At 42.2% G+C, this 125,482-nt stretch overlaps 4 protein-coding genes across 9 annotated transcripts in view; 1 reads left to right on the top strand and 3 right to left on the bottom strand.

The window, feature by feature from the left end:
• Positions 1–8,309: 8,309 nt before the first annotated feature.
• On the bottom strand, positions 8,310–23,153 carry DUT (deoxyuridine triphosphatase). Its single transcript, XM_024200624.3, has 7 exons — positions 23,096–23,153; positions 22,192–22,324; positions 21,068–21,159; positions 17,554–17,598; positions 10,076–10,150; positions 9,179–9,249; positions 8,310–8,440 (listed from the first exon to the last, which is right to left on the bottom strand). The coding sequence occupies exons 1-7, from the start codon at positions 23,136–23,138 to the stop codon at positions 8,384–8,386; spliced, it is 516 nt and encodes a 171-aa protein (XP_024056392.1). The 5' UTR covers positions 23,139–23,153; the 3' UTR covers positions 8,310–8,383.
• A 6,651-nt stretch (positions 23,154–29,804) lies between these two features.
• SLC12A1 (solute carrier family 12 member 1) lies at positions 29,805–93,774 on the bottom strand. 2 transcript variants are annotated; one of them, XM_026648550.1, is made up of 26 exons: positions 93,364–93,774; positions 82,131–82,265; positions 81,847–81,922; positions 75,827–75,922; positions 74,165–74,304; positions 73,687–73,797; positions 72,372–72,483; positions 71,730–71,854; positions 67,941–68,025; positions 65,841–65,992; positions 65,066–65,173; positions 64,403–64,526; positions 62,836–62,937; positions 60,093–60,248; positions 57,933–58,032; positions 57,731–57,842; positions 55,590–55,730; positions 53,476–53,582; positions 52,291–52,373; positions 47,920–48,063; positions 44,930–45,061; positions 44,025–44,136; positions 40,282–40,368; positions 37,430–37,565; positions 34,413–34,480; positions 29,805–29,940 (listed from the first exon to the last, which is right to left on the bottom strand). In XM_026648550.1, the coding sequence occupies exons 1-26, from the start codon at positions 93,772–93,774 to the stop codon at positions 29,805–29,807; spliced, it is 3,291 nt and encodes a 1,096-aa protein (XP_026504335.1). The 2 variants fall into 2 exon arrangements, with proteins under 2 accessions (XP_026504335.1, XP_026504336.1); XM_026648551.1 differs by lacking the exon at positions 75,827–75,922 and adding an exon at positions 75,037–75,132.
• Positions 93,775–100,563: 6,789 nt separating this feature from the next.
• CTXN2 (cortexin 2) lies at positions 100,564–100,822 on the bottom strand. The gene has a single exon (XM_024200470.1). The coding sequence runs from the start codon at positions 100,810–100,812 to the stop codon at positions 100,564–100,566; it is 249 nt and encodes an 82-aa protein (XP_024056238.1). The 5' UTR covers positions 100,813–100,822.
• A 23,582-nt stretch (positions 100,823–124,404) lies between these two features.
• The window catches only part of MYEF2 (myelin expression factor 2), a 25,689-nt gene continuing 24,611 nt past the window's right edge, over positions 124,405–125,482 (top strand). For 4 of the 5 annotated variants that reach the window (XM_024200669.2, XM_024200660.2, XM_024200652.2 and 1 more), the window contains exon 1: positions 124,470–124,698. In XM_024200669.2, coding sequence (XP_024056437.1) covers positions 124,547–124,698 — 152 coding nt within the window. In that variant the 5' untranslated portion in view covers positions 124,470–124,546. Of the gene's footprint in view, positions 124,699–125,482 lie in introns of all 5 variants that reach the window. The other variant, XM_024200678.2, reaches the window with a different exon arrangement.

Below are 125,482 nucleotides of genomic sequence, written 5' to 3'. Positions count from 1 at the left end.
CGGCCCCCACTGGCCGCGGTTCGCCGTCCCGGGCCAATGGGGGCGGCGAGAAGCAGCACGGGCGAGCGATGTGCTGGCCACGGCTTCTCGCCGCCCCCATTGGCCCAGGATGGCGAACCGCGGCCAGTGGGGGCCGCGATCGGCCGAACCTGCCGCGTCAGCAGGTAAATAAAACTGGCCCGGCCTGCCAAGGTGCTTACCCTGGCGAGTCGAATGCCGAACGTTGCCGACCCCTGGACTATGCCTTCACCTTTCCAGCAGCCAGGGAAATTTGAAGCCCCCTTCAAAACCATCAGACTTCTACTGACAAGAAGCTGATATGAAAGATGGAGTGCCTTGAGTTTAGTTCTGGGACAGTATCTTAATAGAAAGACCAGCACTTTCCTCCTTCCCAGATAACGATTTGGCTTCACTTGACTGTTGCCTGCAGACAGGGAATCCACTCAGTTCTTCCTAAGAAATTTTAGATTTTTTTTTCTTCCCCACAAAAAGTCAGTTTTGGATGGAAAAAACAAAATGAAAACTGAAAGATGTTTGGTTTTCATGTTTGGTTTTGTTTTTTGTTTAAAACGTAGAAAATTTTGAATGAAACAAATTTTCTAGAGTCCATTGTAGTCTAAAAATAAATTTGGATGGTATGGTTTCAACCTACTCTACCCATCACCTTTAAATAAAGCAGTGGGTGGTAAATATCAAATAGAAACAGAAATGCAAACAAGATGCTGCTGCTATTTGGGGGAGATGGTCAGTTGTATCAGTCCTGTAGAGTGGTAGAGGAGCTGTTAGTTTATTTGTATTGTTATCGGTGTGGCTTGGCATGCTCTCTCTTGATATCCTTACTCTCCTGGAAGCCCAACAAAAATAGACCTAGAGAAGATGATCCCCTTATACAAGCAAAAAGGGCTTGAATAGTCCTGGGATTAAAACCAAGATGATGATGTGGACCCAGAAAAGGAAGTCCCACTCCATCCATCCTGACATAGTTGTCCCTCCTCCTCCTGTCAAGGGATGGTAGTGAACTCTAAATTGCCAGACCTGACTTCCTACCTTTCTTGCATCTCCTTCCTCTTTAATAAGTTTTGATATGTTGGCTCTGTCCAACCCGGGGAACAAGGGCTCCAGCTGAAACTTTATACCTAACCTCCCTTTCACAAAAGCTGTTCCCACCTTTCTTTGACTAGTGCCAGCCTGCTTATCCCTGACCCTGACCCACCCCTTTCACAAAAGGGAGGAGGGGAAAACCTCTTATTTCTCCCAGGCCAACTTTTAATGGCCTGAACAGTAGCACCACTTGAAGCTTGGCTGATTGCAGCAGTACTCCCACAGGGAGATATGGGAAGCTTTGTTTTCTTTTAATGGGAAGGCATAAACAATGGGTTCCCCTAACAAGGATTGTTTCTATCCTGGAGGGAAAGAGGCTATAATCCATCTGCTGAAAAACACCATGTAATCTAGCACAATCCTGCATTGGCATAGCAGGGATGTTTTGGTCAGTCTTTAGGTGCAGTAGCAGAGCTGCATGGCATATTATGCTTACTGCCTTGCTCGCTAGAAACTGCATACACAATCAACTTAGTTGCAAAGGAAAGGGAAAGGTTTTCATCCAAGTAGGGCACATGGTTATTTTGTCTTGGACAGTTGGAGACAACCTTTCTGACTGGCTAGGAATCTGTAAACCACAAAATGCTCATGTTAAAAGAATCTGGCCCAAGTTTCTTCTTTTATGAATGTTTGGTTTTCTTGCTTCCCTTTTTCAAACTTTATTGTAATCAACATTAAGCAAGATAAATATTTGCTTCAGTTCAAACATATCAGCTTTAATTGCTAACAGGGCTATAAACAATATTTATTATGGTACACAAGAAAACCTAAACAGGTGTTAACATTTAAGTACAGAATCCATAATTAGATGTTAGTCTTGTAACATCATTGAAAAGTCATCAAAACCTACTGAGAAAAATAACAGGGACATGTACAGCTAATGCACCTTTATTCTTTCTTAAGTTCTTTAAGTATTAAAATTAAGCAGTTACTATTTGGTTGGGGATTTTAAATTACAGACTCAATTTGTCAAATATTCAGATCAGACTGCTTAATCAGCTGTGGGTGGTTGTTTCCTAACTGATACCCCTTACCCCCTCGCTCCATTATAACATGTATCATAAATTCAGTTGTAAAACACTAAATAAGCACACAATTAATGAAATAGCAGTTTCAAAGTAAATAAAATGAACAACTACATTAATTCGGTCCAAAGTTAGGGTCTGATCCTGTGGCCTTTAGTCATGCAATGAGCCTTTTACCCAGCAGTAGTCCCAGGCTTGTATTGTGCAGAATTGGATCTTTATGGAGGAAGAGGTTGCGAAATACTTGCTAGCGAGGCAAGGGCCTTTTGTGCCAATTCTAGAAATCAATAAGTTAGTACAGTCTGTCCTATATATTCAGAGATTGGGCATCTTATATAACTAGTTACAAAATTATCCCATTTTTAGCTCTGATCCTTTCGTATGGAAGTGCAATCATGTACAATAAGGTGGAATAATTATGCTGATAATTATTCAAAAACTACAATGACCCGAAAAGTGGGCACTTTTCTTTTTTAGGCAGAGACCATGCGGCACTGAAGCAAGCATTCACTTTTCTTGCACTTAAGGTCACAAACTTATGTAAGTCAAAAATGTTGGGCCTGCCAAAAACATCATGCTGCACTCTCCCAAATAAAAGGACACTGTTATTCTTACACGGAAAGGTTTGACAGGACAGGAAGTAGGCAGGGTCAGAGAAGTTTACTTAATACTGAAACTTATTTAACCATCTTGAAGCCAAAATACAATGGCAGTTTAAAACAAACAAAAGACAGACGCAGAGTACCTGTAAACTATTACAGGAGTTCCAGCCAATACAAAACCTGGAGAACCTTCCTAAAAATTCCCATAATTTCTGCCATGTTACTGTATGTCATCTGCACTTTACTAAGTGAAGTGTTAAGTATTTTTTAAATTTATGTTCAGAACTCACAGCAAAAGGCAGCCAAATTAGACAGCCCAATAAAGAGTTCAACAGGCTCAAAACTAGCATTCATTATAATGCAATCATTAAGTAAATTGCATTTCCACTGAAAGTAGGGGATTGGGGAAGGGAGGAGAGAGAGAATATGAAAGATAGAAAAAATGTTGCTGTTACAATTTTTCCATTTTTTTGTTTTTGTGTTTTTTGTTGTTGTTGAATCACAGCAGGAGAGCAAAGCCACAGGCTTCTCTACTGTTCTTGTATGCCAGGAGGGATTATGCAAACACCCAAATCTTATTTAAATTATAGTCATACTTTTGCCTGCATTCACTCAAATATTGCTGCATCTTGCTTTCTGCCAGCACAGCCCCATTGGGAGTCATCCACTCTTAATTATAGATGAACAATTTGAAAAATATCTTGCAAAAAAAGATACAGGATGGAAAAGCAAACTTTAAGTGCCACCTAGTGGCTAATTTATTGAAAACATTTGAAAGGGCCAAAAATAATTCTGAGACCTGAAGAAGAGCTCTAAAGCTTGTCTCTCTCACTAACAGAAGTTGGTCCAATAAGAGCAAGTCTCTCCCCACCTTGCCTCTCTAATATGCTGGAACCAACACGGCTACAACGATTCTGCATACAAAAATAATTCTGAGCATACCCCAGGGCAATGCATTTGTTATATCTATGCTTGGGCAGTGGAGGCTGTGTTCAGATTCACAGCTAGGCTACAGGATTCAGTATGGTGTGGAATAAGCTGAAGGTCTTGGATTCAGTGGTATCAATGATTTATAACCAGTCCTTGTAAGATTTTTGGCCCCCAAATGGAGATATTGAATGGTGGAACTCTCATGGCAATAATCTGTTCCTTCAGGAGTTTCACATCTTGTAAAAATATTTATTGTTTCAAGCTGTCAGCTGCATTTCAATTCAAACTAGAAAACAGTCTCCTGGGAGTAAAATCACAGGTATGGATTTGGAGCCAAGCATCTGAATTCAAAAGCCACCCTGTCCATGCAGATTGATTAGGGTTTGGATTTGAGGTTCAGATTTCATCCAACTCTAGTTATAACCAGACCATTTCTTAAACAGGACCACAGATCTTATTGTCGTAATTGAAATTGTTGTAATTTCCCTTTCCTTTCCCTGAGGGAAGGGTCTTCATTGACAGTGAGAATTCCCATCAATCTTTACTTTTCTCTCCATGAAGGCACCAGATCCCACTTATTCATGTTGAAGAGCCCTGGTGAAGGAGCCATCCCATCTTTGCCTGCTTTGTATTCATCCCTAGGTGTCCACATCAAACATCTCTTTCTCCCCTCTGGGGATACAGCACTCCCTCTAAAGCAGTCCCAGTGGTTGATGTTTTAAACTAAATCAAGTTCAGACTAAACTTGCTGAAGGGAGATGGGGAAAAATTTTCATCCCGCATAAACGTTTTAAGTGATTTTATTGTGAATTAAGCAAGCGAGCCTCGGATTTCTTGGCACCTTTCACCTTTGCTCCTCTCCCATCCCCACCTAGCAGGCCTTGCCTACTTAACACCTTGAACTTGGGCCCTGAAAGCACTTAATAAATTACTTCAATTTTTTCCTCATAGATCAGCCATCCTGTAGTAGGTATGGCAGATTTCAAACAACCTGTCCACTGCCCTAATTTGGAAAAACTACTAGTTAGGTGAAAGTAACAGCTATTCAGAACAGTCCTTAGCTTCTCCTGAACTGTGGTGGCCAAACACATGGAACTACACAAACTAGTTTTGTTCTTTTTGAAAAGCTAATTTGTACTTAATTTGAATGGTTTCAAAGAAAACATGTTGACAACAGCATTTATATAGACGGTTGTGATGCAAAAGCCATCCCCCATTAGTTTTGTTTGAATCCCATTTTAATGATAAATACATTTACTGCCCTGATTAATCTGTACACTAACATTTTTAAAACACTTGCTCCCACACATCCCAGATTTTTAAACTGGCTTGTAAGGCCCCTTTTCCTCATTGGCCTAGGTTCATGCCCCTGCTCTGGTGGGAATATTTACATAAATACAAACCAAAGCTGGTTAGCAAGGGGTGGGGTGGGAAATGAATCCAGCTGAACACTGCATGGCCAGACTGCAAAGACTCAGAACAGCTACTCTGAAAGGCACTCTCCTTGATCCTTGCAGGATTTCAATCAGAAATTCCAATGGGATTTAATGGCCAGTTTCACCACTAACTCTTGTTCTGTGTTGTCTGTGTGTAGTGTTGGAGGCTCAGCTGAATGGCAAGTTACAATATGGCCCCATAGCAAGTCATAAAGAGGAAACATGTAGATTACAACAGAAGGGCAGAACCTCTCTGTCAGTGTTCTTAAATCTATGGGCCTCACAGTGCAGTTGGGAGAGAGGGGATGTGATAGTGCCAGCAAACCCTTCTCCCAGGTGGGAAGAGATTTACTTCAAAAACAGTAACTATTTTTATTAACTTTTCCCCTTCCATGAAGGGAGCCTGTAGGCCTTAATCTACAGTTAGTGGGCCTTCTACAGTAAATGTTAAGCCTACAATTCATTATTTTGCAGTTAAACTGTTTATTCCATGGTTCTTTGGGTTACAGAAGTTAAGTGCTTATAAAAAGTAACTCTCTTCACAAGAGAATAAAGTTTTGCCATTCAAAACTATAATATTGAACCAGATACACAGCTCCAAAGCTATGGTGGGGGACGGGGACTCTCAGTAAGTGACTCCAGTTGAAGAGTTCTCCTCAGCACTGTGGTTTGATTCACACAGGGAGGAATTCAGTTTGTCATGAACTAAAAGGCAGTGTAATTTCCCTTTGAAGTGGGTGGACTTTTTCCCAGATCCTTATTGGCATGAGTCCTGCAGCTTCACTTCAGCTACATACTGGCTTTTCTGAATAGGTAGTGAGAAATGGACTATGGAGTGAAACATTTCAAGTTTTTCTGATCCTCTGCCAAGGATTCACAATGGTCCACATGTGTAGGGAGTTGTTTTACAGTACGTGCATAACCAACCACCTCTAAAAAATATCATAGTTATTGCATATACCCTTTCTTGTTCATGAGATTACACTCTAAAGCTGTTTTTCTACTGAGAGTGGGCTCACTAAACTCCCCCCTCCCCTTTAACATTTGCAATACTTTAGGTATTCCTCCATGAACAGGAAATGCTGTATGTAATGGGATCACTTATCTAAAAGTACAATAGCAATCATTTATATTTGTAAGTTCTAGCCTAAAACAGAACCTACCTTCACAAGCTTTGACAAGTGCAGCTGCTTTAGCAGGTCACAAAGGACAAGATAACCAAGCTGTCTTGGACCTCACTTTCTAACCGTTGTAAAGAGCAGGGCTAGCACTTTAACATGGATTCAAAAGTAGGTCACTGAGAAATGCCCTCCTCAAACTGTCTCATCAGAAATGGACTGTTTCATGGTGAGCCAACTTCTAAGGCCTTCGTGATTAAATACCTTAAGCATGTTGCAGAAATAAAAAGCAGTCACTACAGCTGGATGTACATCAGAAAGTTCTCTATCCTGGCCAACCACAGAACTCTGGTCACTTGGTATTTAGGTTCCAAATTCCAACAGACACTAGGACAACTACAAGATGCAAGAGGTGAGTGGCAGTAGAATACTGAGAAATTGGCATGGATAACAGTGCCATATACGATACTAAGAGTCTGGATCTTCAGCATTATATGATTTAAACCTAGAAGAGACAGGACTAAAAGCACTTGAGCCACAAAGCTTGAGACAGGAAGGTCTACATTAGTGCTTACTTGGATATAACTTAAGTTGCTCAGGGGTGTGGAAAAAGCCATGCCCCTGAGCAATGTAAGTTACGCTGATGTAAGCATCGGTGTGGCCAGCACTATGTCAGCAGGAGATGCTCTCCCGCTGACATAGCTACCATCGCTCAGGGAGGTGGAGTAATTCTGCAGACAGGAGAGCTCTCTTCCATTGGCAGTGTGTGTGTGCACTAGCAGCGCTGGCTGTAATAATTCTAGTGTAGACCTGTGGAGGAACATACACTCATCATAATCCTATAGACCCCTTACCTTTCTCAGCAATGGGAAGTTGTAAAGTACAGACATCCTTAAATGAAAGTTTCCACAGATCTGCAACATTCGCTTAAACTCTTTTCTTATTATTGATGTGCAATACAATACAGGCAATTGCAGAAAAGTTAATCAGTTCTTCCTCTGGGTAAAGTTTGTTTTGTGTTTTTTTTTTTTTTTTTTTTTTTTTAAGATTTCCCCACAACTCTTCTAGCCATTTTACAGAAAAGACTACTTCACATTCCTTCCTCCTTACCCCTTTTTTTAGTGCATGCTCCTTCGCCTGTATGTTACTAGATCAGTTAAGCTATAGATCTCCTACACTAAAAAATAATCAGGTTTGGGATAGACTCCAAAAAGTTCTGCTAATTGGTGGAATGACTGTTACCTAAAAGACTACTCTGGATGGACCATTCCAGTAATGATTCAGAGTCCCCTTTCTGTGAAGTATTTATTCACACTTCACCCTGTATGAACTGATTTTGTTGACATGGCAATTCTGTTCTTTGCATGTACTGAAGCCACCTATAGGTGAAGGATTGTATTTACAGATCAAACTACAACTAAACAAACCTTGTTTGTTGGATGTTGAATGACAGTTTGTCATCTTTACAACATTTGAGGATCATATTTCTCCAACATAACTGTCTTTTGAACATTATACTGAAGTCTCACAGGCTTATTTACATGAAAGACTTGAGTGTTTAAGCATCTTTTCAATGTCTCATTATAATTTGAGAAGGTCACATTTTTACCAGAAAGACAGACTGACAGGACTGCAGAAGTACTGATTCATTGACAAGTTTTGTATTAAGCAGTCTTTACACCAGGCAGTATCTGGGCGTAAGATAAATTGTTAGTTTCCAAAAGAGAGAGTTATGTTTTTCTTTAATCTGCTGCAAGATAGCTTCACACACTTTTCTCTTGCAAAAGACTACTTATCTGAAGATGTCAGAAAATCTGGCTTGCACAAAGGTGACAATGTAATTAGTACCATTAAACTTCTATCTCAATAGAAACACTGGTTCAGGATCCTAGGAGTTAACAAAAAATACTTTGTCAAATCTCTTGTGCAGATTTCTCTGTACTGCAAGCCAGCATGCTGTTCAACATCACTTGCTATCAGTTTGGAAGTGGACAAGAGGGCAGAGATTTGTAGACGCTTGTATAATGCTTTAGTTATGAGTCCCTTACTTTCACAGATCCTAAAATCCCAACTCCCCTTTTGAAACAATTCTTGAAAGACTGTTTACAAAAAGAACCTTTAATCAATAAAATCCAAATACAGTAAGAATTTATTACATCTAACATCTCTCTTCAATTCTGGCCAGTGGAACCGAAGCCACCAGTACCACGTTCAGTGTCATCCAGAACCTGAAAGAGATTATTAAGGTTAGCTTTTTAAAAACTTATGCTTGTAATATATACTCATTTGTTTCTTGCATACTCTTCATCTTCCCCACAGAAAAATCATACATCTTCTTTTATAGAGGAGATCTTTACTGCACAAGCATAAATAAGCTTCAATTTTTTAAACTAAAATTAAGTTCAGGAGTCAACAGAACACTTTAAAATATATTTTTACAATATCTTACGTGTCCAAAATAAAGATATGTCAGTCTACCATGTTTTCAATAGTTTAAAACTGTAAATTGCTCATCTCCAGGAAAATTGCATCAATCTCTTCAGTTTATTTCTTTAAAGTGGTCATTTCAGGGTGGGATTATCAGCCCATTCCTTCTCTTGCATTGACATGGGCAAACTGCATTGGTTGTCATAAATTATAGAACTAAGCAGACATGTCTACAAACTGAAATTATTCCAGCTTTCTAGTAAACACCAAAGTTTGTTTGTAATTCTTATATTTAAGAATCCCTGATTTTCAACTCTTCACATCCCCGACCTCCCTAACAGGCTTGTAAAGACTTAGAATTAAGTGTTAAACTGCAGACATTTTCCTTTTTAATTCAAACAATAATTTACATGTTGTTATAGGCAGTAACAGAAGTAAATAACTTTTTGAAAAGCCCAATTGTTCTCTGAATTTGAGAGATTAAATACAGCTCTTCCATACACTCAGACTAATGCAAGTGTTTCATTCCAGTAACTTACTTGAACTTCCTCCAGCTCAGGATAGAAGATGCGTTCACAGATCAGCTGGGCAATTCTGTCTCCTTTTTTAACTTAAGAGAAGTTAATAGGTTATTTTTTAAAACAAGCCCAATACAACTTTAACCTCCATATTTAAGACTCCCATAAGACATTATAGCATTAGCATTAAATTTGAAATTTAAATTATGTAGGCATCTGTAGCAATTTGAGTTCAAATTTCTGAGCATAACCTGCACTTTAAGCAAGACTAAAACTCACTCAACTTCCCATTAACCACTAAATTTAGTTTAATAACGTCAGACAAGTTTTCCAGAAAAATATTTATTAACTTTTTGCAGACTATGCAGAAAGTGCTCCCTTTTTGAAATGCAACCCTGGTTTCCTCACCTTTCTTTGAATTTCTCTAGATAGATAACTGTCCCCAGAATCAAAATATATTCTGATTACATCTAGGAGCACAGGGGAAGTAGAATAGTAAAGCATTGGAGGGATGGACATCTTTGTGTTTGTGGGGAGGGAAAGGGGAAGGTCTTCATCATTCCTAACTATTGTTCCAGTTGGGTCCATCAGACTGGGACTCCTCTCCTGGTGAACCATAGGGAAATTGGCCCGATGAAAAAATTGCCACTGGGCAGAGCTACTAGCTCAGTCCTGGAGCTACAAGTCTTTCCATGCCACCTGTTATATTGAGAGCAGAAGACTTCATGGTTGTCTGTTGCAAGGCATGGATGAGGATTTAGTTGATTTTCCATATGTTTACTGGTTGAGGAGGGAGGCATATTCTTAACCTTGGGTGAACAGTTAAGGATTATTTTTTCCTTAGGGAATACGCAAATATCAAGTTTAGGTGGCTGACTGCAACCTCAAATACAGATTTTTCCCCAATCTAACACTTACCTTCAAAATCTTCCTTGCCGAAATTAAAAAGTACAACACCAATATTTCCTCTGTAATCTTCATCAATGACCCCAGCTGTAATAAAGGGAGTAATTCAGAACTGTATCTACAATTGATGGAGAGATGTTAATATCATGGAAGAAAAATATTCATGAAATACTAAGTTAGATTAGTAGTTTCACTTAATGTGCTGAAATGTATCCATCCATCCTCTAAAGAGAATAGATATTAAAATACTGGAATATCCAAATGCAAGTCTAATTTGCAATGATTACGAACTAAAGAGACCCCATCGCATTTTTCTAGAGTGTTATTTCTAAAATTTAACATGCATATTTCAACAAGCATTTAATACCGCTGTTAAGTTATATGATGGTTTCTTTTGGCTATCCCATATATAAGATTAAACAAATTTAGTTGAGAAAGGGACTGCATCAAATTGGTTGTCTAGAACAATAGATTTCTTCTGGATTTAAAATTGACATTATTGATGGGAAACGTAGTCTGGCTGTCATATATGAAGTTAAATATGATTGGCTATCTTATATTCTTAGCCTTACTGAAGTTCTTCTTTAAATAGAGCATCAGCTAATGCGGAGCATCTTCTGAATGGAAGCAATATGGTAGAAGGGTTGAAAGCACATACAGTCCACACAAATAAGCTTCAAAATACTTACTAAAAATCATTAAGGCCCAGATATTTAAAGGTATTTAGGTGTTGGTGCACTCAGCATAGCAGTGCATAACTGATTTAAGAGCCTAAATCCCATCAACTGCCAATGGGTGCGGCAACAGCTAAGTACCTTTGTCACGGAGTATGGGGGGACTCAGGGCCCTGCACCCCCGGCGTCCTGCGATTCACCATGACTCTCAAACCTTCTGCTTTACTGGCTGGCTATTTAGATGACAGGAATACAGTCCAAGACAGGTCTTGCAGGCACAGACAACAGGATACCCCACAGTTAGGTCCATCTTGGGGTCCTTGGGCACCCCAGCCCACCTCCTGGGGTCAGAGCCCTCCCTGCATTCCAGCCACCTCACCAGCCAGCTTCCCAGACTCTACCTTCAGCGACCCCACCCCCAGCCTTTGTTCAGTCTCCCAGGCAAAGGTGTCACCTGGTCCCAGCCCCTCCTGGGTTCTCATGTTACAGGCTCAGGTATTTTCAGTCAGTCTCCCATCCCCCAAGGCCGACCATCCCAGCCACACTCCCCTGTCAGCATTCACAGACCACAGCAAGAACAGACCCAGTTCGTCACAACCTTATCTGACCAAGTATCTGACCTAAGCATCTGAACTATTTAATTAAGACATTTATTGTCAAAGTGTTTCTGTTCAGCTAGAAGTACATTTTTTTCCTGTCCCAGCATGTGAACTAGATATTGCTACTTATTACAAAGACTGAGAATGGAACTTGCTAATTTAACATAATCAGAGCTAGTTTTACTTTCAAAAGTAATATACAAAATACTCTTTAGTGGTTCGACTTTGCCTATTGATGGATTACTACAGTCCTAGTATTTTTAAAAGCTCAGTCATCCTCTAAAGTTTTAAGTACAACAGAGATTTAGACAGCCTGCTTAGATATATACATACAAAAATCTAAATTTAGTGCTGCTCTTTGGTTAAAGTTTGTGTCGGAAATCCGTAGAAAAGAAGAATCCTGGCAATTTCAAACATTCTAATTAAAGCATTAACTCCCATACACTTAATAGATTCCCTTCCCATGTAATGCCAAAGCTATGTTTGCAATGCTGGTTTAGGTCACACTAGAGCAGAGTAGTTACTACTAGTTTACTTTCTAAATCTGTCAGTACTGGTATTATTTTCTGGGAAAACAGAAAATTCATACAGCTCTGCATACATGACCCTCAGGCCTATTCTAGTAATAAAAAGTGGCACTCTTCTGTATTGTGCATACTGGAGACTAATTAACTCTGTAGTGAAGTTCATGTTATTCTAAGAGTCTGGTTATATAGACAAAACCACTGTGGTTTTTAAAAAAAACTGTCTTAATTGTGAATCTGTTTATTCTAAAATAAATACCACCAGCCTCTAACAAAAATTGAGTCAAAGTGGGGGAAAAAAAGTGAAAATAAGATTAATTGGCTATTTAGGAATCTGCAGTAAACTAAAAATAAAGTTACATTTAGTGACATTCACCTTTTGCTTTACAAAGAAAAGTTGAGAGGGTCATCAATGCGCTTAGTGCTCATAAAAATAAACTAGTTAAACTCAGGAATAATAAGTAGGGAGGAGACTAGTGCCACCGCATTAAATAAGATGGCTGGGACCATCAGCTAGATCTCTCTCCCCGTAGCATCCTAACAGGGATGGTGGAACAAAGTCACAATAGTTAAGGGGCAGGTCCCCAGCTAACGTAAGCTGGCATAGCCCCATTGAGTTAAGCCCCTTTAACGGTTTGTAAAGTGAAATGCCAGAGTCATCATTTTACTTTTTACAGTTACTTTACTGTAGGTTAAGTTTTAAATTCAGAGTTGTTATAAACTGTTTTATTTAGTGCCAGACTCCAATTTTTTGTTGAGAGGAGCAGTGGAGATAGAATGATTAAATAGAGGCACCCATAATTACACATGGGTAAAGACAGGGTTTGAGGGGTAAGAACTATCACAATGTTAGTGTAAGAGCCACCTACAAATCTGCAAAATTTGATGCAGATATTCGGACTTGGCAGAGCCTAATAAATTGTTTGTGCTGATCCAATTGCAGGACTAGCAAAAGGCTAGTAACAGTAAGTACTCATCTGCTGGTACACGCTAGAACATGTGGGTCTTGAGAAAGAATTGATGTTCAAGGCCTTGGAGGAGGCAAAGGAAGGCTCTGTAAGCATTAGGAAGTCCTTTCCAAATGCAGCAAGCAATGTGGAAGAAGGTACAAAAGCTAGCATGTTGGAGGCTGATTTACACTAGTTGAGGAAGTTCTGGCCTGAAGTCTTTCCTTTACCTTTTACTGGCTGGGCCTTTGAAAGTAGGAAAGCTTCATAATGCTGCTTCAGTAACCCCATCTCAGACTAGTACTGTAGCTTAGTCACTGTGACATGCTGGAAGTGTTTGCTATAAAGTTGCCATCCAAATATTTTCCTTAAAGAACAGGCTCCTGCTTTTTCTGATCACCCCCTCAAATGTTGCCATGGAGATTTGGCATTGATGTGCCATCTCCATTTCACCACTTCCCTGAAACAAACCGCACATGTAACACAAAATAGCCTCCGAGTACTGTTTCTTGCTGAGTTAACATTTAACAAACACAGCTTAGGTCTGTTTAATAGATACTCCAACACCTGGCTCCCTAGTACCCAAACTTAAAAACAGGTATCTTGTTCCCAAGTTCTATACTCCAATGTGCATGTGCAACTCCAGATGAAGTCCACAGGACTTGAATGCATATATTTTAAGGACTAAATCCTGCCTTGAAGTAATGTTCCAAAAACATCAAATTCAGTCACAGCAAGTTTACCTACATAGAAGGTAGTATTAGTAAACTAGTAGAAACCCTTCCTGAAGATGACTAGACCTGCCTTTCGTAAAAGGTGTTATGCACCATTTCTCTCAGTCATAATCCACCCCATTTACTGATTCATTAAGTCTTAACATCAAGACCCAGATTATCATATCCACCTATACAGTCAGAATTCCCAGGTTACACAGAAGTGCTGCCTATTAGCATCATCTGCTCCCCTCTCTGACAATCAGAAACTTCTCTACAGGATTGTTAGATAAGGGTGAAGCATTGAACCAACCACCCTCCATGACAGTCTGTATAGTCTTATGTGATTTCTACACAGAAGTAGAGTGCTTGCAGCAGAATTAACTGCCACTGGGTCCCTTCAAGCAGCACCAGAGGACTCAGCCAGTGACAACATGATTCCATGTACTAACTGAGGAAACGGGAAGGAGATCCTATCTGGGGACACCATCACACCAATCCCCCAGGGCCTGTGAGTTTGGAGGTTTTACTCCCTGTAGTCAGAGCTCTCTTCAAACTCCAACTTAAGGGGAATTTCCTGATTTTTATTTTTTTTTTTTAAGTAGGATAACTTCGCTATTCAGTCCCTCTCTTGTCTTCTGCGGGTGGGGAAGAGAAAAATATCCTCCCCATGAGTTAAAGGCTACGTCTGATAAAAGCCAAGTTAAGAGGGGGAGTTCAGCCACAGAAATCTGTCAAAACCAGTCCTAGTAGTAAAAGAATAAACCACTGAAATTATCATTACACTAGATAGAAGCAGTTTCACCTCCTAGGGTGAAATTATGAACTAGACAGAGGTTATAATGATTCTGTAGCCTGCTAGGATCTCTTTTTTTCTTTAATAGAGCCAAGAATCAAACTCAGGCTATGCAGTGTGTGTGAAAAGTTCTTTTTCAGGATGGAATAGAGAAAGAGGACTTCTGCCCTGAAAGCATACATGCTATAGGCTGGATCTGCCCTTGGAACCTAAATCTAAGATGTGATAATCAAAATGATTTTGGAATATGCTGCAGCTAATCTAGTGCTGTGCAGAATGAAGTGGCAAAAATGCTGTCAAAGCTATGCTAATTTCAAGCTCCATTAGAAACACAGCAGGGTAAGAGTTTGCCAAATAGAAAAAGGGTTGGTAAGGAAAGAATTTAAAGAGTATTCCAATAGTGGTGGTTTTTTTTTTTTTTTTTTTAAAGAGACTGACCTCCATTTGGTGTTCAAACTACATTGTCTGTATCACAAAATGTAAAGTACTTGGTGCAGGAACCTAAAACATCCTCTGTTCTGTATAAGAGGCACTCAATTTAAGTAATTGGTATGGATTAACAGGAGGTAGCAGGGCAGAAGTTTGCTCTGCTTAAGGTTAACGTAACAGACCTCTTGGGATTCTATTATTCAAAAACATCAAGTTACAAAAGTTATACACTCTCTTGAACACTAGGACACTTTTCTGCATGATCTACTTTGGGTGGAAAGCATCTAAGTCATTACTGGAAAAATCATGCATTGGAACTGGCACAGTGAAATACTGACTTCATGCAAAAGCCCTTACTCTGTCGAGACTCTGGCATGTCACTTGTTGGAAAACCATCCACGTCTAGCAGATGTGGATTCTGAACAGAATCCTGCATGCTCAGTTTTTTCCCCGGGCCCCTTATTTACAGCCTGGGACCGCTGACAATACATTTGTATTGAAATAAAACATTTCTCTGCTATGTCAAGTGTGCTTATGCGAGACACTGAGATCCAAGAAAACATCTGTCTTATTTTTCATAAGAGGCGCCCTATCAACTGTCATGATTATTTTCACTTATGATGTTGAACTGTCACCTTTTTCGAATGCTGAACACAAAAGTTAAACATAAGATTACAGTTAAAGCACTCAATTCAGAAAATACCAAAGTTACTCTACCCCCACTCTTACCCCTGTGGATATGCACTGATAGAAAAGAATTGTGATCATGTAATAAGACTACAACCTTAGATGCATAGATCTTATTCTACAATACACTATGTATACCAGATACTCCAGGAAAATATTTCAGTCACATCTTGTCCCTGTTCCTTTTGTTCGATCAGACACACACAAAGAGAAGAGAGCTGTCCTGAGGTCAACATAGGATTCCCCAGAAGGAAAATCCCCTATGACATTAGGCTGGCATAGTGAATATATCAGGGGTAGAGCCAGCCCTGAATAAGTTGCAGTGATCCTCAGCTGGTTTACAGGGCCCGCAAGATGTTCTAAGTTATACTGGCAGTGGTTTCAGCTTTGGCTCCAGGATCAGGGGAGGGAAACAAATGGCTTAGATCCATCTTCCCCCACCTCCATGGGTCCTGTGCTGGCTGCAGGATCTGGATCTTCATATATAATGACTTGTATTGAGTGTGATGAAGAGTGTGGTTGATGGGAAGGTGGACCAGCTGGAGCTTCCCTATAACCTACTTATTTTACGTATCCTATCTACTGCTATAAGGGAGCTTGTCTGGCAAGTATCTGTAATTACAACTGATATAGATTCAGAGGAAAGTATATCATATCCTCACTATTATTCAAAACCACTCTGATTTTACTAAATTTATACAAAGGTTGAATAATGAGCGGAGTCTAAATTTTAAAGTTACCATTCTTCTTCCAAACCATTTTTTTCCTAGAATAATAAAGCAGAAATCTTATCTTTCAAATTTGCCTCTGGGATTCCTTATCATTATTTCCCACCAAGTTTTGATTAATAAGATGTAAAACCATAGTATCTTTTACTACGTCAAAGCTAAGTCATCTTAGCCATTTTCTGATTGTGAAGAACTAGATATGGAAATATATATAAAATTTTCCTTTACTTTATACTGTTAATACTCAGAAATAATGATTTCTTATACCCATTTAAAATTATATGCCAACAACCTTTAAATATTAAATTTTTTGTAAGGGTGAAAATGGGCAAGGAAAAAGATTAATAGTCAAATGGAGGAAACTGGCTGTAGAAATGAGTTACTCTTGAAGCCAATATTTTGGTTCTTATAATTATTACTAAGTAGCAGCTAAATAACATGGTTAAGACTATTTCCAAGGCATAAAAAGAGGACATGGAGTACAAAGAACAGCACTAAAAGGATGACTAACAGAAGCAAGGACAGTCACAATTAAGTCTGAAATTCTGGGATGATGTTTATAGCTTTGTGTTAAAGTTCAGGGCAGAAAAATAAATAGGTAGGGAAGAATGAAAGAATTAGTTTTAATCCAAGAAAACAGAAACAATAGGGGATTCAGATCTAACAGGAAAAGCAGTCAGTAGTTAGCTGAGTGTGCAAAACAACAAGCCCTTTTAGAAAGTTTGTCTTACTGAACAAGACAGAAAAATACAAGAACAACAAGGAAAAAAAATCATCCCTAGTACTTACCTACAGTTTACAGTAAACCCCAGAACTGCAAGAGGTTATGAAAAGGTCTAAATTCAACCCTACTGTAAATGAGTTCATGGCAGAGTTGAATTTGGTCCCAATGCTTTATCTAAACTTGAGAGATACAGAGGAACATATGTTGTACTTAGTTCAACTATCATCATCATTTGGTTGATGAATGTTTGTTAGGCATTTGGCCCATTAAGCACTGGCTACATCAGGCATTACTTCAGAGAGAATGTTATTTGGTTACTATTTTCTGTATCTGAAAAAAAATCAATATGCAGATTAGAAAAGAATTATGGCTTTACTGGAGCCCAAAAATGTGACCTAAACTTTCTTCTTACCAGTCCAAATCAATCTGAAAGACTGGTAAGAAAATGAAAACCTTAATTAAACAAGATTCAGTTCAAAATAGAGTTTGGTAACTTAGATACTGGTATATGATTGAAAATCTTAAATCACAGTTTCCATTTATTTTAACAAAGCCCATAAAAGTAATGTTATTAATGAAGCTGAGTTGTCACTTTATAGTTTTAGTATCTACATTTCACTTTGAGACATAGAATAAAGATTTACAGACTGTGAAAGAAAAACATCTTACCACCAACATCTATGAAGTGTTTTGCAGCTAATCCAGAACGTGGGGCTAGAAAATGAAAAACATTTTTCAAAGTTTAAGAAACCTTCTGAAAATGAATTTTAGTATGTATTCTATGCACAATAGGTTGCTCAAAATCAGTAAGTCCCACCACAAAAAACTCTGACCTAGCTCCTTTCAAAACCTACATGTAATCCTACAAAATGTACAGCAAGTGTCATTACATGGCTGCAATAAGTGACAATATCAACAGTTGCAGGCTACAGTAAGATTGCAGGTTAAGTGAATTGGGTGTATGATTATTTAGAGTAGCTGAAATGCATTGTTTTACCTTGAAACAGCACTAAAAGAAAGGTTCTTCAGACTATGGCCATTTATATTACTCCTTGGCCCTTCTTCACGTTACCGTTGAAACACCTGTTCCATAGTAATCACCACAAAGAATTCAGGTATAGTGCAATGCACTCTATTTACACAAAACAACAATACACCTAGCTCACTTAAAACTGCAATTCTGGTGTAGCCTGCAACCTATTAACAGATTTTAAATGACAGTTGCTAATGCAAGTTAATTGTTGCTAAGGCTTTACTTCAAGCTGCTTTACGATGGGGATTACATGTTACCTTACTAGCTTTATCTATTTCCAAAAAGATTTTAAATTGGCTGAAGATGAGAGAAATGTACAATCTCCTTTTTTGGAGAATTTTAGTAGTAAACAGTGATGGAAACACTGTCATTTTCTTAATTTGGGATGGTTGCTGGTCCTTTATTATTTCATTGAATATTTGAATACACTACTACATTTAGAACCCAGGACAGGCTTCCCCCTTTACCACTTGTAAATGTAAGTACACATAATAATTACAGAGAATGAGAAGTAGTAGCACAAGCCTAAGAAGTACCTCAATTCTTACCTGGAGGAACCACCACTAAAGAATATAGTTGAGACTACAGCCATTTTATCCTTGGCCTTTCTTGAGATTACCAAGAAGAGGAAACTAGTGACAATTGTAGAAGTTGTTTTTATGATAAGACAATCATTATTGAAGTACTTATAACCCTCCACAACGTAGTATCAAAGCACCTCAAGTATTTAAAAACAGATACATCCTTTTCCACCCAGCCTGTGGAAGAAATGGCTTGATTAGTTTATGTGAGTTTTCTATGTCTAGAACTTGGTGGGGAATCTAAATCAGGGAGCTTTTCATTTAGTTCTGAAAGAGACCATGTTCCAATAGGAACTTGACTAAAATACCATTTAAGTTTTCATAAGCCAGCCAACAGCAATCTGAGTTATTTCCACTAGGGCAGGGGTCTCAAACTCAATTTACCTTAAGGCCAGTGCCAGTCCTCAAATCCTCCTAGCAGGCCAATAATGTCACTGAAGATGGTGTTCAGAAAATAAAACGTTTATATTGTATTTTTTATTTCAAATTTCTTAGAAATAATAAAACCGTCATACAACTTTATACAATTCTTCGCCTGCCAGAGAATTTAGTGTTTGCCAGACACCTGGCAACGTTTCAGTTCTGTCAGTTTATTGATGTTTGGCCTCAGTGACTGAGCAGTTGAAACCTTCAGGATTGCAGCAAGGTGTGCATCAGATAGTTGTGTTAGATATTTTGACTTGTTTATATTCAGTGTGGAAAAAACTGACGCTGCCTCTGCCCGACAACTAATGATGCTGCTGCCTCTGCCCCGCAACTAATGATGCTGCCTCCATGGCTGACTCCACCCGGCAACTAGTGATGGTATCTCTGTCCCTCTCCCCCAGCCAATGGGAGCTGCAGGGGCAGCACCTGCAGTAGACATTGCCGGTAGTGCAGAGGTGGGCAAACTACGCCTTGCGGGCCACATCCGGCCCATGGGATCATTCTGCCCGGCTCCTGAGCTCCCGGCCAGGGAGACTAGTCCGCCGCCCCTCCCCTGCAGCCATGCAGGCAGCGCTCTGACCTGCCGCTTCTGCCGGGCTGCACAGCTTGTGCCCGCCCACCTCCCAGGCTTTCCAATAAGCCAGTCCTGCCGCTCTGAGCGGCATGGTAAGGGGGCGGGGAGTTGGATAAGGGGCAGTAGGTCCTGGGTGCAGTCAGGGAACGGGTTGGATAGGGGACGGTTAGGGACAGGGAGCAGTTGAAGGTGGTGGAGGTTGGGGGGGGGGCAGTTAGGGGACAGGGGGTTGGATAGGCATGGGAGTGCCTGGGGGCCTGTCAGTGGGCGGGGGTGTGGATAGGGTTCAGGGCAGTCAGGGGACGGGGAGGTGGGGGGTTGGATAGGGGGCAGGGCCCAGGGGATGGTTAGGGGACAGGGAGCAGTTGGATGGGGTGGAGGTTCGGGGCGGGGGTGTCAGGGGACAGGGAATGGGGTTGTGGGATAGGCATAAGAGTCCTGGGGGGGCCTGTCAGTGGGTGGGGCTGTGGATAGGGTTCAGGGCAGTCAGGTGATGCGGGGGGATGGGGGGGTTGGATAGGGGGCGGGGTCCCAGGACAAGGAGCGGGGGGGATTGGATGGGTTGGGGGCTATGAGGGCAGGCAGTCAGGGGGCAGGAAGTGGGAGGATAGGGGGTGGGGGCCAGGCTGTTTGGGACGGCACAGACTTCTCTACCCGGCCCTCCATACCATTTTGCAACCCCGATGTGGCCCTCGGGCCAAAAGGCTTGCCCACCCCTGCGGTAGGGTGTCTGCAAGCGTCTCTCCTCCGCGGGCCGCAGTGGGGAGGTTCTCGGGCAGCAGACGTTGAGACCCCGTGCACTAGGGTGTGCTAATTAAGTTGTACTCTACTTTGATAAGAATATTGGGGGAAAAAACCTTAAGAGATTTAAAATATTTTAACCAGATCAGCTGCTTTGTCCTACAGCTACTACACGTCACTATGCAGTAGAAAAATCCAAAAATTTTCATATATGTAGGTTCTATAATACTTCAAACAAGTTATACACATTTTTATTAGCAAAGTATTTTACATAGTTTATTATGAGTCATCCATCAAATCTTCAAATATTTTCACCAAAAGATGTGGTAATAGGTAAGCACCATGTTACCTAATTGGAGTACCAGGTTAAAGATAATTTAAATTAAGTCACAATCAATGGGCTGTAGTTAAAAAGGAGTCCAGTAAGGTTCAGTCTATAAAGAGGAATTACACCATTTAACCACATTCACTTCTCCAAAGATTTTACTTTAATGGGTACAACCCTCCTGTGCAGTCACTCAAACTAGCTTAAGAGCATCCTTGCAAAGGAATGGCACCCATTTAACTAAATCAATATAGAAACAGACTTGGCTAAATGGTACAATTTCTGCATGTAGACTAAGCCTCAGGGCAAGTGAACCTGTTTCAATGAAGTATCAGGAGGTAGCTGTGTTAATCTGTATCCACAAAAACAACAAGGAGTCCGGTAGCACCTTAAAGACTAATAGATTTATTTGGGCATAAGCTTTCGTGGGTAAAAACCCCCCACTTCTTCAGATACATGTTATTTTTGTTTCAATGAAGCTTTTCTACAGTCTGCTAACTTACCTACTCTTCCATAACATCCAGAAGGGAGGGAGATCTGAATGTCAGTTTTCACTATGGCCTTTTCCATAGCAGGAATCACATAGTCATAGGCACTAAATAAAACAAGCAAACAAACAAACATGTCAACAATTACTTAAAATGTTTTGGGTACTTTCTTCTTTGTAATAGAATGACTAAATAGAGGCACCCATAATTACACATGGTAAAGACAGGGTTTGAGGGGTAAGAACTATCACAATGTCAGTGTAAGAGCCACCTACAAATCTGCAAAATTTGATGCAGATATTTGGACTTGGCAGAGCCTAATACATTGTTTGTGCTGATCCAGTTGCAGAACTAGCAAAAAGCTGGTAACAGTAATTACAGTGACCTCATCTGCTGGTACATGCTAGGACATGTGGGTCTTGAGAAAGAATTGATGTTCAAGGCCTCGGAGGAGGCAAAGGAAGGCTCTGTAAGCATTAGGAAGTCCTTTCCAAATGCAGCAAGCAGTGTGGAAGAAAGTACAAAAGCTAGCATGTTCGAGACAAAGCAATGGTAAGGTGAGCAAAGGGTTAGGGCACGAGGAAGCCCGTAGGAAGCCAATGAAAGGATTCAAAATGCAGCGTGATCTAGCCAAAGAGGAAGATGCAGGCTGCTGCACGCTGGGTGCACTGGAGGAGAGTAGAAAGGGGAAAAGAGAGGGACCAACGTGGAGGGGCTGGAGAAGTGATGAGAGTGGGGCCACCCTCGCGCGCAAACCCCTGCAGACACACTTATTGCGACGTGAGGGGCTCGTTTCCCTGTCGCTGCAGCCAGCGTGTCTGCACAGAGCACAGCGCTGGGTTAGCTCACCCGGCTGGTGTCTCGCGCCACGCTCCTAGGCCAACGGAGGGAGGCCGCAGACCCCAGCGCCGCTGAGCAGGGGCTCTGCGGGCCCGCGACAGGGGAAGCGGGAGATGGGGGCGAGCTCCGCGGGGCGCATGGCAGCCAGCCACTCACCCTCTACCCAGGAGAGGCTGCTCCGCTCACCGGGCGCGCCCTCGGGGCTGTTGGGCCCTAGCCGGGGAGCCTACGGGGGCTGATCCCCGGGGCAGCAAGGGCGGCGGGCTCTCGGGCAGGGCTCGGAGCGGGCCGCCCCTCACCTGTATAGGTCGTAGCCAGCGGCGCGGGCCGAGCCCCGGGACGGGGCGGACGCGTTCTCGGAGAGCTTGGCGAAGCGGAGCCGCAGGTCAGGCTCCGAGGCCTTGAGCCTCTTGCTGGGGGACACGGCGGGGTCTGCTCCGGAGCACGGCATGGGGAGAGCGGGTGATGGAGACAGAGTTGAGCGAAGGGGAAGCGCTGGCGTTTCCCGCCCGCGCCATCCGAACCGTTACCACGCCCCGGCCCGGCCCATGAGGCGGAGTCAGGTCCGTCCCCCCCCAGCACAGAATGGGCTCTCCCGGCCCCACCCCTTGAGCCGGCGGGCCCCGCCCCTACCCAGGAGAGGAGCCCTCTGGGGCCGGGCTCGTCGCCCGGCTCTCGGGATTGCTGCTGGGCTCCCAGTCAGGGACCTCGTCGCCTCTCTCAGGGGCTGTGGCCAGGCCGGAAGCTCCACAGGGACACCCCGCCAGCCGCGCGTCCTGCAGCACCGGAGCCCTGCTATTCTCCCGCCCCCGTACAACCCCGGAGCTGTGCAATGTGCCATCTCCTTCCCCTCCCTTCTGCCCGCCCCCCGGGCCTGCAGCACCGGAGCCCTGCCATCTTCCCACCGCCCCGGAGCTGTGCAACCTGCTGCCGCCCCCCATAACCACCGCCCGGCCCTGCAGCACGGGAGTCCTGCAACGCAGCCCTGCCATTTTCTCCCCACCGCCGTGCAAAACCTCTACTCCGCCCCTGGAACCTGCAACTCCCCCGGCCCGGCAGCATCGGAGCCCTGCAACCCCCGCCTTGGTCCTGCAAAACCAGGCTGCAACTCGCTTCCGCACCCCGGGCCGTACTGCCCCTCTCCGGATTGTGCTGCGGCGCCAGGGTTAATATCTCCGCAGCCCCTCGCTCCCCTCCCCTTACTGTGTCTGCGGAGGAGCTGCCCGAGGAGGCGCTTGGCCAGCATGGCGCCTGCTGCAGCTCGCGGGAGGGGGGAACTAGCTGCTCAACAGCCGCAAAGGCCGGGCTGTCTCGTGTCGGGCTGTAGGCCTCGCTTGGCGCACGGAGCCGCCCCCGGTAATCACCGGCCAGGGCAGTGATTGCAGGCGCTGCCTGCAAAGGGCCCGCTTTGTACCCACCCCTAAGGCATCACCTCGGCTGTGGTCTCCGCTCATGAGCTGGAGGGAGGTGGGAGCCGCCCAGGAAAACTCAGGGTGCTGCAGGTAGCGGGGTCGGCTTGTTCGGTAGGCAGCTTCCGCTCCTGCACAGGACAACCGTGAGGTACAGCGTCTCGGGTGAGATGTAGAACTAATGTCATGGATCAGCAAAGATCCCGTGGTACTTTCCACAGGGATCACAATAATATCTCTAGTGTGCTGGCTGAAATTCACAGTGAATAATTACTAGTATGGTCCTCTAGTGCTTCACTGTGGTAGGCAGGTATCTCCAGAGACGGGGAGCTGAGATAGAGACATTAAGTGAGGAGATATCTGTGGTACAGTCAGGAATTACACCTTTCTGGCATGAACCCTAGTCCAGCACCTTAACCACAAGATCATCTCTTCAATTCATTATACAGTAGTAAACCAGAATCAGCTAGAAGTCCTTCTTGATAACACTGTCACTTCTAGTTTACATAATTCTGGAAACATTTTAAAGATAAAACAAAACACTCTCTGTCAGATGAAGGCAAAAAAAAAAACCCTCTCACCCATAAGAACCTCCAAATCCAGTCTGCAAGAAAAAAATATGATCAGTGATGAACTCCTTGATTTTCATGAAGAGGATCATATACTTCCACTACCACTTTAACCTAGTCATCTTGTTTCTGCTTAAGTAGAACATTGTTTGATTCTACCAGCACATTTGGATGTTCATTGCACTTTTTTCACCATGCTCTGTAAAATAATACCTCCTTATATTCATACATAATATTCCCCTAGATCGGGGTGGCCAACCTGAGCCTGAGAGGGAGCCAGAATTTACCAATGTACATTGCCAAAGAGCCACAGTAATAAGTCAGCAGCCCCCCCATCGGCTCCCCACCCCTGCTGCCAGTGCCTCCCACTCAGCAGCAGCCCCGCTGATCAGCACCTCCCCCTCCGTCCCCCCGACCTCCCGATCAGCAGTTTTGTGGCGTGCAGGAGGCGAAGGGGGAAGGAACGAGGGCACAGCACGCTCAGGAGGGGGTGAGAAGGGGTGGAGTGGGGGCAGGGCCTGTGGCAGAGCCAGGAGTTGAGCAGTGAGCACCCCCCAGCACATTGGAAAGTTGGCGCCTGTAGCTCCAGCTCCGGAGTCGGTGCCTATACAAAAACAACAAGGAGTCTGGTGGCGCCTTAAAGACTTTAGGCTAGGTCTACAGTACAGCGGGGGTTCGACCTAAGATACGCAACTTCAGCTACGTCAATAGCGTAGCTGAAGTGGCGTATTTTAGGTCAACTTACCTGGCTGTGAGGACGGCGGCAAGTCGACCGCTGCCGCGCCGCCGTCGACTCCGCTACCGCCTCTTGCCGCGGTGGATTTCCGGAGTCAACGGCAGAGCCATCAGGGTTCGATTTTATCGCGTCTTCACTAGACGCGATAAGTCGATCCCCGATAGACCGATTGCTACCCACCGATCTGGCGGGTAGTGAAGACGTGCCCCAATTGCCACCAGACTCCTTGTTGTTTTTGTAGATACAGGCTAACACGGCTACCCCCTGATACTTGCCTATACAAGGTGCTGCATATTAACTTCTGAAGAGCCGCATGTGGCTCCGGAGTAGGGTGACCAGATGTCCCGTTTTTATAGGGACAGTCCTGATTTTTGGGGCTTTTTCTTATATAGGCACCTATTACCCCCCACCCCCTGTCCCGATTTTTCACACTTACTGTCTGGTCACCCTACTCCGGAGCCACGTGCGGCTCTTCAGAAGTATTTGGTATTTCACCTTACTTTAGGGCTTGTCTACACACCCACTTTTACACGTGCATTCTTTTGTGCATAGAGTCAGAGCTTTGGGCTAAAAATGGAGTCTTCTAAATTTTTGTCTAACAAAGCTTCCACTTACGGATTTGATTAAAGATATTTCAGTAAAATCAAAAGATATAAATGGGACTGTGTGTTGCATTTTTTAAAATGCAGCCACAAGGCATCCGTTGGTGGCAGAACTATTGCTATTTGCTTTAACCCAGTCATGGAAAATAGATTTTTGTATATACTTGATTTGAGGTTTGTTTGTTACTGGTATTAGATACTTTCTGTTTCACAATTGTTGCGCTGTTTTTGCATGAGGAGAAGTGGTGAATATTATAGCCCACTACACAGAAAATGTTAAAATACAATACTTTAGATTTATATATTTTTTTTTACAAAGGTATGTATACTGAGGAAAAGGGTAAATTAAATCTATTTAGAAGATTAGTAGTCTAGGTTTTTCTGTAGCTAACCCCAATTGATTGCTTTCACAAACAGACCTGTATAATACCCTCTAATTAACACAGCAACGGACTATTTTATAAATAGTCTGTCCCCCATTTTGAATTCTTCTTCACCAAGGAGTCACCAAAAAGAGATAAAAAGATAGCAGGAAAGACTTCCTAACTGTAAGAACAGTAGGACAATGGAACAGACTACCTAGGAAGGTTGTGGAGGTTTTCAAAAGAAGGCTAGCATCTGTCTGGAATGATTTAGAACAACAAATCCTGCATCTTGGCAGGGAGTTAGACTAGATGACCTTGCAGTCCTTTCAAACCCTATGATTCATGTGAAATCTTAAAATCATGTGAAAGTGAAAAGAGCATAAGGAAAAGGGGTAAATACAGAAAGAGAGAGAATGAATGTTGTAAAAGTGTGCATACTCTTTCCAGCTTATGGACTCTCAAGTTATAAAATAAATAGCAAGTAGTGAAACTAAATCTTTGTCTAATTAGGCATTTTCTAGTCCTCCCTTTCATACCATAAGGGAAAAGAGGAAATGCTACTCCTGGGGGAATTCTGTGCCACTGCACACTGCCAGAGAGGTGCTGCAGTTATGCCTTTTGCCCACCATGGGCTGCTGTGGTGCCAGAACAGAAGGCAGTCAGCCCTGGAGAAGCTGTGTTCCTCATAGTGCCTTGCCTGCGGGGCCAGGTGAGAGGCACAGGATGTGGGAGGGGGCACAAGGGGCTGCTCATGGGTCACATAGACAGGTTCAGAAGGGCTAGTTTGGGGGACAGACTGGTATGGGCTGAATGGGAGTCGGGGTGCATGGGTTGGGGTGCAGAGACACGGGGAAGGGTGTGGTTGAGTGGGAGTGCAGGGACACGGGGCAGGGGATGCAGGGACACATGGGAACAGGAGGGGTGTGACTGAGTGGGGGCGCAGTGATACATGGGGGGGGGGGAGGGGGGGTGGCTGAATGGGATTACAGGGACACATGGGGGGACTGGGCAAATGTGCCTGATTGAATGGGAGAGGCTACGGATCAGCCAGAGTCTGCATGAAGGTTCCCCGACTCCCTAACAATGCCTCTTCTCCCCTCCCCCCCCAAGAAAAACAACTGTTCCATACTTCTCCCACTCACACCCACCAATCCTCCAGGTTCACTCCCAAGCTCCTTCCCAGCAATTACTTCCCTCACCCTCAACTCCTCCATTACCCCTGACTCCCCCAAGCCCTTGCAGTGCTTCTGAGGGGTGCAGGAAATACATTTCTGTATTGTAGTTTAAATGAATTATTACTCAGAGTTTTGTATTAATATGCCTAGTAAGGAACCTATTTGTCAAAAAACATTTCCTGAATCTTCTTTTGTTGTCTGTATTGCTACAGACATACCTGCTGACAGATATTTTGAAATAAATTACCAAAATAATTGAAACTGGTATGATTATATTGTATTATTTTGACAACTAAAATGTGCAGAATTTTGCAGAATTTTAAAATGTGCTCAGAATTTTTAATTTTGGGGCACATAATTCCCCCACAAGTAAAATGCTTGCATACTTGTCTTTTCAAGTGTCATTTGTAATTAATTAAAGTTACTATAGAGACAAGATGGGTGAGGTAATATCTTTCATTGAACCAACTTCTGTTGGTGAGAGAGGCATGCTTTTGAGTTTACACAGATCTCTTTTCCCTGACCATTGTGTGTTCTGTAATCTGGGGGACGTGGCTCCTTCTGGGGTGTCTGAGCCTCTCTCCATGTGAGCTGGGATCTGGGGGAGGGCTGAAGGTAATGCAAATTTAAACATCTGCAGTCCAGAAAACCAATAGTTAAAGTACAAACACCCTAGGAGGTGAGGGGGCAGGACTGGCCATAGTGTGTGTGGATCAGGGGCCTGGTTTAAAAGGGGTGAACTGGGTGAGCAAGCCTGGCTGAAGCAGGGGCAGGAGTTGCAGCTGCAAGTGAGTACTGGGAGTGAGGGGTCTAGCTCAGGGTGCCGTTCAGGCTACATAACCAAGGTAACGTGTGTGTAGCCCTCCAGTAAGCTGCTGGCTGTGTTGTGTACACAGCAGCAGAAGGTAGGAAACAGCAAGGAGCAACATCTTACATGTTAATGGCTGCTACAGTGGCCACTAATCGCTTAATGGGAAGGGGAGGACGAGCTGAAAATGTTGGGAGTCAGGGGCTACATGTTGCAAGGAATGGTGGGGAAAGGGGGTAAAGAAGGAATGAGATACACCAGTCTTCTCACATGCTTAAAGTTACTGTAACCAACATGTTATGAAGCTGGGACATAGACCATGGATGAAATTTCTCTCTCTGGTCCTGTTCGCAGATACACATTGCAAACATTTCAAAGTATGACCATTATCCCCAGTCCACTGTAACAAAATGTACAGGAGCAGCACATAGCAACCATGTGGCCAAGGGCAAAGACCACTGGCCTGGTACTATTCTTAGCTCTGCCACTGGCCTGCTGGGTGACCTTGGGTGACTTGCTATGCCTCAGTTTCCCATCTGTAACATTCTTTGAGATCTACTGATGAAAAGCACTATATAAAAGCTAGGTCTTTTGATTATTACCTAACCACAGTAGCATATCAGCTGCAAACCCAGGTGAAAATTACAAATGCCTAAATGAGCACTAACTCCTACCAACAAACATTTCCCTTTCTGTTTAAAAAACAAGTAAATTAAATGGCAATACCTTCATTAATGCAGAGTTAAGGTTGCCCAGCAATAGCTTGTGCCCTTTCAGAATGTCAAGTTCAGAAAACTCAGACTTTAGAAATGAGGAACTACAGAGCTAAGGTGTATGTCCATGTAACCTTAACTCTGCCCTCTTTGAGTGATGCCTCAATATGCCCATACTCATGCGCTGCTTTAAAGTGGGAAGTGATTGTTAAATTTCACAAGTGTGGTATTCTGTCAGCAGAGTAGGCTAAGTGTTTGAGTGTAGGGCAGGTGCAGGTAACTCCTTTTCTTTACAATGAAAAGACACAGTGCAAGGATGTGTGATAAGGGGTTTGGGGTCATTTGTTTAACTATACCTTTTAGTAATTTGTAGTTTAAATATTAATTATACATATATTCTCTCTCTAATGGAAATAAAATAGCTTATTTTTAATGATAATGCATGAGATCATATAGTACTGTAATATTCCAGAATATACTATAAAAAGAACATGACACACAGATAGTTTAGTGGACTTCAATTATTTATTTCAGGTTAAAATGTTTAACAGATGTTCTTTAGAAAGCCTAGCAATTAAAGGAATAATCTCTTTTGACCAGGAAAATTAAGACATTCAACTAAAGAGTAAATGTTATGTTTATTTTATTATAAGTTGTTTTACAATTTACCAAATCAGTATAAAATGTGATCCTCTAAATCATATGAGAGTATACATTTGGGAAAACCACAATGTTCATAACAAATCTTAACAGAATGTTACTTCACTATTTCAATAACTTCACTTTGAAATCTATTTCATAACCATATGTGATTATTGCAATTATACATTTAATTTGGTTCCATACAATAGGTTTAAAATTCATGATCAGCTATTATAATTTAGAAACTAATTTTCCATAAATCTAACTTTTCTGTTTGTCAGTTAGTTGGTTAGAAACTGTTTGCAAATAATGTCTTATGAGTAACTTGCAAATATATTTGGTAGGTGTCTAAGATAGATGCATACATTCAAAGAGACAGCATATGTGTTTGGACATAGTACATTTTTATATAGTAATTTGAGAAATGATATAATTGGGAAAGGCAGCTTAAACAGACTATTTTAAGGTATATATCTATATTACATTAAATTATCATTTTTAGTCAAATGCAGTGAAACTTTAGAGATATTGTCAATATGGGTTGATGTTATTGTCATTCTTCATGTATAGGAATCAGCAGCGATGTCAGCACAGTTCTGAAAGTAGTGTTTGTTTAAATAATTTCTGCCCCTCCTATTAATTGTTTCTTCAATAACAAAGCCCAAAGCATTTTAGATTCTATATAAATAGTATCTGTCACCAAAAATTTAAAAAGCTATGTGGCACATAGTTGTTTTTTTAAAAACAGGATATTTATGATTTGGAGGACATTCTCCATCAGTAGGTAAAATTCTGTGTCTAAACTACTCAATAGTGTCTCTTTAGTATGGCTTTGTCTTTAAAAATACCTGTGTTGAAATCAAACATACTGTATTCTAGGTATTTATATTTTTCTAGGAGTAAAAAGTTAGTACGTTTTTGTGGTTGCCCCTGACCAGTAAGATTGGAGGCAGGTTCTTTGAGAGAATTTCTAACCAAGCCATATACAGGTGATCAGACACTACTCCTTTTCTTGCCACTGGCAAGCTCCTGTTGAAGTAAAAAGAGGAGTAACATTAATGTTATAAATATAGGGTAAACCTGATAATATGCTTTTCAATAAATACTGTCTTGAGTAGAAAACTATAACCAATCTACTTAAAACAACCATACAGCCTAAGCATGAACATTCAAAATGTTAATCTTATAATATATGGGATCAAGTATCAGAGGGGTAGCCGTCTTAGTCTGAATCTGTAAAAAGCAACAGAGGGTCCTGTGGCACCTTTAAGACTAAAAGAAGTATTGGAGCATAAGCTTTCGTGGGTGAATGCCCACTTCATCAGACGCAAGTAATGGAAATTTCCAGAGGCAGGTATAAATCAGTATGGAGATAACGAGGTTAGTTCAATCAGGGAGGGTGAGGTGCTCTGCTAGCAGTTGAGGTGTGAACACCAAGGGAGGAGAAACTGCTTCTGTAGTTGGATAGCCATTCACAGTCTTTGTTTAATCCTGATCTGATGGTGTCAAATTTGCAAATGAACTGGAATTCAGCAGTTTCTCTTTGGAGTCTGGTCCTGAAGTTTTTTTGCTGTAAGATGGCTACCTTTACATCTGCTATAGTGTGGCCAGGGAGATTGAAGTCTTCTCCTACAGGTTTTTGTATATTGCCATTCCTGATATCTGACTTGTGTCCATTTATCCTCTTGCGTAGTGACTGTCCAGTTTGGCCAATGTACATAGCAGAGGGGCATTGCTGGCACATATAACATTGGTGGACATGCAGGTGAATGAGCTGGTGATGTTGTAGCTGATCTGGTTAGGTCCTGTGATGGTGTTGCTGGTGTAGATATGTGGGCAGAGTTAGCATCGAGGTTTGTTGCATGGGTTGGTTCCTGAGTTAGAGTTGTTATGGTGCGGTGCGTGGTTGCTGGTGAGAATATGCTTAAGGTTGGCAGGTTGTCTGTGGGCGAGGACTGGCCTGCCTCCCAAGGTCTGTGAAAGTGAGGGATCATTGTCCAGGATGGGTTGTAGATCACTGATGATGCGTTGGAGAGGTTTAAGCTGAGGACTGTAGGTGATGGCCAGTGGAGTTCTGTTGGTTTCTTTTTTGGGCCTATCTTGTAGCAGGAGGCTTCTGGGTAAACGTCTGGCTCTGTCGATTTGTTTCTTTATTTCCTTGTGTGGGTATCGTAGTTTTGAGAATGCTTGGTGAAGATCTTGTAGGTGTTGGTCTCTGTCTGAGGGGTTGGAGCAGATGCGGTTGTACCTCAGCGCTTGGCTGTAGACGATGGATCGTGTGGTGTGTCCGGGGTGGAAGCTGGAGGCATGAAGGTAGGCGTAGCGGTCGGTGGGTTTTCGGTATAGGGTGGTGTTAACGTGGCCATCGCTTATTTGTACTGTGGTGTCTAGGAAGAGTACAAATAAGCGATGGCCTTGGGAGGCAGGCCAGTCCTCGCCCACAGACAACCCGCCAACCTTAAGCATATTCTCACCAGCAACCACGCACCGCACCATAACAACTCTAACTCAGGAACCAACCCATGCAACAAACCTTGATGCCAACTCTGCCCACATATCTACACCAGCAACACCATCACAGGACCTAATCAGATCAGCTACAACATCACCGGCTCATTCACCTGCACGTCCACCAATGTTATATATGCCATCATGTGCCAGCAATGCCCCTCTACTATGTACATTGGCCAAACTGGACAGTCACTACGCAAGAGGATAAATGGACACAAGTCAGATATCAGGCATGGCAATATACAAAAACCTGTAGGAGAACACTTCAACCTCCCTGGTCACACTATAGCAGATGTAAAGGTAGCCATCTTACAGCAAAAAAACTTCAGGACCAGGCTCCAAAGAGAAACTGCTGAGCTCCAGTTCATTTGCAAATTTGACACCATCAGATCAGGATTAAACAAAGACTGTGAATGGCTATCCAACTACAGAAGCAGTTTCTCCTCCCTTGGTGTTCACACCTCAACTGCTAGCAGAGCACCTCACTCTCCCTGATTGAACTAACCTCGTTATCTCCATACTGATTTATACCTGCCTCTGGAAATTTCCATTACTTGCATCTGATGAAGTGGGCATTCACCCACGAAAGCTTATGCTCCAATACTTCTGTTAATCTTAAAGGTGCCACAGGACCCTCTGTTGCTTTTTACATAATATATGGGGTTTCTCTTAGGCCCTGATCCTGAATCACTTACATATGTATTTAGTTTTACTAATGTGAGTAATCCCAATGAAATCAATGGGGCTGCTCATGATAGTAAAGTTAAGCATATAAAGTTAAGTGTTTGCAGGATTGGGGTAATAGAAATCACAAATTAGTTATATGTGTAGCTTGATAAGAATCAGAGGAGAGAAAATATAAAACTGATAAGTCATACATTCCATCTGCTTTGTATCAATCAAGGTCTGCTCTAAATTATTTTATGATAGTTTATTCCTGAGAGATCTGGGTTGTTACAATGTAGAGTAATTTTCCATATACCTGTATACTGCAAATGCAGTTTCTGCCTCCAGGAGATTGTGTTAGTAGCAGAGTCAGAGAGGCTTATCAAAACAAAACAGTAACTGAAGCTTATTCAAGCACTTAAAGTGTGGTTCTGCTCTAAAAAGTGGCTCTCTTAAAAATAGCTTCATGGTTCCATGTATATTGGTTATTCTATTTGTCAAGTAAGCATTTTTTCTAATTGCCATTCCTGCACAATGATCAACCTGGACCCTAAAAGTACATATTTCTGATTCTTAGATCCTCACCTAAAGATTCTTCAATCCAAATTATATCCCGAGTAAAACCTTGGCAATTCCTTCTCTGGGGGAATTCTGTGCCAGGGCACACGCGCAAAATTTATGTCCCGTGCAGATTTCTTTGCTTCCCCGCAGAAATATGACCTTCTGACGGGGAAGCCACAAGAGCGGCAGAAAGGTAAATCACTGTGGTGCAGGGGGCGGGACTGGGGAAGACCTGGCTCCCTACCCTGCGCCGGGATCAGCTGCTAGTCCTGGCTGGGCTGGAGAGGACGGGACTTCCTCTTCCCTTGCACAGCATCTGGGGCTGGGTCAGACCCACCCCGAAATTTCTCCCCCAGCTGCAGGAAGCTCTGCAAACTCTCCCGCCACTCCTCCCTCCTGTACCCATCACTCTTCAGCTGCAGGGGAAGGATCCCTGTACAGGGAGCTGCTCCCACATCCACCCAACCCCCGTGCATCCAGAACCCCTCATACCCAGACCCTCTCGCTGATCCTCACCTCCCCCCCGCACTCAGAACCCCCCATGATGAGCCCCACTCCCCCTGCACCTGGACCACCCCGACAAGCCACCCGCACCCAGATCCCCACCCCACTGAGCCCCAATCAGCCGCACCTGGATCCCCACACCACTGAGCCCCATTCCCCAGCATCTGGAAACCCCCCCTGCCCTCCACACCCAGACCCCTGCCAAGTTCTATCCCCCTCCCACATCCAGACCCCCCCTACTGAGCCCCAACCACCTTCACCTGGACCTCTCTGCAGAGTCCCATTATCATTGCACCCAGAACCCCACAAGAAGCCCCATGTGCACCCAGATCCCCCAATGAGCCGCCCACACCCAGATTGCCCCACACAGAACCTTCTCAACCCACACCTGGATCCCCCCACACTAAGCCTCTCCACACTTGGATCCTGCCTTGCTGAGCCTCCCTGCCCATGCCTGGTGCACCTGGCATGGAGGAGGGGTGTTTCTGGGGCAGGCCCAGTCCTTGCTCTGTGTCAGGGTTGGGTGCAGCCTCACCACTGAGTCCGTGTCTGGGGTGGGGGGAGCTGCACAGTGATCTCCCACCTCTGTGCAGCCAGTGGCCAGTGCTCCCCAATGCCATGCTGGAGCCTCCATATTTATTTGGCAAATAAAATTTGCAGAATTTTAAAATATTGTGCTCAGAATTTTTAATTTTTAGGCGCAGAATGCCCTCAGGAGTAAATTCCATTGTCCTCACTGGGTTTTCCCTGGGAAAAACAGATTGGTCCTGCAATTTGAACCTAGCTAACAATTCTGGTTATGAAGCATAAACCAAAAGAAGAATTCTCTCTCTCTGATATCAGTTGACTTCGCAATGTTAACAATAGTAAGAAGAATTATTTTTGCCACGATAGTAAGCAGATTCAACTCTGCATATGCAGAGAGTAAATTTGTTGGGTAGGAAGATGCCATTTTCATATAATTCTTTTTCAGAGTAGAACCTCATTTTAAGATGCAAAGAACTGTTAACTAAGAGTGAGCTTCAGCTTCGTCTGGAGAACCAGCATGAGGCTTGTGCGCTGCTTAAGTCCCACAAAAGTCCTCAAAATAAGCTTAAAAGGGACTTAAATGATACATAGCCCTTGTGCTGGAGCTCTGGACAGAAGTGAATTTCACTCTGAGTGAATTAACATACATCTTTCTGTTGCTTGTATCCAAAAAAAAATACCTATATACAGGTTAACTTATTCATTTTCTGAGTTAAAATTGTGCAACTTACAGGACAAGGAGATTAGCAGCCCTAGAGTGTTCCTGTAAGAGTTCATTCAAACGAACCTGACGGTAACTCTGGGGGGGGAAATTAGATTCCATTAGACAATACAGTTTCCTGGGTGTAGAAATTACTCTGTGTTTGAGACAGAATGTACCCCCTGTAGTCACACCCTACACACTATTGTAATAATCTTTGTACAAAGTATGCCTTCTAAGGTATCTTTCAAAAACTCATCATTTGCTGATCAGTATCATCCTGATAAAATATGTGTGGCAACATTGCATGTGAAATTATAAGATTCCACTGTATGGTGTTATTAACACATGTTCCAAACTGAGGTTGGCAAACAGGTCTATCTTAAACAAAGGAATGGGTGCTCTGCTTAATTTGCATTTAAGCAGTAAACAGAGTCATCAAGCAGGAAGGGAAACAAAAGAAGCTCAATCAGATGAGGAAAAAGCAGGGAACATCCTTCCACATAGACTTTTTGTCTGCTGTTACCCAGCTGGAAATGTTTTTCAAGAAGGGGACTGAAACTATAAATAGGAGGGACAAATGCCCCAAGGGACACCTCTCTCTCTCCCTGCCCATCACATTCACTGCACCTGAAGCAACAGAGGAAGCCTTTGTTGGACTCTGAGAGAAGGGATCCTGATTTAAGATGCTTGGTCAGTACAACTGCTGAAAGCATGTGGTGAGAAAATTTTGCTTTGAATTTAAAATAGTTTGTTAAATTAGGCACCAGTAGTGTTTTATCTTTATTTCTCTTGTAACCAGTTCTGATGTTTATGCCTCATTACTTGCATTCACTTAAAATGTATCTCTTTGTAGTTAATGAACTTGTTTTATTGTTTTATCTAATCCATTGTGTTTAAATTGAAGTATCTGGGAAACTCCATTGGGGTGGCAAGTTGTGTGCATATTATTTCTATTAAAGAAATAACAGACTTAATATAACTTGTATTCTCCAGGAGGCGGCTGGACAATACAGGACATACATTTCTGGGGGGAATCTAAGACTGAGGGGGTGTTGGAGTCACCCTGCAGTATAACCAAGGCTGGGGAGAGCCAGAGTGTAACCCAACTGTGGATGACAGGCTGCAGTTGCACACAGACACTCAGGGTGTGGCTTGCATGCTGGCAGGCTGTTTTTGAGCAGCCCAGGTGGGAACTCCTTCAGCAAGGCATCCAGGGTTGCAGGGCAGGGGAGACACAGGTGCTCATTAGTCTGGATTGTATCCTTGTATGTCACAGTGGTAACATACCAGAGCTTGAAAAGCCACGGGTTATTTTGGTCAAATATTTAACTATGGATTATGGCTGTCATATATTTCTTTGACTGTGGATTATGGCAGTAGATTACTTATTATGGCTGTTTGGGGAAACAGCTGTCTGTAGTTGCAGTTTAATTTGTTACTACATTTAATTTGTCAGGTGCCATCTCAATGGGTATAAAAATAAGAACATATAAGAACTTAAGAACGGCCATACTGGGTCAGACCAAAGATCCATCTAGCCCAGTATCCTGTCTTCCGACAGTAGCCAATGCTAAGTGCCCCAGAGGGAATGAACAGAACAGATCCATTCCTTGTTGCCCATTCCCAACTTCTGGCAAACAGAGGCTAGGGACACCATCCCTGCCCATCCTGGCTAATAGCCATTGCTGGACCTATCCTTGATGAACTTATCTAGTTCTTTTTTGAACCCTGTTATAATCTTGGCCTTCAGAACATCCTCTGGCAAGGAGTTCCACAGGTTGACTGTGCATTGTGTGAAAAATTATTATGTAAATAAATAAGCCACCTTGCAACCTAGTGGAGATTATTCATTTTACTAAAACTTTCTAGGGGACTGATCATAATATATAAAAAGTAAAAATATTATAGTTGTTTCATGTATTTTTATGGACTATAACCACTTGCATTCATGAATGCTATATTGAGGTTCAATCGGATTATATCAAAGTCAGACTGAGTTTCCAAAGGCTTCCAAAACACAACACACATAATAGAGAAGAAAAGAACAGGGAAGACTAATGTCAATTGGTGCCTAACGCCTAATAGGTTTTAAGTTGGGACATCTGTACAGGTGTGAATTTCACCTACAAGGAGTTTGATATATCCTCCTCATCCTAATACACCTGTCCAATTCTCTAGAGAAAGGAAAAATAAATAAACTATGGTTCATATCAATCTGCTTTTAAGAAATATTCCGTCTCAATTTGAAATCTTGCCCTCAATTTAATCCTGTGTATAATGAATAAGAATCACCATAATTTAGTTAAGCATTTAATCCCATGTATGATACCTTAAAGTGCCACTGGTATCTGAATAACTACTATTATTTTCCTCTCTGATTTTAATCCTGGTTCTAATCTTGGTCAGAGAATTTCAACTTTTGATTAACCCCTGAGGATGAGGGGGGGAAAAACTTCATGCAGTAAACCTAAACTTTGTTGTTGCTGTTCTTATTTCTATGAGTGGCCCTGCAGTTTCATATTGCTTATTGGTTCAAATAGGTTTTTATTCAATCATTTGGGTCTTATGTTAATAACTAAAAGCCTAAGCCACAAAGTCTGGATTTGGATAATAAAGTTTCCCAAGTTTAGGGGTGTTTAGATCTAAAGTTCCAGTTTAGGTCCTCCTCTAAATACTTCAATAAGTTCTTTCCTCTCCTCTAAATATATAGGCCTCCTCTCTTCAGCCTGCCCTCGTAGCTAAAAACCTCCATTCTTTTGCTTCATGTAGCAATCCTGCTCTTGGCCTTCCCTGAATGAGTGTATAGCTGCAGAAGTAAATGTTTAAAGCCACACTGAGTACTCTAGATAGTCTTTTCCGGATCTTTGTACAAAGGAAAAATAACTTTTCTTATGATATGTACAATACAAACCCAATTCTTAAAAAATCAAATGCTGACACATAGTTAACATATATATCAAATTCTTAGCTGATATTTCAGATTTGTTCCCTAGTTTCTTTAGCTAGCTAGCCAGCAATATATAATAAAGTTAGGCAAGGATTTACCTTCTCCTTGAATGCTTCCAGCTCTGCATCCGTAATTTTCCATGGAGTCTCTCTTTTTAATTTCTCAGCAGTTGTTAAATCTTTGCAGCTTTCATGGAGGCGATATGGTTCAATCATCTCTTCAAAGAATTTCCAGCTGAAACAAGAATTATGAAAGAGGCCTCCCAGCAGGGTACTAACTCATTATTTCATAGATGATTTAGGTAAGGCAGGTCCCTACTGACTGCAGAATTGCAGCTGAATGACATACAACATCTTTAAACATTTGGGGCCAAATTGTGCCCTCAGATACACCTGTGCAACCCCACTAAAACGAGTTTATATGGGTATAACCAAGAGCTACTTTTGGCCCACTATCTCTACAATGAATTTACAGCAAGCATTGGTGTCCTTGTAACATAGCCTATTTAAGATGCTGAAATGTTTTCATTGTAAGCCCAAACTGGAAAGTATTAGTTACTAAGGCTGCATCTACACTAGAAGCACTATAGCAGCGCAGCTGCACTGCCATAGCGCTTCTGGTGAAGATGCTCTAAGCTGACAGGAGCAAGCTCTCCCTTCGGCTTAATTATGCCACCTCCCACGAGAGGCTATAGCTATGTCAACAGGAGACGCTCTCCTATCTACACCATTGCTTAGATTGGTATAACTTACATTGCTCAGGGGTGTGGATTATTCACAGCCCTGAGTGACGTAAGTTATACCGAAGTAAGTTCTAGTGTAGACAAGGTCTACGTTTAATAAAGAATGCAGGACATTATGCCACCACTGAACACGCATAAACATTTTTCAGAGTTTTAAAGTGTTAGAAGTCACCTGAATGATCAGTATACAGCTTTAATTAAATTAATAGCTAGTCTGTGTACGTTTACCCTAGTCTGTGTATGTTTACCCTAATGACAGGTGGAAAGAAGTTTTACGGCTAAGGCTCTGGAGTGGGACTGAGGGATCTGGGTTCAGTTCCCAACTCTGCTATAGATTTCCTGTGTGACTTTGAACATACCTCAATTTCTCTGTGCCTCAGTTCCCATATGTAAAATAGGGTTAATAATACCTCCTATCTTGCAGGGGAGTTGGAAAAATATATTCATAAACAACTGTGAGTTATTTTGATACTACTGTACTTGCAGGCCGATCTATATAGATAATTTTATCATTTTCAGCAGCAATTTCAGAGCTTAATCCTGCCTGTAATCCATGTGCACATCTCTTGATAAAGTCAAGGGGATATGCACACAGGTTCAGGGAGAAATATGGCACTATTGCAGGTGTCCAGTCATGATATGCATTTATTCTAAGTTATAAATAATGCTGAGCTTTCAAATGCATTTGCTCATATGAATGCCAAATGTATTTCTGTTTGATTCCTTTGCAAATGTACTTTTGGAAGATCATTACTCAGTTAACATGGGAAAGAAGAAAAGAATAATGCTCTTCACCATTCTGGGTATAATTAAGAAGAAAATACTGACTGTGGAATCAGAAAGGGGATGAATAATTTAAATAGCTTTGCTGATTTTTCAGAAATATAGTTATCAAATAGTAAATACTTTATATGTCCATAAGAGTATAATACTCTTCATTTCTATAGTGTCTCCCATCCAGTGACTGTATAAGCACTAATGAAACAAGATAAGTATTGTTATCACCATTTTACAAATAGAGAAATGGAGGTACAGAGAGATTAAGTGATTTGCCCATGGTTATACCTGAAGTTCAAGATGATGGGTATGTGGAACAGAAAGAAAGAAGTATGGTATCAGAGAAGCATGGAGAGTAGGCTGGAGAGCAGAAGGAGGTACGAGTAAACTGTGAAATTTCACAGAGGACCTTGAAGAACAAGGGAGAGATTTTGTACTGGATTCTGATGGGGGGAGGTATATCCTTCTCTGAGTATAGGTGAGGAAATGCTCTATTTAGGAGAGATTTACCTTGGGAAAGTTGGGACTTAGTTTGACTTTGACGGAGGACTTACAGGGTCTACTCACTTTGGGGAAGGTTCAACAGAAATCCAGAGGTAGTGGTTTGTTTTAGAAGAGAGAAGGCACGTTTACCTGCTGAATGGGGATTAGCTACAACAGGTTCTGAAATACAGGATTTCTATTACCCTGCAGGCAACAGAAGGGTGGTCATCTAAGGCAGCAAAATAGAAGGCTAGAAAATGTGAAGTGGCTGTGAGGGCCAGTAGTTTTCTAGTTTGCCAGGGACAGCAAAATGTTTAATGCTGGCATAGCTCTCAGAATATCTCTGGCCAAGGCACTCAGAGATGGAATTTTTTGAATATTACCCATTCTTCAGTCCTTGCTTGACTTATCTAGAGAATAAATGTACCTAGCTTTTAAAAAAATATGTGTTATGCCTTCATTATATTTGAGTGATAGGAGAGAGTGGTAATGTCCTTCTCTAGGGAAAGGATGGACATGTGTGTGTTCGGCCTGAAAGATGGTAAGCTACTGAATGCCTGAGCAAGGTAAAACCCAGGGGACTCTGAAAGTCTGAGGGGAAGATGTGTCTTCAAGAGCTGCAGTGAAATCTGATGAATAGCATGATGAAGTCAAGGCCATGGAAACAAAAACGGATATGAAAAGCAATTATAAAATGATCCCTGTTAAATTCAGTGGCTCGTAACTGTGGGTCTCTAATTAGTCTTTGTATTAAAATAAAATCTTATCATTACAACATAAAGTGGAGGGCCGTTTGTAGTACCAACCTTTGTATTGTGATTTTTAAAAGACTTTTTTTTTTAGTGCTCTTGCTTTCATCCTTTGATAATTTTTTATAATCAGTATAAAAGAAACAACTCCCAGATAAAGAACTGCAGTGAAATAATGGGTTTTGGAAATGTTTCTTACCTCTCTTTGTTGGGTTTCATATTGATGTTGCCAATGATCTTAATATCAGCATATTTTATTCTGAATTTGCTTAGAAGTGAAGTCATCCTGAAAACAAAGGGGAGAACACTTCATCACTGCATTTTTAAGTACCTCAGATCAAAGAGTACTCGTAAATGAGTTAAGTCATCAAAAGCAATCGTCTACTATTTTAACTTTAACTATATGACAAGTGAATTTATCTGAAATGCTTTAGTTAGTGTTTCTGTTTTCAATTACAGAATTTTATAGATAAACTATAAACTAGGGGTCTGGCTATACTGGAAACGCTACAGTGCCGCTGTAGCACTGAAGGGTAGACATTTACTACAGTGATGGAAAGGATTCTTCTGTCACTGTAGTAAATCAACCTCTTCGAGAGGCGGTAGCTGGGTTGATGGAAGAATTCTGGGGTTAGGTTGGCTTTACTACTAATTATTTCACATGTAATTTTTCACAGCCCTGAGCGATGTAGTTAAGCTGACCTAATTTTGTAGAGTAGACCAGCCCTAAGTTACTTAGAGGAAGATCAGTGGGAATTGCATAAAGATACAGAAAGCAGGGGCAGCAGACAAAGGGAAGTATGTTTACACTTTAGGGGAAACATTGGTTCTTTGATCAAATATTTTAAAAGATTAAATTCCAAAAGATCTGTCATATACAAAGAAATACAGGAGAGAATTCTCTCTTCCAGTCAACAGTACAGACCTCTATCATCAGAGTTATCAACAGAATGTATGTGCATTGAATAAATACAGCACAATTGTACTGATTGGAGAGGAGAATTTGGCCCACAGGCTTGATAAGTAGTATTTGGAATTTTATCAATCTGTGCACTCATGTGGTCCCACTACTATAGTATCTGAGCACTTCCCAAAAAATTAAAAATAAAAAAACAATGTATATATCTCTATTTCTTCCTTTCCAGCCTGTAGGAGAAATAGCTTGATTATTTTACAGGTTTTATTTGTGTGCACTGTTTGAGAGTTAGCCAAGTCAGATATTGGTTTTGCATTTAGTTCCGAAATTGCCTACTTCTACAGTAGTAGTCAGGGAGTGGTTGCAGTGATTCACTTTCTAGATTCCTTGCTTTCTTTTCTATAACTAATTTTTGGAATTTGGCAGGATCCAAGAGTTTCCTAGGGCAGATCATTGTGGTGATTTCTTCTTGCCTGAGAGGAGAGATTTTATTTCCACTTGAAGGAGGAAGTTATCTGAACAGGATTGAGGAGGAGCATTTCTTGCAGCTTAGTCTACATCTAGTCCAGGATATGGCTGGCTGCTGGAGGTGGGTGCAGAGATTAACTGTGAGAATGCTAAAGTGGAGAGTTTGGTTTGTGGTATAGTATCAAAAGTGTTGTCTGTGTTGATGTTGAAGTCTCCTCAGATGATAAATCTTTTAAACTTTATCACCATGTCAGGCAATGTCTCTTTCAGCTCCTTTGGAAAGCTTTTTAGTGTTTGATAGATGAGTAGGATGCTGAGGTTAGTTGCATCTCTGGATTCACAGATTAAATGGTCATAAACCAAGGATTTTGTTTCAAATGATGATGTCCCTGTATTTAAGGTCACAAGGAATAGAATGACCAGTTTGCCTCCAAGTTAATCTTACCTGGGTATGGGTATAGAGAATGAGGTAAACTCATGTTGAGTCTGCAATGTCAGTCATCCACACAGACTAGGTCAGGTGACTTGTCAATGATAAAATGGTAGTCAGTGAAGACCTTATTGACCACAGAGATTACACTGGTCAGCCTGAGCATTGTTGTTCTGGCATTTGTAGAAACAGTGGTGGCAATAAAAATACCTGAATCTGACCATTGGTTAGTAAAGCTACTAAGTTCTGACATACCCATAATGAAGCCAAAACATCTTGCTTCAGCTCTAAATGAAATTGATTGTTTTCTGTGCAAAGTCAAAATCCAGAAGCCAATTGCTAGTCTGAGTAGCTAGGCCAGACATTGCATGATGGCCGTGGGGGGAAGGAATCCTTCCTTTCAGGCAGCGGAGAAACTACAGAGCCATTCTGCATGGTTCATACCAACTCAATGACTGGAATACCCTCCACAGATACGTATGTGGCCTTTTTTACACAGGTGTGGGAAGCTTGGCAGGATCTACAGAGCTCAGTGCCACACTGGGGAGAGAGGTTTCACAGCCCCACTCCATGGAACTTCATCCATGCCCTTGTGGAATGTCACCTATTCAAGTCCTCATAAGAGAATGCAACCAAACCACAGAGCAGCCTTGTCATGGCTAATTTCCAACTCATGCAATTATATCCTTCCTACTTAAATTCCCCTTGTAGTGATAATTGGATAGTTATTCTTCACTTCCTGTCCTAACCAGTTGCCTAGTGATGCTCTGTTGTGTTAAACAGTTACTGAATTCCATTCCAAATTGGCTGCTTTGGAAAGAATGGTGTTATATAAATGATGATTATAATGAGCTTACATTAGCAACTTTGTTTTGCACATGGATGGAAAGCAGACTATTGCTCAGAGGTCTAGAAAGTTTTAAAACTAAATGACTTGGTTTTCAGCTCTTAAAAGTTTGCACTTGCTAATCACATTTTTGTGGGCTGTCTGTCTATAGCAGTGGTTTTCAAACTTCGGGTTGCAACCCAGTACTGCCTTGCTCAGCACCCAGGGACCCTGGCAGCTGACCAGTAAAAACTAGTAGTCCCTACCTGTTCTGACACCGCGCTGCACCCCGGAAGCGGCCAGCAGCAGGTCCGGCTCCTAGGCAGGGGAGCACGGGGCTCCACGCACAGCCACCACCCCGAGCACCGGCTTCGCACTCCCATTGGCCGGGCTGTGGGGGAGGTGGTGCCTGCGGGCAAGAGCCGCACGGAGCCACTTGCGCGCCTCCACCTAGGAGCTGGTGCTGCTGGCCGCTTCTAGGGCACAGCGTGGTCCGTGGTGACAGGACAGGCGGGAAGTCTGCCTCTGCACCCCGGCTGCACCTCTGACCGGGAGCCGCCGGAGGTAAGCCTGCGCCCCAACTCCACATCCCAATCCCCTGCCCCAGCCCTGAGCCCCCCCCCCACAACCCAGAGCCTCCTCCTGCACCCCAAACCCCGCATCCCTGGCCCCACCCCAGAGCCTGCACCCAGAGCCTTGACCCCCCTCCCACACCCTAACCCCCTGCACCAGCCCAGAGCCCTCTCCCACACCCTGAACCCCTAATTCCTGGCCCCACCCTGCAGCCCTCATCCTTGCAGCCTTGAGTCCCCTCCCACACCCTAAACCCCTCATCCCCAGCTCCGTTGGGTCACGGACATCAACAATTTTCTTCAAGTGGATCGCCAGAAAAAAAGTTTGAAAACCACTGGTCTATAGCATGTGCATCTAGGAGGCTTCATATGCAGTTTCACTTGTTAACTAGTCAAAATCATGTCGACCCTATAGAACACAATGATTTTCCCATTACAGACTAAAGAGTGTCATTCTCTAAGGAGGGAACATGACCTATTAGTGAGAGAATATGTGGGGTGTGATCTTCCTATGCTAGTCGTCATCTATATTTAAGATTAATGACCCCTAAGGCCCTTGTCAAGTGCTAGACATCTCTATATGAAATATACTTTTATTACTGTTCAAAATAAAGCAAGCTGGACCTGCTCAGAAATGCTAAGGTTACTAGTAGAGGAGACTATATACAAATAATATTCATAAGCAATCAAAACATTTTAAACAGTAGTGGGGGAAAATAGGTAAATTTACGCTAGTTTCTCATCTTCGATCCGGTTGATCTTTCCTCCAGTGAAGATCCTTAATTTACAATCCTTCCACTTTTTCCTCATAGTCAGAATATAGGGAATTAGGAGTGTTAAACCTGGATAAACATATTAAATCACAAGGAGATCAAATGAGTATCTTGTGTGGTAAAAATCATAGGCACTGACTCTGTGAGTGCTCAGGTGCTGGAGCACCCATGGGGAAAAAATAGCTGTTTGGTGTGGGCAGGAGGCACTGGGGTGAAGGGGTGGAACCAGGGCCGGCTCTGGCTTTTTTGCCGCCCCAGGCAAAAAAGCCTCCCGCCGCTGCCCCCCCCCCCGGGGAGGGCGGCGAGCCCCGCCGGGGAGAGCGCCGGGGGGAGGGCGGCGAGCCCCATCGGGGCTCCGCTCTCCCTGGCAGCCAGAGCGCCTGGAGGAGGGCGGCGAGACCGGTCGCGGCCTCGCTCTCGGGCTGGAGCGCCACGCTGCCCCCCTCCAGGTGCCGCCCCAAGCACCAGCTTGGTGGGCTGGTGCCTGGAGCCGGCCCTGGGTGGAACGGGGGAAGGAAGAGGCGGAGCAAGGGTGGGGCCTTGGGGGAAGGGGCAGAGTGGGGCAGGAAGAGACAGAGCAAGGGTGAGGCCTTCAGAGAAGGGGCAAAGTGGGGACGTGCCTCGTGGCAGAGCAGGGGTGGAGCACCCACCCAGAAAAATGAAAGTCAGCGCTTGTGGTAAAAATAAAGCTGCCTCCTTTTCTTCGTAGTGACATACACAAATTTATCTTAAAATATTTAAGCCATGTAAAAAATAACCTACATAATGTAAGTGTTATCATTTTATATAAATCCCCAAGTATGCATTTATATTTGGCAACGCAAAAATCTTTCTCCCTGTGGTGTCCTTTTCAATCTCTTACCTCCATCATCAAACAGCCACCAAACATCAATTGTTCCTTTCCCTTGTTTCTTTTTAAACTGATTGCTGGCTTCTAGCAGCCTCTGATTGAATTCACCCACATGCATAGACTGGATTGTGTTAATGCTGCTGTCTGAAATGAGAAAGAAAACTGTGTATCTTCTTTTCTTTTGAGAACTGAAGCAAAGCAACTTTCTGATAAATCTGCTTTCTGGAAACAAGGAGGAAAAAAAAACCCATCATCTGGGTGAAATTTTTCTTCTTCCTGTTTCTTTTTGTGAATTGGAACCCTTTGGACAAAATAATGAAATGTCTCTTAGGGAATCAAAAATGATTAGTGACATTTTGTCTAATCTCATACTAGTTTATATTATCTTTTACATTAAACAAAAAATATAAGCTAGTTTTTAAATGTGGGGTTATAAAGCAATGAATTAATTTCAGATCATGGCATAAGGTGGTATTTTATTCACCATTAATTATTATATAGATAACGTATTGAAATGATTCAGGCCCCAAACCTACAAACATTTATGCATGTGCTTAAATGTATTCACATAAGTAAAGCCAGAAAACCCCAGAAAACATTAGGAGACATCTTCATTGACATAGCGAAAGCGTTCAGTTCAGTATCTCACAAAGGCATGGTATGGTGATTTCTGTCAGCGAGGGGGATCACATGTGATATGACTCCTGTTTGATTGTCACCACATGAGCGTGCTTTGACTTTCAGACTTAGTCAGCATGTGCGTAAATGCTTACAGGATGTTTGCTTTAGTGTCATTTTGGGGCATGCTTTCAGTTATATCTGTTGGAGGTACATGGATTGTCTTGGTAACATGGTTCTGAGGCCTCAATCCTGAAAACCCTTACTGCACAAATAAATCATCTTCTGAACCTTAATATGTCAGCACACACCACTTCCATAGGTACCAACTGGAACTGCAGTGCATGAGCAAATTTGCTCTGGTGTTAGTTTTTATGATATCGGGACCGTACTGCATCAAATTGTAACAGCTGTAAAAGGGAGCAGGTTTCTATGGATGAGATACCCATTTTAGAATAGGTTATCATTGAAACATAGGCAGATAGGAACTGTTTTGAAAATGTAAGAAATAACAATTATTTTTACCTTTTATATCACAGACATATTAATGTGTTGCAAAATATAGAATCTTCCATAAAATACATTATAGGGCTTGCTAAAGGGAGACATGGACAACTAACTAGATACAGAGAAGGTTGAGGTGGGGCAAAGACCTAAAGACCTTCTGGGCAATTTCCCCATGTAGACAAGCCCTAAGGGTAGGAGGAAAATGTAAGCATGGGACATATATAATGCCCTGGAAGGTCTTTGTGTTAATTTAAAAATATGATTTGCTTCTTGTTGCAATGTTGGTTCTGTCTAAAAATGTACATTTTTGTCTATATACTAACAATATTTTTCCCATTCCATCATTCTTTGAAGCCAGTGACTTTATTACAGTTATCTTCCAATGATTTCAAAGAGACAGTGTCAGAGCAATATTTAAAGTGGAGCAGACAGGTTTCTTTATAGGTTTTGCTCTGATGTATTAGGTTCAGAAGATGCTTTGTGCAGTCTTCGAGTGTTCCTAGAGTTTTGACAAGATAATTCTAAAACAATTATCAGCTTTCCTGTGTAGTATGGCATCTATGTTGGGAGTTCTAACAACTCCAGGAAGAATATATTTATAAACAAAATGGGAAGACAGGGATATTTACTAATATAGTGTATTTTCATATTTCTGTTTGAAAAGTGTGCAGAGCAAAAGTGTGCAATATGTATTTCCTACTAGAGCTGACCAGAAAATAGAAATCCCTTCCTGCAGAAAATTTCAATTTTCTTAAAAGGGCAGTTTCTGTCAAAATGATTTTCCAGTGCAAAATTCCCAACCAGCTCTATTTTCTTTCTGAACTGAACAGAAAAGGGTAGCTGAAGCATGTTATATTTTGTAGCATTTGTTATGAGAGGGAATTCTATTCTAACATGCAAAATTAACTGAGCACTGCCAAGTAAAGAATTAATGACATTTTCTGCTATTAGTCTGTGATATCTTCTTGATATCTCTGGGAGTTTAGTGTATAGATAGACTATAGTCTCTGTAGTAGAAAATTAAAAAAAATATTTTTATGAATGCAAAAATGGTTTTGGATGGGTCATTATCAGACCCTAACAATTGTGAAATGAGAATTTTCATTCAGTAAACCTTTTGCTGTAGATTTACTATATTTCTCATATGGGTTTGTTTACATCCCATATAAATTTTAATAGTCTAGATCCTACCACACTATACTACTTACAGTCCATTTTATTCGTTTCATAACATGTTGTATGTTTGCTTTCAGTGCTTATGCATACATTTGTTCACTCCTTTAGTATGACCGTGTACCCACAACATAGAACGATGGCCATTTTTATTATGTATTTTTCATCCACACATTGTGTTTTTGTGTACAATAGAGAATTTGAGTTTGATTGTTCCCTGAATTCTGTGCACAGTTCAACATTTTTATAAAATTTCAGAAAAAATGACCCCAATATAAGAAAAGTACTTTTGATCTGTGTTTGTTCAAACATTTAGTAGCCATACCCAATGCTATCAATTAGATTAAAAGTAAAAAAACAAAGCCATGCATTTCATCTGAAAAATGACAGAAGAAATTAGTTCTGTCATATCAGGTAACATCTTGTACCAGCAGAGATCACTATATACCTCATGACATAGTTATCTCAACTAATATATTTATGTTCGGGTGGCGGGGGAATGTAGTACCAGAAGCCAAGTCCACAGCATTCTCCTACTCCATTGGCACATTTCCCTAACGTGTTGTCTGAATTAAATGGCAGCTCCGTTAGCTAAAGTCAAAGGATGCCATTGTACCTTAGAAACTTTTCTCTAGAATGAAGGTATAGCTGTGTCTCAGTGAAAGTGTTATTAAAGTGTCCTTTTATGTCATTTACAAGCTTACCTTTTTTGGTTACATGCTTGGTAATATTGAACTTTCTGGCTTTGCCAAACAATCCACGGATACCATGACTTTCTTCTTCAAATTCATTGTCTTGAATGGTAGCTTCTAGTGCCAGCCTCTCCTGCTCTAACTTCTCTAATTCCTCTGTTAATTGAAAGCAACACTGGAAACTAGTAACACAATAATTTACAGTTTAAATTAAACTGCTGATGGTAATAACATTGAGAGTTATAATTATCTGTTATGATTATTAGTATACACTGTAAAAGTATTGGGATATGGACAATTTTTGTGAAATGGTTTTCCTAGTAGGTGGCAGGAAACTCAATTAATCTGTGAAAGCTATAGTTCAGGGTGCACCATACTCATCCATAGAGATTGCCTTGCTATCAAGTGTTACTCCGTTCCTCTCTATCTTTAGTTTGCTAGTCCACCAGATCAGAAATAGCAGTATCACTGTACTTTATAGTAAGATAATACTTTGGGTTTTTTTTCTTTCAAGGATATCAAAGCACTTTATAAAAGCTGATTTTGTCCAGATTGGGAAACCAAGGCACAGAAGTAGTAAGTGATTTGCTCCAGGTGTCACACTGAGTTATAGAGTTTAAGGCCAGAAGGGACGACCAGATCATCTAGTTTTACCTCCTGTATATCACACACCACCACCACCAGCCAGCACCTGCACACTAAACCCAACAACCGAAATTAGACCAAAGCATTACAGCCCACAGGAGACTAGACTATTACGTGCCAGAGGCAGAGAATAGGAGGGGCTGACTGAGGTCACTAACTAACGTCCCAGTGCACAGTCCTCTGAAGTGAATGGAGTCTTCTCATTAACTTCAGTAGGCTGTGGATCAGACTCTAAATTGTGAACAGGATCCAGTTGCCTAATTCTCAGTCCCCTACAGTAATCACAAGAGCAGACTGCCTCCTATTTTGAGATGCTCATAAATATTTGAGTACTTACACTGAATATGTGACCACCGTATATATTGAAAATATTACAGTACTTTATCTTGTGTTGATGCATTTTGAAATGCTTGCTGCAGAGACAGAAGAGTCAGCTAAACTATTCTGTATATATAATAATTTAAAAAATCCCTTCTGTCTTGGAGAAAATGAGCTTTTCTCTAAGGAAAAGTGGCAACCACTGCTATTGAATTTATTATGGTGAGGCACTAGTTAATATGATGTAAGCACTGGTCCGTAGTAAGCTTTTTTTTTTTAATAAAGAAAGGTGTTTTCATTGGAGTGAGACATGGTACAAAAGTAATCTTCCTTGGCTGGTAAATTACCTGTGTATAGATATAAAAAATCATCTGCGACCACTAGAGTTTATTAGCTCTGTTGGTGCTCTGAATTGCTAAAATTTTCTTTAAATTAGACTCCAGTATGATAGCATAGTGCCTGTGTTTATTAGGACATGATGATAACCACTGACATACACTTACTCAAAACTAAAGATTCAGTTATTCTTTTAAACATAATGCTGTAGTGAATGTAATAGAACACAGTGTTTCTTTTCCCACTTCCTACCCTAATATGTTTGTATGGTAAGTATCATCCGCTTCAAAAGCGTTCTCATTGTTGGCTTTTTTTAGGGTCAATTGTAATTTCTAGTTGTATTTATATTTCTTTGACAATTTGCACCCTGATAAACTAAAGTAAATGTTCAGAGTTGGTATTCATCACTATTACATTGGAGTCTTATAAAATGTGCTTTCCCAGAGAGGTTTGAAATAGGAGTCAATTCTTAACTGTTTCCCAGTCAAGTAATTGCAGTGTTAGGGATATCAACAGGGAAGACCACAGAGGCTGATTTGGAATTTAACAGTGTGTTTGGAAGTGGAGTGCTCATCTGCTCTAGTTTTTTAAAAGGAAGTTCTGGAATCTCTTAATCCTCAATGATCTTAAAGGTGACTTGCTGTTGGGCGTTACAAAATTAGCTTGCCCACTAAGGAAGATGGGCTTTAGTTTTGTGGTTTCTTGCATAGAAGATTCTGCTATTCCACATGTCTCCCTTAGGTATAATGACTGCATTTTGGTATGTGTACCAACAGGATACTGCAGGGAGAAATGAGAAAGGCAAACTTCGAGCAGGTGGCAGCAAAGAGTCATCATTCTGTTTTATGATTAACTCATATACCTATTTTTGTATTAGATTTATTCCACTTCATGTACAGTAGAAAAAGAAAAATACTTCATTTTGTGTACAGTGGCTTAATCACCATAGCTTGGTCGGATGTTTCTCCTTCAGTGGACTAACTCTCAGTGGGAGAATAATTCTATTGAAATCCTGAGGGTTCTTCTGGTGGGGTTTCATTTGGTATTCTCCTCTCGAAGTGTCCTTGGGAGGCAGTGAGATGCCTGCAAACCCTCCACATCCCAAGGATGAAAAGAGAAAGTGATGGCAACTGTGTGGATCCAGGAAACCCCTCTACTAGAAGAACCCCGCCACCCCATGTCCACTAGAACTGTGCCCTGTCCCCTTTGTAAAGGGGAATTGCAGCTGCAATAGGGAGTTGGTGCTCCACATAGATGCACTAACTTTGTGTGGATTTTGCAGCTGAAATCTATTGTGACACAGAGTAGCACAGACAGGATTTAGAGAGTGGTAGCTCCCACAAGTCCCAGCAATGTCAGTCTTGGGGAGCTGCCCTATAGAGGCTCCAAGAGCAGGGAGGGAACATACGTTGGAGCCACCAGTCACCCTAGTTGTGCCTGATTTTACTACTTCAATCCATGCCAAGGAGGGGGTGAAGCAGTGTGCAGGACCTCTGACCAGTTCTAAGGCCCACCCTTGAAGGCCTTTCTCAGGTCAGTACAGTAACTCCTCACTTAAAGTCGTCCCGGTTAACATTGTTTCATTGCTGATCAACTAGAGAACATGCTCGTTTAAAGTTGCGCAATGTTCCCTTATAACATTGTTTGGCAGTCGCTTGCTCTGTCCACCGCTTGCAGAAAGAGCAGCCCTTTGGAGCTAGCTGGTGGGGGTTTGGAACCAGGGTAGACCAGCAGCCCCCCCATCAGCTCCCCGCTCCCCTAAGTTTCCTGTGCAGAAGCTGCCCAGCAGGCTATCAGTTGCCAGCAGTTCAGCTGTCCCTCCCCCCACTGCCATGTGCTGCTCCTGCCCTCCGCTTTGGAGCTGCTCCCGGGAGCCTCCTGCTTGCTGTGCAGGGGGGGAGAAGGAGGCTAATGTCAGGGTGTGCCCCTGCTCCTGCCCCCTGCTTATCCCATCTACGTAGAGCAGGGGGGACGGGACACGACAGGGCTCAGGACAGAGGGAGCTTGCTGGCAGCAGCTGCTGTCTCAACTTGCTGATCTACTTAAAAAGGCAATGTACTTAGAGTGGGGTCAGCGTACTTAAAGGGGCCATGCGCGTCTCTCTCACACATGGTGTGTGTCTCTATCTCTGTCTGCCATGCTGTCTCCCATCTCTCCATTTGTGCTGCCTTGTAGAGTGTGAGGCTACATTAACAACAATGTGTTAATCCTTGAGGGCTCAGCCGAGTGCTAGTTCATCATTTAGCAGTAAGGCATTCCCTGGGAAATATCCCACCCGCTTCCACCCTCTGACTCCACCATCTCAACCAAGCTTCAGAATCATCATTGCTGTGTACAGTATTAAATTGTTTGTTTAAAACGTATACTGCGTGTGTGTGTGTGTGTGTGTATGTATGTATGTACATATATATATAATATAGTCTTTTGTCTGGTGAAAAAAATTTCCCTGGAACCTAACCCCCCCCATTTACATAATTCTTATGGGGAAATTGGATTCGCTTAATATCATTTCACTTAGTCGCATTTTTCAGGAACATAACTACAACGTTAAGCAAGGAGTTACTGTACTTGCATTGACTTCTGTGGGAGCTCTGCCACAGTAAGGATATTGGCCAGGACTACACACTTACAAGTAAGAGGCAGTAGGTAGCTGTGTTGCCCCAGGAGAAGGACAGGAACCAGACTATGATTCTGAGAGTCACAGTCTCATCCCTTGGACCAGGGGGATTCGAGAAGTAATCTGTGCCAGACTTTTACTAGCACAACTTACTTCCCCCTTTGGGCAGTTGTCTGAAACTGTTTTTAGCTCTTTATTTGGGAATGACTAGATTTCCAGCTGACAGTGGACCTTTAATTTTTTTTCACTAACATGGAGAAAATGGTGTGATGCTCCAGCAGTTACACATATTTTATTGATTCTCAGCTTCTGGATATCTTACATTAAGGTGTAGGTTAACAAGTCATTGAGCAGGACTTCAGCAGATTGATATGTTTTGGAAACCAGTGGGAAAATGAGAGTTTAAAAAAGAAGCATACCTTAATAATAGAAGTTAAGTGCAATTCCATTATTCCATCACTACATACCTTGAACCTGGAGGACTTGAGATATATCAAAGCCTTGGCTAATTCTGACAATAACCACGCCAAGCTCAAAATCAAATGCATCGCTGAAAACAAAAGTAAAATGATTATGGGCACTTTCTCACCAGTCGTGTTGTGGTTAAAAAAAATTGGGTAAACTAACCCAAACTAAACTCGATATTCACCTAAACTCCATTTACCCGCATTTACCCTTACCTACACTACTGCCTTACCCCATAGGTGTCACTTAGAGCTGCCTAACTTAAAGACATTCAGAGAAATGTTAATGCTTGGTATGAAGCATTGTGGGCCACACACTGCCCTGCAATGGCTAAATCCACCAGAGGTGAAATGTGGTCAAAACTAAGCAAATGTGAATTTGCAGGGTTCCAGTGACCTCCCACTCTCAAGACAGAGGAGTTGGTGCTTGTGAGAAACAAAGAGATTATCCCTGAGGTGGACCTTCCTCTCACATTTGCCTCTAAGCTCCCCCTTGGCAGCTTCTTTAGGAGTTGTGCCACCCTTGAGTGGCTCCTCCATGATAATGCCCCATTCCATCCCTGCTGAGCATCAGGAGATGTGGAGTGGGTTTACTGCTGGCTGAACCAGCAGTCGCTCGTGGGCAGATCTGCAGCTGGAAATTCAGACGGTGTTGGGAGCAGCACACTTCAGAGTGGCTACACCCTGGCCATAACCCAACCCACAAAGCTGCTGAGCCTCAACCACATGATTCTTGAAGGCAGGGGCTTCCATAGTGCTTTGGGCCTACAAGAAGAATGCCATTATTCTCTCTTATCCACCAAGCATGTATTTGGGGTTAATTTTTCCCCATACCAGTCCACAGAAAAGAAGAAAATGTAGTCCTACAAAACTGAGAACTGTGCAGCTTCCTTATGCAGCTTTGTCAAACCACCTCCGCTGTGGCAGTGATGAGCCAGGCGTTGCCTGATCTGCCACAGTGGGGATGATTTTGTCTTCTGAACATACATCCTTTAGGAACTAGGTTGAGCATATTTTCATTGATGAGCTCAGATCTCCAGAGGTGACAAGCTAGAGCACCAGCCCAGCTAGCTGTTTATACTTTCAGTTTTACTTACTAGAAACATTTTACATGATCTTTTCTTTTTAGAAATGCAAAATAATTTGAGTCCACAGAAAATATTATGATGAAACTGAACCATGACTTACTGTATAACACCCATGTAGTTTTCAATTTGCACAGCAGACGCATCCCGCCAGTCTGTTTTAAATCCCAACACCAAGGTATTTGGTCTCATCCTACCCAAACCTGAGGCCTAGTGATATCAAAATACTGCATGAAAAGGTGCATACACGCAGGCTGTTGCTGTAAATGAGAATTAATGGCAAAAGATAACTGAAGTAATGTTCTGGAGATTCTTAAGATTTGATTGCATTTTGTGAATGTCCTTCATGCCTGTACCCAAGCAGAAAGTAGAAAGATTAGGTCTACATTATTCTGGTCATAAATGGTTTTTAGATGAAAGAAATGTAGTTTTGCTAATTTAGCATTCATTTGCATTTCTTCTGACATGCTCTCATGAAAATGGTTCAGTAACTGAAAACCAAGAGCCAGTCCATGCTGCTGTTTGTGTGCTCATTCTAACATAACAGCATCACGCTTCTGTCTGGCTTGTAACATAAAGTAAATCAACTAGATCTTCAAGTCCCTTTAAGGACTTGAAGCACTCAGAGGGAGGAGGAGTGGCAGTCCTTTATTTAAAAACAAATTCTTTGCTTTAGTTTAGGAGTTCTCGCCATGCCCCTGAGGAGATGATCCAAAAGTAGCTGAGTACACCTTATATGTAAATAATAATTTGGAAATACACAGGAAGAATAGGAGATTTGGCAAGATGTAACATCAGACCAGGCTTCTTCCAATAAGATGTTCACAGCAGTTTTTAGGTAGAGATGGGTCTGAGTGCTAAAAGTTGGGTCCAAATTTAAGAGGGGACCAGATCTAGCTTCAAGCTTCCCCATGGTTCCAGTTAATCTAATTTGATTAAGTATGAGTGCAGACTAAAAAATGCAATATGTTAGGAATATTTTCTTAGGATACACAAATATATTAGCTCTTGAGGTATTGCATTTGCATATTTTTATTGCTAACAAAAGGGAAATGGATAGAGCTATGGGAAATTGTTTTTGTGAGTTGTACTCACACATTCATATTGTACACATTTAAATGAAGAGCTTGTCTGCAAAACAATTTCATACTGATTTCTCCAGGATAATCTACTGGTGGTGTGGCCACCTTCCCAAACTGCTGAAAGGGAAGTGTTTATTTGAACTCATGTACTTGATTTTGATCATGACATTTTAAAAGAGATGGAAGAAGAAAAGATCATCAGGAATAATAGTTCTTAGAAACAACAAAAAGAACTGCTGCTTGGCAAGCTGTTTTGTACACAAACTCAAGATAAAGTCTCTTCATTGAGCTTTAATACAACAGAAAGATGTATTAACACATTGCTACATTAATACGTCATCTCACTCACCTCTGCTGTCCATTCAGCAAACATAATAAAACCCATAATATGCTACCAGTGGGTGGCTGTTACCAGAGAACTGACAAAAAGTCTTTTGGGTGTCCATGCTCTTGTAGTGAGGTTCACAGGGTGTTTTGCACATGAGAATGGTGAGATTCCTTCCCCATGTTTTGCCTCCAGACGTACATGTTTGCACACGTGCATGTGAAAGTGAAGGAAATGGGGAATCTAAAAGTGGTACCAGGTTAGCCTCTGACAAGGCTATCTTCAGTGAAGTTAAGTTAATTTTAATGGACTGTTTATAAGCAATCTGGAATATGTTTGGAGTGATAAGGAAATGTTTCAGGCAGTGAGTTAATCGAGATGGGCTTCACTGTGTTTGCAAAATTGATATATATAAAATGATAAAAAATATTTCCTGTGATATGAAATACAAAAACATTCTCAAGTGTCTAATATACTGCCTATTACCAACAAGCAGAACTCATTTGCAGTGCACTAAGTGCAGGCACAGACATTTGTATGGTGCCCTAAAGGCACCTCTGTTTTCATAATCGGGCCTCATTCATTTAGGATAGAATCAGCCAGCTTTGTTTCTCAGTTCCATAGCCTGGAACCAAATCTGTTCATGAAGTAGACTATACTACAAAGAGAGGTATCCTCAGGACACCCTCTACATTTATAACATATTATCCCTTATATACAAGACCTTTTAACAAGTAAACAGTAATGCTTGACGTACAGGGAAACTTTGATGTAATACTCTTGTACGCATTTTGTAAATAAAAAGCTTACTTGAAGGAGACTTTTGACTCCATCTCTAAAGCTGTCAGCTGCCACTGCAGCGTAAAATGCTTTTCTTTTGTTCTTTGTAAGCCAGGCCTGCTTTTTTGCCATGCCACTGTTCATCTCTTTAACACACAGCTTGCGTGGTCCCTGTAGGATACAATAAAATATTAGTAAGAAGACTTTGTTTTATACATCGCACTGTGATTTTGAAGGAGTTACCTAGTCTGCTGTATGGGGGAATGGAGGGAGTCAGAAAAATACATTTCCAAAAAGAATCCATGGAGATTCAATGCTTGTAAAAGAACCATGCTGGTAACGTAATTCACATTCTGTTCAAGAGGACAGAGGCTGTTAATGCTACTTGAATATAGTGATTCTGACAGAAAGAAAGACTACTCTGAATTGTAACATCTTAGAACAATATTGTGATGAAGTATCTCTGAGTGAATAAACTCCCTACCTGACATGACTGCATAAGCAACCCTACAGGAAGGCTCAACAGATCTTAGGCAGTCATTAAATGCCTATCTTCTGACAGTAAGGGCAAACTAGACCTTACCCAACTGGACACACAAACTCCTTTGTTACTGTGTCTTTACAGTGATCATCTGATAGCTTAATTGGGTAAAATCCAACAGTTACAATATTTATAGGCATTATGGGATTCCCACTGACAACACAGAGCTGTTTTTATCACCAGGTTATTTCTACAGTTATACAAATCACAGTGGTTCATTGTGTCACACTTTTATTACCCACTAAACTAAATTTAGCTTAAATTGTTAGAGAAGAAAAAACAACAAAAATGCTTGCGCTAGCACAACCAACTTGTGTTTTATAGGCAGAAATGAAATCTCCTAAGGTTATATGAAAACCAGTAATAATACAGGAAAACGCCTAATAAGAAAACTTGCTGAAGGCATGCTATGTGAAGTTGTCTAGTCTGCACCCACGGCCATTAATGGCAAACTCCCATTAACTTCAGTGATGCAGTATCAGGGCCATATACTCATATAGGACTTGTCTACATAGTGTGTTAGTCCTCACTAGAGAGGTGTAAATTCTCATGCTCACTACATGTTGCATACTAACTGGCCCATGTGGCACCTGCTGCCGTGAACTGTAAGTTCCCTGCTGTAATACTGTTTGAAATGGGACTACGTTGACATGCACTGGGGAACTCTCGGTGTGTGGTGGCAGGGTCCATGTGGACCAATTGTTGCACAACACACTAGTGCGCACTAGAATTTACACCCCTCTAGTGCAGACTAAGGCACCATGCAGAGAAGCCCAAAGACTTGCTTGGGTTGGAATGGAGCTTATCTAGGTCTTCTAGTCCACCCTTCTGCATTTTGGTAGCATTGATTTAATAATTACTACAGTAACACTAGGAAAAGGGTGCATTATCTGGACTTGACTAGCTCTAACAAGGATAATTCCATAACCCCTTTTGTAGCTTGTTCCACTATTCAGTTTTTATTACAGTTAAAAAGTTTGTCCTAACATTTAAACTACACTTTTCACTGCTGCAATATAAGCTCAATATTAAATGATCCCTATAATCTTTACTGCATCTTTTCCCTGCACATAGTTGTAGCTACTTATCATATAATAACAAAAAGATGTACTTAGGTAACTCCTTTCTTCATAAGATTTTGGAGCAGAATCCCTTTCCCCCAAAAGCTGGAAGAGTATTGCTATTATAATATTATAGATGGGGAAACGGAGGCACCGAGCAGCAAAGGTCAGCACAGCAAATCAGTAGCGGAGCTGGGACTAGAACTTGGGTATTTTGACTCCTGTGCTCTATTTCCAAAATCATGCTGGTTCCTTGACCCCACACTTTCTCTAACCGTGGCTTATCCAATTTTTTAAATCTTTCCTTGTAACTCTAATTTTTCCAAACCTTCTCTCATTTTTGGTTGGTCTACTCTGAACTCTGACACACATCTCAATGACGCATTAGCCAGTAGGCTCCAAATCAGCTGACAGCCTTCTTGTCAAGACTCATGACAAAATTCATTGACATGCTCTACTCACCAGCATCAATGGGAGCATTGTGTGCCAAATGAGTGGAGAATGGAGCTTTGCAGTGCACACAGGAGAATTTTGCTCTTAATTTTTAGGTTCACATACATAGACCCTACCGTATATACTTGGCAGCAGATGCAGAGACCATTGTTCTTTGTGAATGAATGTGTGATGTCTAACAGAGCCGGTCTTGTCATGGGTCCTCCTGTTAATACTATGCACTGGGGTCTGGAGGAAGGAATAAAAGGTTACAGTTAACTGGGAATCTATCTATCGAACTCCAGACTGGGCCATTCACTACTTCCCTGCAAACCTTACCTGAAGTTTTTCACATGATCTTCTACAGCAGTTAATTCCAGTGCACTGTCTAATGCGTTAACATAGTAAAGAGCCTGTGCAGATGAGCCCCAATTTACCTCTGTGTATGACAAAGAAAAACATTGCATATTAAACCATGGTTTTTTTCTAAGAGGTGTAACAGATGTCAGCATCATCTTCTCGATAAGCCATGGCACACTGAATTCTATCATGCTCTCAGCCACATAAATGTTGGGGTAGGGGTGCATGATGCAAATACAAACAAACAAATAAATCCTGCCTCGTTCTTTGTGTGAAAAGCATAGGGAATGTTCTTCCTCTGCTTAAGAGATGTTTTGCTCTCTGTTCCATTAACTTTCTTCCCTTCTCCCACGTATAAAATGGACACCTCTGAGTAATGCAGTTATTTGATGTGATATTTCAGCAGAGGAAATGAAGCCGTTAGGAAGGCACATTACTAGCCCCAATGAGCTAAAAACCACATGCTTTCAAAGAAGAAAATTGAAGGTACGGTGCCTCACTTACTGAGACATGCCAGCCAACCACAAGCTAGTTTGCCTTGCTATTGCATGCATACTGTTGCAACCTCTTTATAGTGCATGGTGCCTGAGAGCTAAAGAATACTGTCATGGTTAAGGAACATTTGTATAACAATATAACATGCCATTGTCCTTTCTCCCTAATCCTAACAGCCAACCCTCTGGATCCTCTCACCCTTCACGGGTGTGCACTGGGCATGACAAAAATCCCGCTCCATTCTGTTCTCTTTGGTTCTGCATTTCCCTGTGCGTGTCACTAGGACTTCTGGGAGTCATAGTCTGTGGTTCTTTGTTCTGCAATAAGCTGAGCTGGTCTAGGATTCTTTCCTGGTACTTGTTCATCCTTCTAGGCATTGGAGGACTATCAGCACTCCAGTGATATAGCCTACATCCCCATTGGAAAGTGGGTGGGTAACCAACCTGAGTGAAAGAGGAACCCAGGCTGTAACCCACACCCAGGATGAAAGCACCACAAACTCCAGTGAGAGGGTCTTGTGTGTGACAGCAAGGGGGGGTAAGGGCGACACTAAGGTAAGTAGCCCAGTTAACTCTGCTGTGAAGAAATACCCTGAAAGTAGTGACCATTCCGATTTAAGACTCCAAATAGGGGTGTAGCAGATTAGCCACTTCTGGATTAAAAAGCTTAAATAACAGCTTGGTTACTTTGCGCAGGTGAGTCTGCTAAGACCAGCTGAGCTAGACTGCTAGTTGCAAACGCCTGATAAAGAGGTGTGTGTTTGGGGGCAGAGAAGAGCTGTTTCTTAAAAAGCTCCCTCAGAAGTTTCTCCCCAGAGGTGGTTCTAGCAGCAGAAGGGGCTGGCTGAGAGGACCAGATGAAAGCTGCAGCCTGAAAGGAAGGATTAGACTTTTGATCTAGGAATGAGTAACAGAGTTTATACCTCTTAACAAGAGCTGGAGTTTGTGATTAGGGTATCTCCTTTCTGCTTCCAAAGAGCTGGATTAAGTGTGCCACAGGGAAAGGACCTTTATTAGGGCGCTATGTTTTGGAAATTTTAAAGTAGTATTCTTGTGATTTCTTAGTTATACATTTTTATACCCACTTGTCCCAAATTCTCTACTACTCTTGGGCCTTTTCTGCACACAGAAGTTACATTGGTTTAACTTGAATCAGATTTAAAAAATGGTTTAATGAAACCCATGCAAACCTCTGTGTGAATACTCTAATACCTGTTTATGCTAAATTTATATCAGTTCAGATTGCACCTGTATATAAGCCAGGTTCAAATTGATTTCAGAGCATCCACACACGAATGTACATCTGCTTAACTGAATTGGTTTTAAATCATATCTTAAGTTAAACTGGTGCAACGAACTTTGTGTATAAACCAAGCCTTGGGCTAGCCTTGGGCTAGCCTTGGGCTGCTTGCAATACCCACAATACAATGAGGTTTTGCCTTAAGCAATCTGTAGACTGGGATTTCTCTGTTATTCATTGTGTGCTGTCCATAGTGCCTGGGGCCTCCAGTCCTCCTTATGACAGAAGTTATGTTGAAAAAGGAATGACCATAGGGCCTAGGCAGTAGCCTTAGGGATGACTACAACAACCACAATTAACTGCGTATCATGTACAAAAAACAATACACAACTTTTCCAGTCTCACCTGGCTTCTTGTATGTCACATAAATATAGAGGAAAAGCTCAATGGCATAGGTGATGAGAGCTGCCCACCAGTTGATGACAAACATGACACCACAGCACAGCATGGCTCCAAAAAGTGACACCCACATGTTGTAATACTTGAATGCAGGTCTCCAGCCTATTTAAATTAGAATCAGAAAAATCAGAGATGGAAAAGGTGGAAGGTATATTCGCACTGCCTGCAGATGGAAATAAGTGTGCTGTAAAAGGGCTCTTGTAAGTATTTGATATAGTTTTGTATGCAAAAGGATGAAGACCGTGTTGAGACCTCTTGGATATTCAGACCATTGGGGTCTCTGAAGTCCCTCCCCCTGGCTACTGCAGGATTGTTCCCTACAGTACCTCTTTGATGGCTTTGTCCAGTTTGGTTTTAAACAGCCAGTGCATTTACATGCTTTTGCTAAATCATGGATCACTGATTCAGAACTGAAAATGAATTTTTCTATAACTGCAGGTAATAGGTTATTGTCGCCTTTTTGATGCATTTATATAACTCTTATTAATGTTAATGGGAGTTACACACACTCCAAGAGGAGAATATATCCCAATATTGTAAGTGCTCCTGCCTTTTAAACTTAGAAATCATTTGGGATCACTGAAAAAAAAATGCAATTGACTTTAAAAAGGTATTATTCCTGCTGCTCTTGAGCTGTGCTATTGAATACTTCCCCTGCTAGCAATTAAAATGATGAGTCAAAGGGTGAACCTCCACGGTTTGTGGGTCTCTACCAGGTGTTCTTCAGAACAGATTCTTTGGCGAGGGAAAAACACTAAAGATATAAAGAGGTCCCCGGTACCCTAACATGGATCACCATAATAATGATGGAATGAGAAGGCACCACGGTGAAGAAATTTACTGTCCTGCAGCCTGGCAATTAGGAACATCTAGCACTGTGAATTGACAGGAGCCAAAGAAATGAGCCAGAGGAAGCAAGGAAAATAAGGGGAAAAAATTGCCATGGTTTTATATGAAATGTTAAGTAGTTACAGAATCATGACTGATGCACACATGAAGAGCACAGAGGTAATTTGTACTGAGCTCTATGGCAGCACAGAGCAGATCTGCATTTGTTCAGCTCTGCAGATAATTAGCAGAAGTGCTTATTTTTTCTGCCCGCTGAACAACTGGCAACATGCAGACTTGTGGGAAGGGACTTGATATATATGTTTATGCCGCCACTGTGGCTTCTTTCACACTGGAAATAAAGAGTGTATTTCTCTACTGTTTGAAATGAATAATTGATTTGCAGCAGCGGAAAATTGCCTTTACTGCTGGTCAAAAAGGGCATCGTTCAGATGATTCTCCTTATTTCTGGCTGTCAACCTTTCATTCATGAAAATAAAGAGGATTACTCTGCCCCTGGTGCTACAAATATACCTGGATGCTCCCCTGTTGCATAGAACTGGAGAGAGGTCCTTCATCCTCTTCTCTCTCCTCCCGCATCCAGGACTTCCAGTGGTACAGACTAGTCAGGGGTCAGAGCTCGGACCAAAACATTAAGCAGAGGCCTCATGGATCCCAGTCATCCATGTGGAGGGATTCTTTGGAATTTCTCTACAACCCTGCTACTAGCTATGGCAGGCCCACTAGCTCTGCTGCCACTGTTTTGTTGGTTCATTGCTGCTCTATGTAACCCACTATAGGGGCTGTCATTTCCAATAATAGTCTTACTGTTATTAATAACTTACTACAAAATGCCCTGCAGAGCTTCTGCATTTATTGGGGAGAAGATCATGCTACTTGATGTGGCTTTTTCCCTCCCCCACATTCCTGGCCTACCCACTTTCCCCCGTTGGATGATGGGCCGCATGGAGTTTTGCAAAGGGGGAGGTGGAAGTGATTAGGTAGCCAGGAAAGCATCTCATGTAGCAGCTTTTACCCTCCACTGGATTCCACCACCGCTTTTCCCATTGTTTTGCTCCCTTCCATACTGTGCAGCTGCAGGGAGCATAAAGGTATATATTTCCAGAGCCAAATTACAGTTTGAGAAAGAACCATTCGTCTTAACTTGTAGAGATAAGTCACAGTCTTCAGTGGGAGCATGGTCAGGCTGCACATTGTATATCTTATTTGTTTGCCGTGTTGTCTTAGCCACATTGATCCCAGGATATGAGAGAGACAAGGTGGGTGAGCTAATATCTTTTGTCGGACATTTTATTTTATGTTGTATTTATTATTTCTCTTCAGGTCTGGGAAAAAAGAGCTCTGTAGAGCTCGAACGCTTCTCTCTTTCACCAACAGACGTTGGTGCAATAAAAGATATGACCTCTCCCTACTTGTCTCTATCATGTAACTTAGTCATTTTACAGATGCTGGAACTTTCGCTGGACAGCAGCTAAATGTTAAATTACCCTCAGAGGTGAAAGTAAGCCGGTACGGTCTGGTACGGCGTACCGGCAAGAGCCAGACTGGCTTCTCCAGCGGTGATTTAAAGAGCCCAGGGCTCCAGCTGCTGCGGGGAGCCCCGCTGCCGGAGCTCCGGCGGTGCTTTAAAGGGTCTGGGGCTCCCTGCAGGGGCCGGAGCCCCGGGCCCTTAAATCTTGAAAGGCCCCACCTCTTCCGGTTGAGGCCACGCCTCGCTCAGGACTCCGGCATACCGATAAGTCCTTTAAGTTACTTTCACCCCTGGTTACCCTTTTTATACTGTTTTGATATCACAGACTGTGATGCCTACATTCAGTTCATAGTGGGCCCTAAAACTAACCTGGAGATTTTGCATATGATGCATGAAAACAGGAGAAGTTAATAAGCGCGTATGAAGCCAGGAAGAAGTTGGAGATGATGGGAGCAATGGTGTTCAGTTCAGCTGCAAGAAAGAAGCATAAGTTAAATTTCATGTGCATTGTTTCTGTTGGCACTGGGGTTAGACATCTGTTTCCTCAAAAAGCACTAATACTTGGATATTGGAGAAGTTCAAGTTACACCTCCAAAACCTGGGTATCTTTCCGGGGGTAAGGGGGGGGAGCTAATTTAGGGCCAGATTGTGAAACCCTTACTCCTATTGGGTACTACCTGACTCCACAAATGATATAATTGACTTTAATGATGCTACTTGTGATGTAAGGGACTATTCAATGGAAAGGAATCACAATCTGGCCTTTAATTTTGGTTTAAGTATTTTAAAAATGTAATTGAGCAGATGATGCACATCTTAAAAGCAAAAGGGTGATGGTGAATTTATTTTCTTTGCTTTTTAAGAGACATTCTAAAACAACACGTCACACAGCTTGAATTTGAAGTCTTATAAAATTAACTTCAAAAATTCCAGACATCCCAAACTGCTGCTAATAATGATCAAATAAATACTAGAAAGCAATAGCGGGAATCTCCAAGGACCAGTGCTGTGAGCTTGTGCAGAAGTCAGTGGGATTTTTCTGTGTGGAAGGTTTGCAAAATCAGTTTGGTTTGTATAGTACTTAAAAGAGATTTGAAATTAATGCCAAATGGAAAGTGTATGAAGAAGTGTCTTAGTGTCTGTGCCAGATTTCCTAAGGTGATGAGCATGTACCTCTCCCATTGAAATCAATTGGAGCTGTGGGTGTTTAGCACCTTGAAAATAACACCATAATGACAGTAATAACAAATTGCCATAGTTCACTTATGTTTCCTGTTCACATTATGGGCCTGGTCCTACTTCATCTGAGGATAAAGGAATTTTTGCCATTGCTTTCAGTGGGAGTATAATCAAGCCCCATACAATTTCTTAACTAGTTTATAGATTTCTCTGGCCTGGAGCTAAATATTAAAATATCTGATTTATACAATTTCAGTATTACTTTTGCTTCTCACTATAACTTAATACTGGCACCTCTAAAGTGGATGTTAATGTCTCACCTATTCCTTGTACAGCAAACATTTCATCAATGGATTCAATTAAGATTCTTTTGCCCTGAGTGTTTGCTTTGAGGATTTGATAGAAGGAGGTCAGTGGCCAAAATAACAAATGTTCTTGCCTTGAGCCACAGTTAGGTGGGTCAAGAGTAATGTGTGGCCAGAACTAGCTCAACCATTGGTTGGTGAGCACACCAATTAGCAACCGTGTTTAATTAATGATTTAAGAATAGGATGCATTAATAACCAGTGCAACGTAAAATGCTTTCTGCACTCGTTGCACTTTTTACTTTCTTGCAAAATGAAATGAATTAAAAACACATTAAATTAAATGCCAAGATGGAGAGGGATTTAATAGTAGATATTTTTATGAAAATGAATTTAAATTCTCAGTTATTTGTTTCTGAATTATACCAAGCAATTGGAACAAATATACAAACCAATCAGAATGAATGCCATAGCAATAATGAAAGTCAGAACGTATCCTCTGAGTGGTTCATTGTTCTTCCCATGTCCTTTAGCAAAGAAGTGGAGTGCTTTGTAGATGTTATCCTTGCAAAGAGCCTGGGAGATAAATCAGAATTTAATAGCACTTTTTGCATTAGAAAAAGTTATTTCATACTAGGGAAAGCTGACCCAAAATGACACATGCTCTAGTAAGAAATAATTGTATCTATCTATTTCAAAGATGTTTATCATCATGATATCTAAGCACTGAAATAAGGTGATAATCAACCCCCTAGAGTACAGTAGCTAAATAAAATCAGTGATGCTTAACACTCACTCTGTGTGTTACAGACACTTACCAGATAAGTCTCACAAGACCCCTGAGAGGTAGTTAAATGGGGGAAACTGAGGCACAAATTAGTGACCTGTCTAAATCACACAGCAAGTCTGTAGCAGAGCTGGGATTTAAATGCAGGAACCCCACAGCGCTTGCCTCTCAATCCCATGCTCAGATTAGTATGCCAGGCCTCTTCCTATAGTAAAATAAGACCTTTCTAAAATATTTGATATCACTGCTGGGAAGAAGATATAGTTCAGCTAATTACATATCTTGGGAGCAAAGTAGGGTAGAAGGAAATTGATGCTCTTTATTGTACCTGGAAAACCTTGGGTGCACTGACAAGTGAGGCTAGAGCTGATGAGAGGGTCGCAGAAAAGATTCCTGCAGTGATTAGAGGACCAAAGCCGGAAACCATGCTCATAACCTTTAGAAGCAACAAAAGTAAAGAACTGTCAGGCTCGTGAATAGGATACACCTATCCATCATAGCTATTTATAGGGTCGCAGTTACCAAAGTACCTCAGCACCTCATCTGTATTTATTTGCAAAACCCCCTGTGAGGTAAGGAAATAACATTATCTCCGTTTACAGTTTGGAAACTGAGGCACAGAAAGACTAAGAGCCAAATCTGTAAAGGTATTTAGGTGCCTAACTCCCATTACAATCAGCATAAAACCTTAACAGTGACCTCAGCAACTTTAAGGCAAAATAACTTCTCAAACGTATGGAATGTGTGGCAGTCAGGTGTTCTGATCTCCTGATATAGAAGCAGCTAAGGTCACTTAAGGCTTTTCGCTAGAGTGTCAGTTTCATGATGCAGGGGCATGGACTGCTTTTTAGTATCTTTTGGAGGTAAAGCTAAAAAGCCTTATGGAGTGTTGTAGGCAATGTGAAAGTGGCAAGCAATGCAGGAGACTTATCTCTTTGTAGTTTATTTCTATGGTTTTCAGGTTTCGAGTTAGGGGCGTGTGTCTTGATGCAGCCTTAACTGTCAGTAAATAAAGTTTGTGGGTTTATATATGTGTGTGTATCGTTGTGTGTGCTTGTATTGTTTATGATTTTGCACATTATATAAATAAAACAAGTTAAAACCTGGAAATTGTTCATCAGCCCATAATGACATTCCTGGGCTTTACAGCTGGAAAAGTCATAGCCAAGGGTACAGGCAGAGGATCCATTACAGTTCATTCCAGATACAACTGTGTCATTGATGTTCCCAGTAGCATCACGTACAACACACGCAGCTGGGGAAAAAACAGCATGTGATTATTTCCCTTTCTTGTGACAACAGAAGAATGTCCCCCCCATACTTTGGAGCTTAGGCTGAATGGACTGCTTCAGTTTTATCCCACAGAGTATTGCTTTTCAGTAGGATAAGTTCACTTCTCTGGATTGTGAACTTGGCCAGTGGGGGAGAGGGGGACTGCCTTACTCATGGGAGTGGAACACTAGGTACTTTGGTGATCAGCAGAAAATTATCTGAATTAACTTGGAATTGATGTAGTGAAGTAAAAGGTCCATCTATGGCCCTTCTAAAACTACCAGTATTCAAAGACAATCATGTTGCCAAACAGTTTAGGGTCTGAGCATACATTTCTTGTCTAACCAAGGTTCCCACTGGCTTCATAGGTCCGGATCCTCAGCTGCTGTTTAAAACATTGTAGCTCCATTGAAGTCAATAGAGTTATACTGATTTACCTGGGATGAGAATTTGGTCCAAAGTCTCTTTGTTACTAATGATATTTATGTTCACTCTCTTTTTGTTTGTTCCCCCCAGAAGAAGGAAGAAACACATGAAGTGAACTTATGGAGCTCTGATCTCAACAGCTTTAGCTGCTAATGTGTAAGTTTATACAGTTTTTTCAAACATATCCAAACAAAAATGGTTCAAGGATCCCAAAATACCGTTCTATATGTAGCAAGCCAATCTACAAACTGAACAGAAATGACCACATCCACCACTGAAATGTAGCCCCCTCTGGGGTTGAAGTGCAGCAACTGCTTAACAGAACAGAGCCACAGGTTTAAAGCAGATTTTGCTTTCTGAATTCTGAAACTGAAATTGCAGGGGGAATGCAGGTACACAGAATGCAGTCACCAGAGTTTGAATATGGCTAGGGCAAGAGGTACAGCACATCTACTTTTGCATAAAGTACCAACACCTAAAATGTTGGAAGACTTTTCTTTTCTCTCTCCTTTGAAAGGAAGTTTCCCACAGAGCCCTAGTACATGCTAGGGCACATATTCAGAGGGGAAGAGTGCCACTTACTAAATTGTTTCTTGCAGGAGAGATAGCTCAGTGGTTTGAGCATTGGCCTGCTAAACCCAGGGTGAGTTGTGAGTTCAATCCTTGAAGGGGCCATTTAGGGAACTGGGGTAAAAATCTGTCTCGGGATTGGTCCTGCTTTGAGCAGGGGGGTGGACTAGATGACCTCCTACGGGCCCTTCCAACCCTGATATTCTATGATTAGTTGCTGAAGCACTGTTAAAGTGGAAAGAAACCTTTATTTCTTGATCAAAGATTAATTGCACCCTTTGTAATAAGAATGTTTGTCTTACACAGATGATGCCTGCAGTACAAGCCTGTGTTCTATCCTGTGTCTGTTTTGTTGAACTGTCATTTCCAAACTCCAGTGCCATAGGGCACCTTGTGGCCTAACATTTCTTCTTCGGGGAATTAATTGATTTTTTTCCTGTCTTGAGATGTGAAGATTCAGAGTTTGCCTGTAACTCTGTCACTTGTGTGTGCAGTAATGCCAGCAGGATTGCAGCTGGAGGCCACCTGGAGAACTTTCATGTGACAGAGGAGCAAAATCATGAGCAGATTGATTTGTGGTACTTCTCCTACCCTTTACTACCAAACCAGTTTGTTCTTATGTACTGTACGTGGATGGTCTTTGTTGCTGAATCATTTGGCATTGTGGAGTTTCTTTATCATATAAAAAGAATCTTTCCACCCATACGTAAGCTCACATTTGCTCAAATTCCACCCAGATGCCACCTGGAGATTTTTGTTTTTGTTGAATGGTTTGTTTTGTTTTGTAAATACTATAAAGCCAAAACAGCTGTCTTACTATATAGCAAATCCTCCAGATCAAAAGTGATGATGAGGTTGACCATTCATATGCATATAGAGCTCTAAACCTACTTAACTATATTAATTGTGGCACAAACCAGATGTTCACTACTTACCTACACATATTGCAACTCCTAGGTAGGCAACAGTTGTAATCAGAATGGCCAACATTGTTCCTTTGGGTATAGCAGCTTGTGGGTCCTTAAAAATTGTAATTGCAAAAATTGCCGTGAGTCCTTTATATATTTGTAAATTAAGAGTTTGTACTGTGATTACTTACAAGTTAGCAAGTTTTGGTGCTGCCACTTTGTGATATGAAAATATTTTGGGGAGGGAGAAATTGTTACCAGTTAGATCTGTACAAGGAACTCACTCTCCAGCATGCGGGTGGAGTCAGACACTTCTGTGGCACCATCCCTCTCCCCTGAGTGCTGCGAAGGAGGCAAGGCAGGTCCAGAAATCCATTTAGGGCAGTGCCACACTGTGAGACTCCCTAGCTGTACATTTAGTGTAACTTAAAGTCCCCTTTGCACCAACACAACAGTGGCCCTTAATCTCCTGCTTTAAGCACTCACCCAAACTACCCATCTCATTGTACAATTCAGTTAGCCAGTAAGGGTACGTCTATACTTACCTCCGGGTTCGGCGGTAAGCAATCGATCTTCTGGGATCGATTTATCGCGTCTTGTCTAGACGCGATAAATCGATCCCGGAAGTGCTCGCTGTCGACACTGGTACTCCTGCTCCACGAGAGGAGTACGCGGAGTCGACGGGGGAGCCTGCCTGCCGCGTGTGGACCCGCGGTAAGTACCTTGTAGTTCGAACTAAGATACTTCGACTTCAGCTACGTTATTCATGTAGCTGAAGTTGCGTATCTTAGTTCGAACTGGGGGGTTAGTGTGGACCAGCCCTAAGATTAGGGTAAACAGTCATTTTGAAAGAAAGACACTACTATTAGTGTTGGAAACTCATAATCCTGAGTTATGTCCAAAGTGAGCTCCTACCTTTCAGGTTGCTTTTACTTTTACATTAGATCAGGGGTTCTCAAACTGGGGGTCGGGACCCCTCAGGGGGTCGTGAGGTTATTACATGGGGGGTCACGAGCTGTCAGCCTCCACCCCAAACCCTGCTTTGCCTCCAGCATTTATAATGGTGTTAAATATATAAAAAGTGTTTTTAATTTATAAGGGGGGGTCGCACTCAGAGGCTTGCTGTGTGAAAGGGGTTGCCAGTAAAAAAGTTTGAGACCCACTGCATTAGATTATTCAGGAAAAGTCTGCTGTGTGTTATTGCTGGAAGAGGCAAGTGTGTTGGGTCAGCATTTCTTTTATAAACTGTAACTGAAAACTATATCAGCACTGTTCATGCTTCGGTGGATAAAGGGCTCTAAGACATCCCATTATTAATTATGATTTTTAGGAGATTTTAATACCGTAAAAAATTCTTGCGGGCGATAACTTGGTATATACTTGTTCAGCCTAGAAAGCAATTTTTTGTTAGTTTTCTTTTTAAATTGGTTTAGTGAGGATTTTTTTTTTTTAATTTACTTAAAGGATTTGTTTTTCCAAATGAAATTTAGCAAGTCATTGTGTGTAATGTGGATGAATGACTTAATATGTTAACTCTTAACATTATCAAACAAGAATTAATGTAGTAAAGTTTCACTGGGCTAAAAATCCCCAAACAAATCACTTCAGTTGCATATGAGTCTTTAACCTTCAGTCATTATGGCTTTTAATGCATGCCATCCCAGTGTTCATGTGTCAAGTAGCCATTGTATAGGTGGGATCTTATGCTGCAATCTTAAAACACTAACTAGAAGGACATTTTCTCAATATGCCATCACCCTTTCAGGGTCTGAGCTAAAGCCCTTGAAGTCAAAGCAGACTCTCACGGACATCAATGAATTTTGGATCAGGCCCTTCTTGAATGAATGAATGACTGCCTGTTTCAGAGACATGACCTTATAATGGTTTGCTACAAACTTTAGAGGCAGTTTAGTTTGTCTACTTCTAAATTTTAAACTATAGCTTATGTTGTGTTTCAGGTTTCTCTTTAGGCTCGTTAATTTCATTAGATCGCTCTTGATGCATCTAAGCATGGACAGTGGGGGATTCCCAATGTGGATGGGGGCTAAGGAAGCATCCATACAGCCAGGGCCTCTGTAGGGCTGATGTGGAGTGGGAATGTTATGTGTCCCACCAATCAATTCACTCCCCACCCTGTCCTAGTTCCTGAGTGGTTCCCGAGATCTGTGGAGAGAACTCCACATTGTCTGGGAAGGAAGAGATGCTGCTGTGGAAGCTCTACTGAGATTTGTGTGATTCCTTTCACATCAGTGGCCTGCCAGGCAAAGGCCTAAATCAAAGCAGCTGCTTTTCTTGTGGACACTAGGTTTGATGAAATAATGGGGATTCTCTCAGCTGGGATGAAAAGGGCCTGGTTCAGTCTCAACAGAATGCTCCCAGTCTATAATCATGTAAAAAAAGAAATCCATCACAAATGCTATTGGCTGGACGCTATCATGCTTACTCCTATTGAGTAGCATCTGGCTTCAAAAGCAGCCCCAGTAAAACAAAGGCAACCCAAGCTTTTGGAGCAGAGACCCTGGTCGGGAGGGGAGGTTCGCCTTCCTCTGAAGCATGGGGCACAGGTCATTTGTTGGTTTAAACTAGAGTAAATGGTGGATTCTCTATAACTTGAAATCTTTAGCTCAAGATTTGAGGCCGTCAGTAATTCAGTCAGAGGGTATGGGCCTATTGGAGGAGTGGGCAGGTGAGCTTCCGTGGCCTTCAATGTGCCGGAGGACAGACAAGATGATCTTGATGGTCTCTTCAGGCCTTAAAGATGATGAGTCTATGACACTGCTCAGTGTGAGTAAGGGTGACACAACTGGCCCTTACATCGAACTGGACCAGTTCGTGGATGTTTTGCAAATACTTGCGTATCAAATCAATTTGACTGGAGTTGAGCACTTTAACAGTCATACATCCACAAAACCAGACTGCATGATAAGGCTCAAGAACTTTATTTAACATTTAATTTATGGGTGTCCCACCCACTAGAATATTTGGGAGACCATTTTTATAACTCAAATTCTAAATCCAAACAACCGATGCTTCACAAATACTCCACAGACGGCCGTTGGTTTGTTTCTGATATTCTTTGAATATTACTGAGTACTGAATAGCTTCACAAGTATTGTGACTGTTTCATCAGGTGCTTCACAAAGCCAGAAAAGCCCCACTTTTTGTATTTCGCAAGTACGATTCAATCCGCTATAATATTCGGTATCAGTAAATAGTTAATATAAAGCCATAAAAACTAGATGGCACTCATAGTTAAAGCTAAAACCAAATCCTTGATTTACCAGTTTGCTTAAATATTGGAAACATTTAATTGAAAATTTAGTGACCGAAAAGTTAGTGACCTAAAATAATTTATATTGGTTGCAAGGGTAAAGAGGAAACACTTAAGGGTCTGGTCTCCTATTGGTTTTACCAAAAAGCTCTTTTTTTCACGAGCTTTCCATTTCCTTGTTTTTATGGGTGTAAACTTGAGTTTTATGGTATACTTTTCAGTCTGATATAAGGGGAATTAGCGAAGCAATTGTAATGGAATTATACAGCTAATTTCCATAATGGATCTGTTAATGTTATGTTATTTTGGGTTATTGAAACACCTAATTTAAATTAAGTAATTTTTAATACATAGCTGTATTACGTTAAAAGGAAAACGGGAACTGATGTGCTTAGATAATAAAACACATTTAAAAATGAAAATTTTGCCTCATGGAATTATTTGTGTGTTGAAACTGAATATAGTGTTGATTAATAATTTTGTATCTTATTCATCCTTGCCCTTCCATAGCCTAACCAGTATTATGAAGTAAATAAAATCCATACCTCCAGATCTCCTGAGATATTGGCCCCTGCGAGAATGCCAGTAGCTGCTGGGAAAAAAATGGCAAAGACCGAGAAAAATCCTTCACCTCTGAAATCTGGTCCAAAATTTTCTGCAAATATTGAGGCTGCAAATACAAATGAAAATTAAACATATCACCAAGACTTGATTCTGAAGTGACATGATGAAGTAGGTAAATGAACTAGCCCTTCACCTCTGGAAGACTGGGTTCCAATCTGTTTTAGCTCATAAGTGAGGTGAATTTGATCATCTCACTCTAGTTTGCTACAGTGCACATTTCTCCAGATCACAGAACTACAGCTCAGTATTGAAATAACAGGCGTATTCCAGGTTCAGATTAAAATAGACAAAACCGTGTGCCCACATATAAATGGCTCAAACCGGCAGTGTGTCAGCTTCAGAGGCATTCACAGGTTCAAAAATAAAAAAGGACTCAATCCAGTCACCCAGAAATATATTTTTAAAAAAAACTGGGTTCCCTTAGTTTACATGCTCATTTATATTTGGATAAAAGAGCCTGATCTTATAGCATTTATCAATGGGAATTTTGCAGAACTAAAGGCTGCAGGACTGGGCCGAAAATATTAATTTATTTTATATTATTTGGTCATAGCAACACTTGCCTTGGTAATTAAAAAAGCCTCTGGCCTTCTTTTCGTTGCTGGTCGGAATGACTGTCCCAATGAAGAAATTTGCAATGGCAATAAGAAGAATGACCAGAAGAATTACTTGAGCCTGTTAACAGAGACAAAAGCATTTTACTAGTGGACTCTTTTTTGTTTTGAATATGGTGGTAATTATGTATGTAGTGGTATTTATGTATTACTTATGATGTATTTCAAATTTCTGCAATATTAGAACACACTCAGCCACTGCTTGGGCAGATGATTCAATAATCAAGCTGACTAAATAGACAAACTGCCTTAAGCTCTATGACAATAACGAATATTTTGTAACAAGGAATGGATATGAAATATAGAAAGTTATGACTCCCGCTTTATATTGTAGTTTGCTTCCTTTACAAGAAAAGGAAAAATGAAACAGCTGATGGATAAATATTTAGATTAAAACATTTTATATTGTTTGTTTAGTTTCAGGGCGTTGTTACATCATGGGTATTATATGTCTAATTGACCACTCTTACGAGTAGCTCTAAATTCCCCTCACAGCAGAACATAAAGATAAGGTTGCTATTCTGGATCTGATTTTGACAGGTACATTCCAGTCTCTTAGCTGTAACATTTCCTTTATTTTATGGGTGTTTTCCCATTAATAAACGTGACTGAGATTTTTAACATTCGAACAGTAGACAGGAAGGCATGAATCCTTAGAGGGTAATGAATGGATAGCAATATAACAACCCACTTTGGGGCCAGTATCCTACACAGAGTAGCATGGCTAGACTGTGTATTATTTTTATTATTTTTCTATAGAGCTATAAAAAAAATAAAAGGGGCATCTACCTAAGGCTATAGATGATCCTGCCATAAATTACAAAAACAAATAAAATTAAACTGCCTGCAGAACACAAAACTCGCCTTCCCCCACAAATTTCGGTGTGAGGAAAAGAGGGAGCCTGCGGCCTAACTCTGCTTCCACTGACATCAATAGCTAACTCTCATTGACTTCAAAGGGAGCTGGGAAGCTAATGTTGAGTACTTTTGAAATTCCCACCTGTCATATCATAGAATATCAGGGTTGGAAGAGACCTCAGTAGGTCATCTAGTCCAACCCCCTGCTCAAAGCAGGACCAATCCCCAGACAGATCTTTGCCCCAGATCCCTAAATGGCCCCCTCAAGGACTGAACTCACAACCCTGGGTTTAGCAGGCCAATGCTCAAACCACGTAGATCTCAACCCCCAAACCCTTGTTTTATGCTTATATAACACGTTCTGCAGTGTAATAATACTTATTTATACATAACTTTTAAAGCTTACCTTTGCTTCCCATTCCATACCAGCCATGGAAATGCCTAAAAGAACAACTACAGTAATGGAGCCTATTATTCTGATGTCATTGGATTCATCCACCATCAATGCACCACTGCTCTGGAAAGGGTAAGAACACAGTGTATATGATCAGCTGGATAGATCAGACAACCAGGTAAAATAGAATGGAATGCGTAAATTAGCTTAAACAGTTTCAGGGGTTAATGATTTCCTGTGCTAGTTGGGCCTTAGTAGTTGAGACTACTGGTTGACTAATTAGGAACCTATTCCCTTTAGTGATTTTGGAGCTCTTGTAGCACTGTAAAAAACGCTTCTGATATAAGTTAGAAGTGATGGAAAATCTTATTAAGTAGGATTCGTGGTCCATTTAGAGAGATCTAAATAAGAGCCAAAGACTGAAGCAGTTAGAAAAGTTGACAGAATTCCCTGGTTTAACCACATGCAATAAATATACTTTCATATTTACCTTAAGAAGCTCTACAACAGTTTCAGCAAATCCAACTACATACATGGCTACTGCTACAGCATTGGCAAAGGCAAAGATAAGTCCGATTGAGCCTCCAAATTCAGGTCCTAAACTTCTTGAGATAAGATAGTAAGCACCACCTGCCAACAGAAGAGACTGTTGCTTTAACATAATTCAGCTATTGCCAGATCTTGCTTACCTTACTCATGTGAGCCATACCACTAGGAGTTTTGTTTTTTGCTTGAGGATTTGCCCTATTAATAGAAGGAGCAAATTTGCATGTGGATGGGCCCAGAAAAAAGTTTGCAAAAATTCAGCTTTTGGAACTTACTGTAGAATTTCAAATATTAAGTATTGAAAATGACTAGCTATTGGAATCATTAATATCTTTTTAGCATGTATTATTTGGTATGCAAACCAGCCACTAATGGTATATAATTAAAACACAGATGCTAGAAATAAAACATCACAGCTGAAAGGATTTTTCCTTACCTGGGTCCTCCCGTTGTCAGCGTAAAAATTCATTCGCCAAGATACAAACATGCACAATACAGTCCTTAAATAGTCCACAGAGTTAAGCCATAAAGTCTTTAAAGTTTTTGCATTTCTACATAGGTGGAACCTCAGATAATCCATTAAATAGTTCCTTCTATCATAATGAACAATAGTGTTTAATGTCAGAATGTTTTAAAATCTCCTGAAGAGACACGTTGTTATTTGGAGTTATCGCAGTAAAAGAGATCACCCAAAACTTTTATATTTTGATTTCTCTTTGCTTTACTGTACTGAGCTAACACCATTACAATCTCTCCATTTTATTCTAAATCATCGCTGCAGATTTCCATATTTTCCATATAGTTATATTTACGTACCTCCTCTTACTACTCCATTAGTGCAAATGGCAGACATTGAGATACCTGTTAATGTTGTTACTACCACACTCAGCATAATAGCCATGATTCCAAGACCTGAAAAATCCCAAAAAGAATATATTCAACCTAAATACCTGCTCAGCACTTGAATCCTGTAGTTAGAAATCACCATCATCCACTGTGGGGGAAACACCCGGTGAACCTTCAAGACCCTGAAATGCACTAAACTTTTAGATACAAGTTTCATGAAGTACCTGAAATGTACTAGACTTTGGTATTGCACCAAGAGTAATCACTTATGTTCCAAGAAGCACCTGAAATGTAAAAGGATTTTATAAGGAAATGTACAGGAAGTGATAAAAGTTAATGTATCCATCAATCTGCATCAGCCTTTAAGCTAAAGGAATGAGGCTCATAATATTCACTCTCTCCAAGGAAATGCAACCTGAAATGCTCTGAATAAGAATGATCTATTAAAAGAGTAAGAACAAAAGAACTCCAGGACAAAGTGGAATCCATTCCTCCTCCAGTCTCAGACAGGAACATCTGAAACGTACTTTACAAACTGAAGTGAAACTGGGATTTATTAAAATGACAACTCAAACATTCTAAAATTGTGGATAGTGTTGGCTAGATGTATTACCTGCTGATTCATCTGGGTTCTAGGTGTCCAGTTTGGTTTATCCTTAATGGTGGTGGTATTTTAGGGAATACGACCTCTGTTTCTCTCATAAGAATATAATTAAACCTTTCTGAGTCTTGAGAACATAAGAAACCCTAAAGATTTTACCTCCACGGACAAACCCATTAGTTGCTATTGCAGAAGTTGACAACCCAGTAATTGAGGTTACTGTGGTGGCAAGAAGAATTATGACAACTCCAAGACCTGTCAGTAATGAAAAGATAAAATATTTTATTTGTGATCCATATTCCTCTAAATCATTTAAATTAAACTTTCAAACTAGAATCAGAGCTCTGAACTGAAATGATAGTTTGTAGACCACTCATGGTCTGTGGAGCAATTCCAGCAGGTCCATGTAGCTACTTCTATCACAATAGCAAAGCATCCATCAGTCTTCAAGCAGTGATGTTTTCTGACAGAAGTAGCCCAGTCATGGACTCTCTTATGATCTCCAGAGACTTTCTTGAAACTAATAAAAATAATAATAAAAAAGCAATTCTCTGCATGGGTGCCACATGTCTTTCTTTGATCCACCCCCTTGTTACTACAAAAATTAAGCAACCAAGCAATGTTATAATGTCTTTTTTTCTTGTGTAGATGGTTGGAGTAAACATGTTATAGACATTTTAGAGAGCCATATTTCAGTCATGGGGTTAAAACATGGATCTTGAACAAGTTCTTGTATAGGGAAAAACAAAAAAAAAGTTATAATTTGGTTTCCATTTTATTCTGCTTTGGTTCTCATACTGCGCCCATCACCAAGTGATTGGTCATAACATTAGTACACAAATATGCACCTTTGTCAGGTGTCTGCTATACATTTAGCCTTGATCAACGGTTCTCAGACTGTGGGTTGGGACCCCAAAGTGGGTCACAGCCCCATTTTAATGGGGTCGCCAAGGCTGGCTTAGACTTGCTGGGGCCCGGGGCTGAAGCCCGAGCCCCACCTCCCGAGGCCAAAGCCCGAGGACTTCAGCCCTGGGCAGCGGGGCTCAGGTTACAGGCTCCCTGTCTGGGGCTGAAGCCTTTGGGAAGGGTTGGGTTGGGATTAGGAGGGGATGTGGCTCTGAGAGAATCTTCATTTTAACAAGAGGACCAGAAAAGGTAAACTTTGAGATCCATTTGTTTAACTAAAATTCAACATACTGTGGAATTACGTGTAACTAATCAAATACCTGGAGGTTTATTTTAGTAAAAGGTGAACCTTGAAAGGTTCCGAGGTTCTTTACAGTTCAGATAGTTTGCGTGTTTTACTGGACCTTATCCATACAGCGCAGTTCTCTTAACTCTGCAAAACTGGACTAGAAAGCTCGTGAGAATAGGGCTTCTTCTGAGGTTTTCCTTCCAAACTACTTTCCTGCTTCTAGTCAGGCAAGAAATATTATAACAGCTTTTCTCTTATTTTGTTGCTTTTACTTCCTGTGGCATATTGGAAACTGATTAAAAATGACAAACTTTTGCTTTAAGTGTCAGTGATTCCCTGCTCCTGCTTGGAGGCTCTGAAGGAAGCCATGTGATCTGGATTATCTGAGTCAGTAGCGGACAGCCAGGCTGGAAGGAACCAGCTTAAAGCCATGTGGGGTGAGCTGTGCCTTGCTACCTTAGGGAGCAGCCTATTTTCTCCCTCTCTTGGGTTCTTGTGTGTTATCATTCTGAATTTTAAGAAATAAGGTAGTATTAAGTTGCAACCTTCCAGCAAGAGTATTTCTGTTTTCATCTAATTTCTCTGTGTGAAATCTTAATTGTATCTGAACTTCTTCACGCTTCCCTACTTCAGCATTTCCTGCCTCAGTAACTCTATTGCTCCCATTAGGTATGTGCATTTTCATTTTAAAATGGAAGCATAAACTTAGCCTGTAGCAGTAAATATTGGCCATGGTTTGTCAGAACTGAAACATGGATACTGTAACTAGCAAACCGTTAGCGGTACTACAATGTATGGACTTATCTGCCCTAGTTCTACCTGCTGGCTTCATTTCAGATCAGATAGCTGACTTCATTTCATACGGGATTATTATAGGTATCTAATCCCCAAACAAATGTTCTTTGTTTCTAAAATGATAGCCATGTTATCACAGCATACTAAGGCAGAGCAACATCGTGCAGGAGATATAAATGATATATAGCATGAAGTTAGATATTTTAAATGATAAATCACACTTATACTATTGACTTGTGAGTTTTAATTTTAACCTAGGATGCACCTATTTGGTATACACTTCTGTATACAAAGTCAGTTCCTTGGGCCATATCCTATCATAGTCTGCACACAAAAGTCCCACTGAATCCAATGGGTGTTTTTCACCCTGGTGAATGGCAGGACACGATCTGACTTTTTAATAAACTGTTAACTCATTAAATTGAATAATTCAGAGACATCACTCTCAAAATAGATTGAACGTTTTCCCTGTAATTTGTATAAAGTACCTTCCAGAGCTTTTCAATTACATTTTGATAACATACTTTATCAAAACAAATGTGCTAAACAGGGCTATATATTCTGCTCATTAGACAATTGATGTGTCTGTTTGGACAGAATTTGTTACCAATCCAGAAAAAAAGGAAATATTCAACAGGCATAATGCAAGAGATAAATGAACTAGGCAAAACAAAACACTATGAATATGATTCATTTCATTATTATATGGTAACATTTGGGGCAATATTTTCTAATGGCCTAAACTTGGCCCCTCTTCTCACCTCTGCCTAACTACAAGGTTTGGGGGAGCTGCAAAATGGCAGGTGCAAATTAACAGGATGGTTTTGGAAATGTAACCCTCTCAGTAGCAGATTTAACTACTCTTTTCATAGTTGATAAATTCTTATGATTAGAGAACCTTGTCTCAACCTGTTTTTTCCTCTTTAACAGCTTGTACCCAAGACAACTTAGCAAGAAAAGGGTTTGCTCTCTACTCCCTTCTAATGATTGGCATATAAATGGGGCCCAGATGGTAGCTTCACTGACTCATTTAACTTCCATGTTAGCAGCAGTGCCCAGTGAAATCCGCAAGCCATGGTGGTGATGAGCTTCATCTCTACTCTCCTTAAATAACTTGTCTTGGGACATAATGCTCATTGATTAAAGGATATTCAGAAAATGCATTGGGAGATTATTCAAACAGAATTCAGTGTCCCATTTTAAAAATGAAACTGACCTGCTTTACGTACAAGATGTAATTTAAATAAAACAACAACAAACCAATAAACAGTAAGAAGGGAGGGTTTGATTATTAGTGAATTACAACTGTAAAATTAAATGTGAAACCAGGGCCATTGTAACTGCTGTTGTGCAAAGTAATGATAAGATCTGATTAAAGTTTATATTGAAACCCAGACATATGGATGTTAAGTAAATTCCATTAAAATGAATTACTCGTGCCTATGGCTATTCTCACACCTCAAAACAAAGTAATGCTTCTTGATGATCTCAATAAGTTACTAAACTGCCCTTAAAAAACTAATTTTGCATGAAACCCTGGAGCAAAGTCTTGGCAATGTTAAGATGCAGAGTTTTCATGGCAAGGCATACACTTATGTGTACCCTGTGGCTGCAAACCCTCATTTGGTATGCATCATAAAATCAGCAAGCACCCTTTTGTCAGGGCCAGGCACAGTACTGGAGCCAAATATGGAACATTGTAAAAATATGCAGAGTTCTTCCATTTTCTTTCAGGAACTTTCTTGCCTTTTCAACCTTATGTCTGAGTATGTTTATGTTCTTTTTTCAGAAGACCTGTTACACAGAGGTTTCCTAATTGCAAATTCAGGGCTCAATCTAGCAATCCTCACTCAAGCAAAACTTCCGTGATGCCAATGGGAGTTTTGCCTGAGATGAGATTTCAGCCCTTGAAAAGTCTTGAGGGGGTGCGTGGAGCTGAGGTTTTGTTTCAGCCCAGAGATCCATCCACGTTTGGATTCTGAATCACCTCAGAGATCAGGCATGGTCAGATCCCCGATCCAAAGTTTTGGTTCAAGTTCCTCTCTAATACCAATTTATATTGAGAGAAAACCAGTAGAACAACAATTGAAAATACCTGCTATTGATATTTTGGAGACTGCAGATTACTGCTGTCATTATTTGTATTCTATTAGTGCCTATGGGCCTCGGTCAAGGCCCCATTGTTCTATGCACTGTACAAACACAGAACAAAAAGAGAGACCTGTCCTGAAGAGCTTACTTATATCAAGTAAATCTGTGCATGATCTGCACCAGACACTGAAAGTGACAGAGGAGGAGAGAGACTTGGCTGTGTGGGTTGATCACAGGATGACTATGAGCCACCAGTGTGATGTGGCTATGAAGAAGGCAAATGCAATCCTAGGGTGTATTAGGAGAAGCATTTCCAACAGAGCTAGAGAAGTATTAATGCCATTGTACAAGGCACTGGTAATATTCCACATCAGGTCTTATGTACAGTTCTGGTCACCCATGTTCAGGAAAGATTAATTTAAACTGGAACAGGAACAGAGGAGAGCTACTAGGACAATCAGGGGAATGGAAGGCCTGTCTGGAAGTGCTTGGCTTGTTTAGCCTAGCAAAGAGAAGGCTGAGAGGAGATTACGATTGTTCTCTATAAATACATTAGGAAGTAAATACCAGGGAGGGTGAAGAGTTGTTTAAGCTAAACAGGCACAAGAACGTATGGATATAAATTGGCCATGAGCCAGCGCAGGCTGCAAATTAGAGGAAGGGGATGGTGTTCTGGTACAGCCTCCCAATAGGAGCTGTGGGGGGCAAACAACTTAATGACTTTGAGAGAGTTGGACAAATGTGAGTGCAGTTGTATGACAGGGCTGCTTATGATGGTGGGGGGCAGGGCTCAACAGCCCTGGGGCTCACTTCTGCTTTATGTCTTATGTTCCGAAAGGTCTTTCTTCAGGGTGCCAGCTGGCCGCCGGCAGGGGTCAGGAAGGATTTCTTCTCCAACCCCAATATATTCTGGGAGGGCTTTTTTTAACTCCTTCCTCTGAAGCATCAGGGATGGCCATGGCTGGAGATGAGACATAGGATGATGTGGGCCTGGTGTCTGAGGTGGCATCAAGCCTTCTCTCTCTCAGGCGCTTGGCCAGCTGGTTCTTGTTCACATGCTCAGGGTCTAACGATTGCCATATGTGGAGTTGGGAAGAAATTGACCTTTCTCTGCAGCGTGTGGGTGTAGGTACTTGCCAGGATTATCTGGGTGTATCTCAATCATTTCCCTGGCATTGCAGGGGCCTCAGGCACTGGTGCACCTGGGTCCCTGCTATTCTCTTGTCTGTGCACATAATAGTCTAGTCTCCCGTGAGCTGTAATACTTTAGTCTCATTTTGGTTGTTCAGTTGTTGGGTTTAGTGTGCTGTTGCTGGGTGGTGTTGGTGGCCTGCAATGTACAGGAGATCAGACTAAATGATCTGATGATGCCTTCCGGCCTTAAACTCTGTGATGCTATGATTTTACATTCCTGAATAAAAGCCTGATACTGCAAGATGCTGAAGACTCTGTGAGTTGGTGAGATGAGCACACTCATCTCCCATTGACTTCAGTGGGGGTTAGAGCACTCATTACCATGCATGACTGAGCCCTCAGGGTCCAACTCCCACTGAAGTTGGTGAGTCATTACATTACATTCAGTGGGAGTTGGATAGGATGCAGACACAATGAAAAAGAAACGGTCCTGCACCACAAAATGTACTTTGTTAATTTATCTGAAAAGCTTAGTTGAGTTTTATTAAAATATTTCCTGGTGCCACTAGTATCTGGTTCTGTATTGTAGTTAAAAATAGTGTGTGAATGACAGTTTGGGTTCATGGATTAGCAAAGTGTGAAGTAGAAAGGTCAACTGTGCATGAGTATACATATTATAAATTGGCTTCAGTCATGAAGTTGAGAGCTGTTACTGGTTTTAAAAACAAATTTCACCAAAGATGGGGGTTGTTATATGTTTGTGTATATAATTGACACCACATCCCTCTAAGCAGTAATTTGGCTGGGAGTCTGGAAAATTCCAGTAGCTCTTATACCCTAGCAAGCAAACACTTGGAAGACCAAAGTTAGTGCAACATGCAAACTCACATTTCAGATTAAAGATTAATTGTAATCATGTGTAGTTTCTACCCTTTATTCTTTATGCTGTTGAAAAAATACATACCAATTCCAGCTTGACCTACAATCCAGGACAGTCGAATGAAAAGCATCACACCCCAGATATTCAACATGCATCTCACCTAAGTTTTAAACAAATAATCTTGCATCACTATAAAATTACAAACAGTATTATGAAACTTGATAAGGTGCATTGCAGAAAACGAGTAGGCTTTTTAAAAGCAGCAAACAACCCCCCCCCCCCTTTTTAAGGTAATTGATAATTGCTGATATATTAATTTTTGTAAGATACAGATAATTTTCTGGTAGGAAGGTTTAGGTTTCTCTCACCAGCACACCTTTCACCCATCCAAACTTCACAAATCCTCCTTTGCTTTCTTCTTCCTTGTTGGCTGTTGCTTCATCTCCTGGAGTGCCATCTCCATTAGTAACTCTCTCGATTGAACCGGGGTTCACTGCTATGTTCTAAAAGATCACACAAAAAACAAATATATTCTGTACAGTTGATAAACAATATACCACGAGGATGACAACTAGCTACATAAGGAACACATGAAAAATAGGGATCCAAAATAAAAGTGTATTTTGCTTTTTTTTTTTTTTTTTTTGGAAGAGAATGTTATCCTCTTACTCACACTAAATAGTAGCTGAACTACTCAAGGTATAATCAGAATGAGTAAGTGTATCATAGTCTGGACTTAAATACTGTCTATGTGTGTGTATGGGTAAGCGTTAACAGTATACAGCATATATACCATACTTATATGTTTGTATAGCACATAGCACACTGAGGTCCTGACCCTGGTTGACCTCTAAATGCTACTGAAATGTAAATTATTGTTATTAATAATAAAAATAAAATATATTTTATATAACGTAAGTAGTAATGCTGGCTAAAGAAACTAGAATTTGCTGACTACTACTTGGCAAATAAATTATTTTATGAATGTCACCATTTTTCATCAGATAATACTGTCACCAAATACATCTCTACCCCGATATAACACGACATGATATAGCATGAATTCGGATATAATATGGTAAAGCAGCGCTCCGGGGGGGCAGGGCTGCGCACTCTGGCGGATCAAAGCAAGTTTGATATAACGCGGTTTCACCTATAACTCAGTGAGATTTTTTGGCTCCCGAGGACAGCGTTATATCGGGATAGAGGTGTATATCTTTGCAGAATTTGACCAACTCTGTAGCTTAAGTTCTCTTTAGTGAGAATGTTATTTGATGAACAGCAGCAAAAATGCATCAAATAATACACTAAATGAATAACCTGTTCTACTGTTTAACTAGCTTTAATAGAAGTATAAGCATACAGGGTCAAGTATTGGCATGCTGGCGCCATAACCACATGCCAAATGCAGCGTTCATGTGTGCTCACATCCTGGCTTTGAAAAGCCTTCTCCCTACACACGGAGGAATGGCTGAACCAACATCCCAAAGTTTTGGGAAAGTTCAGATCTGGATGCAGACTTAGATCTGTCCCTGTCCCTGTCCCTCTAATGGGACAACCAAAAACCCCAGTGTCCCTCCTCTCAGTTTTTGAGAAAGTTCAGCTCCAGGGCTACAGCTTGCAGTTCGGGTAGGAATAAGTTGTTTCAGAGGATTGCACCTTGCAGCCATTGGTGGGTCAGAGAGTACCTGTGGACTAACACAGAGACCATGTCCCTGACCTCTGAATTATGCTTCATTGCTCCCTTCTGGGTTTCATCATATGAAGTTTCTGGGAGAATCAGCATAAGGGCAAACAACATCCAGGTGCAGGCTAGGCCCTGTGTGAAGAAAGATACATAGCCCATTGGGGTGAGTGAGAGGGTCAGGGAGATGGAGGAAGCTGGTAGTTCAGGGAACTCAGTGATTTTCAGGATTTGGTGGGGTATGAAGACATTTCCAGAGCGGGTAACTATGCAAAGGGTGGAGGGAGGGGGTAACATACTAGGGCATAGACATAGCTGGGTTCCCAATTAATGTGTCAAGTTGTGTGCATGTAGGAGATAGGAAATCTCCATTTATTTCTTCTACATCCTTCTATGTCCAAATAAGGAGGAGAGGATGGAAGATGATAAAATACAGGTAGGATATGATGAGAAACAGTCAAAAGAAAAAAAGTCCCATTCAATTACATCATGTAATGGCAGACAGCTAAAAAGTGACAAGTTTTTGAAGTGCTTGTATACCAGTGCTAAAAGTCTAAATAGTAAGATGGGTGAACTAGAGTGCCTTGTATTAAATGAAGATATTGATATAATAGGCATCACAGAAACCTGGTGGAATGAGGATAATCAATGGGACACAATAATACCAGGGTAGAAAATATATCAGAAGGACAGAACAGGTCATGCTGGTGGGGAAGCGGCACTATATGTGAAAGAAAGCATAGAATCAAATGAAGTAAAAATCTTAAATGAACCAAGCTGTACCATAGAATCCCTATGGATAATAATTCTATGCTTGAATAATAAGAATATAGCAGTAGGAATATATTACAGACCACCTGACCAGGATGGTGATAGTGACTGAAATGCTCAGGAAGATTAGAGAGGCCATTAAAATAAAAAACTCAATAATAACAGGGGATTTCAGCTATCCCCATATTGACTGGGTACATGGAAGGGATGCTGAGATAAAGTTTCTTGACACCTTAAATGACTGCTTCTTGGAGCAGCTAGTCCTGGAACCCTCAAGAGGAGAGGCAATTCTTGATTTGGTCCTAAGTGGAGCACAGTTTCAGGTCCAAGAGGTGAATATAGCTGGACCGCTTGGTAATAGTGACCATAATATAATTCAATTTAACATCCTTGTGACGGGGAAAACACCATCACGGCCCAACACTGTAGCATTTCATTTCAGAAAGGGGAACTACACAAAAATGAGGAGGTTAGTGAAACAGAAATTAAAAGGTACAGTACCAAAAGTAAAATCCCTGCAAGCTGCATGGAAACCTTTTAAAGACACCATAATAGAGGCTCAAATTGAATGTATACCCCAAATTAAAAAACATAGGAAGAGAACCAAAAAAGAGCCACAGTGGCTAAACAATAAAGTAAAAGAAGCAGTGAGAGGCAAAAAGGCATCCTTTAAAAAGTGAAAGTTAAATCCTAATGCGGAAAATAGAATGGAGCATAAACTCTGGCAAATGAAGTGTAAAAATATAATTAGGAAGGCCAAAAAATAATTTGAAGAACAGCTAGCCAAAGACTCAAAAAGTAATAGCAATATTTTTTTAAGTACATCAGAAGCAGGAAGCCTTCTAAACAACCAGTGAGGCCACTGGACGATCAAGATGCTAAAAGAGCACTCAAGGGTGATAAGGCCAGTGCAGAGAAACTAAATTAATTCTTTGCATTGGTCTTCACGGTTGAGGACGTGAGGGAGATTCCCAAACCTGAGCCATTTTTTATAGCTGACAAATCTGAGGAACTGGCCCAGATTGAGGTGTCGTTAGAGGAGGTTTTGGAACAAATTGATAAACCTAACAGTAATAAGACATGAGGACCAGATGGTATTAACCCAAGAGTTCTGAAGGAACTCAAATGTGAAATTGCAGGACTACTAACTGTCGGCTGTAAATCAGCTTCTGTACCAAATGCCTGGAGGATAGCTAATGTGACGCCAATTTTTAACAAGGGCTCCAGAGGTGACCCCGGCAATTACAGGCTGGTAAGCCTGACTTCAGTACCAGGCAAACTGGTTGACACTAAAGAACAAAATTGTCAGACACATAGATGAACATAATTTGTTGGGGAATAGTCAACATGGTTTTTGTAAAGGGAAATCATGCCTCACCAATCCACTAGAATTCTTTGAGGGGGTCAACAAGCATGTGGACAAAGGAAATCCAGTTGATATAGTGTATTTAGATTTTCAGAAAGCCTTTGACAAGGTCCCTCACCAAAGGCTCTTAAGCAAAGTAAGCAGTCCTGGGATAAGAGGGAAGGTCCTCTCATGGATTGGTAACTGGTTAAAAGATAGGAAACAAAGGGTAAGAATAAATGGTCAGTTTGCAGAATGGAGAGAGGTAAATAGTGGTGTCCCCCAGGGATCTGTACTGGGCCCAGTCCTATTCAACATATTCATAAATGAGCTGGAAAAAAGGGTGAACAGTGAGGTGGCAAAATTTACAGATGATACAAAACTACTCAAGATAGTGAAGTCCCAGGCAGACTGTGAAGAGCTACAAAAGGATCTTTCACAACTGGGTGACTGGGCAACAAAGTGGCAGATGAAATTCAATGTTGATAAATGCAAAATAATGCACATTGGAAAACATAATCCCAACTATACATATAAAATGATGGGGTCTAAATTAGCTGTTACCACTCAAGACAGAGATCTTAGAGTCATTGTGGATAGTTCTCTGAAAACATCCACTCAATGTGCAGCAGCAGTCAAAAAAGTGAACAGAATGTTGGGAATCATTAAGAAAGGGATAGATAATAAGACAAAAAATATCATATTGCCTCTATATAAATCCATGATACGCCCACATCTTGAATACTGCATGCAGATGTGGTCACCCCATCTCAAAAAAGATATATTGGCCTTGGAAAAGGTTCAGAAAAGGGCAACAAAAATTATTAGGGGTTTGGAACAGCTGCCGTATGAGGAGAGATTAATAAGACTGGGACTTTTGAGCTAGGAAAAGAAAAGACTAAGGGGGGATATGATAGAGGTCTATAAAATCATGACTGGTGTGGAGAAAGTAAATAAGGAAGTGTTATTTACTCTTTCTCAGAACACAAGAACTAGGGGCCACCAAATGAAATTAATAGGTAGCAGGTTTAAAACAAACAAAAGCAAGTATTTTTTCACACAATGCACAGTCAACCTGTGGAACTCCTTGCCAGAGGATATTGTGAAGGCCAAGATTATAACAGGGTTCAAAAAAGAACTAGATAAGTTCATCAAGGATAGGTCCAGCAATGGCTATTAGCCAGGTGGGCAGGGATGGTGTCCCTAACCTCTGTTTGCCAGAAGCTGGGAATGGGCAACAGGGGATGGATCACTTGATGATTACCTGTTCTCTTCATTTCCTCTGGGGCACCTGGCATTGGCCACTGTCAGAAGACAGGATACTGGGCTAGATGGACCTTTGGTCTGACCCAGTAGGGCCGTTCTTATGTTCTTAAGAAGGCCATTGAGGTGAAGAAATCATGGTCCCTTGCTAGGAAGGAGAAAAGTAGGGGGAGGTGTCAGAGAATGGGGCTTTGTGCTGCCACTCTATTGGCAGATGTCTAGGGTTGGTTCCCACCAACACCCGCCTAGTTATGTTTCATATTGTCAGCTGGCATGTGCATGCCCAAACAGGATTTGACCTGTAGTGTACACATATATGTATTAATGTAGAAATATATAATATATAAGATTTTACTGTATGTGTAATTAAAACTGTGAAGAACCTGCTTTAATGTGATAACACCACAGGAACATAATGCATTACAATCATTATAACAGTAACAGCAACAATCATTATCACACATCTTACAAAATCAGGCACATCTACTTACAATGACCCTCATACAACATTAAGTGTACCATAAAGCAGAAGCATCTCTTCTTATGAAAGGCAATGTATTCCAGGGGATAGGCTACCTGTCTGGGACATAGGAGAACTGGATTCTATTTCTGGATCTGCCATTCACTCAGTGTGTGATATTGAGCAAAGTCAAAATTTCTGAAAGTGGCCTCTAATTTTGGCCATTTCCGTTTTTAAGAGTCCAGCTTGAGAGATATGGTGCCTTATTTTCAAAGGTGCTGAGCACCCATAACACCAAGTGAATGGGAATTATGTATGCTTGTTGTGTAGAAAATATGGGCTTAGTTCTGACCTCGGATACACAAACAGTAGATAGCTTTGCTGCATACACAGCTGCATATCAGACCTGATATTCTATATTCTCCTCCTGGTGCTACCTACCATCTTATCTGATGAAGAAGAACAATGCTGAACTTCTTTGGCGAGAATTTATCTCCTTAAGCACATCTGTGGGTGGGATTTTCAAAACTACTCATGTGATTTAGGAGCACAAATCTCATTGTGCTCCTAAGTCACTTGAGCACCTTTGAAAAAATCTCACCCAAGATGATAGCGGCTACATTCACTCAAAATACAGTCAATTATTAAGTAGAGGCCAGGAGGATTAGCAGCCATAATATTGTCACATGAATTTTTGTTTATTGCACATTCATGGGATCAAGTCGTCAAAGACAAAAAATAAAAGGTTTTCATTGCCACGCGAAACTAGTTGTTTCTTACATACGTCAAATTAATTTGTGCTTTCACATTCCATTACCGTAAATTATGGTCCTAAAGCTTCCATGTTGCATTTTAAATTGGAGTGCTTTAGGGAATGATTATTTATTTACCAAATGGCTTTACCTGGGCAATTCATGCATTAAGGGTAAGGAGTAAAGGTGACAGAACATTTCAAGAAGTCATCCAAATCCAAAGTTATTGCTGGTTTAAACATTTTCCCTTCTTCATTTCAGAACGTTTCAGCTTTAGTATCTTGTGTGGCTAGTAACGATGAGCTCATCCAATCTACATAATAAGTGTGGCGAACAGCCAAGGAGATGAAGGAAAGTTACATTATTTTTTATGGTGGGATAACTGTTAGCCCCAAGCGATTCTCACCCACTACCAGCTGTGAAATAGTTCTTACAAAATATATCGTTAACTATAATTGGCATTTTGGAGCTTAATACGAGCTAAAAATGACACATCTTGTTAAAAGATTACACACGTTTGACTGCAGTAGTGAAGGAGCTGGATCTCAGATGTTCCTCTCAGCCTGCTTAAATTCTGGCATCAAAAAAACTATACATTTAAAAAAATGTATTAAACATGAATGTCTTATCTTCTGATGTTAAACCAGCATCAAAGCACAATGGAAAGGCTTATGTGGGACTCAGACAGTTGGAGTCACAAAATATGTTGCTTCTAGCCACCAGCAATGGGCTCAGACAGGCTAGTTATGTTTGACAACTTTGTCTGGTTTTGTTGTTTGAATCTAGTTTTCTCCTAGTGAGATGTGCTTACCTCCATGTGAACTGCACTGAGAAAAAAGGGAGATAGTATTTAATGCACCAGACAGGTATGGCATACACTGCATCAAACACTAGCAATGGTGCAGGATTACAGGGCTTTATATGGTACATTGTGTGGGGTTTGCATAAATGGTCATATGAATCACAAGCCCAGGTTTAATGTATTTAAAGGCCACCATCCTTCTTCAAACCATCAAATGCACAGCTAGGACTGCTAATGGAACCCACACCACTCAGTGTGACGCTCTGTTCCCCTCTAGTGTAGGCTAGGCCACATATAGAGGTTGATGAGCCTACTACAGCGGTGTCTAGCAGGAGCAACGCCAGGCTGTGCATAATGCAGAATTCTTCCTCCGACCTGTGGATGATCAGCCATGGAAACTAGTTTGCCATGGCTGCTACTTCATCCTTCAAAACCCCCTTAGGTGTTTTTAAGCAACAGGTTGACTCACATAAGTTCCTGCTACACTGTCGTTTGCAGGGAGCTACCACAGGGCTGGGCTCCACTGCTTGCAAGGATGGATGGGCATACCTTGTGCAAGCTCTTTAAGTCCTACCTCCCTCTCACACAGTGTAACAGCAACATGTTTGGGGGGGTGGAGGGCAGAACCAAAGTCAATAGCAAAACTCCAATTGATTTAACTGGGAGATAGAGCAGGCCCATTGTGTAATTTAGAGTCATTATAATGGTAACTGAAAAAGTCCCATTGAAATCAAGTCCTTGCTTGTTTTCTCAAACTGCATGGGGAATGGTTGAGTTATTTCCACCATAGAAGCAGTTGGTGCCTATGTTAACACAAAGCACTAACCAATGTACTCCAGAGAACAATCTAGCCCTGGCAGAGGGAGAAGCTTGATATCCTGATAGGCCTTCTCTATCACTAATTTCTGATTTTCAAAAGTGACTAGTGATTTTGGATTGCCCCAGTTTTGGGGAACCCAAATTGAGACACCGTGAAGTAGGCTGCTATTCAGAAAGTGCTCTGAAAATACCACCCTCTGAAAATCGCACACCTTTAAGAGGTCTTAAGATAGACACTGCAAAACTGAGACTCCCCTGCCCCCAATCACTAGTCATTTTTGCAATTCTTGGCCTGAGTTCCTCTGCACAGGAACTACTTTTCATAATCATTCTGCTAGTGCCAACTGTAGTCTAAAGCAGTGGTGGGTAACCTGTGGGACGTCAGGGTAATCCACTGGCGGGCCACGAGACAGTGTTTACATTAACCTTCCACAGGCACGGCCTCCCGTAGCTCCCAGTGGCTGCGGTTCGCAGGTTGTCCACCACTGGTCTAGAGCTTACATGGAGTTGTTCCACATAAAGGGAATGAAATGTGATTATTTCACTAATAATCAGTTACTATAACAATTCCATAATATCCCACGTGCACTAAAAACACTGTGACAATTAAAATTACTGTGCTTGCATAGTGCTTGCTATCCTAACCTGTCATGCAATTACATCTAATTTATTTATTTTTCTAAATACCAAAATTGCCTTCTCTATGTTCTTATCCTGTGTTCTCCAGTGTTTCAGGTTAAGATCTCAGAACACTTTACAAACATTGATACCTTAGACCTCACAGTACTTGCTTCAGGTCCAGTTAAATATTAATATCCCCATTTTACGGATGGCGTAATTAAGACCCAGGGAACTTGTGACTTGCCTACGTCATACAGTGAATCAGTGGAAGAGCCAGGATTACAGCCCAGAAATCCTGACTGCTAGTGCTGTGTGTCAACAGCTAGAATATGCCTCCTTCTCCCCAGGTAGTCATGACCTGCAAAACCTTCTGTTAAAAAAGTAATGTTATGAAGCTTCTGAAATGAGCCAGACAGTTCTTGCTTTGACCTTCGCTCACTAAAAAACCCCTCAAAGGACAAAAAACGAAACAGCTAAAGTTCAGCTACATTCTGTAAACAAAAACAGATACCCAAACTGAAAAGCTGTCCAGCAGCAAACCTCAGACTGAATTAGGTTATAAAGGTCAAGACTTAAACCCCTGGACACCAGGGTTTCATTGTGCTACTTCACATGCACTAGTATCATTCATTTATATAATACAAGAAGCTTATCTGAACATGGAGGGCCAGATTCCTCACTGCCTTTCCTTTGAGTTTTCACTTGTACATCTGCAAAGTGAGTGGAGCTACCAAATTGGAATTCTCCACTCATTTACACCAGGGATAGTGTTTTATACCCACTTGGCATTCATGTTGCGTAGCTGTAAGTGACCACACAAGGGACCTGATTCTCATTTATATTAAGGCCACTTTACACAGCTCAGGCAGGGGCCTTATTGTAAATGGGAGTCCCAATGTGGGAGATGGGGGGGAGAATCAGGCCCTGATTTTCCAAATGGTTAACTTTAGGCTTGATTTCAGTACTTCTGATTGATCCTTCCTAGGATGGGTGAATCTCAAGAGGTTTGTAGTTTGAACTACATTTGAATCAGCATCCAAAAGTCTAACGCTTATCCAAATTATTCAGACCTCACAAATATGCAAAACTGAGTTGGAAATGTAATGAGAGCAGGCTTTCTCTGGAGACTTCTGCTTCCACATTTGGCCAGTAATAGAGGAGGAACCGTTTTTTTCTCACTGTATTTTGGCACTTCTAGTCCCAGCTGGAAGCTAGACATGAACCCCCTTCTCCTGCCTCTTCCCTAAGACACATCTGAACAGTTTAGAATCTCGGGGGAGGGGGGGATGGTTTGACTTCCACTCTAAAAAAGGGGTGAAGGTTAGATCTCAGCAATGCTTTATATAGAAAACTTGTCACCATGGTTTGGGGGTAAGAGGGATTCTCATTTTATCCAAATCAGTTGAATCATCCCTAATAATTTCTTCCAGTAGGTTTTCAATTACTTTGTTTAACTGTTGCAAAGAAGAACTATATAGAGGGCTTGATCTAGTAGTCTTTGTCCACCCAAAACTCTCAGTGAAATTGTATTTTATACCTACTCTTCGCTCACTTTATATGTGTGACTACAGAGCAAGGCAGTGAAGAATCAGGCCCCCGGCATTCCATTAAGTTTGTTTTTTTTATAGAAATGAATTACACTGGTGCACATAAAGTAGCACAGACATTTGTGAAACCCTGCTATTCAGAGGGTTGGTCTTGACCATTACAATGTGATTCAGTCTGAGACTTGCTGTTATAAATTTTTCAAATACAGTACATTTAAGGGGAATTTTGAGAGTGCAGGGAATCAGACCTAGACAATGCATTTCTGGTGAATCGTTGTGGGAAAAGTAGGTGCAGAGGGCAACAGAAATGAGGATTCTGATGACAAAGGGCCTGTTTCTTGTTAATTAATGATCAATTTACCAGGGTGGCTGTGCAGATAAAATTGAGCGTGCATTGAGTGACTGCTGGAGGGGAAGTTCTGTTCATTAGACCCATCAATCTTGTGGGTCAGTGGTAAACTCTCCTATTCATTCAGTTAATCAAAACTCGGGCCACAATCCCCCTAGAAAGGAGAGGGGAAATAACCCCAACTCTAGAAAATCATTTAAAGCAGTTTAGGTATCTCATTTGTCAAGAGCAGCTGTTCTCTGTGGTTCCAACTAGTTTTCTGTAAGTCTGTCTTGCCTCTATACTTCCACGGTCACATCACCATAGTATATGAGTGAATTCTAAACAACTCTTTTGCACTGGGCAGTAAAAAAGGATTTAGCCAAATGATTTCTGAATAAATGATTGATAGATGATCATCAAGTGGTGCCTCTCAGACCCTCCCAAAAATCATTGTTACAATAAACAATGAGGGCCAAAGTCATCCCTAGTGTGAATCCATTGATATCAGTGGGTAACCAGTGCCCTAAGGATGAATTTGTCCCCAAGAATTGTCTGTTAACATATACCTCTTTAAAGCAAATACTTTCAGAACCAACACACATTCTTTTATGTGTTTGAAACTCATCTTAATTTACATCTTGTCACCTTTTCTTACAATTTGGTAGCTTTTGTTCATAGCTCAAATGGGTAAAGCTTTGTATTGCCGACTAGTTGATAATGGTATTTATTATACATTATAAAACTTTAATACAACAGTTATTACCAGATTATTGAATGAACACAACAAACTAATCAGTAGAACTCTAGTTATGATCAGGTGTTGGATTAAAGGTTAGAATAGACACTTTCATATTTGATTTAGGTTAAATTATGGCTTAAGTTGCTACTTCTACACATTTCACTGTAAGTCAAACATAAAATGAATCCCATGGTTTTATAGCTGTAGACAAGAAATAGGCATATTTTCCTACTGATTGAGTACATTCATTATTTTCAACCAGATACAAACCTGTTAAACAAAAATCTTTGCTCCTAGCACAATACAGAACAGAGAACATCCTGCAGGTACAAGTCTAAATAAGGGAAGTATTTAGTTATACTTTTTCTCTTGCACGGGGTTCACAAGATAAGGGGCTGGATATGTTAATAAACAAAATTAGCCTGGAAATCTAATGGAAAGTGTTTGTATCATTTCTTTCAACTTACCTTTGCCAGTTGTTCATGAATTTCTAACAAGCTTGGTCTGTTCATTTTGGCCCCACTGATGCTGCCAGTATTTCGATAATAATCAATGTTAGGAACTGCATCCACTGTATTATGGCCAAAGGTTTTTAGGTAGTATGTGTTACTATGAGTATCATAGGGATGTAAATTTCCATCCGATTTAACAGTATCCCCATTTTGAAGAAAATTTTCATATAATGCTCTATTTCCAGGCCTGTGACTGATCCTGTGTCTGCCATGTGCTTCTTCAGTAAATGATGTTTCTTCATAATGTGGAGGATCGGCATCCTCTTGGGGTGTTGCATTATTGTCATGGCTTTCGTTAATTACATTAACTTGAAACCTATTTGGACTTGGGTCCAAGAATACATTTGGAGAATTATTCATTGACATCTTCAGGGCTGTTATGTGCTTAGGTCACCAATCTTTCTATTCTTCTGTAGTCGGAGGTAGTGTTGCTTTATCTGCAATAAGACAATAATGCTGTTGCATTTGAAAGATCTTGGTTCTTAATCTAGCAAAGTTCAATGGAGATTTTCTTGAAGTGTTCACTCCTAAGTATTCTTCTTAAGGTTGTCCTGCATGACTCTGTCATCAAAAGCATAAGTAAAACTTTTCTATATTTAATTAACTTACACAGTAATGTAACTCTTCCATGATTTCTTAAAAAACCCTGTGAGACAGCAACCTTATAACTTTTTACAAACAGGGCCTGATCCAAAGTCTCAGTCAATGTGTAATCAATAGGAGTCTTGCTATTTATCTCAATGGGCTTCGATCAGGCCCTAAATAGGCTAACACTATACTTAAAAGTAACTTTCCTGAGTATATTATCCTTTCAGGGACTAAACGTAGTACTTCTCTGAATAATGTACAGCCCAATGGTTCATTGGAGATGAAAGGAATGCAACATCTAGCCAAGAAGGATGGAATTCACCAGAGATCCTGCACATGGTACCGTGTTTCCCCAAAAGTAAGACATCCCCCGAAAATAAGACCTACTTCCAGTTTTGCCTCTCGCTGTAATATAAGGCATCCCCCGAAAATAAGACCTCCCAGATAATAAGGCCACCCCGGAATATAAGGCCCCGAAGCTCCAGGAAAAATAAGACCTCCCCTGAAAATAAGACCTAGCGCATCTTTGGGAGCAAAAATTAATATAAGACACTGTCTTATTTTCGGGGAAACAGGGTATTTACCACTGCACATTGGTTGATTTCACCCATAGTGCAGAAGTAAATTGACATGACTCTTCAAAAAATCCAATGTTTTTTTAAGTTAACTGTAATATATTAGACTATTAAAAATAAAACAAATAAGTCTTTACAATTTTCAGTAGTTCCAAAATGGGAAATAATTTATGAGTAGGTGACTGAAGCACTGAAAACTATACATTTTAGATGTATCTAGGAGTAATGTCACATAAAGGAATAAATGTTAGAAAACTGAAATATATAAAAACATGTTTTTACTAAATTGTAATGAATATGTCCAAATAACTAAGCAAAATGACAGTTATTTATTACTGAAATATATATTAGCAATAGCTTTAGGCAATACAAGATTCAAAGAATAATTTTACAGACCTGATCTTGCATTCCTTGTGTCCCCAAATACCCATTTAAGACCATTTGAAATAAATAGTGGCAGATGGTTAGAACTAAATGTGTGAGGGATACAGAACTGCCCCCCGCTCCCTAAAAAACGAAAAAAGGGTATATATAAGGCCCAGTCCTGCAAATGGTTAAGCTTTCAGGATTGGGTCCAAGGAGAACAAGCTGTCAAGTTAGATGACTCTGAAATGGCATGTATTACAAATTATTTGTGATCTACTAAATCCTGTGCCAGACCAATATGAGGCTTGAAATAATGCATATATTGATAACTACTTTCAGTAACTAAAGAAATGTGATTTTACAACCCTGTGTAGAACAATTCAGTAAAAGTCCAATCCTGTCCCTGTTGAGCTCATGCTGGGTCTTGGGCCCTTTTGAAAATATATCTGATAGCAGGAAATTTTGGAGAAGAAACATGCAATATTATAAAAGGATTATACCAACTGAACATCAGGTAAATAAATAAACCCATTAGAAGAATGAACTGAGAATTGAAAGACAAATTAACCATATCTATTGATAGAGCTACATATGCCTACCTATATAAAATATCGAATAATCACACAGGGGAATTATAACTTGAAGAGCCCCTTAACCAAATACACTCAAACCTCATTATGAGACTTAGCTATAGCACTTGAATGCAAATCAGATGCAGATTCCATGAGTCCCATCTACTCTCGCTCGCTGTTTCTGTATATAGAATACCCTGCTGTAAACTCTCATCACAGCAAAATTTCTTTATAACCCTCTAGATATTGGTTTTTCAAAGCAAGCTGTTCTTTTCAGCTTAATGTTTTGTGAACTCCACCAGAAACAAGAAGTTTCTTCTTTCAGCTTCTTTGTTTGGTACTATTTTTCTTGGTCACCTCTGATCCATATTACATTTGTTATGTTATTGATTGGTAATCTCTGAGCATAGATTGTATGCTTTTCCCCTTAGCATAAAAATCTTTAATATAAAAAGAATGCACGGAAATGAAATAGTTTCTTACATAAGGGCCAGCTCCTGATCCTACTAAAGTCAATAACAGTGTTGCTGCTGACTTCAGTAAAAAAACAGATTTGGTCCTAACTCTGTACTTGTAGACTCTGGGTGAAATCCTGGTGCTTTGAAATCAATGGGAATTTTGCCATTAGCTTCAGTGGACCCATAATTTCACCTTCCACGTTTACTTCTATGGTAAGTGTTTCTGCCACTAGGAAAATAAAAGTCTCTTACCTTTCTGCTGCCTTTGCAAATAATGATTTTTTTTTGCAGTAGATTTCCAGAGGTCTGTTAGATGCTGTTATTTGCCATTAAATTTAGTATTGTTAGTATTATTGTACTATGCATAAGTTAACAAGCTTACACTATTCAGGATAGTTTAACTTACCTCTCAGTCCCGTGCTGTAGTGAAGGACAATCAGCCTCTTATTTACTTCTGTATATAGACTGTCCTTCTAACTTATGCAGCATGGTTTTTACCTCATTGGCTAATTCTTTCTTCCGTGCAAAATATCAAGTGACTCACCCAACCCCTGTCTTTGACACATGCTCTAAAACGCTCCTAAATGACTGATTTAGAGGGACATTCTAGCTTGTTAAATATCAACTAGTAAATGAACCTGTTAATTCTTGGAAGGAACCTGTTAATTCTTGGAAAAACTGTGACTGCATGTCATAGGAGGAAAATAGGTTGGTTTGTTTTTCTTTAGAATTTATAAAATATAGCTACAGGCTTCTAGGCAGCTGTATCAGTTACTGTCCCATAATTATGGATCTGCTTATGTGCACTTGCATATCAGTATGTCCTTCCTGTTTATTTCCTTTTAGATCGTGGATCATTTCATTTTAGATTTTTTTTTCTTTGATACCTTAGGGGATGGGGAAGAGATACAATAAGAGGTGGCTGAATTTACATTGAAATTTCTAAAACTCCACGACTGGAAATCTGATTTTAGCAGATCGCATTTGGAAGTTGAACAGTGAGTCCAGCAAGTAGTCCCATTAAAGTCAATGGAAAAGACTCATGGAATAAGATACTACTCATTATTACTGTGGTTATTTATTTTTTGTATTATGGTAGTGCCTAGAGGGCTCACTCACAGTTTAAATGTGTTTAGCTTTAAGCACATGAGTGACACCATTGGCTTGATTGGGACTGCTCATGTGCATAAAGTTAAATATCAGAGGCGCCTTTGCAGGACTGGAGTCTGTATAGACACAGAGTGAGAGAAAGGCGGTATTATGATCTCTGTTTTAAAGATGGGGAATAGAAGCACACAGAGTAAGTGACTTGCCCAGGGTCTCACTGGGAATGTGGCACAGCTGGGAATTGAATCTGGATCTCCTGAATCCCCATCCAGTGCCTTAACCACAAGTCCGTCCATCTCAACAGTGCATGTAGCAGAATTGGGGCAAGTACTTATATCATTTGAAATGAGCATGTTTATTTGTTCACAAACTACTCTGACTTTGCAATGGTGTGTTTGTAGGATCTGCCAGCTACATAATTATCAGTAAACTCTCCTTTTGGGATTGAAACTCATGCCTATTGGGCGTAGTGCTTGAGCTTGAGCCTCCAGATGGGGTGAAGTTCAGCCTGTGTGAGTGATGTGCCTATCACCACATCTGAGACTTGGACAGTGGCACTATCCAGGGAGTTAATATAAAGCTTCATGCTGAAGAAAGCATAGCCTAGCAGTCCGAGTATAGGTCTGGGTGCCAGGTACTCTGGCACTCTAAGCCTAGCTTTGGACAGGTCTTTGAAAAGGGTTTGGGAATTGTGTTTAAAAAACCAAAGTTTGATGGGGTCACACTTTGCTGGCACTATGTTTAAAATCATGGCCTTGCTCAGCTCTTTGCTTCGGCTATAACACGTTTTAGAAAACCGGTTAGCCCCATCAACATCCCCTATCAACACTGTTAAAAACTGGTTTAGCTGGAAGCATGTTTATGCATAATCCTGAATTCATTTAGATCCCCAGCATGGATGAGACCACTGACTCTCCTTGTGACCTTGATGAGGTCATTTAACCTTCCTGTCTCCGTGCCTTGGTTTCCCCATCAGTAAATTGGGGATAAGAATACATGAGAGGAGAATCAGGCTGTGTGTGAACTTTTTTGAGTCTATCTCTGTTAAAAATCTTGCCCTGTATTTTTGAGGAAAGCCTTTTGAAAAGTTCCAGCTTGTGCACTCCTTCTTGTAGGCTTGAGTTTTTCCTTTTGAGGGAGAAACAACTAATGTTGCTCTGTAATCAAAATGGAATTTAGTATATGGCTATAACAAAATATTGTAAAGTCAATGAACTAAGTACAGTTCATGGACCAGAGCAAAAATGAAATAGTACATTATTTCTTGTTACCAAGATGAAAAGGATAATTATGAGCATGTGTACACTGTGCTAAAGCTCTGCACTGGATAATTTTGTACGGTAGATATTTGATTTATGTTTGAATTAAAACCAAAATAAATAGAGTATATTCGAGCTATGTGGCCTCAAAGGTTTCTCACACTGGAACCTAAGCCATTTAAATGCTACATGTTCCAGGTCACAGCTTTTTACATTGTACACTTTGGAGAGTGGATGGAGAAGACCACCAAAAAGAGTCTGTACCTCCACTACTGTTCTCTTTCTAGCTATTAGCCTCAGGCATGATGTTCATGGCTTTTCCCATATAATCCAGTGTCTTTCCCCGTGAATGGCATTTTGCTTAGCCAAGTTCCCTTCACTGCCACTTATCTAGCAGATATGGCATGTGGCACAATATGGATTTTGCTGAATTACTGTAAAACAAACAATCACTACAACTCATCTTCTTGTCTCTGCATCTCTTAGCACGCGTAGCTGTATAGTGAGAGTGACAATGCCTAAACAGAAGTCTGATTCCAAGTTTCTCAAAAGTGGAATCGAATTACTGTCAAGTTCTGACACTCTCACACGGCAGCTATTTGTGCTAAGAGGTGACCTTGAGGTGTTACTACTCAGCTTCTGTTTTTTCTCTGTGTTACCTCTTCTGTCTTACTAGGACCCTCTGCTACAGAATTCCTCAGAGTGACACTCCAAATCCAATCCAATGGTAGGACCAGATCCTAGCCCCTGATTTGCCCCTTTGCACCACTCTGGTAGTGCAAAGAGACTGAAAAACTGTCCTGCCCTGCCTGTTGGGGCTTTTCTAGCATGGGGGGAATCACTGGATGGTGCACAGCTGGCAGAAACAGGTCTAGGTTCCATCCTCTTTTGATCCACTGGTATAGAGAGACTTGCAGATTGCCTCTGTACTCTGGCAATCCCCAGCTAGTATTATGGCCACTGGGGGCTGTTATCATCCAACACAAGTTAGAGCAGCAAAGGCCGTTCCAACTTCTGCCAAGAGCTGAACCAGTCCCCAGGGGAGCACAAAGGTGCTGCAAAGATAGCTATACACCCCTTTAGGTCCCGCTCTGAGCACAGCTCAACTAGACTTGAGGAATGGGTCCTTAACTAATATTTGCTTTTTTCTCTTCCCCTCTCCTCATCTCTGTGAATCTCTCTTTATTAGGCTCAGAATGACTTTGCTTTCTGATGCGAGCTACTAACCAATTTTCAGCTGTATGAGGATGTGGGGATGGAATTAGAGGCTCTGGTTGGATTTTTGAGCTGGGCATGTGTCTTGCAATGCTGAGTGTACCATATATCTTATGTATAGCAACCAAACCACCTTTAATTACATTTAACTCCCACCCCCATCCCAATAACTCTTCCTTGGCCATCTAAGAATTTGATTAGAGCAGGAGAAGGGAAGTTTTGTTTCAGCAAGTGTAAACAGTTTTCTCAGACTGGGAGCAAGAAACAGCCCTACACGTTGTTCTGAAAAGACTGTGGAAACACTGGATATAGTAGCAGCAGCACCATGCTCCTCTCACATGGATTTAGCCAATGTGACAGCACCTCCAGGTGTTCGAGGGTGGGACTTTCATTAGTGACTGCAATAACCATTAGCACTTACGTTGGTTTTTCTGTTCCCTTAGTAACTGAAAACAAGAGTTTCCACATGCAGACACATGAGTACCTGCAGGCTTCTCCCCTTGTGCTGTGATCCTGTTGTGCTGTTTAATCTTGCAAACTAAGCTGGTCCAGTACATTGGGCTGATTCAGTTTTTGCATATGAGGTCTCCAAGGTCAGTTTCTGGACTTAAAGAAATCATGTTGGATGAGCTGGGAGTTACTATTCAAAAATATTTCACACCCATTTGTCACTGATGTGATGTTGTGGCATGAATTCTGCCTATGAAGAGACAGGTGACAGGTCTGGTTCTCAAGAGATTTCTCTGCCACTCCTCCTCACTGAATGTTTAGTGAATCATCTCCCTAAAGTCTTTCTTTGACATTAGCTGTTTCTTACCCACAGCTCCACAAAAGGCGAATTCCCAAAATAAAAGCAGCATGAAATGCTTTTATGATTCTGCAACAAATATTTATTTAACAAAACGGATGCCACCATCATATCTTCAAAACATAGGTTTATAGTACAAATATATCAGTACTAGGTTTTCAAAATGAAATCAACATCAAAAGTAAGGCAGGATACTCTTTTGAGTTTTCATGCAAGAGCATATTCAAACGTTCCTTTATCAAGACCCTCGACTTCATCTTCCCAAGTGGAAGATGGCATGCTACTATAGGGGTCCAGTAAGATTTTGAAGCATCTAATAATAAGTAGTCCCAAGAAAACACACAGAATCCCTACGAAGGCAAAGCCAGTTTTTTGCTCTAAAGTCAGTGAGAAGGCAGACACTTCGCTGACACTCATGCTGGCTGAAGCGTTGCTGCAGTAGCTACTGCTCATCATTGGGCATCACATACTGGTGAGTCTTCAGGATTTTCACTCGTATTCCTTCTTTGCCTGTACACAAAAGTGGAGTCAGTTTGGTTATGGCCAAATGTAACATAGACCTCTGAGCTATTATCAGCATAAAAAAACAAAAACTGCATGGGCATTAATAGTGAAAGTACATTTTTGTGCACCCAAATCAGCCTGGCAACACTGTCATTAGAAATTGGTAGTCAAACAAAAGCTAGTTGGAGTTGCTAATCCTGACAATGACAATGAAAAACGGATCATTTACTTGCTTGTCCCCCCCACCCAAAACAGAAAACTACTGGCCGGGGCATGTGAAATTTTGCAAGGCTGCTTTAAATGGCATTTTATCAGATTGGGCAAAATCCTGCCAATCTTCATCAGGTCAGAGCTTGCAAGGCCTCCATGTGCAGAGTTAAATGGGAAACTTATGCTGGAGAGCTTGCACTATCAGTATCTGAGTCCTTAATCTGGTGAAACACCCATTGACTTCAATGAGCATTTCACCCGAGTCAGACTGATGGATTGGGCCCATGTATTTTAGCCTAGAACTCTAACTGCAATAAACCAAACGTACAGAATGAAAATGTCATTTTTATATAATAGTGTTGGGCATCTTATTGTTTGGGCTCCATTTTCAGACAAATGCATGTATTTGCATGCCTAAAAATGCTTGTAAAAATGACCGGCTGAACGTTTAACTTCTCACTAATCATGTGTATGTGTAAGTAGTGTTAAATGCAAGCTAATGTGCTTGTGTAGTTGCGTACTTGCTTTTCTGAATACCACCTGCCCTATGCGATTGTCACTCATTAGTGCATAAACATTATTAGAGTCTGGGTGGGGCACAGACTGTCAAAAGCTACATTCAGATTTGCCGGCTGAGCCATGTGCCAGCTCCCAAGGGTACAAAGTGTATATGTCCCCACCAAACTGAAATTAGAAATCCCTACACCCATTAGTGTATGCGGAAAGGTTAATGGAAGAAGTGAGAATACAAATCTTTTTACTTTCCCTCATTATGCTCTTCTCGTCACCATTATTTTCCCTTTTAAAATATTGCTGTTCCCCAAGACACTGATTTAGGAGCCTTAAAACAGTTTCCTCATTCAAAGTATCATTTATAGGCAGTACACAAAGGGCCCAATCCCGCATTTGTGGCACTTTAAAAACATCCACTGACTTCACTGGCAGTTTGGGCGGGAGAGTGCAAGGAATGCAGAAGGGCCCAAAATACACAGGGCCAAATTATGGTTTGCCCTTGCATGAGTGCAGTAGTCTGGGAAGAGCATGCAGGGAACCCTTTCTCCTTTCTAGTGCACTCACGCTGGAGGTAGCCCATGCTGGGATTTGTGCTCCCTTAGTGTGGGTGGGGGGAGTGAGGAGAGGCTCGCTAGCCCATGTAGTGACAGTAGAGGCTGCAAAGAGGGTGTGGCCAAGTGGGCCAGGGAACATGGCCAGGGCCCCACCCATACACACCAGCTGATGCCTTGAGACTGCTGCTGGACTGAGCACACATTCCACCATTTTTAGAGGTGTCCAAGTGACATTTCTGAACATGCTTTCTCCTGTGCTCTTGGGAGCAATACACCTGCCTTAGCCTTACATGGGCATTATGTTCCAGCCACTTCCACTCAGGTGCCACACCTGCCTCATCACCACCGCCACAATTCAGCAGACCTCAAGGTGTCAGAGCATGATAGGTGATCTGCAAAGGGAAAAGAAATTGGACTCCCCCCCTTTTTTTTTTGGCTTCTTTATAATGATAAAGAAGGCCAAAGAGGTTTTTCTTCTCTTCATAATTTTTGTCTGCTTGGTTTCCTGTTAGAAACGGATATCCTGCCTACCCTGACGACTCTATAGACAACTAGAGAACTGGTAGGATTATAACATAGCAAGTACCAAGAGGGGGAAATCATTTTTAGGCTGATTATTTGTTTTTGTTGGCTGTTGTTAACACCTATTTAACTAAAGCACTTGGGGAAAACATTCCTTGTGTTCAACACCCTTCCTTCAAGGAAGCTCCCATTACAAATTTCAAAGTCATCCCAGAAATCTTCTAGCTGAAAAACAAACAGCAGCCAGTGAAAGATTCTTGTTTGGATCCTCTCTTTTCCTCCTGATAACCTCCATTTTTCTTTATATAGATCATAAAGAACCAAAATTAAAAAACAGCCAAAAACAGGGAGGGGAGAAGAGAAAAGGGCAGAAACCAAACCTATTTTTTTCTTTTGCAGCTTCCGTTTAACTTACTCCATAATAAGGAGTAAGGATAAAACGGAAGGAAGGGAGGAAGGATACAGTTAAAAACTGTGGGCCGGATCTTTAGCTGATGTGAGTAAGCGTAGAGCTATTGACTTCATTGGAGTTACACTGGTTTATACCCATTGGATTTGGCCCTACAACCTGCGCCTGTTTTAAGGTTTGGAAAATGTTGGTTTAAGCACCTCATCACCACCCTCTCTTTCCTCTCCCTGACTCCCAGTCCAAACCTCTGTTCATTAGCAAAATTCATTCCTCTTACTTAGAGGCTTGTCCATCAGAACCATGAGATCTTTACTCCTGTTGAGTAATGTCTTGTTCTGTGATTTATGCCATTGAACCAAATGGTACAACTTGCGGCGTGTGGTGCTACTTGGTGAGAGACAAGGTGCCAGTATATGGCCCGTAGTAACCAAAAATAATGTCAAGAGCAATTGAATGACAATAATTGATATCTATATGAAGAAAACAAATGAAATAGATGAAACCACCTGATTCACCCGTTTTCATGTAAGGCACGTTTCCAGTTTTTCCAGGAGGTTTAACAGCTGCAGAGATTGGAGAGTAAAATCACAGAATTCTCAAATTGTTGCCCAAATCAGTTATATGTAACAGGATCCAGACAAGAAGAAAGTTCTCCTTCCAGGAGTCCAAGGACACTGGGAAATTAAAAAATGAAAGGCTTATACTGGGAAATGATTTGTACACTAAAGCAAGAAGACATAGTGCCAGAAAATAAAGTATACCCATAAAAGACACAGAAGTCTCTGAGACAAACTATAGCCCAGGCTCTGCAATTGGGTCTGCAGGAGGGGGACACTTGTGCCTATGTGAAGCCCATAGAAATCAGTGGGGCTCTGCTTGGGTGCAGAGGTCTGTGCCCCCAACTCCCAGAGGAGCATAAACTCCCAATCTTGCAGTCTTACTCAGGCAAAATTCTCTCCCATTGGAGTCAATGGGAGTTTTGCCTGAGAAACGAGTGCAGAAGCAGGTTCCAAGATAAGATACAGTTTACAAACCAAACCAAACCAGGAAGTAACACCATTTATTTTAATGAGGTAGGATGATCACATAATTCAGGAATGAAGAAGAGACACATAAGACCTGTGTTAAAGCACCAACAGGAGTATTATGCCCTGGAACCTATGGCTTAATTAATAGGGTTAGACCAATATTTGGGCTGATTTCTCACACGGACTAGGAAACAGGCATTGCTATTGGTCCTTGCATGCTTGCTCTACTAAACTTTTGCTATTAGCCCACACTGATATTATTTTATTTATTTATTATTCAGTTCATCATCACTGGCAATTATGGGTCAAATCTTCAGCATGCAAAGCCTGAGTAAATTGACAGGGAGTACAAGGAAATGCATACAGGGCTGAGGAACAGAATTCTTGGCCCCAACCTGCGGTAGTGGGGTGGAACGGCTCTGTGGGTGCCATTGGCTATATGGAGTAATAGTGTATATTTCTTGTGCAGGGGCCTTGGGCCTGTCAATCCATATTGTGTCTCTCTGTTGAGTCCTGAGCTCTCCTTCTCCCCATCCTGAGCAGCAGAGATGTAGTATTTCCACTGCATTTCAGGCCTTGCATACTCACAGATTGGAGTGGAGAATTTTGTCCTAAATATATACCATATAAAGGTAAGATTTTACTTGTTTGGGGGAATGGGATATGTTTACATTGTAAATCTGTTTACAGATTGGCGACTGAGGGCTGCAGCCAGCAGTTATGCATACATAATGTCATCTGCTCTAGAGTATGTCTGAAATCACGAGCAAAAAGACCATGAATGCTAGAGGGCCCTAATCCAACAAAGTATGTAGGTAACCACTAGGTCAGAGATCAGGGGCATGCATTATAGGAACTAGAGCTTGTAGGGTCCATTTGTCAGGAGGTGCGACCAAACCTATCCCTATTGGTACCGTTTCTACAGTTTGCTTCCATGTAGTTTCACTCGACTGCCCCTCAAATTGGGAGAGGGGAGAAGCAAGGATCCCTGAATAGCCTGCTGTGGTGGAAAAGGCCATCTGATGCCCCTTCAAGACCAGAAAGGAGGCCACCAGGAAGCAGGAGTGGTACAAATGCCTCACTCCCATAGATGACAAAGGTAAGTATAGGGTGGGAAGCAGCTGGGTGTCGCTGGATAAATGGTGCTAAGGAGGTCAAAAGATGGTAGTGAGCACCGTATAGAAGCCTAGATAAATAGGTGGATAAATTGGAGTGCCTAAGATTATTGTAACAGCATCTACCCATATCCACCAAATGTTTGTGGACCCAGGCTGATGTTTAAAGTTTCATTAGAATCCAACCCTGATTATGGGTGGTTTGAGGGTTTCGATATGAACTTTTTGTGCAACCCTAGTTACCCACCCTCACATTTCCAGACTTTAGAAAAAGAAAGTGTCAACAGTAATTCCAGACATTCTCGGGAAAGGGTCTGAGAAGTCTGACCACAGCCTCCATAGGTTGCTGATTACAAGACTTCCTCAAGAGTCTTCCTCGCATGCTGGATATTATCCTTACCCTCAAAAACAAACAGGTTTTGTTGTAAAGATCACCATGTAAGGGCCCAATCTGGGGAGGTGCTGAGTACACTTAAGTCCCACTGAAGTCATCAGGAGTTGAGAAGACTCAGATCCTTGCATGATCAAGCCCAGGTTGACTGAGAATTCACATTACATATTACAACCTAGGTTAAAAAACTAATTGTGCTTAATGAGTTTCAGGTGACTCCTGTAAATCACAAGTTTCACCTAATAGTAATAAAAAGTCATTCCTGCTGCCATGGTACTCAGATAGTTATCATTCAGGAAGTACTGGAGGTTGCATGGCTGAAGCAGTGGTGCAGTGACCCCATCATTCTGATGATGCTTCAAATGGCCTGGATTCTAGATTAATGCTTCTAAGAATTTTTAAAGGCATTTAGGTTCCTAAAGATGCTGACAGGCACCTAGTGGGATTTTCAAAAGCACTTAGGTGCCTGTATGCATCTTTATATATCTAAATATCTTTAAAAACCTGGCTCTGGAGGAGTGGCACTTCAGGGTGGTATCATTGCTGTAGCAGGAATTTGAAGGCAGTAATGAAGGGAGAGGATTAGTGATGGGTACACCTCAAAAAGTTCTCTCCAGTTTCCATGAATTTGGAAGTTTATCCAAACCATCTGGACCATCTGAGATGACAACACTGGTCTGGAAATGTCACAAGAACAGCTCTGTGACTGCAGAGCCAACCTCACTTCAGTTAATATGCATACTGCATCCCTAAATCATTGCAGGAAAGTCAGCCTCTTCTTCCCACCCTATCCAGCCAGCAGGTCACGATCCCAAACCTGGCACTCAAGAGAGTCTTATGCAGGGAGCCCAATGCCATGCTGCCCAGCACTGTTTGGTATCAGAAGGGTGTAATTAGCCATTCTGAGAGTGTAGTAGGGCCAGGTGTGGCCTGCAGTATGTAAGCACAGGACATACTGCATCTTTTTGGAGCAGCAGTAAATTCCATTCCACTGTGCATTCCCCTGAAAATCTGAGCCAGCAAGAAATTGCCACCATCACCCCTCAAATATACAAAGTATTGTAAAGATAAGATTTTCCTAGTAAATGTACAATACCTAGAGTATCCATTTGGTGGTAGATCCTGTGCTCTGTAATGCACTTTTTATTCTTATGAGCTAGGGATGTCTGGATAAGTGAGAAACAGAATAGGGGAAAAAAAAGATTCAGTGTCATCATCCTTGGACTTGTGAACATAAAATAATGCAGTACACTGGCTATGAGCATGTAGTATAATTGTACCATAAGATATGGAGTATCTGCAAGGCAACTGTTGATATACAGTTATATCTATAGCTTTCACTTCTCTTTGGCATCCTTTTGCACCAGGACACTTATGTATTTACAAAAACATAGATTTCAGTCTATAATCATTTACGGCAAATTTCAAGGAGCAGTATTGAAAAAAAACATTTAATTTCTGTAAAAACTACCTGCTTTGTCTTACCCTAACAGAGGCTTTCTCTGAGAATATCCCTTACCTGGCCATAATACAGTCATTATATGCATTATTAAAAGCAAATCTACAGCATAGCTAGGAAATCATAACAAAACAGCATAGCAAACTCAAGATATCCTGCAGAATTTAAACAGACAAAACCAGTGCAATTCTCCAGCCAAGATGTGCACAGCTCCCCACCCTTCTTGTTTTCTAACTAGACAGAGAAGCATCTTTATCGAATGAAAACCTAGCAATACAAACCCCGTTCTTCCTTGTCCCCTCTCCCCATGCTGATGAACTGCCGAAGTTGCAGTGGCTCACAGTGTAGGTTCTCAAGCTGTTGAAAACTCAGGATTGAGCCTATGGCTGTTGGGATTCTCCCTTATGGCCACAAACCCAGTGAGACTCCCCAAGCTACACATCCCCAGCAACCCCCTCCGGAGGCTCTAGGGGTCATCGATGGGCGTTTCTTCAGACGGATGGACGCATCGCTCGGGGACTCCTCTCCAAACACTTGGGTGAAGATGCGGTTGGAAATTCTCGAACTGGGTTAAAAAAAAAAAAGAAAGAAAGAAAAAGAAAAAACCTTTTCGGATGATTCAGCCCCGCTTCCCTCCAACCCCCCCCCCCCTCCCCTTCTACCGACTGAACTGAAGAAGTATGGAAACTTCCTGCAAAATACTACGTGAGAGGCATCGGCAAATCTTTGCTGCACACCCATCCAGATGCTGCAGCAGCCGCAACATCGGCTGCCCAGCGATTTCTGCCTTGGCTCACCGGAGCCTGCAGCTACCTTCCCTCCTGAAACCCAAGGTTCTGGGACATGGCATCTGGAGGCACAGCAGCACCCCTGTTGAGGTGTCAGAGGGGTCCTTACCGTGCAAGCAACAATGTCACACAGACAAGGGTTTTCTCACAGGCTGGTTTTCAAGCAGAGCAAGTGAAAGCGGGGAGGCGGGATTTGAAATTGACTAAGGTGTTCTGTGACTATCTGCACTAAATTGCATATTTCCAGAACAATGCGGGGGCTCTCGCCTTTCATTCTGTGTGGGCTCGGCTATCTGAATTATTTAGGTCGGTTAATTTAGCCCTCGGGTGCAGTTTGGTTAAGTAGGCAGCGCGGGTATAGAATCAGTGCACTGCTAACATCCTAGCCGCATCAGCCCTGGATCTCCCGAGGGAGCGGTCACGACTTTCGATCTCACGCTTTCTACCATCTAGTGATTAATGAGACCGGAAGAGCCATGTTAAATACCCCGGGTCCAAATCCTGCTCTCCTGCAAGCAACTGGTGTGGAGTAAACGAGCAAGATGTAGGCATGCAGCCCATAACATTCAACTGGTTTCTGTGAGGTCCGGGGGTGAGCTGAAGGATGGTCTCGTCTTATTTTGTGTCTACCTCTGGCATTGCCAGCACCCCTTCTCCCAGCAGTTTAATAATAAATAATTATTAATAATAATCATGTCCAGGAGCTGTCATTAGTGCTGAAGCTTCTTTGCCGAGTTTGTGCCTAAGTTACATATGTCTTGTAGATCTCTGCAAATATAAATTTAAAAAATAAGGATTCCACTTGCCATATTAGAAGGTGGTATTAACATGTATGTGGCTACCGGATGAAGAATTATTTTTAAGTTGTTTTAACTTTAATATATTATGTTTTAATATATTAAATTTTAAAAAAAAAACCGCTCAGGCACATTTTAACCAATTATTCCATTTCCCTGCATTCCAGTAATTAAGCACTGCCTTGGAAATTCATACTGATTTCAGTGGCACAGGACTGGTATCCAAGTAAGTATCAAGGATGACAAGGTTTGCAGTTACACTGGCTAGCTGTACACCTCAGGTATGTGCTGAAACACAAGGTTCAAGGGTAAAGACAGGGGAAGTCCTGGTATAAATGCATATCTTGAAAGGTTTTTTTAATTGCTTTAATTAAAATAGAGTTTTAACTATTGTTAAATAAATACAATAAATATAATTTGTGACGTTATTTTTTCTGAGAAAATGGGGGGAAGGTTTTTTCCTGCTGTGTATTGCTATGTTTACATATTAATCTTTTTTTCAGTGTTTGTACAGCACCTAGCACAATGGGGGGGGTCCTAAGATTTTGGGCCCTCTCACAGGGCCGGTGCAACCACTAGGCGAACTAGGCGGTCACCTAGGGTGCCAAGTGGTTGGGGGCATCCAAGATTTTTCCTCCCTCCCCTCCCTTCCCCTCACACAGAGTGCGGCGTGGCTGATTGGGCGCCTGGCCTGATTTAGCCGCTCCCATTGGCCTCCAGCAGGCAGAGTCCCTCCCCTACTCCCCCCCTCCCCTTGCCTCAGTGTCGTGTCACCAGCACACTGTGGGGGAGGGGCTGTGTGCTCTGCAGCCTGTTTGTTTTGGCTCCACGTGGAGTCAGCGGCTGGAGCGGCATGGTGGTAAGGGGAATCCCAGGGGGGTTGTCAGGGGGCGGGGGAAGAGTTGGATGGGTCGGGAGTTCTGGGAGGGTCTCTCAGGAGGCGGGGAGTGGTTGGATGGGGCATGGGAGTCCCGGGGCAGGGGTGTGGATAAGGGTTGGGGCAGCCAGGGGACAGGTAGGGGGTAGGGTCCTAGGGTGGCAGATAGGGTGGGGGGGGTCTCAGGAGGGGGCAGTCAGGGGTCAAGGAACAGGGAGGCTTAGGTAGGGGGTGAGGTCCTGGGGGGCAGGTAGGGGCAGGGGTCCCAGGAGGGGGCAGCCAGGGGACAAGGGGCGGGGGGGGTTGGGCATTCTGAGGGGGGTGGGAAGTGGAAGGGAGTGGATGTGGGAGGGGCTCTCCCCCCGTCCTCTTTTTTGATTGTTGAAATATGGTAACCCTAAAAAAGCGGTGCCCTGGCTCGGCAGGGAGGAGCCGCCTTCCGGAGGCACCGGAGAGCCAGAGTGTCGGCTTGCGGGGGTGGCGAGCCCCAGCCATGGAAGAGCCGGCGCGGCACAGGGGGGCAGCAGCCCTGCAAAGGCAGCGGCACCGCTAGCGGGGAGCAGCCGTGCCTCCTGCCCAGGCTGCGGCCGGCGCCCCGCCCCCCTCGGGGCTCCTGCAGCCTGCAGCAGTTGCATGTGGTTGGCAGCCCCTGTGCGCCCCCCAGCTCTCCCCTCGCCGTGCTCGGGCTCTGCAGCTCCCAGGCATGTGAGCTACCGGGGCGCAGGGCCCTGAGCCTACTCTGGGAGGGGCAGCGGCAGTGGCGGCTCACACTCCCAGGAGCCGCAGAGCCCGAGCGTGGCAGGGGGGAGCCGGGAGGCGCACGGGAGCTGCTGCCCGCATGCATCCACTGCAGGAGCCCCCAGAGGGGGCACCAGGTGGGTTGCAGCCCAGGCAGGCGCACCCCCTGGCTTACCCCTCACCGTGCTCGGGTTCTGCGGCTCCCGGACCTGTGAGCCGCCGCTGCCCCTCCTGGAGCAAGCTCAGGGCCCTGTGCCCCGGCAGCGGCTCACAGGCCCGTGAGCCGCAGAGCCCGAGCACAGCGAGGGGAAAGCCGGGGGGCGCATGGGGGGCCTGCATCCGCTGCAGACTGTAGGAGACCCCGGGAGGGGAGTGCCCGGCCGCAGCCTGGGCAGGAGGGGCGGGGGGCGCGGCTGCTCCCTGCTAGCCGCACCACAGCTTTTGCAGGGCTGCTGCCCCCCTGCGCCGCGCCGGCTCCTCCATGACTGGGGGTCGCCGCCCCCGCAAGCCGATGCTTTGGTTCTCCGGTGCCTCCAGAAGGCAGCTCCTCCCTGCCGAACTGCTGCAGCGGCCCAAGCCCGGCAAAGCCAGTGAGTGGACTCGGGGCGGGGACCGCCGGTGTGGGGTGGGGAGGGCTCATGGGGGGGCTGTGCACCCTCCAGGGGAGTTCAGGGGGCGGGGAGGGGGAACCTGGTTTGGGGAGCAGCCCCTGGGCACAACTGGCCCCTGGGCAGGCTGGCCCCTGGGGTCTATAAAGGCTCGTTGGGATTTGCCCCTCAATGAACTGATGTGTGGGGGGAGAGGGGGGCGCAAGGTGGAAGTTTCCCCTAGGGCTCAAAATATCCTTGCACCAGCCCTGCCCTCTCATAATAGAAATATTTACTACTACTACTAAAAATCTGTGTGATTGTTATCCTGTAATGGCCCTTCATGATCACAGAATGAACAATGTGTATTACGGAAAATGTTACATATGTAAAATTAATTTTTAAAGGGATTATTATATGTAAAGACACTTGGTCCCTTTAATAACAGATCCTTTCAAAGGATATGATGGGCCAGACTGTGCCTCCAAAATATACTCGTGAAGGGGGCCTTCTGTGTGTGGTTCTCCCCTGCTGCCTCCGCAGCACCACCACCCTTTTTCTGGGACCCTGCAAAAGGCTCTCCATGAGTTAAGATTTGCATAGAGGAGAAATGGGAAGTCAGCAGGTTTAGGCTAGGCATTGGGAGGGTCCGCTTTATCTCCTCAACAGTTCAGCACCATTTACTAGGGAGAGGTAATACAGCTCCAGGCTCTTCTACTAAGCTCTGTTACCTCTTCTGTTGAACGTCTTGACACAGCAGAATCGTCCTTTAAGTGGGCCTTCAGATAGCTGGGGCCAGAGAAGGAGCTGATGGTATGGCTCCATTGGATGGAGCTGTGCTGGCTGCAAATCAGGGGAGGGGCAGGCCTGAGCCCAGGGCCGGTCCACAACATTTTGGCACCTGAGGCGGGGAGCTCAAATGACACCCCCATGCCCCCTCGCTTGGGCCAATATTTTGAAAGGTCTCAATTCTGCCTTCTTCCAGTTCTACTCCTCTCATGGTACTGCTCTGCTATCTACCCCAATAAAGGAGAACTAACAACTTAAAATGCCTTGTTCAAAAATTTTAAGTAATACTTATCTTTCAAACGCCTCAACAGCAAATGTAACTTTTCTTGTCTGCATAGTAAACACTGGCATTTTTATCTGTTTGAATAATCAAAGTGGTGCTTTCTTGTTTGCAAAGATTTAAACTGTTTCCTGAAAGTCCACAGTCTGGGCCAGCTCATGCTCTATTATTGAGATGGTTGCAAGTCCGACCAGCCTCTCCTGTGCCATTGTGGGTGTAGATGTGTTTTATTAACTTCAGCTTGGAGAAGCTGCGTTCTCCACTGGCAACTGTTACAGGAAGTGTTAGAAGTATGCGCAGAGCAACAAAAGCATTTGGAAAGAGGGTGGTCATCTTATTTGTGCACATATATTCCAGAACAGGCTTTGGAGTTGATCCTGCTGAAATGTATCTTGAAATGGCTTTCAGTTCATCACCTAAATCACTCGCATCAATATCGTGCATGTCATCATATGTCAACACTGTCTCTAGTGCCCTGCATTGCTGGTGTAGGTCTTCTTCAGGTAGAGTGAGGAGTTTTGGAATATCATACAACATCCCAAATATATTGCTGTGTTCCTTGAGCTGCATGAAACGTTCTTCAACTGACTGTATTGCACAATCTAGCACCTGGTTAAAGAATTCAACTTTGAATTGTTGTTTGGGGTCTCTTATGGGATTATCCCGTGCCTCGTAATCAAAATGTCTTCTTCTTCGGTGACTCTTGTATTCTTGAATGGGTGGGAAAATAGCTTCAGTGTGAAGTTCCTCTGCCAACTTCTGTGCATTCTTCAGAACGTTTTGAAGTCCCTCATTTGACCGGTAAGACTGTAGGAATGACTTTGCTTTGTCCAGTTGTTCCATTGCTCCAGATATATCAAGGTCAACACCTTGGAGTCTTTTGCTTACAACATTTACTTCAAACAGTATGTCATACCACAACACTAAGCCACACAGAAATTTGAAGTTATGTATGTTTCTGGTGATTCCATTTCCCTCTGCCACTGTTCTTCCACGAACAGTTCCTGTCATAGCATTATCCTCCATAATGGCAACTATGGCATCATCTGTCTTCCCAATTTGGTGTTTGGTAGGCTTTATCGCCTCCACTCAACTTTCCCATCATGTGGCACTCAATGGTTTCAGTGTCAGAGAGGATATTCCAGATGTTGCTTCAAAATTTGTCATCAATGAGTTGATGCAGAGAAAAATACATAGATGCTTTGAATTACATTAAAAAATTCAGCAGCCTCACTAGAAGCTGATGCTGCATCACTGACCACCCAGTTCAATGAATGAGAACTGCATGGGACAAAAAAAGCTTGAGGGTTTAACTCTCGGATCCGTGTCTGCACTCCTCTGTTCTTTCCTCTCATGTTGGCACCATTATCATAGCCCTGACCTCTCATGTCAGCTATCGCAATTCCCGTATCTTCCAGCTTTTTAAGAAGCACATTTGTCATACCAGCTCCTGTAGTATCATCAATGTCAATAAGTTCTAGAAAATGCTCTCTGACAGTCACCATTGCAGGGACATTTTCACTAGGTTCTGTTGTTGTTACAAAACGCACCATTAAAGTCATTTGTTCCGTATGGCTGATGTCAGGTGTGCAGTCCAGAATAACTGTAATATCTTGCTGACTTCAGATCTGCCACAATCTTCTGTTTGACTTTTGTTGCCAGTAACTGTATAATCTCATTTTGAATTGTTTTTCCAAGGTAGTGGTGTGTGTACATTTTTTGGGTGGTGACTCTTCTTAGATGCTCCTGGAGTACAGTATCAAACTCAGCCATCAGCTCCACAATTTTAAGGAAGTTTCCATTGTTTGGCACATACAGCTGATCTGAAGTGCCATGCAGTGCTAGGTTTTGGGTAGCAAGCATTCTCACAATGGCAATGAGCCTTTTCAGAACATTTTGCCAGTAAAGAGACTCTGATCCAATCTTCTCTTGATGCTGATCATCTATGGTGGCCTTTAACCTTAGTCTCATCTCAAGCTCTTTCCACCTAAGGAATGCTCTCTGGTGATTTGCTGCCTTCTCATGGCATACCAGATTTCTAGCCAGATTTTTCCAGTGCTTTGTTCCTGTAGAACCCAATGTGTCTGGAACATTAGACTGGAAGAGTTTGCAACAAAAACAGTATGCAGCATTCTGGATTTTTGAGTACATAAGTCATGGCCGCTCCACTTGTCACCACTGAGGATTTCACGCCAGTAATGTGTTGGATGGAAACTTCTATTTTCATTGTCTTTGGGGAACATGAAGTTTTTCACTTGCTGTGGCCCATGCAGTACAAGGAAGTCCCTCAGGCTACTGCTCAAGTGGGTCCACAGTCCTGGATCATCTAGACTTAAGGAACTAAACTCAGCAGCAGCTGTTTCTTGCGCCTCCACCACACTCTTCTCTGATCTACACTTTTCTTCAGGAATGTGCACGGTTACATCCATTTGAGATGGAGATATGGATGCTACAGTAGCTGCCAGGTCACCTGCATTCTGACTAACTGGAAGATCAGGCATCTCCTCACCACTCACATCCTCACTGGGGCCGGAAGGTTCACCATGAACATTTGTGTCTATGTATCTCAGGAGAGCTCCTTCCTGCTTACACAAAAAGCTTCCTTTGCTCGCTTTCTTTTTCTGAATGCTGCCCCAGAGGGGCATTTTCTTCTTTCACTCATGACCTCTGTTCTCTGCCAGCTATAGTGGCTCTCAACACTCAATCAAAGGGGACAAATAAGCAGGCTGGAAGCAGGGCCTGAGTGAGGGAAGATATGAGCGTCTTAAGGGCCTAACTGGCTCCTACTACTTCAATTGACTGCCTGTTTTCCTCAAGTGGGTTCAGGGAAGCAGCAGGAAACAGGAAGCTCCCTAGGAAGCTGTTGTTAATCAGTCCAGGCTCCTGGGGGTGCTAGAGAAGTACATAAGAGGCTCCTCCTCCTCTCTCTCCCTGCAGCTCCTGCTGCTTTTTGTTATTCCCTCTCACCTTTTCTCCTGCCTGCCTGTTATGTCGCTTGTGCCCTCCTTCCTCCAGCACAGCACTCCACCATCTTTGTGCATCTATAGCAGAGAGAATACACATGCACCAGCAGCAGACACAATTTTCTACACTCTGGGTCCTAGTGGCGCCCCCCACAGTCTGGCACCTGAGGCGGCCGCCTCAGTTTGCCTCATGGTAAGGCCAACCCTGCCTGAGCCATTTTGGCGGTAGCCAGCCTCTATGTGGATGGCTCTTGCCTCCTGGAGATCTTCAAGTTCCATAGTGTTATAGGTGTGGAAGTGCCGTTCATTCACCCTTGCCTCCTCTTGGAATGATTTTGGGAAATCCTCATGCTGTTTTCCTCCCCTCAGGTGCCCTCCTGTAAGAATGGATTCTGAGGCCAATCATTTAAAAATTGGAACTATTCTCTTCACACTTATACTATTACAGGCTTGAGTATCCTGATCTTGTAACTGGTTCTTGAAACTGGCACTTGCAGTTCTATTTCAAACATTTCCCCCCACTGCATTTTTATCTGTTTGACTTCCATTTTTCATGGAAACCAAACTAGAGAAGCAGTGGGTAGCCAGCAGCTGAGAATGAGAGAGCTGCTGGTTGTCAGTAGTAGTGCTGTTTTTTTAAATTCCCAGTGCAGTCCAAAGTGTTGTACTTTAGAATGGAAAAACAATGAAAGATGAAAATAAATGAAGCCACCACTTCCCCCCTTGGGTTGGAGTAGTGAATTCTTGGATCGCAAACTGGTTAACTGTGTTTGGTATGCTAGATACCTGAACAGATGGAACCTTCATCACCCCTCATTTTCCATTTTCCATCAGGCTGAATTTCTACTGAATTCAGCAATACAACCCCCATTAGCTTAATTTAGAGTTTGCACTGATTTGACCCTAGATTGCTTTCCTAAAGAGGATTAAGGGTACATTGGAAATGGATCCCTTGAATAGGAATTGAAATTTTATAGTCATCTAGTAATTTAGTATTTTGATCTTTGCAGATTTCATCAGGCAAAATTAAGGTTGGTTAGGTGGTGCAAAGCAGGTGGGGTGGGAATGAGTGGCAGTGGGAAGCTAGCTATATCTTGTCACATATATATATGTGGGCTGTTCACGCAGATATATATATATCCATGGTACACCCACATCTTGAATACTGCTTGCAGATGTGGTTGCCCCATCTCAAAAAAGATATATTGGACTTGGAAAAGGTTCAGGAAAGGGCAACAAAAATGATTAGGGGTATGTGTGATGCTCTGTACCTCGGGAGAACATCCTGCATCCCCATGTTCATCCTTATAATATGATTGTGTGGTATCCAGTGCAAAGTTTGTCATGTCGGGTGTCTTCAGAAGGCTCATGATGCACTGAGCATTGTTGTTATAGTAATGTTATAGGTTGTAATTTCATGTGTATAGTTATGATGCTGAAAATGTGTCCTAATGGTTTAAAACAAGCCTAGGCAAAAACTCTCCAAGAGCAGAGGCCCAGGCAAAACTCTCCAAGAGCAGAGGGGCAGTTCACACCTCATCAGGGCATGTATGGGGCAAACCCAGCCCAGCCTCACAGGAACAAATGACACTGGCCTAGGCAGCAACAAAGGATCTGTTGGACTCTTGAGTGAGTCACCCTCCTTCCCTTGGTCAGTTTGGGACTACGATGAGGTAATGCTCACCTGACTCTGAAGGGGGGGGCAAAGTCAAGAGGGAAGAAAGGACATGATAAAAGGGAGAGATGTTTGCCATTCTCTCTCTCTCTTCCACCTCCATCTACAGAGACCACCAACAAGCGACTGAAGCGCTGATCAAAGGGGAGAACCTGGCTGAAGGGCAACCTGCCAGCCTGTGGTTAGAAGCATCTAAGTTTGTAAGGGCACTGAAAGTGTTAAGATCAGCTTAGAATACATTTTGCTTTTATTTCATTTGACCAAATCTGACTTCTTGTGCTTTGATTTATAATCACTTAAAATCTATCTTTTGTAGTTAATAAATTCATTTGTTAATCCTACCTGAAGCAGTGCATTTGGTTTGAAGCATGTCATGGACTCCCCTTGGGATAACAAGCCTGGTACATATCAATTTCTTTGTTAATTGACAAACTCATATAAGCTTGCAGCGTACAGTGGGCATAACTGGACATTGTAAGACGGAGGTTCCTAGGGTTGTGTCTGGGACCAGAGCTTTGGCTAGTGTCATTCGGTTGCAGAATCCAAGCAGTGGCTGGCCAAGAATGCTCACCACGTAGCTGGGAGCAGCTTATATGCCAGAGGCTGTGCGTGAACAGCCCAGGAGTGGGGGTTCTCACAGCGGAGCAGGGTAAGGCTGGCTCCCAGAGTTGAGGATTGGAGTGATCTAGCAGATCACTGGTCCAGATAACACCAGGGGAACACCACAATATGGAAAGTCTGCCCTATGAAGAGAGATTATGAAGACTTGGACTTTTCAGCTTAGAAAAGAGACAACTAAGGGGGGGATATGATAGAGGTCTATAAAATCATGACTGGTGTGGAAAAAGTAAATAAGGAAGTGTTATTTAGTCCTTCTCATAACACAAGAACTAGGGGCCACCAAATGAAATTAATAGGCAGCAGGTTTAAAATAAACAAAAGGAAGTATTTTTTCACACAATGCACAGTCAACCTGTGGAACTCCTTCAGAGGATGTTGTGAAGGCCAAGACTATAACAGGGTTCAAAAAAGAATTAGATAAATTAATGGAGGATAGGTCCATCAATGGCTATTAGTCAGGATGGGCAGGGATGGTGTCCCTAACCTCTGTTTCCCAGAAGCTGGGAATGGGTGACAGGGGATGGATCACTTGATGATGACTTGTTTTGTTCATTCCCTCTGGGGCACCTGGCATTGGCCACTGTCGGAAGACAGGATTGTGACGGTGCACTCCATATGATGTTATGAAAATATGCAAATGAGTGTGAATATAATGTAACTGGAATATGCTTCATGCAAAAGGTCTCTTGTAAGGTATCATTACAAAGCTTATAATTTACTGATTATGTTAATCCTATTTGTATAAATATATCATTCTTGTATCTGAAACTAGAAATATGAAATATAACTCTGAGGTCCTATTGTAATTATGCAAAATGTGGGCCATTAATGGTGGCTTGGAATCTTGATGGCTCCCATTAACCGGGACAATTGGTTGTAAATGGCTCTGTTTACTTGTAAGTCTTCCTGTATACCTGAGTGCTAGCAAGTGGGTAATGAAGTCTTACAGTGACATGTGATCATGTCACCTGAACTGGAAGTGGAATCCATTTTTAACCTGGTGCTTTTCCATTTAGAAGGAGGGGTGGGAACCCAGAGAGGGACAAAGGATTCCCGCCTTGTGCAAAAGATATATAAGGGGGTGGAACAGAACAAAGGGGGCTGCAGTTATGAGAAATCCCCTACCTACCACCTGAGCTGGAACCAGGGGAAAGAATTGGGCCCAGACTAGAAGGAGGCTAGTCTGTCAAAGAAGCTTACTGGAGTATCTTTGTGGGTGAGATTTACTTGCATTTAGTTTCCTACTGTATTAGGCTTAGACATGTGTGTTTTAATTTATTTTGTTTGGTAATTTACTTTGTTCTGTCTGTTATTACTTGGAACCACTTAAATCCTAATTAACCTAGAGTATGTATTAATACCTGGGGAGGAGGGGGAGGAAAGGGCTGTGCATAGCGCTCTATCAGTGTTATAGAGGGCGAACAATTTATGAGTTTACCCTGTATAAGCTTTATACAGGGTAAAACAGATTTATTTGGGGTTTGGACCGCATTGGGAGCTGGGTATCTGAGTGCTGGAGACAGGAGCACTTCTTAAGCTGTTTTCAGTTAAGCCTGCAGCTTGTGGGGGACGTGGTTCAGACTTGGATCTGTGTTTGCAGCAGGCAAGTGTGTCTGGCTCAAACAAGGCAAGGTACTGAAGTCCCAAGCTGCCGGGGAAAACGGGCTCAGAGGTAGTCCCAGCACATCAGGTGGCAGTCCTAAGGAGGTTTCTGTGACCCAACCCGTCACAAGGATACTGGGCTAGATGGACCTTTGGTCTGACCCAGTATGGCCATTCTTATATTTTTATGTCACTGTTTATTTTCAGACTTTTTAATGTTTAGTTATAGAACTGTAAAGAAAATGTAACTTCTTTGAGAGGTAACCAAGCTTTACTACTACACACTTGCAAACTTAATATTTTAATAGCTTTTTAAAAATCCCATTTTTTAATGATTGCCAGAAATTTAAATTGAGTTGGTGCATAAGATCAATGGATGGAGCCCTGTTCTGAGAGATCTGACATTGATCAATCAGGGTTCCCGTCTTACAGCTTTCAGCAAATCTATAGCAGGTGTGTGTAGGGTGATATATGAGTGGAAGTGGACAACGGAAAGGAATGAACATGTTGATGGAGAAAGGCTTTTATCCACATAGCAAACCTGAAATGCTAAATTATTTATATCTAGAAATTGTTAATGTTTAAAGTTTTAACAATGATATACCACTCCATCTCACCCTGTTCCTCTCTATGCCTCCAGCAACCCCCTTCACTTCTCCTCCATGTCCCCTCAGGACACTGTACACCAAGATCTCAGATGATCCATTTCTGAGTAAGAAATATAAGGCAGCAAAGTTTCAGACACAGGAAAACTAATCTGGAAGTAGAGAGAAATAAATAAAAGATTTCCTAGACTTTAACGCCCCTATCTTAGGCACGTATGTAATTATACACATGAGTAGTCAAACTGATCTCAGTGGGACACTTCATGTCCTAAAAGTTATGCACATGCTTAAGTGTTTTGCATAAGTGCATAAATAATCTGTAAAATGCCAAATAGGGAGACCTTCTCCACCAAACAACCACGCACATTCCACCCAAAAAAAAAAGCCTGAGGCCTGGTCTATGCTAAGAATTTGCTTTGGAATAGCCACGTCTCTTGGGGTGTGAAAAATCCACTCCTCTGAGAGACGTAGCTATACCGTCCTAACCCCTGGCATAGACGGCAATAGGTCGATGGAAGAATTCTTCTGTCAACCTAGCTACTGCCTCTTGGGGAGGTGGATTACCTATACCAACAGGAGAACCTCTTCCATCTGCATAGGAAGTGTCTACACTGAAGCACTACAGTGGTGCAGCATTTTTCAGCATAGAGATACCCTGAGTAAAAGTTTAGCAAACCCAGGCTCTGCTGGACCAATCAGAGACCATACACTGAGAAAGTCCTACCTCCTAGCCCAGGCCCTAACTTAGTGGTCCCCAAACTTTTTACCTCACATCCCCCATTACCGCTGTCCACCCCTCCTGAAGCCGCAGTTGGAAGCTGGGGCCGGGAGTAGGGCCACGGTCGGGGCCGCGGTTGGGGGCAGAGCCACAGTTGGGGCAGGGCCTGAGCCAAGAGTGGAGTCGCGACTGGGACCTGGGGATGGGGCTGGAGCAGAGCTGAGGGACGAGTGGGGCTGGGTGACGCTCCCTCCCCACCCCCTGTGGAGGCTGGCCTGGATCCCGCTGCACACCTCTGAACGTTCCTCTGCACCCCCTATGGGGGTACGCCCCACAGTTTGGGGACCACTGCCCTAACTGATATATCTGGGAACTGTCAATTTAAGTGTCCCAACGGATGTCCCTGCTGTGTTAAAACATGAAGAGAGAGTCCATATCCAATTTAGTAGGGTTTCATCAAAGCTTAATGGATCAAAACCCAGACCTTGACTTATACCTGGGAATGAACTAAAAGCCAGAGCAGACTCTGGGACATATAGTCATGTACAAGAACCAGCACTATTGTTTGAAACCTCAGAAGGAGGCTAGAGAGAGAAAAACAATGAATCCTGATGAAGTCTTTTATTCTTTAAAACAAAAAGACAAACTGGAAAAATGCTAAAATGGCAAGGAAGACAGCTAGCACATATAAAGGTATAAAGCTCAGTGATATTAGTAGGTTTCAGTTCTGTATTTGTTATACTGCTGCTGTGTTCCTTGTGGGAGATTTCTGCTAACAAACAACCCTCTGCAGTTTGTCCCTTCCAATGTTTGGCATTTTGGCCCTCAAAAATATAAACATCCCAATTTTTGCAGGTTGGGGGGGAGAAACCTTTGTTTAATAGGAGGCAGTGGGGTTGGGGGAGGATCATATTCCGTCTTACCTCAAACTCACATAACTTGTGTATACCAAAGTTTGTAGTGTAGACATGGCATTATTCCTGTACAGGAAGAGGAATTAGCTATACTGGTGCATCAGTGTTATGGGTTGTACTGATATAACTATATCAGTAAAAAATCACACCTTTAACAAAAATTGTTATACCAGTGCAAAATCTGTATATAGACCAGGCCAAAGACACACACTGCCATAAATGATGGCATGGTGAGGGCAAGACAGTAGAGCCAGCAGAACGCTCTCAACATGCGTACACAGGTCTAAAGTTTAGACTCTAAACCTCCGTGTAGGAAGTACGCAAGAATCTTAGCTGTTACTAGAGCATATGGGCCATGAAGTGGCAGAGGAGTCATCCCTTAGCCACTTTGCACCAATGCACTGTGTTTCGGGTATAGGACTCCCTTTTCCTCAACATTTTTTAGATCCCTTGTACAAAACCCATTTATGCAGAGGTTTCCGTACTTGGTCCAATAATATAAAGGTATGAATTACTCCCTTTCATCTCAGTAGCGTGATAGCTCTAAAACATATTGACAACAATTTACAGACAATATTAACTAGTTCATTACTGATCATTATAGCAGAAACATCCAGCTATGATGCAGCTGTAGGTAAAGCTTGAATAGAATGTTATCATTCCTTCCATTTAGCCCCTGGGCAGAATGCACTTAGCCCTACCTGCCTAATCTTAGGCCTGGTCTATATGGGGGTGGGGTGGGGTGGGGGGGGGCCTCGATCTAAGTTACGCAACTTCAGCTACTTGAATAACGTAGCTGAAGTCGACGTGCTTAGATCTACTTACTGCGGTGTCTTCACTGCGGTAAGTTGACGGTTGATGCTCTCCCGTTGACTCCGCCTGCGCCTCTCATCCTGGTGGAGTACCAGATTCGACGGGAGAGACTAGACTAGACATGATAAATCAACTCCCGCTGGATCGATTGCTGCCCATCGATCCAGCGGGTAGTGTAGACAAGCCCTTAGCTTTTGATGTGCCTGGTGTAGACTTAAAATTTAGGTCAACATAGCTACTGCGCTCGGGCATGAAAATCCACAACCTGAGCACCGTAGTTATGCTGACCTAACCCCTGGGGTAGAAGCAGCTAGACTGATGGCAGAATGCTTCTATTGAGCGAGCTACCATTGCTTAAGGAGGTCGTGTTCCCACAGCAATGGAAAAACCCCTTCTGTCGCTGTAGCCTGTTTACACCAGGGGGTTATGCTGGCATGGCTACAGTTCCATAGCTATGCTGCTGTAGTCCCTATAGTGTAGACATAGCCTGAGACTAGACTTTTAGGAGATTTCTTAAAATCTCAGGATTTCCTCCAAAATCTCGGTAGTATTGTCAAGGCTGGTGGTGTCATAACATGAAAATATAGGGCAAAAGAGAGTCCCACAAAGAAGATAGATCCTGAGCTCTAGAATGGTCTAGATTCACCATAGGGCATATAATATTCTTCCTCATTTAAAAAATGCTGAGATACCAGACTGGTGACTCCTTTATAAATTTCTAAGTTAAATCCCAAATCATTTGATGTTAATATTTTTTCAAATGATCTGGAGAAAATAGGATGAAATGGATGGGCAGAGGGAGTCAATCTATGTTGAAAGGAATATCTCAGGCTTTTTTGTTTCCATTTGCAGGCTGGTATGTACCCGTTGCCAATGTGAGACAGGATCAGGTCCTTTGGTTATAGATCTTTGGGGTATTGACTGTATCTTCTTATATATCTGTAAAGTGCTGTGCAGACTTCTATTATTTAGATTTAATAATAAAATTAATGCTCATGCATAAGCTCTGAATATCCTAACAATAATTAAACTTACAATAACAATAAGAACCACCCAGCAGCATTAAATACTAACAAACAAATACATTATCTGCAGCACTGAATAATCAAATAATAATGCTTCATGGTACTGCATTAATATTGAGATACAGGGGATGGAAAGCGACTCAGACATCTCAAAATTGTAGATCAAGATAAATAACACCATGTCACAACATTGGCAGGGGGAGTGGGATATGAGAGAGGATACACAGAAATATCTTGAAGCTGTGGAGTGAGATAAACAGCACTGTATCTTAGTGTGTAGCAAGTGATAATGCAAACCATAGAAAAATATAGAGAAGAGCCTGAAGAAAAATGCACTGTTTTTTATGAGCTAGGAGCAGATAGTTTGGTGGTAGTGTCACAATAGGACATGCAGAAACTCATTCCTGCACTGAGGCCACTGTAAGCCCCGCTGGGGAATACACCTGAAACAGGGGGGGCCCACAACTACAACAACACAGTCAGTATATCTGGTTCTTTGCTATCCTCGTCGGGAGTCTTCACCTCAAGAGGTGTGCCAGGAAAGTGGCCAGGGTGTTCCTATGCCAGGGCTATTCCTAACTGTTAAAATTGCTCATAGGGAAATAGTTGCCGCTGGGGCAAAAACTAGGAGAGCCCTTGGGGATGCTGTGACCTGTGTTGGGGTGTGGTGCGGTGTGTGGAGTGGGTCAAAAGCAGCTCCTGGCAGCCCTCTGATTGGAGAGGCCTGTTGCCCCTGCGCTGTGCTCTGCACTAATGCAGGGATGAATTTGGTCCAGAGTTGGGAAGCCAAAAGTTTGCACAGATATGTGGGACCTCCCTAAGGCTGGAGGTAAGTTAGTGGCAAAGAGTACAATGTCACTGGGGGAAGGATTGGTGTGATGATCTGGATTTCAAAGAAATAATGGCCCTGCATATGAAAAGTACAGGACAAAGCTTGTTTTTAAGAGGCTATGCCCTGGCCTGCAGGATGTTATTTGTGGTATAAAAATCACCCATTTGTATCCAGATTATGGACTTTTTGTGTTCAAAGCTAGATGGGTAATTTTTGAGGGAGAGACCTTTGGGACTGAGTGGGTGACTATTGAAGTTAGTGCTGGGTGCAGAAAGTTTTGGTGTAATCCTAGGTGTGTTTATGGAACAATTAATGGTGAAAGCGGATTATGTTGGGGTTGAGTAGTAGGGGTGGGGAGTGATTGAAAATGTAGCAATGGGAGTTTTGGGGGTATGCTGGGAGGAATGGGGGTTATTGATATTTAGAGATGGGAGTGTTTATGTTGGGGGGCTAAGCGAGGCTCGGGGTGTTGAACATTCAGAAGTGGGAGTAGGTATTTTTGTGGGGGGAAGGGTCTCAGGGCAGATGGACTTGGCAGTAGGTTCTCTGGGGAAGGTGGATGCACAGAGAGCGCTGGGTAATGTCTTTGGGGGGGGGGTTACACTTCGAGCTGGAAGTAGCTAATTAAGGGGAGTCCTTCGACCGGCGCCAGTAAGATGTCCCCGCCTAGAAGAGGGGAGGATGGAGACGATAGGTCTCTCCGGCACAATGGTGTCACTATGGTAACCCAACAGCCCTCTTCGCTCCCCCCCTTCCGGACTCGTTCTCGCGAGAGCTGGCCGGGCCGGCGCGGAGAGGCCAGGGCGCTCAGGGGCCTTTTCAAACCCAGCGGCTGCGGCGGCACAGGAGCTCGGCAAGGAAATGGCGGAGAATGATAAGCCGGAGGCCGCGGCGCCCCCGGGGGGAGCGGAGGAGGCCTTAGCCGCCCCCGACAACCAGTCTCAGCAGCAGGATGAGGAGGCGGCGGCGGCAACAGCGACCGAGAGCGGCGGCAGCGCCAATGGCGTCAAAATGTGTGTGCGGGGCTGGGCCTGGGCTCCGAGCCGGGGGATAAGCGGGCGGGGGCCAGGCAATGGGGCTACCTGAGCGCGGGGATTCAGCGGGCCGCCTAGGCCGTGGTAGAGAGGCAGCCCGTCCTCTCCTTCCCCCTTCCTTCCGCAAGGCTCCTCCCCCTCCAGGAGTGGAGTGGATGGGGCTACTCTGTCCGGGGGAGCCCCCATCACCTGGGAGGGGAAGTAGAGGCCTCCCCCCTCCCCCCGTTAGTGTTAGCCGTTGTGGTGTAGCTTGGGGGCCATGTGTGGAGGAGGGGATAACGAGGAGGTCGGAGGAGGGGGCTAAGAGCAGGGGGAGGGGAGGCTTATGAGGGCTGCCCTGCGATGGGGTGCTGCGCTAGGGGAGGGTTGCTTCCCCCATCCCATTAACCTCTTCTTGGGAACACTGAGAGCGTGGCCCTGCGGCGAGGCAGGAGGCAAGGCAATTGCATGATATTAACGATGGCGAGGTTTCTCGGTGTGATCACTGGGAGCAGTGCGCTTCCTTGCATGGTGGTGTGTCTGCTCGCTGAATCCAAGCCTGTGCGTGTAACACAGACAGTAAGTATGTGAGGATTATATGGGTGGGAGTTGATCATTACTCCATGGCAAGGCACAGGTCGCTTTTGAGTAGTGAAACCTTTATGCCTTCAAATACCATAACCTGTTCTGTTTATACAACGCTTTTCTGGAGATGTATTGTAACTTTACATTGCTGCTTTTTTTTTTTTTTTTTTTTTTTTTTTTTTTTTTTTTTTTTTTTTTT

This window comes from Terrapene carolina, unplaced genomic scaffold, assembly GCF_002925995.2.
Source record: "Terrapene carolina triunguis isolate 2854851 unplaced genomic scaffold, T_m_triunguis-2.0 Scaffold67, whole genome shotgun sequence".
Lineage (NCBI taxonomy): Eukaryota > Metazoa > Chordata > Testudines > Emydidae > Terrapene > Terrapene triunguis.
Note: the sequence above shows the minus strand (reverse complement) of the source record. Positions and strands in the feature narration are given on the sequence as shown.

Bases quoted from the DNA above. Each gene is read 5' to 3' on its own strand.
- CTXN2 (XM_024200470.1), bottom strand. From the start codon at position 100,812: ATGATGAGCAGTAGCTACTGCAGCAACGCTTCAGCCAGCATGAGTGTC.
- SLC12A1 (XM_026648550.1), bottom strand. From the start codon at position 93,774: ATGTCAATGAATAATTCTCCAAATGTATTCTTGGACCCAAGTCCAAAT. The intron at 52,374-53,475 runs GTAAGTCATGGT...TTTTGTTTTCAG, and splicing joins AACTACATGGGTGTTATACA to CGATGCATTTGATTTTGAGC. The intron at 34,481-37,429 runs GTAAATCCTTGC...TTCCCCCCCCAG, and splicing joins TGGAAGCATTCAAGGAGAAG to AGTTACCGTCAGGTTCGTTT.
- DUT (XM_024200624.3), bottom strand. From the start codon at position 23,138: ATGCTGGCCAAGCGCCTCCTCGGGCAGCTCCTCCGCAGACACA. The intron at 21,160-22,191 runs GTGAGGGGCGGC...TGTTTTATTTAG, and splicing joins GCTGGCTACGACCTATACAG to TGCCTATGACTATGTGATTC. The intron at 10,151-17,553 runs GTAAGATGTTTT...CCTTTATTACAG, and splicing joins ACACTTCATAGATGTTGGTG to CTGGGGTCATTGATGAAGAT.